The sequence below is a fragment of the Agelaius tricolor genome, unplaced genomic scaffold (assembly GCF_023055355.1).
Source record: "Agelaius tricolor isolate 1412-34295 unplaced genomic scaffold, bAgeTri1.0.p SCAF_16, whole genome shotgun sequence".
Lineage (NCBI taxonomy): Eukaryota > Metazoa > Chordata > Aves > Passeriformes > Icteridae > Agelaius > Agelaius tricolor.
The window spans coordinates 20651097-20795275 of record NW_027269276.1 but is presented as its reverse complement, the minus strand read 5'-3'; positions in this window follow the sequence as shown (position 1 = coordinate 20795275).

Sequence of the window (144179 nt, the reverse complement as noted above, 5' to 3'; positions counted from 1 at the left end):
CATCGTTCACAGTGTGAAATTTGCAAACTTGGCTGATTTTCTCCAAAAGTAAAGCTGCTGGCAACGAGCACACTGGAAGTCCTTACAGCCCCAAAGGCCACCTTTCATCGGATACCCAGACCCTGGGGAAAGGACTTCTTTTTCCCATGCATAATAACCTCTCTTTGCAGCCATTTGCCCTGGCCAACAGGGCAGTGCCCAGTGAGAAATTTGCAAACTTTGCTGGATTCCTCCACAACTAAAGCTACCAGCAACAAGGAGCTTGCAAGTCCTTAGAGCCCTAAAGTCCACCTTTCATCTGACACCCAGACCCTGGGGGCATGACTTCATTGTCCGGATGGAAAATCGGATCAGTATGAGGCCACTCGCCCTGGCCATCTGCATCGTTCCCGGTGGGAAATTTGCAGTCATGGCTGACTTTCTCCAAAACTAAAGCTGCTGGCAAGGAGGAACCTGCAACTCCTTAGGGCCCCAGATGCCACCTTTCATCTGACACCCAAACCCTGGGCCAATGACTTCATTTTCCCCATGGAAAATGGCCTCCATTTCTGGCCTCTCGCCCTGACAAATAGGGTGGTGCCCAGCAAGAAATTTGCAATCTTTGCTGGATCGCTCCAAATCTAAAGCTGCCAATAAGTAGTACCCTGCAAGTCCTTAGAGCCCCAAAGGCCACCTTTCATCTGACACCCAGACCCCGGGGAAAGGACTTCTTTTTCCCATGGGAAATGGCCTCCGTTTGCAGCCACTCACCCTGGCACAAAGAGGGGAGCCAAGCTGGAATTACCAACTCTTTGCTGGATTTTTCCAAAAGTAAAGCTGGCAGCGACTAGGATCCTGTAAGTACTTAGAGCCTCAAAGGCCACCTAGAACATAGCACTGAGACACTGAGGAAAGACATTTTTCCCACGGAAAAATCTGCATCGTTCCCGGTGTGAAATTTGCAAACGTGGCTGATTTTCTCCAAAAGTAAAGCTGCTGGCAAGGAGGACGCTGCAACTCCTTAGGGCCCCAGATGCCACCTTTCATCTGACACCCAGACCCTGGGCCAATGACTTCATTATCCCCATGGAAAATGGCCTCCATTTGCAGCCATTTGCCCTGGCCAACAGGGCTGTGCCCAGTGAGAAATTTGCAATCTTTGCTGGATTCCTCCACAACTAAAGCTGCCAGCAAGTAGGAGCTTGCAAGTCCTTAGAGCCCCAAAGGCCACCTCTCATCTGACACCCAGACCCTGGGGACATGACTTCATTTTCCCCATGGAAAATGGAGTCAGTTTGAGGCCACTAGCCCTGGCCATCTGCATCGTTCCCGGTGTGAAATTTTCAATCATGGCTGATTTTCTCAAAAACTAAAGCTGCTGGCAACGAGCACACTGGAAGTCCTTAGAGCCCCAAAGGCTACCTTTCATCTGATACGCAGCACCTGGGGAAAGGACTTCATTTTCCCATGGGAAATGGCCTCCGTTTGCAGCCACTCACCCTGGCAGAACGAGGACCCTGGAAGTCCTTAGAGCCCCAAAGGCTACCTTTCATCTGATACGCAGACCCTGGGGAAAGGACTTCTTTTTCCCATGCAAAATGGCCTCCATTTGCAGCCATTTGCCCTGGCCAACAGGGCTGTGCCCAGTGAGAAATTTTTACACTTTGCTGGATTCCTGCTGAACTAACGCTGTTGGCAACTAGGAGCTTGCAAGTCCATAGAGCCCCAGATGCCACCTTTCATCTGACACCCAGACGCTGGGGAAAGGACTTCATTTTCCCCATGGAAAATGGCCTCCATTTCTGGCCTCTCTCCCTGACCAAGAGGGTGGTGCCCAGCAAGAAATTTGCAATCTTTGCTGGATTGCTCCAAATCTAAAGCTGCCAATAAGTAGTACCCTGCAAGTCCTTAGAGCCCCAAAGGCCACCTTTCATCTGACACCCAGACCCTGGGGAAAGGACATCTTTTTCCCATGCAAAATGGCCTCCATTTGTAGCTATTTGCCCTGGCCAACAGGGCAGTGCCCAGTGAGAAATTTTTACACTTTGCTGGATTCCTCCACAACTAATGCTGCCGGCAACTAGGAGCTTGAAAGTCCTTAGTTCCCCAAAGGCCAGCTTTCATCTGACAACCAGACCCTGGGGACATGACTTCATTTTCCCCAGGGAAATTGGGGTCAGTTTGAGGCCACTCGCCCTGGCCATCTGCATCGTTCCCGGTGTGAAATTTGCAAACATGGCTGATTTTCTCCAAAAGTAAACCTGCTGGCAAGGAGGACGCTGCAACTCCTTAGGGCCCCAGATGCCACCTTTCATCTGACACCCAGACCCTGGGCCAATGACTTCATTATCCCCATGGAAAATGGCCTCCATTTGCAGCCATTTGCCCTGGCCAACAGGGCTGTGCCCAGTGAGAAATTTGCAAACTTTGCTGGATTCCTCCACAACTAAAGCTGCCAGCAAGTAGGAGCTTGCAAGTCCTTAGAGCCCCAAAGGCCACCTTTCATCTGACACCCAGACCCTGGGGACATGACTTCATTTTCCCCATGGAAAATGGAGTCAGTTTGAGGCAACTAGCCCTGGCCATCTGCATCGTTCCCGGTGTGAAATTTTCAATCATGGCTGATTTTCTCAAAAACTAAAGCTGCTGGCAACGAGCACACTGGAAGTCCTTAGAGCCCCAAAGGCTACCTTTCATCTGATACGCAGCACCTGGGGAAAGGACTTCATTTTCCCATGGGAAATGGCCTCCGTTTGCAGCCACTCACCCTGGCAGAACGAGGACCCTGGAAGTCCTTAGAGCCCCAAAGGCTACCTTTCATCTGATACGCAGACCCTGGGGAAAGGACTTCTTTTTCCCATGCAAAATGGCCTCCATTTGCAGCCATTTGCCCTGGCCAACAGGGCTGTGCCCAGTGAGAAATTTGCAATCTTTGCTGGATTCCTGCTGAACTAACGCTGTTGGCAACTAGGAGCTTGCAAGTCCATAGAGCCCCAAAGGCCACCTTTCATCTGACACCCAGACCCTGGGGACATGACTTCATTTTCCCCATGGAAAATGGAGTCAGTTTGAGGCCACTAGCCCTGGCCATCTGCATCGTTCCCGGTGTGAAATTTTCAATCATGGCTGATTTTCTCAAAAACTAAAGCTGCTGGCAACGAGCACACTGGAAGTCCTTAGAGCCCCAAAGGCTACCTTTCATCTGATACGCAGCACCTGGGGAAAGGACTTCATTTTCCCATGGGAAATGGCCTCCGTTTGCAGCCACTCACCCTGGCACAACGAGGACCCTGGAAGTCCTTAGAGCCCCAAAGGCTACCTTTCATCTGATACGCAGACCCTGGGGAAAGGACTTCTTTTTCCCATGCAAAATGGCCTCCATTTGCAGCCATTTGCCCTGGCCAACAGGGCTGGGCCCAGTGAGAAATTTGCAATCTTTGCTGGATTCCTGCTGAACTAACGCTGTTGGCAACTAGGAGCTTGCAAGTCCATAGAGCCCCAAAGGCCACCTTTCATCTGACACCCAGACCCTGGGGACATGACTTCATATTCCCCATGGAAAATGGCCTCCATTTCTGGCCTCTCGCCCTGACCAAGAGGGTGGGGCCCAGCAAGAAATTTGCAATCTTTGCTGGATTGCTCCAAATCTAAAGCTGCCAATAAGTAGTACCCTGCAAGTCCTTAGAGCCCCAAAGGCCACCTTTCATCTGACACCCAGACCCTGGGGAAAGGACATCTTTTTCCCATGCAAAATGGCCTCCATTTGCAGCCATTTGCCCTGGCCAACAGGGCAGTGCCCAGTGAGAAATTTTTACACTTTGCTGGATTCCTCCACAATTAATGCTGTCGGCAACTAGGAGCTTGAAAGTCCTTAGTTCCCCAAAGGCCAGCTTTCATCTGACAACCAGACCCTGGGGACATGACTTCATTTTCCCCAGGGAAATTGGGGTCAGTTTGAGGCCACTCGCCCTGGCCATCTGCATCGTTCCCGGTGTGAAATTTGCAAACGTGGCTGATTTTCTCCAAAAGTAAACCTGCTGGCAAGGAGGACGCTGCAACTCCTTAGGGCCCCAGATGCCACCTTTCATCTGACACCCAGACCCTGGGCCAATGACTTCATTATCCCCATGGAAAATGGCCTCCATTTGCAGCCATTTGCCCTGGCCAACAGGGCTGTGCCCAGTGAGAAATTTGCAAACTTTGCAGGATTCCTCCACAACTAAAGCTGCCAGCAAGTAGGAGCTTGCAAGTCCTTAGAGCCCCAAAGGCCACCTTTCATCTGACACCCAGACCCTGGGGACATGACTTCATTTTCCCCATGGAAAATGGAGTCAGTTTGAGGCCACTAGCCCTGGCCATCTGCATCGTTCCCGGTGTGAAATTTGCAATCTTGGCTGATTTTCTCCAAAACTAAAGCTGCTGGCAACGAGCACACTGGAAGTCCTTAGAGCCCCAAAGGCCACCTTTCATCTGACACCCAGACCCGGGGGAAAGGACTTCTTTTCCCATGGGAAATGGCCTCCGTTTGCAGCCACTCACCCTGGCAGAACGAGGACCCCGGAAGTCCTTAGAGCCCCAAAGTCCACCTTTCATTGATAGCCAGACCCTGGAGACATGACTTCATTTTCCCCATGGAAAATCGGATCAGTTTGAGGCCACTTGCATTGGATATCTGCATCATTCCCGGTGGGAAATTTGCTATCATGGCTGATTTTCTCCAAAAGTAAAGCTGCTGGGAACGAGGACCCTGGAAGTCCTTAGAGCCCCAAAGGCTACCTTTCATCTGATACGCAGACCCTGGGGAAAGGACTTCTTTTTCCCATGCAAAATGGCCTCCATTTGCAGCCATTTGCCCTGGCCAACAGGGCAGTGCCCAGTGAGAAATTTTTACACTTTGCTGGATTCCTGCTGAACTAACGCTGTTGGCAACTAGGAGCTTGCAAGTCCATAGAGCCCCAAAGGCCACCTTTCATCTGACACCCAGACGCTGGGGAAAGGACTTCATTTTCCCCATGGAAAATGGGGTCAGTTTGAGGCCACTCGCCCTGGCCATCTGCATCGTTCCCGGTGTGAAATTTGCAAATGTGGCTGATTTTCTCCAAAAGTAAAGCTGCTGGCAAGGAGGACCCTGCAACTCCTTAGGGCCCCAGATGCCACCTTTCATCTGATACGCAGACCCTGGGCCAATGACTTCATATTCCCCATGGAGAATGGCCTCCATTTCTGGCCTCTCGCCCTGACCAAGAGGGTGGTGCCCAGCAAGAAATTTGCAATCTTTGCTGGATTGCTCCAAATCTAAAGCTGCCAATAAGTAGTACCCTGCAAGTCCTTAGAGCCCCAAAGGCCACCTTTCATCTGACACCCAGACCCTGGGGAAAGGACATCTTTTTCCCATGCAAAATGGCCTCCATTTGTAGCTATTTGCCCTGGCCAACAGGGCTGTGCCCAGTGAGAAATTTTTACACTTTGCTGGATTCCTCCACAACTAATGCTGCCGGCAACTAGGAGCTTGAAAGTCCTTAGTTCCCCAAAGGCCAGCTTTCATCTGACAACCAGACCCTGGGGACATGACTTCATTTTCCCCAGGGAAATTGGGGTCAGTTTGAGGCCACTCGCCCTGGCCATCTGCATCGTTCCCGGTGTGAAATTTGCAAACGTGGCTGATTTTCTCCAAAAGTAAAGCTGCTGGCAAGGAGGAACCTGCAACTCCTTAGGGCCCCAGATGCCACCTTTCATCTGACACCCAGACCCTGGGCCAATGACTTCATTATCCCCATGGAAAATGGCCTCCATTTGCAGCCATTTGCCCTGGCCAACAGGGCTGTGCCCAGTGAGAAATTTGCAATCTTTGCTGGATTCCTCCACAACTAAAGCTGCCAGCAAGTAGGAGCTTGCAAGTCCTTAGAGCCCCAAAGGCCACCTTTCATCTGACACCCAGACTCTGGGGACATGACTTCATTTTCCCCATGGAAAATGGAGTCAGTTTGAGGCCACTAGCCCTGGCCATCTGCATCGTTCCCAGTGTGAAATTTGCAATCATGGCTGATTTTCTCAAAAACTAAAGCTGCTGGCAACGAGCACACTGGAAGTCCTTAGAGCCCCAAAGGCTACCTTTCATCTGATACGCAGCACCTGGGGAAAGGACTTCATTTTCCCATGGGAAATGGCCTCTGTTTGCAGCCACTCACCCTGGCACAACGAGGACCCTGGAAGTCCTTAGAGCCCCAAAGGCTACCTTTCATCTGATACGCAGACCCTGGGGAAAGGACTTCTTTTTCCCATGCAAAATGGCCTCCATTTGCAGCCATTTGCCCTGGCCAACAGGGCTGTGCCCAGTGAGAAATTTACAAACTTTGCTGGATTCCTCCACAACTAAAGCTGCCAGCAAGTAGGAGCTTGCAAGTCCTTAGAGCCCCAAAGTCCACCTTTCATTGATACCCAGACCCTGGAGACATGACTTCATTTTCCCCATGGAAAATTGGATCAGTTTGAGGCCACTTGCCCTGGATATCTGCATCGTTCCCGGTGGGAAATTTGCTATCATGGCTGATTTTCTCCAAAAGTAAAGCTGCTGGTAACGAGGACCCTGGAAGTCCTTAGAGCCCCAAAGGCTACCTTTCAGCTGATACGCAGACCCTGGGGAAAGGACTTCTTTTTCCCATGCAAAATGGCCTCCATTTGCAGCCATTTGCCCTGGCCAACAGGGCTGTGCCCAGTGAGAAATTTGCAATCTTTGCTGGATTCCTGCTGAACTAACGCTGTTGGCAACTAGGAGCTTTCAAGTCCATAGAGCCCCAAAGGCCACCTTTCATCTGACACCCAGACCCTGGGGAAAGGACATCTTTTTCCCATGCAAAATGGCCTCCATTTGTAGCTATTTGCCCTGGCCAACAGGGCTGTGCCCAGTGAGAAATTTTTAGACTTTGCTGGATTCCTCCACAACTAATGCTGCCGGCAACTAGGAGCTTGAAAGTCCTTAGTTCCCCAAAGGCCAGCTTTCATCTGACAACCAGACCCTGGGGACATGACTTCATTTTCCCCAGGGAAATTGGGGTCAGTTTGAGGCCACTCGCCCTGGCCATCTGCATCGTGCCCGGTGTGAAATTTGCAAACGTGGCTGATTTTCTCCAAAAGTAAAGCTGCTGGCAACAAGGACCCTGCAAGTCCTTAGAGCCCCAAAGGCCACCTTTCATCGGACACCCAGACCCGGGGGAAAGGACTTCTTTTTCCCATGCAAAATGGCCTCCATTTGCAGCCATTTGCCCTGGCCAACAGGGCAGTGCCCAGTGAGAAATTTGCAAACTTTGCTGGATTCCTCCAAAACTAAAGCTGCCAGCAACAAGGAGCTTGCAAGTCCTTAGAGCCCTAAAGTCCAACTTTCATCTGACACCCAGACCCTGGGGACATGACTTCATTTTCCCCATGGAAAATGGGGTCAGTTTGAGGCCAATCACCTAGGCCATCTGCATCGTTCCCGATGTGAAATTTGCAAACATGGCTGATTTTCTCCAAAAGTAATGCTGCTGGCAACGAGGACCCTGGAAGTCCTTGGAGCCCCAAAGGCCACATTTCATCTGACACCCAGACCCTGGGGAAAGGACTTCTTTTTCCCATGCAAAATGGCCTCCATTTGCAGCCATTTGCCCTGGCCAACAGGGCTGTGCCCAGTGAGAAATTTTTACACTTTGCTGGATTCCTCCACAACTAAAGCTGCCGGCAACTAGGAGCTTACAAGTCCTTAGAGCCCCAAAGGCCACCTTTTATCTCACACCCAGACCCTGGGGACATGACTTCATTTTCCCCATGGAAAATGGTCTCAGATTGAGGCCGCTCGCCCTGTCCATCTGCATCGTTCACAGTGTGAAATTTGCAAACTTGGCTGATTTTCTCCAAAAGTAAAGCTGCTGGCAACAAGGACCCTGGAAGTCCTTACAGCCCCAAAGGCCACCTTTCATCGGATACCCAGACCCTGGGGAAAGGACTTCTTTTTCCCATGCATAATAACCTCTCTTTGCAGCCATTTGCCCTGGCCAACAGGGCAGTGCCCAGTGAGAAATTTGCAAACTTTGCTGGATTCCTCCACAACTAAAGCTACCAGCAACAAGGAGCTTGCAAGTCCTTAGAGCCCTAAAGTCCACCTTTCATCTGACACCCAGACCCTGGGGGCATGACTTCATTGTCCGGATGGAAAATCGGATCAGTATGAGGCCACTCGCCCTGGCCATCTGCATCGTTCCCGGTGGGAAATTTGCAGTCATGGCTGACTTTCTCCAAAACTAAAGCTGCTGGCAAGGAGGAACCTGCAACTCCTTAGGGCCCCAGATGCCACCTTTCATCTGACACCCAAACCCTGGGCCAATGACTTCATTTTCCCCATGGAAAATGGCCTCCATTTCTGGCCTCTCGCCCTGACAAATAGGGTGGTGCCCAGCAAGAAATTTGCAATCTTTGCTGGATCGCTCCAAATCTAAAGCTGCCAATAAGTAGTACCCTGCAAGTCCTTAGAGCCCCAAAGGCCACCTTTCATCTGACACCCAGACCCCGGGGAAAGGACTTCTTTTTCCCATGGGAAATGGCCTCCGTTTGCAGCCACTCACCCTGGCACAAAGAGGGGAGCCAAGCTGGAATTACCAACTCTTTGCTGGATTTTTCCAAAAGTAAAGCTGGCAGCGACTAGGATCCTGTAAGTACTTAGAGCCTCAAAGGCCACCTAGAACATAGCACTGAGACACTGAGGAAAGACATTTTTCCCACGGAAAAATCTGCATCGTTCCCGGTGTGAAATTTGCAAACGTGGCTGATTTTCTCCAAAAGTAAACCTGCTGGCAAGGAGGACGCTGCAACTCCTTAGGGCCCCAGATGCCACCTTTCATCTGACACCCAGACCCTGGGCCAATGACTTCATTATCCCCATGGAAAATGGCCTCCATTTGCAGCCATTTGCCCTGGCCAACAGGGCTGTGCCCAGTGAGAAATTTGCAATCTTTGCTGGATTCCTCCACAACTAAAGCTGCCAGCAAGTAGGAGCTTGCAAGTCCTTAGAGCCCCAAAGGCCACCTCTCATCTGACACCCAGACCCTGGGGACATGACTTCATTTTCCCCATGGAAAATGGAGTCAGTTTGAGGCCACTAGCCCTGGTCATCTGCATCGTTCCCGGTGTGAAATTTTCAATCATGGCTGATTTTCTCAAAAACTAAAGCTGCTGGCAACGAGCACACTGGAAGTCCTTAGAGCCCCAAAGGCTACCTTTCATCTGATACGCAGCACCTGGGGAAAGGACTTCATTTTCCCATGGGAAATGGCCTCCGTTTGCAGCCACTCACCCTGGCAGAACGAGGACCCTGGAAGTCCTTAGAGCCCCAAAGGCTACCTTTCATCTGATACGCAGACCCTGGGGAAAGGACTTCTTTTTCCCATGCAAAATGGCCTCCATTTGCAGCCATTTGCCCTGGCCAACAGGGCTGTGCCCAGTGAGAAATTTTTACACTTTGCTGGATTCCTGCTGAACTAACGCTGTTGGCAACTAGGAGCTTGCAAGTCCATAGAGCCCCAGATGCCACCTTTCATCTGACACCCAGACGCTGGGGAAAGGACTTCATTTTCCCCATGGAAAATGGCCTCCATTTCTGGCCTCTCGCCCTGACCAAGAGGGTGGGGCCCAGCAAGAAATTTGCAATCTTTGCTGGATTGCTCCAAATCTAAAGCTGCCAATAAGTAGTACCCTGCAAGTCCTTAGAGCCCCAAAGGCCACCTTTCATCTGACACCCAGACCCTGGGGAAAGGACATCTTTTTCCCATGCAAAATGGCCTCCATTTGTAGCTATTTGCCCTGGCCAACAGGGCAGTGCCCAGTGAGAAATTTTTACACTTTGCTGGATTCCTCCACAACTAATGCTGCCGGCAACTAGGAGCTTGAAAGTCCTTAGTTCCCCAAAGGCCAGCTTTCATCTGACAACCAGACCCTGGGGACATGACTTCATTTTCCCCAGGGAAATTGGGGTCAGTTTGAGGCCACTCGCCCTGGCCATCTGCATCGTTCCCGGTGTGAAATTTGCAAACATGGCTGATTTTCTCCAAAAGTAAACCTGCTGGCAAGGAGGACGCTGCAACTCCTTAGGGCCCCAGATGCCACCTTTCATCTGACACCCAGACCCTGGGCCAATGACTTCATTATCCCCATGGAAAATGGCCTCCATTTGCAGCCATTTGCCCTGGCCAACAGGGCTGTGCCCAGTGAGAAATTTGCAAACTTTGCTGGATTCCTCCACAACTAAAGCTGCCAGCAAGTAGGAGCTTGCAAGTCCTTAGAGCCCCAAAGGCCACCTTTCATCTGACACCCAGACCCTGGGGACATGACTTCATTTTCCCCATGGAAAATGGAGTCAGTTTGAGGCAACTAGCCCTGGCCATCTGCATCGTTCCCGGTGTGAAATTTTCAATCATGGCTGATTTTCTCAAAAACTAAAGCTGCTGGCAACGAGCACACTGGAAGTCCTTAGAGCCCCAAAGGCTACCTTTCATCTGATACGCAGCACCTGGGGAAAGGACTTCATTTTCCCATGGGAAATGGCCTCCGTTTGCAGCCACTCACCCTGGCAGAACGAGGACCCTGGAAGTCCTTAGAGCCCCAAAGGCTACCTTTCATCTGATACGCAGACCCTGGGGAAAGGACTTCTTTTTCCCATGCAAAATGGCCTCCATTTGCAGCCATTTGCCCTGGCCAACAGGGCTGTGCCCAGTGAGAAATTTGCAATCTTTGCTGGATTCCTGCTGAACTAACGCTGTTGGCAACTAGGAGCTTGCAAGTCCATAGAGCCCCAAAGGCCACCTTTCATCTGACACCCAGACCCTGGGGACATGACTTCATTTTCCCCATGGAAAATGGAGTCAGTTTGAGGCCACTAGCCCTGGCCATCTGCATCGTTCCCGGTGTGAAATTTTCAATCATGGCTGATTTTCTCAAAAACTAAAGCTGCTGGCAACGAGCACACTGGAAGTCCTTAGAGCCCCAAAGGCTACCTTTCATCTGATACGCAGCACCTGGGGAAAGGACTTCATTTTCCCATGGGAAATGGCCTCCGTTTGCAGCCACTCACCCTGGCACAACGAGGACCCTGGAAGTCCTTAGAGCCCCAAAGGCTACCTTTCATCTGATACGCAGACCCTGGGGAAAGGACTTCTTTTTCCCATGCAAAATGGCCTCCATTTGCAGCCATTTGCCCTGGCCAACAGGGCTGGGCCCAGTGAGAAATTTGCAATCTTTGCTGGATTCCTGCTGAACTAACGCTGTTGGCAACTAGGAGCTTGCAAGTCCATAGAGCCCCAAAGGCCACCTTTCATCTGACACCCAGACCCTGGGGACATGACTTCATATTCCCCATGGAAAATGGCCTCCATTTCTGGCCTCTCGCCCTGACCAAGAGGGTGGGGCCCAGCAAGAAATTTGCAATCTTTGCTGGATTGCTCCAAATCTAAAGCTGCCAATAAGTAGTACCCTGCAAGTCCTTAGAGCCCCAAAGGCCACCTTTCATCTGACACCCAGACCCTGGGGAAAGGACATCTTTTTCCCATGCAAAATGGCCTCCATTTGTAGCTATTTGCCCTGGCCAACAGGGCAGTGCCCAGTGAGAAATTTTTACACTTTGCTGGATTCCTCCACAATTAATGCTGTCGGCAACTAGGAGCTTGAAAGTCCTTAGTTCCCCAAAGGCCAGCTTTCATCTGACAACCAGACCCTGGGGACATGACTTCATTTTCCCCAGGGAAATTGGGGTCAGTTTGAGGCCACTCGCCCTGGCCATCTGCATCGTTCCCGGTGTGAAATTTGCAAACGTGGCTGATTTTCTCCAAAAGTAAACCTGCTGGCAAGGAGGACGCTGCAACTCCTTAGGGCCCCAGATGCCACCTTTCATCTGACACCCAGACCCTGGGCCAATGACTTCATTATCCCCATGGAAAATGGCCTCCATTTGCAGCCATTTGCCCTGGCCAACAGGGCTGTGCCCAGTGAGAAATTTGCAAACTTTGCAGGATTCCTCCACAACTAACGCTGCCAGCAAGTAGGAGCTTGCAAGTCCTTAGAGCCCCAAAGGCCACCTTTCATCTGACACCCAGACCCTGGGGACATGACTTCATTTTCCCCATGGAAAATGGAGTCAGTTTGAGGCCACTAGCCCTGGCCATCTGCATCGTTCCCGGTGTGAAATTTGCAATCTTGGCTGATTTTCTCCAAAACTAAAGCTGCTGGCAACGAGCACACTGGATGTCCTTAGAGCCCCAAAGGCCACCTTTCATCTGACACCCAGACCCGGGGGAAAGGACTTCTTTTCCCATGGGAAATGGCCTCCGTTTGCAGCCACTCACCCTGGCAGAACGAGGACCCCGGAAGTCCTTAGAGCCCCAAAGTCCACCTTTCATTGATAGCCAGACCCTGGAGACATGACTTCATTTTCCCCATGGAAAATCGGATCAGTTTGAGGCCACTTGCCCTGGATATCTGCATCATTCCCGGTGGGAAATTTGCTATCATGGCTGATTTTCTCCAAAAGTAAAGCTGCTGGGAACGAGGACCCTGGAAGTCCTTAGAGCCCCAAAGGCTACCTTTCATCTGATACGCAGACCCTGGGGAAAGGACTTCTTTTTCCCATGCAAAATGGCCTCCATTTGCAGCCATTTGCCCTGGCCAACAGGGCAGTGCCCAGTGAGAAATTTTTACACTTTGCTGGATTCCTGCTGAACTAACGCTGTTGGCAACTAGGAGCTTGCAAGTCCATAGAGCCCCAAAGGCCACCTTTCATCTGACACCCAGACCCTGGGGAAAGGACTTCATTTTCCCCATGGAAAATGGGGTCAGTTTGAGGCCACTCGCCCTGGCCATCTGCATCGTTCCCGGTGTGAAATTTGCAAATGTGGCTGATTTTCTCCAAAAGTAAAGCTGCTGGCAAGGAGGACCCTGCAACTCCTTAGGGCCCCAGATGCCACCTTTCATCTGATACGCAGACCCTGGGCCAATGACTTCATATTCCCCATGGAGAATGGCCTCCATTTCTGGCCTCTCGCCCTGACCAAGAGGGTGGTGCCCAGCAAGAAATTTGCAATCTTTGCTGGATTGCTCCAAATCTAAAGCTGCCAATAAGTAGTACCCTGCAAGTCCTTAGAGCCCCAAAGGCCACCTTTCATCTGACACCCAGACCCTGGGGAAAGGACATCTTTTTCCCATGCAAAATGGCCTCCATTTGTAGCTATTTGCCCTGGCCAACAGGGCTGTGCCCAGTGAGAAATTTTTACACTTTGCTGGATTCCTCCAAAACTAATGCTGCCGGCAACTAGGAGCTTGAAAGTCCTTAGTTCCCCAAAGGCCAGCTTTCATCTGACAACCAGACCCTGGGGACATGACTTCATTTTCCCCAGGGAAATTGGGGTCAGTTTGAGGCCACTCGCCCTGGCCATCTGCATCGTTCCCGGTGTGAAATTTGCAAACGTGGCTGATTTTCTCCAAAAGTAAAGCTGCTGGCAAGGAGGAACCTGCAACTCCTTAGGGCCCCAGATGCCACCTTTCATCTGACACCCAGACCCTGGGCCAATGACTTCATTATCCCCATGGAAAATGGCCTCCATTTGCAGCCATTTGCCCTGGCCAACAGGGCTGTGCCCAGTGAGAAATTTGCAATCTTTGCTGGATTCCTCCACAACTAAAGCTGCCAGCAAGTAGGAGCTTGCAAGTCCTTAGAGCCCCAAAGGCCACCTTTCATCTGACACCCAGACCCTGGGGACATGACTTCATTTTCCCCATGGAAAATGGAGTCAGTTTGAGGCCACTAGCCCTGGCCATCTGCATCGTTCCCAGTGTGAAATTTGCAATCATGGCTGATTTTCTCAAAAACTAAAGCTGCTGGCAACGAGCACACTGGAAGTCCTTAGAGCCCCAAAGGCTACCTTTCATCTGATACGCAGCACCTGGGGAAAGGACTTCATTTTCCCATGGGAAATGGCCTCTGTTTGCAGCCACTCACCCTGGCACAACGAGGACCCTGGAAGTCCTTAGAGCCCCAAAGGCTACCTTTCATCTGATACGCAGACCCTGGGGAAAGGACTTCTTTTTCCCATGCAAAATGGCCTCCATTTGCAGCCATTTGCCCTGGCCAACAGGGCTGTGCCCAGTGAGAAATTTACAAACTTTGCTGGATTCCTCCACAACTAAAGCTGCCAGCAAGTAGGAGCTTGCAAGTCCTTAGAGCCCCAAAGTCCACCTTTCATTGATACCCAGACCCTGGAGACATGACTTCATTTTCCCCATGGAAAATTGGATCAGTTTGAGGCCACTTGCCCTGGATATCTGCATCGTTCCCGGTGGGAAATTTGCTATCATGGCTGATTTTCTCCAAAAGTAAAGCTGCTGGTAACGAGGACCCTGGAAGTCCTTAGAGCCCCAAAGGCTACCTTTCAGCTGATACGCAGACCCTGGGGAAAGGACTTCTTTTTCCCATGCAAAATGGCCTCCATTTGCAGCCATTTGCCCTGGCCAACAGGGCAGTGCCCAGTGAGAAATTTTTACACTTTGCTGGATTCCTGCTGAACTAACGCTGTTGGCAACTAGGAGCTTTCAAGTCCATAGAGCCCCAAAGGCCACCTTTCATCTGACACCCAGACCCTGGGGAAAGGACATCTTTTTCCCATGCAAAATGGCCTCCATTTGTAGCTATTTGCCCTGGCCAACAGGGCTGTGCCCAGTGAGAAATTTTTACACTTTGCTGGATTCCTCCACAACTAATGCTGCCGGCAACTAGGAGCTTGAAAGTCCTTAGTTCCCCAAAGGCCAGCTTTCATCTGACAACCAGACCCTGGGGACATGACTTCATTTTCCCCAGGGAAATTGGGGTCAGTTTGAGGCCACTCGCCCTGGCCATCTGCATCGTGCCCGGTGTGAAATTTGCAAACTTGGCTGATTTTCTCCAAAAGTAAAGCTGCTGGCAACAAGGACCCTGCAAGTCCTTAGAGCCCCAAAGGCCACCTTTCATCGGACACCCAGACCCGGGGGAAAGGACTTCTTTTTCCCATGCAAAATGGCCTCCATTTGCAGCCATTTGCCCTGGCCAGCAGGGCAGTGCCCAGTGAGAAATTTGCAAACTTTGCTGGATTCCTCCAAAACTAAAGCTGCCAGCAACAAGGAGCTTGCAAGTCCTTAGAGCCCTAAAGTCCAACTTTCATCTGACACCCAGACCCTGGGGACATGACTTCATTTTCCCCATGGAAAATGGGGTCAGTTTGAGGCCAATCACCTAGGCCATCTGCATCGTTCCCGATGTGAAATTTGCAAACATGGCTGATTTTCTCCAAAAGTAATGCTGCTGGCAACGAGGACCCTGGAAGTCCTTGGAGCCCCAAAGGCCACATTTCATCTGACACCCAGACCCTGGGGAAAGGACTTCTTTTTCCCATGCAAAATGGCCTCCATTTGCAGCCATTTGCCCTGGCCAACAGGGCTGTGCCCAGTGAGAAATTTTTACACTTTGCTGGATTCCTCCACAACTAAAGCTGCCGGCAACTAGGAGCTTACAAGTCCTTAGAGCCCCAAAGGCCACCTTTTATCTCACACCCAGACCCTGGGGACATGACTTCATTTTCCCCATGGAAAATGGTCTCAGATTGAGGCCGCTCGCCCTGTCCATCTGCATCGTTCACAGTGTGAAATTTGCAAACTTGGCTGATTTTCTCCAAAAGTAAAGCTGCTGGCAACAAGGACCCTGGAAGTCCTTACAGCCCCAAAGGCCACCTTTCATCGGATACCCAGACCCTGGGGAAAGGACTTCTTTTTCCCATGCATAATAACCTCTCTTTGCAGCCATTTGCCCTGGCCAACAGGGCAGTGCCCAGTGAGAAATTTGCAAACTTTGCTGGATTCCTCCACAACTAAAGCTACCAGCAACAAGGAGCTTGCAAGTCCTTAGAGCCCTAAAGTCCACCTTTCATCTGACACCCAGACCCTGGGGGCATGACTTCATTGTCCGGATGGAAAATCGGATCAGTATGAGGCCACTCGCCCTGGCCATCTGCATCGTTCCCGGTGGGAAATTTGCAGTCATGGCTGACTTTCTCCAAAACTAAAGCTGCTGGCAAGGAGGAACCTGCAACTCCTTAGGGCCCCAGATGCCACCTTTCATCTGACACCCAAACCCTGGGCCAATGACTTCATTTTCCCCATGGAAAATGGCCTCCATTTCTGGCCTCTCGCCCTGACAAATAGGGTGGTGCCCAGCAAGAAATTTGCAATCTTTGCTGGATCGCTCCAAATCTAAAGCTGCCAATAAGTAGTACCCTGCAAGTCCTTAGAGCCCCAAAGGCCACCTTTCATCTGACACCCAGACCCCGGGGAAAGGACTTCTTTTTCCCATGGGAAATGGCCTCCGTTTGCAGCCACTCACCCTGGCACAAAGAGGGGAGCCAAGCTGGAATTACCAACTCTTTGCTGGATTTTTCCAAAAGTAAAGCTGGCAGCGACTAGGATCCTGTAAGTACTTAGAGCCTCAAAGGCCACCTAGAACATAGCACTGAGACACTGAGGAAAGACATTTTTCCCACGGAAAAATCTGCATCGTTCCCGGTGTGAAATTTGCAAACGTGGCTGATTTTCTCCAAAAGTAAACCTGCTGGCAAGGAGGACGCTGCAACTCCTTAGGGCCCCAGATGCCACCTTTCATCTGACACCCAGACCCTGGGCCAATGACTTCATTATCCCCATGGAAAATGGCCTCCATTTGCAGCCATTTGCCCTGGCCAACAGGGCTGTGCCCAGTGAGAAATTTGCAATCTTTGCTGGATTCCTCCACAACTAAAGCTGCCAGCAAGTAGGAGCTTGCAAGTCCTTAGAGCCCCAAAGGCCACCTTTCATCTGACACCCAGACCCTGGGGACATGACTTCATTTTCCCCATGGAAAATCGAGTCAGTTTGAGGCCACTAGCCCTGGCCATCTGCATCGTTCCCAGTGTGAAATTTGCAATCATGGCTGATTTTCTCAAAAACTAAAGCTGCTGGCAACGAGCACACTGGAAGTCCTTAGAGCCCCAAAGGCTACCTTTCATCTGATACGCAGCACCTGGGGAAAGGACTTCATTTTCCCATGGGAAATGGCCTCCGTTTGCAGCCACTCACCCTGGCAGAACGAGGACCCTGGAAGTCCTTAGAGCCCCAAAGGCTACCTTTCATCTGATACGCAGACCCTGGGGAAAGGACTTCTTTTTCCCATGCAAAATGGCCTCCATTTGCAGCCATTTGCCCTGGCCAACAGGGCTGTGCCCAGTGAGAAATTTTTACACTTTGCTGGATTCCTCCACAACTAAAGCTGCCGGCAACTAGGAGCTTGCAAGTCCATAGAGCCCCAGATGCCACCTTTCATCTGACACCCAGACGCTGGGGAAAGGACTTCATTTTCCCCATGGAAAATGGCCTCCATTTCTGGCCTCTCTCCCTGACCAAGAGGGTGGTGCCCAGCAAGAAATTTGCAATCTTTGCTGGATTGCTCCAAATCTAAAGCTGCCAATAAGTAGTACCCTGCAAGTCCTTAGAGCCCCAAAGGCCACCTTTCATCTGACACCCAGACCCTGGGGAAAGGACATCTTTTTCCCATGCAAAATGGCCTCCATTTGTAGCTATTTGCCCTGGCCAACAGGGCTGTGCCCAGTGAGAAATTTTTACACTTTGCTGGATTCCTCCACAACTAATGCTGCCGGCAACTAGGAGCTTGAAAGTCCTTAGTTTTCCAAAGGCCAGCTTTCATCTGACAACCAGACCCTGGGGACATGACTTCATTTTCCCCAGGGAAATTGGGGTCAGTTTGAGGCCACTCGCCCTGGCCATCTGCATCGTTCCCGGTGTGAAATTTGCAAATGTGGCTGATTTTCTCCAAAAGTAAAGCTGCTGGCAAGGAGGACGCTGCAACTCCTTAGGGCCCCAGATGCCACCTTTCATCTGACACCCAGACCCTGGGCCAATGACTTCATTATCCCCATGGAAAATGGCCTCCATTTGCAGCCATTTGCCCTGGCCAACAGGGCTGTGCCCAGTGAGAAATTTGCAAACTTTGCTGGATTCCTCCACAACTAAAGCTGCCAGCAAGTAGGAGCTTGCAAGTCCTTAGAGCCCCAAAGGCCACCTTTCATCTGACACCCAGACCCTGGGGACATGACTTCATTTTCCCCATGGAAAATGGAGTCAGTTTGAGGCAACTAGCCCTGGCCATCTGCATCGTTCCCGGTGTGAAATTTTCAATCATGGCTGATTTTCTCCAAAAGTAAAGCTGCTGGCAACGAGCACACTGGAAGTCCTTAGAGCCCCAAAGGCTACCTTTCATCTGATACGCAGCACCTGGGGAAAGGACTTCATTTTCCCATGGGAAATGGCCTCCGTTTGCAGCCACTCACCCTGGCAGAACGAGGACCCTGGAAGTCCTTAGAGCCCCAAAGGCTACCTTTCATCTGATACGCAGACCCTGGGGAAAGGACTTCTTTTTCCCATGCAAAATGGCCTCCATTTGCAGCCATTTGCCCTGGCCAACAGGGCTGTGCCCAGTGAGAAATTTGCAATCTTTGCTGGATTCCTGCTGAACTAACGCTGTTGGCAACTAGGAGCTTGCAAGTCCATAGAGCCCCAAAGGCCACCTTTCATCTGACACCCAGACCCTGGGGACATGACTTCATTTTCCCCATGGAAAATGGAGTCAGTTTGAGGCCACTAGCCCTGGCCATCTGCATCGTTCCCGGTGTGAAATTTGCAATCTTGGCTGATTTTCTCCAAAACTAAAGCTGCTGGCAACGAGCACACTGGAAGTCCTTAGAGCCCCAAAGGCTACCTTTCATCTGATACGCAGCACCTGGGGAAAGGACTTCTTTTTCCCATGCAAAATGGCCTCCATTTGCAGCCATTTGCCCTGGCCAACAGGGCTGGGCCCAGTGAGAAATTTGCAATCTTTGCTGGATTCCTGCTGAACTAACGCTGTTGGCAACTAGGAGCTTGCAAGTCCATAGAGCCCCAAAGGCCACCTTTCATCTGACACCCAGACCCTGGGGACATGACTTCATATTCCCCATGGAAAATGGCCTCCATTTCTGGCCTCTCGCCCTGACCAAGAGGGTGGGGCCCAGCAAGAAATTTGCAATCTTTGCTGGATTGCTCCAAATCTAAAGCTGCCAATAAGTAGTACCCTGCAAGTCCTTAGAGCCCCAAAGGCCACCTTTCATCTGACACCCAGACCCTGGGGAAAGGACATCTTTTTCCCATGCAAAATGGCCTCCATTTGTAGCTATTTGCCCTGGCCAACAGGGCAGTGCCCAGTGAGAAATTTTTACACTTTGCTGGATTCCTCCACAATTAATGCTGTCGGCAACTAGGAGCTTGAAAGTCCTTAGTTCCCCAAAGGCCAGCTTTCATCTGACAACCAGACCCTGGGGACATGACTTCATTTTCCCCAGGGAAATTGGGGTCAGTTTGAGGCCACTCGCCCTGGCCATCTGCATCGTTCCCGGTGTGAAATTTGCAAACGTGGCTGATTTTCTCCAAAAGTAAACCTGCTGGCAAGGAGGACGCTGCAACTCCTTAGGGCCCCAGATGCCACCTTTCATCTGACACCCAGACCCTGGGCCAATGACTTCATTATCCCCATGGAAAATGGCCTCCATTTGCAGCCATTTGCCCTGGCCAACAGGGCTGTGCCCAGTGAGAAATTTGCAAACTTTGCAGGATTCCTCCACAACTAAAGCTGCCAGCAAGTAGGAGCTTGCAAGTCCTTAGAGCCCCAAAGGCCACCTCTCATCTGACACCCAGACCCTGGGGACATGACTTCATTTTCCCCATGGAAAATGGAGTCAGTTTGAGGCCACTAGCCCTGGCCATCTGCATCGTTCCCGGTGTGAAATTTGCAATCTTGGCTGATTTTCTCCAAAACTAAAGCTGCTGGCAACGAGCACACTGGATGTCCTTAGAGCCCCAAAGGCCACCTTTCATCTGATACGCAGAACCTGGGGAAAGGACTTCATTTTCCCATGGGAAATGTCCTCCGTTTGCAGCCATTAAACCCTGGCAGAACGAGGACCCCGGAAGTCCTTAGAGCCCCAAAGTCCACCTTTCATTGATACCCAGACCCTGGAGACATGACTTCATTTTCCCCATGGAAAATCGGATCAGTTTGAGGCCACTTGCCATGGATATCTGCATCGTTCCCGGTGGGAAATTTGCTATCATGGCTGATTTTCTCCAAAAGTAAAGCTGCTGGTAACAAGGACCCTGGAAGTCCTTAGAGCCCCAAAGGCTACCTTTCATCTGATACGCAGACCCTGGGGAAAGGACTTCTTTTTCCCATGCAAAATGGCCTCCATTTGCAGCCATTTGCCCTGGCCAACAGGGCAGTGCCCAGTGAGAAATTTTTACACTTTGCTGGATTCCTGCTGAACTAACGCTGTTGGCAACTAGGAGCTTGCAAGTCCATAGAGCCCCAAAGGCCACCTTTCATCTGACACCCAGACGCTGGGGAAAGGACTTCATTTTCCCCATGGAAAATCGAGTCAGTTTGAGGCCACTAGCCCTGGCCATCTGCATCGTTCCTGGTGAGAAATTTGCAAATGTGGCTGATTTTCTCCAAAAGTAAAGCTGCTGGCAAGGAGGACCCTGCAACTCCTTAGGGCCCCAGATGCCCCCTTTCATCTGATACGCAGACCCTGGGCCAATGACTTCATTTTCCCCATGGAAAATGGCCTCCATTTCTGGCCTCTCACCCTGACCAAGAGGGTGGTGCCCAGCAAGAAATTTGCAATCTTTGCTGGATTGCTCGAAATCTAAAGCTGCCAATCAGTAGTACCCTGCAAGTCCTTAGAGCCCCAAAGGCCACCTTTCATCTGACACCCAGACCCTGGGCCAATGACTTCATTTTCCCTATGGAAAATGGGGTCAGTTTGAGGCCACTCGCCCTGGCCATCTGCATCGTTCCCGGTGTTAAATTTGCAAACTTGGCTGATTTTCTCCAAAAGTAAAGCTGCTGGCAAGGAGGACCCTGCAACTCCTTAGGGCCCCAGATGCCACCTTTCATCTGACACCCAAACCCTGGGCCAATGACTTCATTTTCCCCATGGAAAATGGCCTCCATTTCTGGCCTCTCGCCCTGACAAATAGGGTGGTGCCCAGCAAGAAATTTGCAATCTTTGCTGGATCGCTCCAAATCTAAAGCTGCCAATAAGTAGTACCCTGCAAGTCCTTAGAGCCCCAAAGGCCACCTTTCATCTGACACCCAGACCCCGGGGAAAGGACTTCTTTTTCCCATGGGAAATGGCCTCCGTTTGCAGCCACTCACCCTGGCAGAAAGAGGGGAGCCAAGCTGGAATTACCAGCTCTTTGCTGGATTTTTCCAAAAGTAAAGCTGGCAGCGACTAGGATCCTGTAAGTACTTAGAGCCTCAAAGGCCACCTAGAACATAGCACTGAGACACTGAGGAAAGACATTTTTCCCATGGAAAAATCTGCATCGTTCCCAGTGTGAAATTTGCAAACGTGGCTGATTTTCTCCAAAAGTAAAGCTGCTGGCAAGGAGGACGCTGCAACTCCTTAGGGCCCCAGATGCCACCTTTCATCTGACACCCAGACCCTGGGCCAATGACTTCATTATCCTCATGGAAAATGGCCTCCATTTGCAGCCATTTGCCCTGGCCAACAGGGCTGTGCCCAGTGAGAAATTTGCAATCTTTGCTGGATTCCTCCACAACTAAAGCTGCCAGCAAGTAGGAGCTTGCAAGTCCTTAGAGCCCCAAAGGCCACCTCTCATCTGACACCCAGACCCTGGGGACATGACTTCATTTTCCCCATGGAAAATCGAGTCAGTTTGAGGCCACTAGCCCTGGCCATCTGCATCGTTCCCAGTGTGAAATTTGAAAATGTGGCTGATTTTCTCCAAAAGTAAAGCTGCTGGGAACGAGGACCCTGGAAGTCCTTAGAGCCCCAAAGGCTACCTTTCATCTGATACGCAGCACCTGGGGAAAGGACTTCATTTTCCCATGGGAAATGGCCTCCGTATGCAGCCACTCACCCTGGCACAACGAGGACCCTGGAAGTCCTTAGAGCCCCAAAGGCTACCTTTCATCTGATACGCAGACCCTGGGGAAAGGACTTCTTTTTCCCATGCAAAATGGCCTCCATTTGCAGCCATTTGCCCTGGCCAACAGGGCAGTGCCCAGTGAGAAATTTTTACACTTTGCTGGATTCCTGCTGAACTAACGCTGTTGGCAACTAGGAGCTTGCAAGTCCATAGAGCCCCAAAGGCCACCTTTCATCTGACACCCAGACGCTGGGGAAAGGACTTCATTTTCCCCATGGAAAATGGGGTCAGTTTGAGGCCACTCGCCCTGGCCATCTGCATCGTTCCCGGTGTGAAATTTTCAATCATGGCTGATTTTCTCCAAAAGTAAAGCTGCTGGCAACGAGCACACTGGAAGTCCTTAGAGCCCCAAAGGCTACCTTTCATCTGATACGCAGCACCTGGGGAAAGGACTTCATTTTCCCATGGGAAATGGCCTCCGTTTGCAGCCACTCACCCTGGCAGAACGAGGACCCTGGAAGTCCTTAGAGCCCCAAAGGCTACCTTTCATCTGATACGCAGACCCTGGGGAAAGGACTTCTTTTTCCCATGCAAAATGGCCTCCATTTGCAGCCATTTGCCCTGGCCAACAGGGCTGTGCCCAGTGAGAAATTTGCAATCTTTGCTGGATTCCTGCTGAACTAACGCTGTTGGCAACTAGGAGCTTGCAAGTCCATAGAGCCCCAAAGGCCACCTTTCATCTGACACCCAGACCCTGGGGACATGACTTCATTTTCCCCATGGAAAATGGAGTCAGTTTGAGGCCACTAGCCCTGGCCATCTGCATCGTTCCCGGTGTGAAATTTGCAATCTTGGCTGATTTTCTCCAAAACTAAAGCTGCTGGCAACGAGCACACTGGAAGTCCTTAGAGCCCCAAAGGCTACCTTTCATCTGATACGCAGCACCTGGGGAAAGGACTTCTTTTTCCCATGCAAAATGGCCTCCATTTGCAGCCATTTGCCCTGGCCAACAGGGCTGGGCCCAGTGAGAAATTTGCAATCTTTGCTGGATTCCTGCTGAACTAACGCTGTTGGCAACTAGGAGCTTGCAAGTCCATAGAGCCCCAAAGGCCACCTTTCATCTGACACCCAGACCCTGGGGACATGACTTCATATTCCCCATGGAAAATGGCCTCCATTTCTGGCCTCTCGCCCTGACCAAGAGGGTGGGGCCCAGCAAGAAATTTGCAATCTTTGCTGGATTGCTCCAAATCTAAAGCTGCCAATAAGTAGTACCCTGCAAGTCCTTAGAGCCCCAAAGGCCACCTTTCATCTGACACCCAGACCCTGGGGAAAGGACATCTTTTTCCCATGCAAAATGGCCTCCATTTGTAGCTATTTGCCCTGGCCAACAGGGCAGTGCCCAGTGAGAAATTTTTACACTTTGCTGGATTCCTCCACAATTAATGCTGTCGGCAACTAGGAGCTTGAAAGTCCTTAGTTCCCCAAAGGCCAGCTTTCATCTGACAACCAGACCCTGGGGACATGACTTCATTTTCCCCAGGGAAATTGGGGTCAGTTTGAGGCCACTCGCCCTGGCCATCTGCATCGTTCCCGGTGTGAAATTTGCAAACGTGGCTGATTTTCTCCAAAAGTAAACCTGCTGGCAAGGAGGACGCTGCAACTCCTTAGTTCCCCAGATGCCACCTTTCATCTGACACCCAGACCCTGGGCCAATGACTTCATTATCCCCATGGAAAATGGCCTCCATTTGCAGCCATTTGCCCTGGCCAACAGGGCTGTGCCCAGTGAGAAATTTGCAAACTTTGCAGGATTCCTCCACAACTAAAGCTGCCAGCAAGTAGGAGCTTGCAAGTCCTTAGAGCCCCAAAGGCCACCTCTCATCTGACACCCAGACCCTGGGGACATGACTTCATTTTCCCCATGGAAAATGGAGTCAGTTTGAGGCCACTAGCCCTGGCCATCTGCATCGTTCCCGGTGTGAAATTTGCAATCTTGGCTGATTTTCTCCAAAACTAAAGCTGCTGGCAACGAGCACACTGGATGTCCTTAGAGCCCCAAAGGCCACCTTTCATCTGATACGCAGAACCTGGGGAAAGGACTTCATTTTCCCATGGGAAATGTCCTCCGTTTGCAGCCATTAAACCCTGGCAGAACGAGGACCCCGGAAGTCCTTAGAGCCCCAAAGTCCACCTTTCATTGATACCCAGACCCTGGAGACATGACTTCATTTTCCCCATGGAAAATCGGATCAGTTTGAGGCCACTTGCCATGGATATCTGCATCGTTCCCGGTGGGAAATTTGCTATCATGGCTGATTTTCTCCAAAAGTAAAGCTGCTGGTAACAAGGACCCTGGAAGTCCTTAGAGCCCCAAAGGCTACCTTTCATCTGATACGCAGACCCTGGGGAAAGGACTTCTTTTTCCCATGCAAAATGGCCTCCATTTGCAGCCATTTGCCCTGGCCAACAGGGCAGTGCCCAGTGAGAAATTTTTACACTTTGCTGGATTCCTGCTGAACTAACGCTGTTGGCAACTAGGAGCTTGCAAGTCCATAGAGCCCCAAAGGCCACCTTTCATCTGACACCCAGACGCTGGGGAAAGGACTTCATTTTCCCCATGGAAAATCGAGTCAGTTTGAGGCCACTAGCCCTGGCCATCTGCATCGTTCCTGGTGAGAAATTTGCAAATGTGGCTGATTTTCTCCAAAAGTAAAGCTGCTGGCAAGGAGGACCCTGCAACTCCTTAGGGCCCCAGATGCCCCCTTTCATCTGATACGCAGACCCTGGGCCAATGACTTCATTTTCCCCATGGAAAATGGCCTCCATTTCTGGCCTCTCACCCTGACCAAGAGGGTGGTGCCCAGCAAGAAATTTGCAATCTTTGCTGGATTGCTCGAAATCTAAAGCTGCCAATCAGTAGTACCCTGCAAGTCCTTAGAGCCCCAAAGGCCACCTTTCATCTGACACCCAGACCCTGGGCCAATGACTTCATTTTCCCTATGGAAAATGGGGTCAGTTTGAGGCCACTCGCCCTGGCCATCTGCATCGTTCCCGGTGTTAAATTTGCAAACTTGGCTGATTTTCTCCAAAAGTAAAGCTGCTGGCAAGGAGGACCCTGCAACTCCTTAGGGCCCCAGATGCCACCTTTCATCTGACACCCAAACCCTGGGCCAATGACTTCATTTTCCCCATGGAAAATGGCCTCCATTTCTGGCCTCTCGCCCTGACAAATAGGGTGGTGCCCAGCAAGAAATTTGCAATCTTTGCTGGATCGCTCCAAATCTAAAGCTGCCAATAAGTAGTACCCTGCAAGTCCTTAGAGCCCCAAAGGCCACCTTTCATCTGACACCCAGACCCCGGGGAAAGGACTTCTTTTTCCCATGGGAAATGGCCTCCGTTTGCAGCCACTCACCCTGGCAGAAAGAGGGGAGCCAAGCTGGAATTACCAGCTCTTTGCTGGATTTTTCCAAAAGTAAAGCTGGCAGCGACTAGGATCCTGTAAGTACTTAGAGCCTCAAAGGCCACCTAGAACATAGCACTGAGACACTGAGGAAAGACATTTTTCCCATGGAAAAATCTGCATCGTTCCCAGTGTGAAATTTGCAAACGTGGCTGATTTTCTCCAAAAGTAAAGCTGCTGGCAAGGAGGACGCTGCAACTCCTTAGGGCCCCAGATGCCACCTTTCATCTGACACCCAGACCCTGGGCCAATGACTTCATTATCCTCATGGAAAATGGCCTCCATTTGCAGCCATTTGCCCTGGCCAACAGGGCTGTGCCCAGTGAGAAATTTGCAATCTTTGCTGGATTCCTCCACAACTAAAGCTGCCAGCAAGTAGGAGCTTGCAAGTCCTTAGAGCCCCAAAGGCCACCTCTCATCTGACACCCAGACCCTGGGGACATGACTTCATTTTCCCCATGGAAAATCGAGTCAGTTTGAGGCCACTAGCCCTGGCCATCTGCATCGTTCCCAGTGTGAAATTTGAAAATGTGGCTGATTTTCTCCAAAAGTAAAGCTGCTGGGAACGAGGACCCTGGAAGTCCTTAGAGCCCCAAAGGCTACCTTTCATCTGATACGCAGCACCTGGGGAAAGGACTTCATTTTCCCATGGGAAATGGCCTCCGTATGCAGCCACTCACCCTGGCACAACGAGGACCCTGGAAGTCCTTAGAGCCCCAAAGGCTACCTTTCATCTGATACGCAGACCCTGGGGAAAGGACTTCTTTTTCCCATGCAAAATGGCCTCCATTTGCAGCCATTTGCCCTGGCCAACAGGGCAGTGCCCAGTGAGAAATTTTTACACTTTGCTGGATTCCTGCTGAACTAACGCTGTTGGCAACTAGGAGCTTGCAAGTCCATAGAGCCCCAAAGGCCACCTTTCATCTGACACCCAGACGCTGGGGAAAGGACTTCATTTTCCCCATGGAAAATGGGGTCAGTTTGAGGCCACTCGCCCTGGCCATCTGCATCGTTCCCGGTGTTAAATTTGCAAATGTGGCTGATTTTCTCCAAAAGTAAACCTGCTGGCAAGGAGGACGCTGCAACTCCTTAGGGCCCCAGATGCCACCTTTCATCTGACACCCAGACCCTGGGCCAATGACTTCATTATCCCCATGGAAAATGGCCTCCATTTGCAGCCATTTGCCCTGGCCAACAGGGCTGTGCCCAGTGAGACATTTGCAATCTTTGCTGGATTCCTCCACAACTAAAGCTGCCAGCAAGTAGGAGCTTGCAAGTCCTTAGAGCCCCAAAGGCCACCTTTCATCTGACACCCAGACCCTGGGGACATGACTTCATTTTCCCCATGGAAAATGGAGTCAGTTTGAGGCCACTAGCCCTGGCCATCTGCATCGTTCCCAGTGTGAAATTTGCAATCATGGCTGATTTTCTCAAAAACTAAAGCTGCTGGCAACGAGCACACTGGAAGTCCTTAGAGCCCCAAAGGCTACCTTTCATCTGATACGCAGACCCTGGGGAAAGGACTTCTTTTTCCCATGCAAAATGGCCTCCATTTGCAGCCATTTGCCCTGGCCAACAGGGCTGTGCCCAGTGAGAAATTTACAAACTTTGCTGGATTCCTCCACAACTAAAGCTGCCAGCAAGTAGGAGCTTGCAAGTCCTTAGAGCCCCAAAGTCCACCTTTCATTGATACCCAGACCCTGGAGACATGACTTCATTTTCCCCATGGAAAATTGGATCAGTTTGAGGCCACTTGCCCTGGATATGTGCATCGTTCCCGGTGGGAAATTTGCTATCATGGCTGATTTTCTCCAAAAGTAAAGCTGCTGGTAACGAGGACCCTGGAAGTCCTTAGAGCCCCAAAGGCTACCTTTCAGCTGATACGCAGACCCTGGGGAAAGGACTTCTTTTTCCCATGCAAAATGGCCTCCATTTGCAGCCATTTGCCCTGGCCAACAGGGCAGTGCCCAGTGAGAAATTTTTACACTTTGCTGGATTCCTGCTGAACTAACGCTGTTGGCAACTAGGAGCTTTCAAGTCCATAGAGCCCCAAAGGCCACCTTTCATCTGACACCCAGACCCTGGGGACATGACTTCATATTCCCCATGGAAAATGGCCTCCATTTCTGGCCTCTCGCCCTGACCAAGAGGGTGGGGCCCAGCAAGAAATTTGCAATCTTTGCTGGATTGCTCCAAATCTAAAGCTGCCAATAAGTAGTACCCTGCAAGTCCTTAGAGCCCCAAAGGCCACCTTTCATCTGACACCCAGACCCTGGGGAAAGGACATCTTTTTCCCATGCAAAATGGCCTCCATTTGTAGCTATTTGCCCTGGCCAACAGGGCAGTGCCCAGTGAGAAATTTTTACACTTTGCTGGATTCCTCCACAACTAATGCTGCCGGCAACTAGGAGCTTGAAAGTCCTTAGTTCCCCAAAGGCCAGCTTTCATCTGACAACCAGACCCTGGGGACATGACTTCATTTTCCCCAGGGAAATTGGGGTCAGTTTGAGGCCACTCGCCCTGGCCATCTGCATCGTTCCCGGTGTGAAATTTGCAAACGTGGCTGATTTTCTCCAAAAGTAAACCTGCTGGCAAGGAGGACGCTGCAACTCCTTAGGGCCCCAGATGCCACCTTTCATCTGACACCCAGACCCTGGGCCAATGACTTCATTATCCCCATGGAAAATGGCCTCCATTTGCAGCCATTTGCCCTGGCCAACAGGGCTGTGCCCAGTGAGAAATTTGCAAACTTTGCTGGATTCCTCCACAACTAAAGCTGCCAGCAAGTAGGAGCTTGCAAGTCCTTAGAGCCCCAAAGGCCACCTTTCATCTGACACCCAGACCCTGGGGACATGACTTCATTTTCCCCATGGAAAATGGAGTCAGTTTGAGGCCACTAGCCCTGGCCATCTGCATCGTTCCCGGTGTGAAATTTTCAATCATGGCTGATTTTCTCAAAAACTAAAGCTGCTGGCAACGAGCACACTGGAAGTCCTTAGAGCCCCAAAGGCTACCTTTCATCTGATACGCAGACCCTGGGGAAAGGACTTCTTTTTCCCATGCAAAATGGCCTCCATTTGCAGCCATTTGCCCTGGCCAACAGGGCTGTGCCCAGTGAGAAATTTGCAATCTTTGCTGGATTCCTGCTGAACTAACGCTGTTGGCAACTAGGAGCTTGCAAGTCCATAGATCCCCAAAGGCCACCTTTCATCTGACACCCAGACCCTGGGGACATGACTTCATTTTCCCCATGGAAAATGGAGTCAGTTTGAGGCCACTAGCCCTGCCGATCTGCATCGTTCCCGGTGTGAAATTTGCAATCTTGGCTGATTTTCTCAAAAACTAAAGCTGCTGGCAACGAGCACACTGGAAGTCCTTAGAGCCCCAAAGGCTACCTTTCATCTGATACGCAGAACCTGGGGAAAGGACTTCATTTTCCCATGGGAAATGTCCTCCGTTTGCAGCCATTAAACCCTGGCAGAACGAGGACCCCGGAAGTCCTTAGAGCCCCAAAGTCCACCTTTCATTGATACCCAGACCCTGGAGACATGACTTCATTTTCCCCATGGAAAATCGGATCAGTTTGAGGCCACTTGCCATGGATATCTGCATCGTTCCCGGTGGGAAATTTGCTATCATGGCTGATTTTCTCCAAAAGTAAAGCTGCTGGTAACAAGGACCCTGGAAGTACTTAGAGCCCCAAAGGCTACCTTTCATCTGATACGCAGACCCTGGGGAAAGGACTTCTTTTTCCCATGCAAAATGGCCTCCATTTGCAGCCATTTGCCCTGGCCAACAGGGCAGTGCCCAGTGAGAAATTTTTACACTTTGCTGGATTCCTGCTGAACTAACGCTGTTGGCAACTAGGAGCTTGCAAGTCCATAGAGCCCCAAAGGCCACCTTTCATCTGACACCCAGACGCTGGGGAAAGGACTTCATTTTCCCCATGGAAAATCGAGTCAGTTTGAGGCCACTAGCCCTGGCCATCTGCATCGTTCCTGGTGAGAAATTTGCAAATGTGGCTGATTTTCTCCAAAAGTAAAGCTGCTGGCAAGGAGGACCCTGCAACTCCTTAGGGCCCCAGATGCCCCCTTTCATCTGATACGCAGACCCTGGGCCAATGACTTCATTTTCCCCATGGAAAATGGCCTCCATTTCTGGCCTCTCACCCTGACCAAGAGGGTGGTGCCCAGTGAGAAATTTGCAATCTTTGCTGGATTGCTCGAAATCTAAAGCTGCCAATCAGTAGTACCCTGCAAGTCCTTAGAGCCCCAAAGGCCACCTTTCATCTGACACCCAGACCCTGGGCCAATGACTTCATTTTCCCTATGGAAAATGGGGTCAGTTTGAGGCCACTCGCCCTGGCCATCTGCATCGTTCCCGGTGTTAAATTTGCAAACTTGGCTGATTTTCTCCAAAAGTAAAGCTGCTGGCAAGGAGGACCCTGCAACTCCTTAGGGCCCCAGATGCCACCTTTCATCTGACACCCAAACCCTGGGCCAATGACTTCATTTTCCCCATGGAAAATGGCCTCCATTTCTGGCCTCTCGCCCTGACAAATAGGGTGGTGCCCAGCAAGAAATTTGCAATCTTTGCTGGATCGCTCCAAATCTAAAGCTGCCAATAAGTAGTACCCTGCAAGTCCTTAGAGCCCCAAAGGCCACCTTTCATCTGACACCCAGACCCCGGGGAAAGGACTTCTTTTTCCCATGGGAAATGGCCTCCGTTTGCAGCCACTCACCCTGGCAGAAAGAGGGGAGCCAAGCTGGAATTACCAGCTCTTTGCTGGATTTTTCCAAAAGTAAAGCTGGCAGCGACTAGGATCCTGTAAGTACTTAGAGCCTCAAAGGCCACCTAGAACATAGCACTGAGACACTGAGGAAAGACATTTTTCCCATGGAAAAATCTGCATCGTTCCCGGTGTGAAATTTGCAAACGTGGCTGATTTTCTCCAAAAGTAAACCTGCTGGCAAGGAGGACGCTGCAACTCCTTAGGGCCCCAGATGCCACCTTTCATCTGACACCCAGACCCTGGGCCAATGACTTCATTATCCCCATGGAAAATGGCCTCCATTTGCAGCCATTTGCCCTGGCCAACAGGGCTGTGCCCAGTGAGAAATTTGCAATCTTTGCTGGATTCCTCCACAACTAAAGCTGCCAGCAAGTAGGAGCTTGCAAGTCCTTAGAGCCCCAAAGGCCACCTTTCATCTGACACCCAGACCCTGGGGACATGACTTCATTTTCCCCATGGAAAATCGAGTCAGTTTGAGGCCACTAGCCCTGGCCATCTGCATCGTTCCCAGTGTGAAATTTGAAAATGTGGCTGATTTTCTCCAAAAGTAAAGCTGCTGGGAACGAGGACCCTGGAAGTCCTTAGAGCCCCAAAGGCTACCTTTCATCTGATACGCAGCACCTGGGGAAAGGACTTCATTTTCCCATGGGAAATGGCCTCCGTATGCAGCCACTCACCCTGGCACAACGAGGACCCTGGAAGTCCTTAGAGCCCCAAAGGCTACCTTTCATCTGATACGCAGACCCTGGGGAAAGGACTTCTTTTTCCCATGCAAAATGGCCTCCATTTGCAGCCATTTGCCCTGGCCAACAGGGCAGTGCCCAGTGAGAAATTTTTACACTTTGCTGGATTCCTGCTGAACTAACGCTGTTGGCAACTAGGAGCTTGCAAGTCCATAGAGCCCCAAAGGCCACCTTTCATCTGACACCCAGACGCTGGGGAAAGGACTTCATTTTCCCCATGGAAAATGGGGTCAGTTTGAGGCCACTCGCCCTGGCCATCTGCATCGTTCCCGGTGTTAAATTTGCAAATGTGGCTGATTTTCTCCAAAAGTAAACCTGCTGGCAAGGAGGACGCTGCAACTCCTTAGGGCCCCAGATGCCACCTTTCATCTGACACCCAGACCCTGGGCCAATGACTTCATTATCCCCATGGAAAATGGCCTCCATTTGCAGCCATTTGCCCTGGCCAACAGGGCTGTGCCCAGTGAGACATTTGCAAACTTTGCTGGATTCCTCCACAACTAAAGCTGCCAGCAAGTAGGAGCTTGCAAGTCCTTAGAGCCCCAAAGGCCACCTTTCATCTGACACCCAGACCCTGGGGACATGACTTCATTTTCCCCATGGAAAATGGAGTCAGTTTGAGGCCACTAGCCCTGGCCATCTGCATCGTTCCCAGTGTGAAATTTGCAATCATGGCTGATTTTCTCAAAAACTAAAGCTGCTGGCAACGAGCACACTGGAAGTCCTTAGAGCCCCAAAGGCTACCTTTCATCTGATACGCAGACCCTGGGGAAAGGACTTCTTTTTCCCATGCAAAATGGCCTCCATTTGCAGCCATTTGCCCTGGCCAACAGGGCTGTGCCCAGTGAGAAATTTACAAACTTTGCTGGATTCCTCCACAACTAAAGCTGCCAGCAAGTAGGAGCTTGCAAGTCCTTAGAGCCCCAAAGTCCACCTTTCATTGATACCCAGACCCTGGAGACATGACTTCATTTTCCCCATGGAAAATTGGATCAGTTTGAGGCCACTTGCCCTGGATATGTGCATCGTTCCCGGTGGGAAATTTGCTATCATGGCTGATTTTCTCCAAAAGTAAAGCTGCTGGTAACGAGGACCCTGGAAGTCCTTAGAGCCCCAAAGGCTACCTTTCAGCTGATACGCAGACCCTGGGGAAAGGACTTCTTTTTCCCATGCAAAATGGCCTCCATTTGCAGCCATTTGCCCTGGCCAACAGGGCAGTGCCCAGTGAGAAATTTTTACACTTTGCTGGATTCCTGCTGAACTAACGCTGTTGGCAACTAGGAGCTTTCAAGTCCATAGAGCCCCAAAGGCCACCTTTCATCTGACACCCAGACCCTGGGGACATGACTTCATATTCCCCATGGAAAATGGCCTCCATTTCTGGCCTCTCGCCCTGACCAAGAGGGTGGGGCCCAGCAAGAAATTTGCAATCTTTGCTGGATTGCTCCAAATCTAAAGCTGCCAATAAGTAGTACCCTGCAAGTCCTTAGAGCCCCAAAGGCCACCTTTCATCTGACACCCAGACCCTGGGGAAAGGACATCTTTTTCCCATGCAAAATGGCCTCCATTTGTAGCTATTTGCCCTGGCCAACAGGGCAGTGCCCAGTGAGAAATTTTTACACTTTGCTGGATTCCTCCACAACTAATGCTGCCGGCAACTAGGAGCTTGAAAGTCCTTAGTTCCCCAAAGGCCAGCTTTCATCTGACAACCAGACCCTGGGGACATGACTTCATTTTCCCCAGGGAAATTGGGGTCAGTTTGAGGCCACTCGCCCTGGCCATCTGCATCGTTCCCGGTGTGAAATTTGCAAACGTGGCTGATTTTCTCCAAAAGTAAACCTGCTGGCAAGGAGGACGCTGCAACTCCTTAGGGCCCCAGATGCCACCTTTCATCTGACACCCAGACCCTGGGCCAATGACTTCATTATCCCCATGGAAAATGGCCTCCATTTGCAGCCATTTGCCCTGGCCAACAGGGCTGTGCCCAGTGAGAAATTTGCAAACTTTGCTGGATTCCTCCACAACTAAAGCTGCCAGCAAGTAGGAGCTTGCAAGTCCTTAGAGCCCCAAAGGCCACCTTTCATCTGACACCCAGACCCTGGGGACATGACTTCATTTTCCCCATGGAAAATGGAGTCAGTTTGAGGCCACTAGCCCTGGCCATCTGCATCGTTCCCGGTGTGAAATTTTCAATCATGGCTGATTTTCTCAAAAACTAAAGCTGCTGGCAACGAGCACACTGGAAGTCCTTAGAGCCCCAAAGGCTACCTTTCATCTGATACGCAGACCCTGGGGAAAGGACTTCTTTTTCCCATGCAAAATGGCCTCCATTTGCAGCCATTTGCCCTGGCCAACAGGGCTGTGCCCAGTGAGAAATTTACAAACTTTGCTGGATTCCTCCACAATTAAAGCTGCCAGCAAGTAGGAGCTTGCAAGTCCTTAGAGCCCCAAAGTCCACCTTTCATTGATACCCAGACCCTGGAGACATGACTTCATTTTCCCCATGGAAAATTGGATCAGTTTGAGGCCACTTGCCCTGGATATCTGCATCGTTCCCGGTGGGAAATTTGCTATCATGGCTGATTTTCTCCAAAAGTAAAGCTGCTGGTAACGAGGACCCTGGAAGTCCTTAGAGCCCCAAAGGCTACCTTTCAGCTGATACGCAGACCCTGGGGAAAGGACTTCTTTTTCCCATGCAAAATGGCCTCCATTTGCAGCCATTTGCCCTGGCCAACAGGGCAGTGCCCAGTGAGAAATTTACAAACTTTGCTGGATTCCTCCACAACTAAAGCTGCCAGCAAGTAGGAGCTTGCAAGTCCTTAGAGCCCCAAAGTCCACCTTTCATTGATACCCAGACCCTGGAGACATGACTTCATTTTCCCCATGGAAAATTGGATCAGTTTGAGGCCACTTGCCCTGGATATGTGCATCGTTCCCGGTGGGAAATTTGCTATCATGGCTGATTTTCTCCAAAAGTAAAGCTGCTGGTAACGAGGACCCTGGAAGTCCTTAGAGCCCCAAAGGCTACCTTTCAGCTGATACGCAGACCCTGGGGAAAGGACTTCTTTTTCCCATGCAAAATGGCCTCCATTTGCAGCCATTTGCCCTGGCCAACAGGGCAGTGCCCAGTGAGAAATTTTTACACTTTGCTGGATTCCTGCTGAACTAACGCTGTTGGCAACTAGGAGCTTTCAAGTCCATAGAGCCCCAAAGGCCACCTTTCATCTGACACCCAGACCCTGGGGACATGACTTCATATTCCCCATGGAAAATGGCCTCCATTTCTGGCCTCTCGCCCTGACCAAGAGGGTGGGGCCCAGCAAGAAATTTGCAATCTTTGCTGGATTGCTCCAAATCTAAAGCTGCCAATAAGTAGTACCCTGCAAGTCCTTAGAGCCCCAAAGGCCACCTTTCATCTGACACCCAGACCCTGGGGAAAGGACATCTTTTTCCCATGCAAAATGGCCTCCATTTGTAGCTATTTGCCCTGGCCAACAGGGCAGTGCCCAGTGAGAAATTTTTACACTTTGCTGGATTCCTCCACAACTAATGCTGCCGGCAACTAGGAGCTTGAAAGTCCTTAGTTCCCCAAAGGCCAGCTTTCATCTGACAACCAGACCCTGGGGACATGACTTCATTTTCCCCAGGGAAATTGGGGTCAGTTTGAGGCCACTCGCCCTGGCCATCTGCATCGTTCCCGGTGTGAAATTTGCAAACGTGGCTGATTTTCTCCAAAAGTAAACCTGCTGGCAAGGAGGACGCTGCAACTCCTTAGGGCCCCAGATGCCACCTTTCATCTGACACCCAGACCCTGGGCCAATGACTTCATTATCCCCATGGAAAATGGCCTCCATTTGCAGCCATTTGCCCTGGCCAACAGGGCTGTGCCCAGTGAGAAATTTGCAAACTTTGCTGGATTCCTCCACAACTAAAGCTGCCAGCAAGTAGGAGCTTGCAAGTCCTTAGAGCCCCAAAGGCCACCTTTCATCTGACACCCAGACCCTGGGGACATGACTTCATTTTCCCCATGGAAAATGGAGTCAGTTTGAGGCCACTAGCCCTGGCCATCTGCATCGTTCCCGGTGTGAAATTTTCAATCATGGCTGATTTTCTCAAAAACTAAAGCTGCTGGCAACGAGCACACTGGAAGTCCTTAGAGCCCCAAAGGCTACCTTTCATCTGATACGCAGACCCTGGGGAAAGGACTTCTTTTTCCCATGCAAAATGGCCTCCATTTGCAGCCATTTGCCCTGGCCAACAGGGCTGTGCCCAGTGAGAAATTTACAAACTTTGCTGGATTCCTCCACAATTAAAGCTGCCAGCAAGTAGGAGCTTGCAAGTCCTTAGAGCCCCAAAGTCCACCTTTCATTGATACCCAGACCCTGGAGACATGACTTCATTTTCCCCATGGAAAATTGGATCAGTTTGAGGCCACTTGCCCTGGATATCTGCATCGTTCCCGGTGGGAAATTTGCTATCATGGCTGATTTTCTCCAAAAGTAAAGCTGCTGGTAACGAGGACCCTGGAAGTCCTTAGAGCCCCAAAGGCTACCTTTCAGCTGATACGCAGACCCTGGGGAAAGGACTTCTTTTTCCCATGCAAAATGGCCTCCATTTGCAGCCATTTGCCCTGGCCAACAGGGCAGTGCCCAGTGAGAAATTTTTACACTTTGCTGGATTCCTGCTGAACTAACGCTGTTGGCAACTAGGAGCTTTCAAGTCCATAGAGCCCCAAAGGCCACCTTTCATCTGACACCCAGACCCTGGGGACATGACTTCATATTCCCCATGGAAAATGGCCTCCATTTCTGGCCTCTCGCCCTGACCAAGAGGGTGGGGCCCAGCAAGAAATTTGCAATCTTTGCTGGATTGCTCCAAATCTAAAGCTGCCAATAAGTAGTACCCTGCAAGTCCTTAGAGCCCCAAAGGCCACCTTTCATCTGACACCCAGACCCTGGGGAAAGGACATCTTTTTCCCATGCAAAATGGCCTCCATTTGTAGCTATTTGCCCTGGCCAACAGGGCAGTGCCCAGTGAGAAATTTTTACACTTTGCTGGATTCCTCCACAACTAATGCTGCCGGCAACTAGGAGCTTGAAAGTCCTTAGTTCCCCAAAGGCCAGCTTTCATCTGACAACCAGACCCTGGGGACATGACTTCATTTTCCCCAGGGAAATTGGGGTCAGTTTGAGGCCACTCGCCCTGGCCATCTGCATCGTTCCCGGTGTGAAATTTGCAAACGTGGCTGATTTTCTCCAAAAGTAAACCTGCTGGCAAGGAGGACGCTGCAACTCCTTAGGGCCCCAGATGCCACCTTTCATCTGACACCCAGACCCTGGGCCAATGACTTCATTATCCCCATGGAAAATGGCCTCCATTTGCAGCCATTTGCCCTGGCCAACAGGGCTGTGCCCAGTGAGAAATTTGCAAACTTTGCTGGATTCCTCCACAACTAAAGCTGCCAGCAAGTAGGAGCTTGCAAGTCCTTAGAGCCCCAAAGGCCACCTTTCATCTGACACCCAGACCCTGGGGACATGACTTCATTTTCCCCATGGAAAATGGAGTCAGTTTGAGGCCACTAGCCCTGGCCATCTGCATCGTTCCCGGTGTGAAATTTTCAATCATGGCTGATTTTCTCAAAAACTAAAGCTGCTGGCAACGAGCACACTGGAAGTCCTTAGAGCCCCAAAGGCTACCTTTCATCTGATACGCAGACCCTGGGGAAAGGACTTCTTTTTCCCATGCAAAATGGCCTCCATTTGCAGCCATTTGCCCTGGCCAACAGGGCTGTGCCCAGTGAGAAATTTGCAATCTTTGCTGGATTCCTGCTGAACTAACGCTGTTGGCAACTAGGAGCTTGCAAGTCCTTAGAGCCCCAAAGGCCACCTTTCATCTGACACCCAGACCCTGGGGACATGACTTCATTTTCCCCATGGAAAATGGAGTCAGTTTGAGGCCACTAGCCCTGGCCATCTGCATCGTTCCCAGTGTGAAATTTTCAATCATGGCTGATTTTCTCAAAAACTAAAGCTGCTGGCAACGAGCACACTGGAAGTCCTTAGAGCCCCAAAGGCTACCTTTCATCTGATACGCAGCACCTGGGGAAAGGACTTCATTTTCCCATGGGAAATGGCCTCCGTTTGCAGCCACTCACCCTGGCAGAACGAGGACCCTGGAAATCCTTAGAGCCCCAAAGGCTGCCTTTCATCTGATACGCAGACCCTGGGGAAAGGACTTCTTTTTCCCATGCAAAATGGCCTCCATTTGCAGCCATTTGCCCTGGCCAACAGGGCAGTGCCCAGTGAGAAATTTTTACACTTTGCTGGATTCCTGCTGAACTAACGCTGTTGGCAACTAGGAGCTTGCAAGTCCATAGAGCCCCAAAGGCCACCTTTCATCTGACACCCAGACCCTGGGCCAATGACTTCATTTTCCCTATGGAAAATGGGGTCAGTTTGAGGCCACTCGCCCTGGCCATCTGCATCGTTCCCGGTGTGAAATTTGCAAACTTGGCTGATTTTCTCCAAAAGTAAAGCTGCTGGCAAGGAGGACGCTGCAACTCCTTAGGGCCCCAGATGCCACCTTTCATCTGACACCCAAACCCTGGGCCAATGACTTCATTTTCCCCATGGAAAATGGCCTCCATTTCTGGCCTCTCGCCCTGACAAATAGGGTGGTGCCCAGCAAGAAATTTGCAATCTTTGCTGGATCGCTCCAAATCTAAAGCTGCCAATAAGTAGTACCCTGCAAGTCCTTAGAGCCCCAAAGGCCACCTTTCATCTGACACCCAGACCCCGGGGAAAGGACTTCTTTTTCCCATGGGAAATGGCCTCCGTTTGCAGCCACTCACCCTGGCACAAAGAGGGGAGCCAAGCTGGAATTACCAACTCTTTGCTGGATTTTTCCAAAAGTAAAGCTGGCAGCGACTAGGATCCTGTAAGGACTTAGAGCCTCAAAGGCCACCTAGAACATAGTACTGAGACACTGAGGAAAGACATTTTTCCCATGGAAAAATCGGCATCGTTCCCGGTGTGAAATTTGCAAACGTGGCTGATTTTCTCCAAAAGTAAACCTGCTGGCAAGGAGGACGCTGCAACTCCTTAGGGCCCCAGATGCCACCTTTCATCTGACACCCAGACCCTGGGCCAATGACTTCATTATCCCCATGCAAAATGGCCTCCATTTGCAGCCATTTGCCCTGGCCAACAGGGCAGTGCCCAGTGAGAAATTTGCAATCTTTGCTGGATTCCTCCACAACTAAAGCTGCCAGCAAGTAGGAGCTTGCAAGTCCTTAGAGCCCCAAAGGCCACCTTTCATCTGACACCCAGACCCTGGGGACATGACTTCATTTTCCCCATGGAAAATGGAGTCAGTTTGAGGCCACTAGCCCTGGCCATCTGCATCGTTCCCAGTGTGAAATTTGCAATCATGGCTGATTTTCTCAAAAACTAAAGCTGCTGGCAACGAGGACCCTGGAAGTCCTTAGAGCCCCAAAGGCTACCTTTCATCTGATACGCAGACCCTGGGGAAAGGACTTCTTTTTCCCATGCAAAATGGCCTCCATTTGCAGCCATTTGCCCTGGCCAACAGGGCTGTGCCCAGTGATAAATTTGCAATCTTTGCTGGATTCCTGCTGAACTAACGCTATTGGCAACTAGGAGCTTGCAAGTCCATAGAGCCCCAAAGGCCACCTTTCATCTGACACCCAGACCCTGGGCCAATGACTTCATTTTCCCTATGGAAAATGGGGTCAGTTTGAGGCCACTCGCCCTGGCCATCTGCATCGTTCCTGGTGTGAAATTTGCAAACTTGGCTGATTTTCTCCAAAAGTAAAGCTGCTGGCAAGGAGGACCCTGCAACTCCTTAGGGCCCCAGATGCCACCTTTCATCTGACACCCAAACCCTGGGCCAATGACTTCATTTTCCCCATGGAAAATGGCCTCCATTTCTGGCCTCTCGCCCTGACAAATAGGGTGGTGCCCAGCAAGAAATTTGCAATCTTTGCTGGATCGCTCCAAATCTAAAGCTGCCAATAAGTAGTACCCTGCAAGTCCTTAGAGCCCCAAAGGCCACCTTTCATCTGACACCCAGACCCCGGGGAAAGGACTTCTTTTTCCCATGGGAAATGGCCTCCGTTTGCAGCCACTCACCCTGGCACAAAGAGGGGAGCCAAGCTGGAATTACCAACTCTTTGCTGGATTTTTCCAAAAGTAAAGCTGGCAGCGACTAGGATCCTGTAAGGACTTAGAGCCTCAAAGGCCACCTAGAACATAGTACTGAGACACTGAGGAAAGACATTTTTCCCATGGAAAAATCTGCATCGTTCCCGGTGTGAAATTTGCAAACGTGGCTGATTTTCTCCAAAAGTAAACCTGCTGGCAAGGAGGACGCTGCAACTCCTTAGGGCCCCAGATGCCACCTTTCATCTGACACCCAGACCCTGGGCCAATGACTTCATTATCCCCATGGAAAATGGCCTCCATTTGCAGCCATTTGCCCTGGCCAACAGGGCTGTGCCCAGTGAGAAATTTGCAAACTTTGCTGGATTCCTCCACAACTAAAGCTGCCAGCAAGTAGGAGCTTGCAAGTCCTTAGAGCCCCAAAGGCCACCTTTCATCTGACACCCAGACCCTGGGGACATGACTTCATTTTCCCCATGGAAAATGGAGTCAGTTTGAGGCCACTAGCCCTGGCCATCTGCATCGTTCCCGGTGTGAAATTTTCAATCATGGCTGATTTTCTCAAAAACTAAAGCTGCTGGCAACGAGCACACTGGAAGTCCTTAGAGCCCCAAAGGCTACCTTTCATCTGATACGCAGACCCTGGGGAAAGGACTTCTTTTTCCCATGCAAAATGGCCTCCATTTGCAGCCATTTGCCCTGGCCAACAGGGCTGTGCCCAGTGAGAAATTTGCAATCTTTGCTGGATTCCTGCTGAACTAACGCTGTTGGCAACTAGGAGCTTGCAAGTCCTTAGAGCCCCAAAGGCCACCTTTCATCTGACACCCAGACCCTGGGGACATGACTTCATTTTCCCCATGGAAAATGGAGTCAGTTTGAGGCCACTAGCCCTGGCCATCTGCATCGTTCCCAGTGTGAAATTTTCAATCATGGCTGATTTTCTCAAAAACTAAAGCTGCTGGCAACGAGCACACTGGAAGTCCTTAGAGCCCCAAAGGCTACCTTTCATCTGATACGCAGCACCTGGGGAAAGGACTTCATTTTCCCATGGGAAATGGCCTCCGTTTGCAGCCACTCACCCTGGCAGAACGAGGACCCTGGAAATCCTTAGAGCCCCAAAGGCTGCCTTTCATCTGATACGCAGACCCTGGGGAAAGGACTTCTTTTTCCCATGCAAAATGGCCTCCATTTGCAGCCATTTGCCCTGGCCAACAGGGCAGTGCCCAGTGAGAAATTTTTACACTTTGCTGGATTCCTGCTGAACTAACGCTGTTGGCAACTAGGAGCTTGCAAGTCCATAGAGCCCCAAAGGCCACCTTTCATCTGACACCCAGACCCTGGGCCAATGACTTCATTTTCCCTATGGAAAATGGGGTCAGTTTGAGGCCACTCGCCCTGGCCATCTGCATCGTTCCCGGTGTGAAATTTGCAAACTTGGCTGATTTTCTCCAAAAGTAAAGCTGCTGGCAAGGAGGACGCTGCAACTCCTTAGGGCCCCAGATGCCACCTTTCATCTGACACCCAAACCCTGGGCCAATGACTTCATTTTCCCCATGGAAAATGGCCTCCATTTCTGGCCTCTCGCCCTGACAAATAGGGTGGTGCCCAGCAAGAAATTTGCAATCTTTGCTGGATCGCTCCAAATCTAAAGCTGCCAATAAGTAGTACCCTGCAAGTCCTTAGAGCCCCAAAGGCCACCTTTCATCTGACACCCAGACCCCGGGGAAAGGACTTCTTTTTCCCATGGGAAATGGCCTCCGTTTGCAGCCACTCACCCTGGCACAAAGAGGGGAGCCAAGCTGGAATTACCAACTCTTTGCTGGATTTTTCCAAAAGTAAAGCTGGCAGCGACTAGGATCCTGTAAGGACTTAGAGCCTCAAAGGCCACCTAGAACATAGTACTGAGACACTGAGGAAAGACATTTTTCCCATGGAAAAATCTGCATCGTTCCCGGTGTGAAATTTGCAAACGTGGCTGATTTTCTCCAAAAGTAAACCTGCTGGCAAGGAGGACGCTGCAACTCCTTAGGGCCCCAGATGCCACCTTTCATCTGACACCCAGACCCTGGGCCAATGACTTCATTATCCCCATGGAAAATGGCCTCCATTTGCAGCCATTTGCCCTGGCCAACAGGGCAGTGCCCAGTGAGAAATTTGCAATCTTTGCTGGATTCCTCCACAACTAAAGCTGCCAGCAAGTAGGAGCTTGCAAGTCCTTAGAGCCCCAAAGGCCACCTTTCATCTGACACCCAGACCCTGGGGACATGACTTCATTTTCCCCATGGAAAATGGAGTCAGTTTGAGGCCACTAGCCCTGGCCATCTGCATCGTTCCCAGTGTGAAATTTGCAATCATGGCTGATTTTCTCAAAAACTAAAGCTGCTGGCAACGAGGACCCTGGAAGTCCTTAGAGCCCCAAAGGCTACCTTTCATCTGATACGCAGACCCTGGGGAAAGGACTTCTTTTTCCCATGCAAAATGGCCTCCATTTGCAGCCATTTGCCCTGGCCAACAGGGCTGTGCCCAGTGATAAATTTGCAATCTTTGCTGGATTCCTGCTGAACTAACGCTATTGGCAACTAGGAGCTTGCAAGTCCATAGAGCCCCAAAGGCCACCTTTCATCTGACACCCAGACCCTGGGCCAATGACTTCATTTTCCCTATGGAAAATGGGGTCAGTTTGAGGCCACTCGCCCTGGCCATCTGCATCGTTCCTGGTGTGAAATTTGCAAACTTGGCTGATTTTCTCCAAAAGTAAAGCTGCTGGCAAGGAGGACCCTGCAACTCCTTAGGGCCCCAGATGCCACCTTTCATCTGACACCCAAACCCTGGGCCAATGACTTCATTTTCCCCATGGAAAATGGCCTCCATTTCTGGCCTCTCGCCCTGACAAATAGGGTGGTGCCCAGCAAGAAATTTGCAATCTTTGCTGGATCGCTCCAAATCTAAAGCTGCCAATAAGTAGTACCCTGCAAGTCCTTAGAGCCCCAAAGGCCACCTTTCATCTGACACCCAGACCCCGGGGAAAGGACTTCTTTTTCCCATGGGAAATGGCCTCCGTTTGCAGCCACTCACCCTGGCACAAAGAGGGGAGCCAAGCTGGAATTACCAACTCTTTGCTGGATTTTTCCAAAAGTAAAGCTGGCAGCGACTAGGATCCTGTAAGGACTTAGAGCCTCAAAGGCCACCTAGAACATAGTACTGAGACACTGAGGAAAGACATTTTTCCCATGGAAAAATCTGCATCGTTCCCGGTGTGAAATTTGCAAACGTGGCTGATTTTCTCCAAAAGTAAAGCTGCTGGCAAGGAGGACGCTGCAACTCCTTAGGGCCCCAGATGCCACCTTTCATCTGACACCCAGACCCTGGGCCAATGATTTCATTATCCCCATGGAAAATGGCCTCCATTTGCAGCCATTTGCCCTGGCCAACAGGGCTGTGCCCAGTGAGAAATTTGCAAACTTTGCTGGATTCCTCCACAACTAAAGCTGCCAGCAAGTAGGAGCTTGCAAGTCCTTAGAGCCCCAAAGGCCACCTTTCATCTGACACCCAGACCCTGGGGACATGACTTCATTTTCCCCATGGAAAATGGAGTCAGTTTGAGGCCACTAGCCCTGGCCATCTGCATCGTTCCCAGTGTGAAATTTGCAATCATGGCTGATTTTCTCAAAAACTAAAGCTGCTGGCAACGAGCACACTGGAAGTCCTTAGAGCCCCAAAGGCCACCTTTCATCTGACTCCCAGACCCGGGGGAAAGGACTTCTTTTCCCATGGGAAATGGCCTCCGTTTGCAGCCACTCACCCTGGCAGAACGAGGACCCCGGAAGTCCTTAGAGCCCCAAAGTCCACCTTTCATTGATACCCAGACCCTGGAGACATGACTTCATTTTCCCCATGGAAAATCGGATCAGTTTGAGGCCACTTGCCCTGGATATCTGCATCATTCCCGGTGGGAAATTTGCTATCATGGCTGATTTTCTCAAAAACTAAAGCTGCTGGCAACGAGCACACTGGAAGTCCTTAGAGCTCCAAAGGCTACCTTTCATCTGATACGCAGCACCTGGGGAAAGGACTTCATTTTCCCATGGGAAATGGCCTCCGTTTGCAGCCACTCACCCTGGCAGAACGAGGACCCTGGAAGTCCTTAGAGCCCCAAAGGCTACCTTTCATCTGATACGCAGACCCTGGGGAAAGGACTTCTTTTTCCCATGCAAAATGGCCTCCATTTGCAGCCATTTGCCCTGGCCAACAGGGCTGGGCCCAGTGAGAAATTTACAAACTTTGCTGGATTCCTCCACAACTAAAGCTGCCAGCAAGTAGGAGCTTGCAAGTCCTTAGAGCCCCAAAGTCCACCTTTCATTGATACCCAGACCGTGGAGACATGACTTCATTTTCCCCATGGAAAATTGGATCAGTTTGAGGCCACTTGCCCGGGATATCTGCATCGTTCCCGGTGGGAAATTTGCTATCATGGCTGATTTTCTCCAAAAGTAAAGCTGCTGGTAACGAGGACCCTGGAAGTCCTTAGAGCCCCAAAGGCTACCTTTCAGCTGATACGCAGACCCTGGGGAAAGGACTTCTTTTTCCCATGCAAAATGGCCTCCATTTGCAGCCATTTGCCCTGGCCAACAGGGCAGTGCCCAGTGAGAAATTTTTACACTTTGCTGGATTCCTGCTGAACTAACGCTGTTGGCAACTAGGAGCTTTCAAGTCCATAGAGCCCCAAAGGCCACCTTTCATCTGACACCCAGACCCTGGGGACATGACTTCATATTCCCCATGGAAAATGGCCTCCATTTCTGGCCTCTCGCCCTGACCAAGAGGGTGGTGCCCAGCAAGAAATTTGCAATCTTTGCTGGATTGCTCCAAATCTAAAGCTGCCAATAAGTAGTACCCTGCAAGTCCTTAGAGCCCCAAAGGCCACCTTTCATCTGACACCCAGACCCTGGGGAAAGGACATCTTTTTCCCATGCAAAATGGCCTCCATTTGTAGCTATTTGCCCTGGCCAACAGGGCAGTGCCCAGTGAGAAATTTTTACACTTTGCTGGATTCCTCCACAACTAATGCTGCCGGCAACTAGGAGCTTGAAAGTCCTTAGAGCCCCAAAGGCCACCTTTCATCTGACACCCAGACCCTGGGGACATGACTTCATTTTCCCCATGGAAAATGGAGTCAGTTTGAGGCAACTAGCCCTGGCCATCTGCATCGTTCCCGGTGTGAAATTTGCAAACGTGGCTGATTTTCTCCAAAAGTAAACCTGCTGGCAAGGAGGACGCTGCAACTCCTTAGGGCCCCAGATGCCACCTTTCATCTGACACCCAGACCCTGGGCCAATGACTTCATTATCCCCATGGAAAATGGCCTCCATTTGCAGCCATTTGCCCTGGCCAACAGGGCTGTGCCCAGTGAGAAATTTGCAAACTTTGCTGGATTCCTCCACAACTAAAGCTGCCAGCAAGTAGGAGCTTGCAAGTCCTTAGAGCCCCAAAGGCCACCTTTCATCTGACACCCAGACCCTGGGGACATGACTTCATTTTCCCCATGGAAAATGGAGTCAGTTTGAGGCCACTAGCCCTGGCCATCTGCATCGTTCCCGGTGTGAAATTTTCAATCATGGCTGATTTTCTCAAAAACTAAAGCTGCTGGCAACGAGCACACTGGAAGTCCTTAGAGCCCCAAAGGCTACCTTTCATCTGATACGCAGACCCTGGGGAAAGGACTTCTTTTTCCCATGCAAAATGGCCTCCATTTGCAGCCATTTGCCCTGGCCAACAGGGCTGTGCCCAGTTAGAAATTTGCAATCTTTGCTGGATTCCTGCTGAACTAACGCTGTTGGTAACTAGGAGCTTGCAAGTCCATAGATCCCCAAAGGCCACCTTTCATCTGACACCCAGACCCTGGGGACATGACTTCATTTTCCCCATGGAAAATGGAGTCAGTTTGAGGCCACTAGCCCTGGCCATCTGCATCGTTCCCAGTGTGAAATTTTCAATCATGGCTGATTTTCTCAAAAACTAAAGCTGCTGGCAACGAGCACACTGGAAGTCCTTAGAGCCCCAAAGGCTACCTTTCATCTGATACGCAGACCCTGGGGAAAGGACTTCTTTTTCCCATGCAAAATGGCCTCCATTTGCAGCCATTTGCCCTGGCCAACAGGGCAGTGCCCAGTGAGAAATTTTTACACTTTGCTGGATTCCTGCTGAACTAACGCTGTTGGCAACTAGGAGCTTGCAAGTCCATAGAGCCCCAAAGGCCACCTTTCATCTGACACCCAGACCCTGGGCCAATGACTTCATTTTCCCTATGGAAAATGGGGTCAGTTTGAGGCCACTCGCCCTGGCCATCTGCATCGTTCCTGGTGTGAAATTTGCAAACTTGGCTGATTTTCTCCAAAAGTAAAGCTGCTGGCAAGGAGGACGCTGCAACTCCTTAGGGCCCCAGATGCCACCTTTCATCTGACACCCAAACCCTGGGCCAATGACTTCATTTTCCCCATGGAAAATGGCCTCCATTTCTGGCCTCTCGCCCTGACAAATAGGGTGTTGCCCAGCAAGAAATTTGCAATCTTTGCTGGATCGCTCCAAATCTAAAGCTGCCAATAAGTAGTACCCTGCAAGTCCTTAGAGCCCCAAAGGCCACCTTTCATCTGACACCCAGACCCCGGGGAAAGGACTTCTTTTTCCCATGGGAAATGGCCTCCGTTTGCAGCCACTCACCCTGGCACAAAGAGGGGAGCCAAGCTGGAATTACCAACTCTTTGCTGGATTTTTCCAAAAGTAAAGCTGGCAGCGACTAGGATCCTGTAAGTACTTAGAGCCTCAAAGGCCACCTAGAACATAGTACTGAGACACTGAGGAAAGACATTTTTCCCATGGAAAAATCGGCATCGTTCCCGGTGTGAAATTTGCAAACGTGGCTGATTTTCTCCAAAAGTAAAGCTGCTGGCAAGGAGGACGCTGCAACTCCTTAGGGCCCCAGATGCCACCTTTCATCTGACACCCAGACCCTGGGCCAATGATTTCATTATCCCCATGGAAAATGGCCTCCATTTGCAGCCATTTGCCCTGGCCAACAGGGCTGTGCCCAGTGAGAAATTTGCAAACTTTGCTGGATTCCTCCACAACTAAAGCTGCCAGCAAGTAGGAGCTTGCAAGTCCTTAGAGCCCCAAAGGCCACCTTTCATCTGACACCCAGACCCTGGGGACATGACTTCATTTTCCCCATGGAAAATGGAGTCAGTTTGAGGCCACTAGCCCTGGCCATCTGCATCGTTCCCAGTGTGAAATTTGCAATCATGGCTGATTTTCTCAAAAACTAAAGCTGCTGGCAACGAGCACACTGGAAGTCCTTAGAGCCCCAAAGGCCACCTTTCATCTGACTCCCAGACCCGGGGGAAAGGACTTCTTTTCCCATGGGAAATGGCCTCCGTTTGCAGCCACTCACCCTGGCAGAACGAGGACCCCGGAAGTCCTTAGAGCCCCAAAGTCCACCTTTCATTGATACCCAGACCGTGGAGACATGACTTCATTTTCCCCATGGAAAATTGGATCAGTTTGAGGCCACTTGCCCTGGATATCTGCATCGTTCCCGGTGGGAAATTTGCTATCATGGCTGATTTTCTCCAAAAGTAAAGCTGCTGGTAACGAGGACCCTGGAAGTCCTTAGAGCCCCAAAGGCTACCTTTCAGCTGATACGCAGACCCTGGGGAAAGGACTTCTTTTTCCCATGCAAAATGGCCTCCATTTGCAGCCATTTGCCCTGGCCAACAGGGCAGTGCCCAGTGAGAAATTTTTACACTTTGCTGGATTCCTGCTGAACTAACGCTGTTGGCAACTAGGAGCTTTCAAGTCCATAGAGCCCCAAAGGCCACCTTTCATCTGACACCCAGACCCTGGGGACATGACTTCATATTCCCCATGGAAAATGGCCTCCATTTCTGGCCTCTCGCCCTGACCAAGAGGGTGGTGCCCAGCAAGAAATTTGCAATCTTTGCTGGATTGCTCCAAATCTAAAGCTGCCAATAAGTAGTACCCTGCAAGTCCTTAGAGCCCCAAAGGCCACCTTTCATCTGACACCCAGACCCTGGGGAAAGGACATCTTTTTCCCATGCAAAATGGCCTCCATTTGTAGCTATTTGCCCTGGCCAACAGGGCAGTGCCCAGTGAGAAATTTTTACACTTTGCTGGATTCCTCCACAACTAATGCTGCCGGCAACTAGGAGCTTGAAAGTCCTTAGTTCCCCAAAGGCCAGCTTTCATCTGACAACCAGACCCTGGGGACATGACTTCATTTTCCCCAGGGAAATTGGGGTCAGTTTGAGGCCACTCGCCCTGGCCATCTGCATCGTTCCCGGTGTGAAATTTGCAAACGTGGCTGATTTTCTCCAAAAGTAAAGCTGCTGGCAAGGAGGACGCTGCAACTCCTTAGGGCCCCAGATGCCACCTTTCATCTGACACCCAGACCCTGGGCCAATGACTTCATTATCCCCATGCAAAATGGCCTCCATTTGCAGCCATTTGCCCTGGCCAACAGGGCTGTGCCCAGTGAGAAATTTGCAATCTTTGCTGGATTCCTGCTGAACTAACGCTGTTGGCAACTAGGAGCTTGCAAGTCCTTAGAGCCCCAAAGGCCACCTTTCATCTGACACCCAGACCCTGGGGACATGACTTCATTTTCCCCATGGAAAATGGAGTCAGTTTGAGGCCACTAGCCCTGGCCATCTGCATCGTTCCCAGTGTGAAATTTGCAATCATGGCTGATTTTCTCAAAAACTAAAGCTGCTGGCAACGAGCACACTGGAAGTCCTTAGAGCCCCAAAGGCTACCTTTCATCTGATACGCAGCACCTGGGGAAAGGACTTCATTTTCCCATGGGAAATGGCCTCCGTTTGCAGCCACTCACCCTGGCAGAACGAGGACCCTGGAAGTCCTTAGAGCCCCAAAGGCTACCTTTCAGCTGATACGCAGACCCTGGGGAAAGGACTTCTTTTTCCCATGCAAAATGGCCTCCATTTGCAGCCATTTGCCCTGGCCAACAGGGCAGTGCCCAGTGAGAAATTTTTACACTTTGCTGGATTCCTGCTGAACTAACGCTGTTGGCAACTAGGAGCTTGCAAGTCCATAGAGCCCCAAAGGCCACCTTTCATCTGACACCCAGACCCTGGGCCAATGACTTCATTTTCCCTATGGAAAATGGGGTCAGTTTGAGGCCACTCGCCCTGGCCATCTGCATCGTTCCTGGTGTGAAATTTGCAAACTTGGCTGATTTTCTCCAAAAGTAAAGCTGCTGGCAAGGAGGACGCTGCAACTCCTTAGGGCCCCAGATGCCACCTTTCATCTGACACCCAAACCCTGGGCCAATGACTTCATTTTCCCCATGGAAAATGGCCTCCATTTCTGGCCTCTCGCCCTGACAAATAGGGTGGTGCCCAGCAAGAAATTTGCAATCTTTGCTGGATCGCTCCAAATCTAAAGCTGCCAATAAGTAGTACCCTGCAAGTCCTTAGAGCCCCAAAGGCCACCTTTCATCTGACACCCAGACCCCGGGGAAAGGACTTCTTTTTCCCATGGGAAATGGCCTCCGTTTGCAGCCACTCACCCTGGCACAAAGAGGGGAGCCAAGCTGGAATTACCAACTCTTTGCTGGATTTTTCCAAAAGTAAAGCTGGCAGCGACTAGGATCCTGTAAGTACTTAGAGCCTCAAAGGCCACCTAGAACATAGTACTGAGACACTGAGGAAAGACATTTTTCCCATGGAAAAATCTGCATCGTTCCCGGTGTGAAATTTGCAAACGTGGCTGATTTTCTCCAAAAGTAAAGCTGCTGGCAAGGAGGACGCTGCAACTCCTTAGGGCCCCAGATGCCACCTTTCATCTGACACCCAGACCCTGGGCCAATGATTTCATTATCCCCATGGAAAATGGCCTCCATTTGCAGCCATTTGCCCTGGCCAACAGGGCTGTGCCCAGTGAGAAATTTGCAAACTTTGCTGGATTCCTCCACAACTAAAGCTGCCAGCAAGTAGGAGCTTGCAAGTCCTTAGAGCCCCAAAGGCCACCTTTCATCTGACACCCAGACCCTGGGGACATGACTTCATTTTCCCCATGGAAAATGGAGTCAGTTTGAGGCCACTAGCCCTGGCCATCTGCATCGTTCCCAGTGTGAAATTTGCAATCATGGCTGATTTTCTCAAAAACTAAAGCTGCTGGCAACGAGGACCCTGGAAGTCCTTAGAGCCCCAAAGGCTACCTTTCATCTGATACGCAGACCCTGGGGAAAGGACTTCTTTTTCCCATGCAAAATGGCCTCCATTTGCAGCCATTTGCCCTGGCCCACAGGGCTGTGCCCAGTGATAAATTTGCAATCTTTGCTGGATTCCTGCTGAACTAACGCTATTGGCAACTAGGAGCTTGCAAGTCCATAGAGCCCCAAAGGCCACCTTTCATCTGACACCCAGACCCTGGGCCAATGACTTCATTTTCCCTATGGAAAATGGGGTCAGTTTGAGGCCACTCGCCCTGGCCATCTGCATCGTTCCTGGTGTGAAATTTGCAAACTTGGCTGATTTTCTCCAAAAGTAAAGCTGCTGGCAAGGAGGACCCTGCAACTCCTTAGGGCCCCAGATGCCACCTTTCATCTGACACCCAAACCCTGGGCCAATGACTTCATTTTCCCCATGGAAAATGGCCTCCATTTCTGGCCTCTCGCCCTGACAAATAGGGTGGTGCCCAGCAAGAAATTTGCAATCTTTGCTGGATCGCTCCAAATCTAAAGCTGCCAATAAGTAGTACCCTGCAAGTCCTTAGAGCCCCAAAGGCCACCTTTCATCTGACACCCAGACCCCGGGGAAAGGACTTCTTTTTCCCATGGGAAATGGCCTCCGTTTGCAGCCACTCACCCTGGCACAAAGAGGGGAGCCAAGCTGGAATTACCAACTCTTTGCTGGATTTTTCCAAAAGTAAAGCTGGCAGCGACTAGGATCCTGTAAGTACTTAGAGCCTCAAAGGCCACCTAGAACATAGTACTGAGACACTGAGGAAAGACATTTTTCCCATGGAAAAATCTGCATCGTTCCCGGTGTGAAATTTGCAAACGTGGCTGATTTTCTCCAAAAGTAAAGCTGCTGGCAAGGAGGACGCTGCAACTCCTTAGGGCCCCAGATGCCACCTTTCATCTGACACCCAGACCCTGGGCCAATGATTTCATTATCCCCATGGAAAATGGCCTCCATTTGCAGCCATTTGCCCTGGCCAACAGGGCTGTGCCCAGTGAGAAATTTGCAAACTTTGCTGGATTCCTCCACAACTAAAGCTGCCAGCAAGTAGGAGCTTGCAAGTCCTTAGAGCCCCAAAGGCCACCTTTCATCTGACACCCAGACCCTGGGGACATGACTTCATTTTCCCCATGGAAAATGGAGTCAGTTTGAGGCCACTAGCCCTGGCCATCTGCATCGTTCCCAGTGTGAAATTTGCAATCATGGCTGATTTTCTCAAAAACTAAAGCTGCTGGCAACGAGGACCCTGGAAGTCCTTAGAGCCCCAAAGGCTACCTTTCATCTGATACGCAGACCCTGGGGAAAGGACTTCTTTTTCCCATGCAAAATGGCCTCCATTTGCAGCCATTTGCCCTGGCCCACAGGGCTGTGCCCAGTGATAAATTTGCAATCTTTGCTGGATTCCTGCTGAACTAACGCTATTGGCAACTAGGAGCTTGCAAGTCCATAGAGCCCCAAAGGCCACCTTTCATCTGACACCCAGACCCTGGGCCAATGACTTCATTTTCCCTATGGAAAATGGGGTCAGTTTGAGGCCACTCGCCCTGGCCATCTGCATCGTTCCTGGTGTGAAATTTGCAAACTTGGCTGATTTTCTCCAAAAGTAAAGCTGCTGGCAAGGAGGACCCTGCAACTCCTTAGGGCCCCAGATGCCACCTTTCATCTGACACCCAAACCCTGGGCCAATGACTTCATTTTCCCCATGGAAAATGGCCTCCATTTCTGGCCTCTCGCCCTGACAAATAGGGTGGTGCCCAGCAAGAAATTTGCAATCTTTGCTGGATCGCTCCAAATCTAAAGCTGCCAATAAGTAGTACCCTGCAAGTCCTTAGAGCCCCAAAGGCCACCTTTCATCTGACACCCAGACCCCGGGGAAAGGACTTCTTTTTCCCATGGGAAATGGCCTCCGTTTGCAGCCACTCACCCTGGCACAAAGAGGGGAGCCAAGCTGGAATTACCAACTCTTTGCTGGATTTTTCCAAAAGTAAAGCTGGCAGCGACTAGGATCCTGTAAGGACTTAGAGCCTCAAAGGCCACCTAGAACATAGTACTGAGACACTGAGGAAAGACATTTTTCCCATGGAAAAATCTGCATCGTTCCCGGTGTGAAATTTGCAAACGTGGCTGATTTTCTCCAAAAGTAAACCTGCTGGCAAGGAGGACGCTGCAACTCCTTAGGGCCCCAGATGCCACCTTTCATCTGACACCCAGACCCTGGGCCAATGACTTCATTATCCCCATGGAAAATGGCCTCCATTTGCAGCCATTTGCCCTGGCCAACAGGGCTGTGCCCAGTGAGAAATTTGCAAACTTTGCTGGATTCCTCCACAACTAAAGCTGCCAGCAAGTAGGAGCTTGCAAGTCCTTAGAGCCCCAAAGGCCACCTTTCATCTGACACCCAGACCCTGGGGACATGACTTCATTTTCCCCATGGAAAATGGAGTCAGTTTGAGGCCACTAGCCCTGGCCATCTGCATCGTTCCCGGTGTGAAATTTTCAATCATGGCTGATTTTCTCAAAAACTAAAGCTGCTGGCAACGAGCACACTGGAAGTCCTTAGAGCCCCAAAGGCTACCTTTCATCTGATACGCAGACCCTGGGGAAAGGACTTCTTTTTCCCATGCAAAATGGCCTCCATTTGCAGCCATTTGCCCTGGCCAACAGGGCTGTGCCCAGTGAGAAATTTGCAATCTTTGCTGGATTCCTGCTGAACTAACGCTGTTGGCAACTAGGAGCTTGCAAGTCCATAGATCCCCAAAGGCCACCTTTCATCTGACACCCAGACCCTGGGGACATGACTTCATTTTCCCCATGGAAAATGGAGTCAGTTTGAGGCCACTAGCCCTGGCCATCTGCATCGTTCCCAGTGTGAAATTTTCAATCATGGCTGATTTTCTCAAAAACTAAAGCTGCTGGCAACGAGCACACTGGAAGTCCTTAGAGCCCCAAAGGCTACCTTTCATCTGATACGCAGACCCTGGGGAAAGGACTTCTTTTTCCCATGCAAAATGGCCTCCATTTGCAGCCATTTGCCCTGGCCAACAGGGCAGTGCCCAGTGAGAAATTTTTACACTTTGCTGGATTCCTGCTGAACTAACGCTGTTGGCAACTAGGAGCTTGCAAGTCCATAGAGCCCCAAAGGCCACCTTTCATCTGACACCCAGACCCTGGGCCAATGACTTCATTTTCCCTATGGAAAATGGGGTCAGTTTGAGGCCACTCGCCCTGGCCATCTGCATCGTTCCTGGTGTGAAATTTGCAAACTTGGCTGATTTTCTCCAAAAGTAAAGCTGCTGGCAAGGAGGACGCTGCAACTCCTTAGGGCCCCAGATGCCACCTTTCATCTGACACCCAAACCCTGGGCCAATGACTTCATTTTCCCCATGGAAAATGGCCTCCATTTCTGGCCTCTCGCCCTGACAAATAGGGTGGTGCCCAGCAAGAAATTTGCAATCTTTGCTGGATCGCTCCAAATCTAAAGCTGCCAATAAGTAGTACCCTGCAAGTCCTTAGAGCCCCAAAGGCCACCTTTCATCTGACACCCAGACCCCGGGGAAAGGACTTCTTTTTCCCATGGGAAATGGCCTCCGTTTGCAGCCACTCACCCTGGCACAAAGAGGGGAGCCAAGCTGGAATTACCAACTCTTTGCTGGATTTTTCCAAAAGTAAAGCTGGCAGCGACTAGGATCCTGTAAGTACTTAGAGCCTCAAAGGCCACCTAGAACATAGTACTGAGACACTGAGGAAAGACATTTTTCCCATGGAAAAATCTGCATCGTTCCCGGTGTGAAATTTGCAAACGTGGCTGATTTTCTCCAAAAGTAAAGCTGCTGGCAAGGAGGACGCTGCAACTCCTTAGGGCCCCAGATGCCACCTTTCATCTGACACCCAGACCCTGGGCCAATGATTTCATTATCCCCATGGAAAATGGCCTCCATTTGCAGCCATTTGCCCTGGCCAACAGGGCTGTGCCCAGTGAGAAATTTGCAATCTTTGCTGGATTCCTCCACAACTAAAGCTGCCAGCAAGTAGGAGCTTGCAAGTCCTTAGAGCCCCAAAGGCCACCTTTCATCTGACACCCAGACCCTGGGGACATGACTTCATTTTCCCCATGGAAAATGGAGTCAGTTTGAGGCCACTAGCCCTGGCCATCTGCATCGTTCCCAGTGTGAAATTTGCAATCATGGCTGATTTTCTCAAAAACTAAAGCTGCTGGCAACGAGCACACTGGAAGTCCTTAGAGCCCCAAAGGCCACCTTTCATCTGACTCCCAGACCCGGGGGAAAGGACTTCTTTTCCCATGGGAAATGGCCTCCGTTTGCAGCCACTCACCCTGGCAGAACGAGGACCCCGGAAGTCCTTAGAGCCCCAAAGTCCACCTTTCATTGATACCCAGACCGTGGAGACATGACTTCATTTTCCCCATGGAAAATTGGATCAGTTTGAGGCCACTTGCCCTGGATATCTGCATCGTTCCCGGTGGGAAATTTGCTATCATGGCTGATTTTCTCCAAAAGTAAAGCTGCTGGTAACGAGGACCCTGGAAGTCCTTAGAGCCCCAAAGGCTACCTTTCAGCTGATACGCAGACCCTGGGGAAAGGACTTCTTTTTCCCATGCAAAATGGCCTCCATTTGCAGCCATTTGCCCTGGCCAACAGGGCAGTGCCCAGTGAGAAATTTTTACACTTTGCTGGATTCCTGCTGAACTAACGCTGTTGGCAACTAGGAGCTTTCAAGTCCATAGAGCCCCAAAGGCCACCTTTCATCTGACACCCAGACCCTGGGGACATGACTTCATATTCCCCATGGAAAATGGCCTCCATTTCTGGCCTCTCGCCCTGACCAAGAGGGTGGTGCCCAGCAAGAAATTTGCAATCTTTGCTGGATTGCTCCAAATCTAAAGCTGCCAATAAGTAGTACCCTGCAAGTCCTTAGAGCCCCAAAGGCCACCTTTCATCTGACACCCAGACCCTGGGGAAAGGACATCTTTTTCCCATGCAAAATGGCCTCCATTTGTAGCTATTTGCCCTGGCCAACAGGGCAGTGCCCAGTGAGAAATTTTTACACTTTGCTGGATTCCTCCACAACTAATGCTGCCGGCAACTAGGAGCTTGAAAGTCCTTAGTTCCCCAAAGGCCAGCTTTCATCTGACAACCAGACCCTGGGGACATGACTTCATTTTCCCCAGGGAAATTGGGGTCAGTTTGAGGCCACTCGCCCTGGCCATCTGCATCGTTCCCGGTGTGAAATTTGCAAACGTGGCTGATTTTCTCCAAAAGTAAAGCTGCTGGCAAGGAGGACGCTGCAACTCCTTAGGGCCCCAGATGCCACCTTTCATCTGACACCCAGACCCTGGGCCAATGACTTCATTATCCCCATGCAAAATGGCCTCCATTTGCAGCCATTTGCCCTGGCCAACAGGGCTGTGCCCAGTGAGAAATTTGCAATCTTTGCTGGATTCCTGCTGAACTAACGCTGTTGGCAACTAGGAGCTTGCAAGTCCTTAGAGCCCCAAAGGCCACCTTTCATCTGACACCCAGACCCTGGGGACATGACTTCATTTTCCCCATGGAAAATGGAGTCAGTTTGAGGCCACTAGCCCTGGCCATCTGCATCGTTCCCAGTGTGAAATTTTCAATCATGGCTGATTTTCTCAAAAACTAAAGCTGCTGGCAACGAGCACACTGGAAGTCCTTAGAGCCCCAAAGGCTACCTTTCATCTGATACGCAGCACCTGGGGAAAGGACTTCATTTTCCCATGGGAAATGGCCTCCGTTTGCAGCCACTCACCCTGGCAGAACGAGGACCCTGGAAGTCCTTAGAGCCCCAAAGGCTACCTTTCATCTGATACGCAGACCCTGGGGAAAGGACTTCTTTTTCCCATGCAAAATGGCCTCCATTTGCAGCCATTTGCCCTGGCCAACAGGGCAGTGCCCAGTGAGAAATTTTTACACTTTGCTGGATTCCTGCTGAACTAACGCTGTTGGCAACTAGGAGCTTGCAAGTCCATAGAGCCCCAAAGGCCACCTTTCATCTGACACCCAGACCCTGGGCCAATGACTTCATTTTCCCTATGGAAAATGGGGTCAGTTTGAGGCCACTCGCCCTGGCCATCTGCATCGTTCCTGGTGTGAAATTTGCAAACTTGGCTGATTTTCTCCAAAAGTAAAGCTGCTGGCAAGGAGGACGCTGCAACTCCTTAGGGCCCCAGATGCCACCTTTCATCTGACACCCAAACCCTGGGCCAATGACTTCATTTTCCCCATGGAAAATGGCCTCCATTTCTGGCCTCTCGCCCTGACAAATAGGGTGGTGCCCAGCAAGAAATTTGCAATCTTTGCTGGATCGCTCCAAATCTAAAGCTGCCAATAAGTAGTACCCTGCAAGTCCTTAGAGCCCCAAAGGCCACCTTTCATCTGACACCCAGACCCCGGGGAAAGGACTTCTTTTTCCCATGGGAAATGGCCTCCGTTTGCAGCCACTCACCCTGGCACAAAGAGGGGAGCCAAGCTGGAATTACCAACTCTTTGCTGGATTTTTCCAAAAGTAAAGCTGGCAGCGACTAGGATCCTGTAAGTACTTAGAGCCTCAAAGGCCACCTAGAACATAGTACTGAGACACTGAGGAAAGACATTTTTCCCATGGAAAAATCTGCATCGTTCCCGGTGTGAAATTTGCAAACGTGGCTGATTTTCTCCAAAAGTAAAGCTGCTGGCAAGGAGGACGCTGCAACTCCTTAGGGCCCCAGATGCCACCTTTCATCTGACACCCAGACCCTGGGCCAATGATTTCATTATCCCCATGGAAAATGGCCTCCATTTGCAGCCATTTGCCCTGGCCAACAGGGCTGTGCCCAGTGAGAAATTTGCAATCTTTGCTGGATTCCTCCACAACTAAAGCTGCCAGCAAGTAGGAGCTTGCAAGTCCTTAGAGCCCCAAAGGCCACCTTTCATCTGACACCCAGACCCTGGGGACATGACTTCATTTTCCCCATGGAAAATGGAGTCAGTTTGAGGCCACTAGCCCTGGCCATCTGCATCGTTCCCAGTGTGAAATTTGCAATCATGGCTGATTTTCTCAAAAACTAAAGCTGCTGGCAACGAGCACACTGGAAGTCCTTAGAGCCCCAAAGGCCACCTTTCATCTGACTCCCAGACCCGGGGGAAAGGACTTCTTTTCCCATGGGAAATGGCCTCCGTTTGCAGCCACTCACCCTGGCAGAACGAGGACCCCGGAAGTCCTTAGAGCCCCAAAGTCCACCTTTCATTGATACCCAGACCGTGGAGACATGACTTCATTTTCCCCATGGAAAATTGGATCAGTTTGAGGCCACTTGCCCTGGATATCTGCATCGTTCCCGGTGGGAAATTTGCTATCATGGCTGATTTTCTCCAAAAGTAAAGCTGCTGGTAACGAGGACCCTGGAAGTCCTTAGAGCCCCAAAGGCTACCTTTCAGCTGATACGCAGACCCTGGGGAAAGGACTTCTTTTTCCCATGCAAAATGGCCTCCATTTGCAGCCATTTGCCCTGGCCAACAGGGCAGTGCCCAGTGAGAAATTTTTACACTTTGCTGGATTCCTGCTGAACTAACGCTGTTGGCAACTAGGAGCTTTCAAGTCCATAGAGCCCCAAAGGCCACCTTTCATCTGACACCCAGACCCTGGGGACATGACTTCATATTCCCCATGGAAAATGGCCTCCATTTCTGGCCTCTCGCCCTGACCAAGAGGGTGGTGCCCAGCAAGAAATTTGCAATCTTTGCTGGATTGCTCCAAATCTAAAGCTGCCAATAAGTAGTACCCTGCAAGTCCTTAGAGCCCCAAAGGCCACCTTTCATCTGACACCCAGACCCTGGGGAAAGGACATCTTTTTCCCATGCAAAATGGCCTCCATTTGTAGCTATTTGCCCTGGCCAACAGGGCAGTGCCCAGTGAGAAATTTTTACACTTTGCTGGATTCCTCCACAACTAATGCTGCCGGCAACTAGGAGCTTGAAAGTCCTTAGTTCCCCAAAGGCCAGCTTTCATCTGACAACCAGACCCTGGGGACATGACTTCATTTTCCCCAGGGAAATTGGGGTCAGTTTGAGGCCACTCGCCCTGGCCATCTGCATCGTTCCCGGTGTGAAATTTGCAAACGTGGCTGATTTTCTCCAAAAGTAAAGCTGCTGGCAAGGAGGACGCTGCAACTCCTTAGGGCCCCAGATGCCACCTTTCATCTGACACCCAGACCCTGGGCCAATGACTTCATTATCCCCATGCAAAATGGCCTCCATTTGCAGCCATTTGCCCTGGCCAACAGGGCTGTGCCCAGTGAGAAATTTGCAATCTTTGCTGGATTCCTGCTGAACTAACGCTGTTGGCAACTAGGAGCTTGCAAGTCCTTAGAGCCCCAAAGGCCACCTTTCATCTGACACCCAGACCCTGGGGACATGACTTCATTTTCCCCATGGAAAATGGAGTCAGTTTGAGGCCACTAGCCCTGGCCATCTGCATCGTTCCCAGTGTGAAATTTTCAATCATGGCTGATTTTCTCAAAAACTAAAGCTGCTGGCAACGAGCACACTGGAAGTCCTTAGAGCCCCAAAGGCTACCTTTCATCTGATACGCAGCACCTGGGGAAAGGACTTCATTTTCCCATGGGAAATGGCCTCCGTTTGCAGCCACTCACCCTGGCAGAACGAGGACCCTGGAAGTCCTTAGAGCCCCAAAGGCTACCTTTCAGCTGATACGCAGACCCTGGGGAAAGGACTTCTTTTTCCCATGCAAAATGGCCTCCATTTGCAGCCATTTGCCCTGGCCAACAGGGCAGTGCCCAGTGAGAAATTTTTACACTTTGCTGGATTCCTGCTGAACTAACGCTGTTGGCAACTAGGAGCTTGCAAGTCCATAGAGCCCCAAAGGCCACCTTTCATCTGACACCCAGACCCTGGGCCAATGACTTCATTTTCCCTATGGAAAATGGGGTCAGTTTGAGGCCACTCGCCCTGGCCATCTGCATCGTTCCTGGTGTGAAATTTGCAAACTTGGCTGATTTTCTCCAAAAGTAAAGCTGCTGGCAAGGAGGACGCTGCAACTCCTTAGGGCCCCAGATGCCACCTTTCATCTGACACCCAAACCCTGGGCCAATGACTTCATTTTCCCCATGGAAAATGGCCTCCATTTCTGGCCTCTCGCCCTGACAAATAGGGTGGTGCCCAGCAAGAAATTTGCAATCTTTGCTGGATCGCTCCAAATCTAAAGCTGCCAATAAGTAGTACCCTGCAAGTCCTTAGAGCCCCAAAGGCCACCTTTCATCTGACACCCAGACCCCGGGGAAAGGACTTCTTTTTCCCATGGGAAATGGCCTCCGTTTGCAGCCACTCACCCTGGCACAAAGAGGGGAGCCAAGCTGGAATTACCAACTCTTTGCTGGATTTTTCCAAAAGTAAAGCTGGCAGCGACTAGGATCCTGTAAGTACTTAGAGCCTCAAAGGCCACCTAGAACATAGTACTGAGACACTGAGGAAAGACATTTTTCCCATGGAAAAATCTGCATCGTTCCCGGTGTGAAATTTGCAAACGTGGCTGATTTTCTCCAAAAGTAAAGCTGCTGGCAAGGAGGACGCTGCAACTCCTTAGGGCCCCAGATGCCACCTTTCATCTGACACCCAGACCCTGGGCCAATGATTTCATTATCCCCATGGAAAATGGCCTCCATTTGCAGCCATTTGCCCTGGCCAACAGGGCTGTGCCCAGTGAGAAATTTGCAAACTTTGCTGGATTCCTCCACAACTAAAGCTGCCAGCAAGTAGGAGCTTGCAAGTCCTTAGAGCCCCAAAGGCCACCTTTCATCTGACACCCAGACCCTGGGGACATGACTTCATTTTCCCCATGGAAAATGGAGTCAGTTTGAGGCCACTAGCCCTGGCCATCTGCATCGTTCCCAGTGTGAAATTTGCAATCATGGCTGATTTTCTCAAAAACTAAAGCTGCTGGCAACGAGCACACTGGAAGTCCTTAGAGCCCCAAAGGCCACCTTTCATCTGACTCCCAGACCCGGGGGAAAGGACTTCTTTTCCCATGGGAAATGGCCTCCGTTTGCAGCCACTCACCCTGGCAGAACGAGGACCCCGGAAGTCCTTAGAGCCCCAAAGTCCACCTTTCATTGAAACCCAGACCGTGGAGACATGACTTCATTTTCCCCATGGAAAATTGGATCAGTTTGAGGCCACTTGCCCTGGATATCTGCATCGTTCCCGGTGGGAAATTTGCTATCATGGCTGATTTTCTCCAAAAGTAAAGCTGCTGGTAACGAGGACCCTGGAAGTCCTTAGAGCCCCAAAGGCTACCTTTCAGCTGATACGCAGACCCTGGGAAAGGACTTCTTTTTCCCATGCAAAATGGCCTCCATTTGCAGCCATTTGCCCTGGCCAACAGGGCAGTGCCCAGTGAGAAATTTTTACACTTTGCTGGATTCCTGCTGAACTAACGCTGTTGGCAACTAGGAGCTTGCAAGTCCATAGAGCCCCAAAGGCCACCTTTCATCTGACACCCAGACCCTGGGGACATGACTTCATATTCCCCATGGAAAATGGCCTCCATTTCTGGCCTCTCGCCCTGACCAAGAGGGTGGTGCCCAGCAAGAAATTTGCAATCTTTGCTGGATTGCTCCAAATCTAAAGCTGCCAATAAGTAGTACCCTGCAAGTCCTTAGAGCCCCAAAGGCCACCTTTCATCTGACACCCAGACCCTGGGGAAAGGACATCTTTTTCCCATGCAAAATGGCCTCCATTTGTAGCTATTTGCCCTGGCCAACAGGGCAGTGCCCAGTGAGAAATTTTTACACTTTGCTGGATTCCTCCACAACTAATGCTGCCGGCAACTAGGAGCTTGAAAGTCCTTAGTTCCCCAAAGGCCAGCTTTCATCTGACAACCAGACCCTGGGGACATGACTTCATTTTCCCCATGGAAAATGGAGTCAGTTTGAGGCCACTAGCCCTGGCCATCTGCATCGTTCCCGGTGTGAAATTTTCAATCATGGCTGATTTTCTCAAAAACTAAAGCTGCTGGCAACGAGCACACTGGAAGTCCTTAGAGCCCCAAAGGCTACCTTTCATCTGATACGCAGCACCTGGGGAAAGGACTTCATTTTCCCATGGGAAATGGCCTCCGTTTGCAGCCACTCACCCTGGCAGAACGAGGACCCTGGAAGTCCTTAGAGCCCCAAAGGCTACCTTTCATCTGATATGCAGACCCTGGGGAAAGGACTTCTTTTTCCCATGCAAAATGGCCTCCATTTGCAGCCATTTGCCCTGGCCAACAGGGCAGTGCCCAGTGAGAAATTTTTACACTTTGCTGGATTCCTGCTGAACTAACGCTGTTGGCAACTAGGAGCTTGCAAGTCCATAGAGCCCCAAAGGCCACCTTTCATCTGACACCCAGACCCTGGGCCAATGACTTCATTTTCCCTATGGAAAATGGGGTCAGTTTGAGGCCACTCGCCCTGGCCATCTGCATCGTTCCTGGTGTGAAATTTGCAAACTTGGCTGATTTTCTCCAAAAGTAAAGCTGCTGGCAAGGAGGATGCTGCAACTCCTTAGGGCCCCAGATGCCACCTTTCATCTGACACCCAAACCCTGGGCCAATGACTTCATTTTCCCCATGGAAAATGGCCTCCATTTCTGGCCTCTCGCCCTGACAAATAGGGTGGTGCCCAGCAAGAAATTTGCAATCTTTGCTGGATCGCTCCAAATCTAAAGCTGCCAATAAGTAGTACCCTGCAAGTCCTTAGAGCCCCAAAGGCCACCTTTCATCTGACACCCAGACCCCGGGGAAAGGACTTCTTTTTCCCATGGGAAATGGCCTCCGTTTGCAGCCACTCACCCTGGCACAAAGAGGGGAGCCAAGCTGGAATTACCAACTCTTTGCTGGATTTTTCCAAAAGTAAAGCTGGCAGCGACTAGGATCCTGTAAGTACTTAGAGCCTCAAAGGCCACCTAGAACATAGTACTGAGACACTGAGGAAAGACATTTTTCCCATGGAAAAATCTGCATCGTTCCCGGTGTGAAATTTGCAAACGTGGCTGATTTTCTCCAAAAGTAAAGCTGCTGGCAAGGAGGACGCTGCAACTCCTTAGGGCCCCAGATGCCACGTTTCATCTGACACCCAGACCCTGGGCCAATGATTTCATTATCCCCATGGAAAATGGCCTCCATTTGCAGCCATTTGCCCTGGCCAACAGGGCTGTGCCCAGTGAGAAATTTGCAAACTTTGCTGGATTCCTCCACAACTAAAGCTGCCAGCAAGTAGGAGCTTGCAAGTCCTTAGAGCCCCAAAGGCCACCTTTCATCTGACACCCAGACCCTGGGGACATGACTTCATTTTCCCCATGGAAAATGGAGTCAGTTTGAGGCCACTAGCCCTGGCCATCTGCATCGTTCCCAGTGTGAAATTTGCAATCATGGCTGATTTTCTCAAAAACTAAAGCTGCTGGCAACGAGCACACTGGAAGTCCTTAGAGCCCCAAAGGCCACCTTTCATCTGACTCCCAGACCCGGGGGAAAGGACTTCTTTTCCCATGGGAAATGGCCTCCGTTTGCAGCCACTCACCCTGGCAGAACGAGGACCCCGGAAGTCCTTAGAGCCCCAAAGTCCACCTTTCATTGATACCCAGACCCTGGAGACATGACTTCATTTTCCCCATGGAAAATCGGATCAGTTTGAGGCCACTTGCCCTGGATATCTGCATCATTCCCGGTGGGAAATTTGCTATCATGGCTGATTTTCTCCAAAAGTAAAGCTGCTGGGAACGAGGACCCTGGAAGTCCTTAGAGCCCCAAAGGCTACCTTTCATCTGATACGCAGACCCTGGGGAAAGGACTTCTTTTTCCCATGCAAAATGGCCTCCATTTGCAGCCATTTGCCCTGGCCAACAGGGCAGTGCCCAGTGAGAAATTTGCAATCTTTGCTGGATTCCTGCTGAACTAACGCTGTTGGCAACTAGGAGCTTGCAAGTCCATAGAGCCCCAAAGGCCACCTTTCATCTGACACCCAGACGCTGGGGAAAGGACTTCATTTTCCCCATGGAAAATGGGGTCAGTTTGAGGCCACTCGCCCTGGCCATCTGCATCGTTCCCGGTGTGAAATTTGCAAATGTGGCTGATTTTCTCTAAAAGTAAAGCTGCTGGCAAGGAGGACCCTGCAACTCCTTAGGGCCCCAGATGCCCCCTTTCATCTGATACGCAGACCCTGGGCCAATGACTTCATATTCCCCATGGAGAATGGCCTCCATTTCTGGCCTCTCGCCCTGACCAAGAGGGTGGTGCCCAGCAAGAAATTTGCAATCTTTGCTGGATTGCTCCAAATCTAAAGCTGCCAATAAGTAGTACCCTGCAAGTCCTTAGAGCCCCAAAGGCCACCTTTCATCTGACACCCAGACCCTGGGGAAAGGACTTCTTTTTCCCATGCAAAATGGCCTCCATTTGTAGCTATTTGCCCTGGCCAACAGGGCTGTGCCCAGTGAGAAATTTTTACACTTTGCTGGATTCCTCCACAATTAATGCTGTCGGCAACTAGGAGCTTGAAAGTCCTTAGTTCCCCAAAGGCCAGCTTTCATCTGACAACCAGACCCTGGGGACATGACTTCATTTTCCCCAGGGAAATTGGGGTCAGTTTGAGGCCACTCGCCCTGGCCATCTGCATCGTTCCCGGTGTGAAATTTGCAAACGTGGCTGATTTTCTCCAAAAGTAAACCTGCTGGCAAGGAGGACGCTGCAACTCCTTAGGGCCCCAGATGCCACCTTTCATCTGACACCCAGACCCTGGGCCAATGACTTCATTATCCCCATGGAAAATGGCCTCCATTTGCAGCCATTTGCCCTGGCCAACAGGGCTGTGCCCAGTGAGAAATTTGCAATCTTTGCTGGATTCCTCCACAACTAAAGCTGCCAGCAAGTAGGAGCTTGCAAGTCCTTAGAGCCCCAAAGGCCACCTTTCATCTGACACCCAGACCCTGGGGACATGACTTCATTTTCCCCATGGAAAATCGAGTCAGTTTGAGGCCACTAGCCCTGGCCATCTGCATCGTTCCCAGTGTGAAATTTGCAATCATGGCTGATTTTCTCAAAAACTAAAGCTGCTGGCAACGAGCACACTGGAAGTCCTTAGAGCCCCAAAGGCTACCTTTCATCTGATACGCAGCACCTGGGGAAAGGACTTCATTTTCCCATGGGAAATGGCCTCCGTTTGCAGCCACTCACCCTGGCAGAACGAGGACCCTGGAAGTCCTTAGAGCCCCAAAGGCTACCTTTCATCTGATACGCAGACCCTGGGGAAAGGACTTCTTTTTCCCATGCAAAATGGCCTCCATTTGCAGCCATTTGCCCTGGCCAACAGGGCAGTGCCCAGTGAGAAATTTTTACACTTTGCTGGATTCCTGCTGAACTAACGCTGTTGGCAACTAGGAGCTTGCAAGTCCATAGAGCCCCAGATGCCACCTTTCATCTGACACCCAGACGCTGGGGAAAGGACTTCATTTTCCCCATGGAAAATGGGGTCAGTTTGAGGCCACTCGCCCTGGCCATCTGCATCGTTCCCGGTGGGAAATTTGCAAATGTGGCTGATTTTCTCCAAAAGTAAAGCTGCTGGCAAGGAGGACCCTGCAACTCCTTAGGGCCCCAGATGCCACCTTTCATCTGATACGCAGACCCTGGGCCAATGACTTCATATTCCCCATGGAGAATGGCCTCCATTTCTGGCCTCTCGCCCTGACCAAGAGGGTGGTGCCCAGCAAGAAATTTGCAATCTTTGCTGGATTGCTCCAAATCTAAAGCTGCCAATAAGTAGTACCCTGCAAGTCCTTAGAGCCCCAAAGGCCACCTTTCATCTGACACCCAGACCCTGGGGAAAGGACATCTTTTTCCCATGCAAAATGGCCTCCATTTGTAGCTATTTGCCCTGGCCAACAGGGCTGTGCCCAGTGAGAAATTTTTAGACTTTGCTGGATTCCTCCACAACTAATGCTGCCGGCAACTAGGAGCTTGAAAGTCCTTAGTTCCCCAAAGGCCAGCTTTCATCTGACAACCAGACCCTGGGGACATGACTTCATTTTCCCCAGGGAAATTGGGGTCAGTTTGAGGCCACTCGCCCTGGCCATCTGCATCGTTCCCGGTGGGAAATTTGCAAACGTGGCTGATTTTCTCCAAAAGTAAACCTGCTGGCAAGGAGGACGCTGCAACTCCTTAGGGCCCCAGATGCCACCTTTCATCTGACACCCAGACCCTGGGCCAATGACTTCATTATCCCCATGGAAAATGGCCTCCATTTGCAGCCATTTGCCCTGGCCAACAGGGCTGTGCCCAGTGAGAAATTTGCAATCTTTGCTGGATTCCTCCACAACTAAAGCTGCCAGCAAGTAGGAGCTTGCAAGTCCTTAGAGCCCCAAAGGCCACCTTTCATCTGACACCCAGACCCTGGGGACATGACTTCATTTTCCCCATGGAAAATGGAGTCAGTTTGAGGCCACTAGCCCTGGCCATCTGCATCGTTCCCAGTGTGAAATTTGCAATCATGGCTGATTTTCTCAAAAACTAAAGCTGCTGGCAACGAGCACACTGGAAGTCCTTAGAGCCCCAAAGGCTACCTTTCATCTGATACGCAGCACCTGGGGAAAGGACTTCATTTTCCCATGGGAAATGGCCTCCGTTTGCAGCCACTCACCCTGGCAGAACGAGGACCCTGGAAGTCCTTAGAGCCCCAAAGGCTACCTTTCATCTGATACGCAGACCCTGGGGAAAGGACTTCTTTTTCCCATGCAAAATGGCCTCCATTTGCAGCCATTTGCCCTGGCCAACAGGGCTGTGCCCAGTGAGAAATTTACAAACTTTGCTGGATTCCTGCTGAACTAAAGCTGCCAGCAAGTAGGAGCTTGCAAGTCCTTAGAGCCCCAAAGTCCACCTTTCATTGATACCCAGACCCTGGAGACATGACTTCATTTTCCCCATGGAAAATTGGATCAGTTTGAGGCCACTTGCCCTGGATATCTGCATCGTTCCCGGTGGGAAATTTGCTATCATGGCTGATTTTCTCCAAAAGTAAAGCTGCTGGTAACGAGGACCCTGGAAGTCCTTAGAGCCCCAAAGGCTACCTTTCAGCTGATACGCAGACCCTGGGGAAAGGACTTCTTTTTCCCATGCAAAATGGCCTCCATTTGCAGCCATTTGCCCTGGCCAACAGGGCAGTGCCCAGTGAGAAATTTTTACACTTTGCTGGATTCCTGCTGAACTAACGCTGTTGGCAACTAGGAGCTTGCAAGTCCATAGAGCCCCAAAGGCCACCTTTCATCTGACACCCAGACCCTGGGGACATGACTTCATATTCCCCATGGAAAATGGCCTCCATTTCTGGCCTCTCGCCCTGACCAAGAGGGTGGGGCCCAGCAAGAAATTTGCAATCTTTGCTGGATTGCTCCAAATCTAAAGCTGCCAATAAGTAGTACCCTGCAAGTCCTTAGAGCCCCAAAGGCCACCTTTCATCTGACACCCAGACCCTGGGGAAAGGACATCTTTTTCCCATGCAAAATGGCCTCCATTTGTAGCTATTTGCCCTGGCCAACAGGGCAGTGCCCAGTGAGAAATTTTTACACTTTGCTGGATTCCTCCACAATTAATGCTGTCGGCAACTAGGAGCTTGAAAGTCCTTAGTTCCCCAAAGGCCAGCTTTCATCTGACAACCAGACCCTGGGGACATGACTTCATTTTCCCCAGGGAAATTGGGGTCAGTTTGAGGCCACTCGCCCTGGCCATCTGCATCGTTCCCGGTGTGAAATTTGCAAACGTGGCTGATTTTCTCCAAAAGTAAAGCTGCTGGCAAGGAGGACGCTGCAACTCCTTAGGGCCCCAGATGCCACCTTTCATCTGACACCCAGACCCTGGGCCAATGACTTCATTATCCCCATGGAAAATGGCCTCCATTTGCAGCCATTTGCCCTGGCCAACAGGGCTGTGCCCAGTGAGAAATTTGCAATCTTTGCTGGATTCCTCCACAACTAAAGCTGCCAGCAAGTAGGAGCTTGCAAGTCCTTAGAGCCCCAAAGGCCACCTTTCATCTGACACCCAGACCCTGGGGACATGACTTCATTTTCCCCATGGAAAATGGAGTCAGTTTGAGGCCACTAGCCCTGGCCATCTGCATCGTTCCCAGTGTGAAATTTGCAATCATGGCTGATTTTCTCAAAAACTAAAGCTGCTGGCAACGAGCACACTGGAAGTCCTTAGAGCCCCAAAGGCTACCTTTCATCTGATACGCAGCACCTGGGGAAAGGACTTCATTTTCCCATGGGAAATGGCCTCCGTTTGCAGCCACTCACCCTGGCAGAACGAGGACCCTGGAAGTCCTTAGAGCCCCAAAGGCTACCTTTCATCTGATACGCAGACCCTGGGGAAAGGACTTCTTTTTCCCATGCAAAATGGCCTCCATTTGCAGCCATTTGCCCTGGCCAACAGGGCAGTGCCCAGTGAGAAATTTTTACACTTTGCTGGATTCCTGCTGAACTAACGCTGTTGGCAACTAGGAGCTTGCAAGTCCATAGAGCCCCAAAGGCCACCTTTCATCTGACACCCAGACCCTGGGGAAAGGACTTCATTTTCCCCATGGAAAATGGGGTCAGTTTGAGGCCACTCGCCCTGGCCATCTGCATCGTTCCCGGTGTGAAATTTGCAAATGTGGCTGATTTTCTCCAAAAGTAAAGCTGCTGGCAAGGAGGACCCTGCAACTCCTTAGGGCCCCAGATGCCACCTTTCATCTGATACGCAGACCCTGGGCCAATGACTTCATATTCCCCATGGAGAATGGCCTCCATTTCTGGCCTCTCACCCTGACCAAGAGGGTGGTGCCCAGCAAGAAATTTGCAATCTTTGCTGGATTGCTCCAAATCTAAAGCTGCCAATAAGTAGTACCCTGCAAGTCCTTAGAGCCCCAAAGGCCACCTTTCATCTGACACCCAGACCCTGGGCCAATGACTTCATTTTCCCTATGGAAAATGGGGTCAGTTTGAGGCCACTCGCCCTGGCCATCTGCATCGTTCCCGGTGAGAAATTTGCAAATGTGGCTGATTTTCTCCAAAAGTAAAGCTGCTGGCAAGGAGGACCCTGCAACTCCTTAGTTCCCCAGATGCCACCTTTCATCTGACACCCAAACCCTGGGCCAATGACTTCATTTTCCCCATGGAAAATGGCCTCCATTTCTGGCCTCTCGCCCTGACAAATAGGGTGGTGCCCAGCAAGAAATTTGCAATCTTTGCTGGATCGCTCCAAATCTAAAGCTGCCAATAAGTAGTACCCTGCAAGTCCTTAGAGCCCCAAAGGCCACCTTTTATCTGACACCCAGACCCTGGGGAAAGGACATCTTTTTCCCATGCAAAATGGCCTCCATTTGTAGCTATTTGCCCTGGCCAACAGGGCTGTGCCCAGTGAGAAATTTTTAGACTTTGCTGGATTCCTCCACAACTAATGCTGCCGGCAACTAGGAGCTTGAAAGTCCTTAGTTCCCCAAAGGCCAGCTTTCATCTGACAACCAGACCCTGGGGACATGACTTCATTTTCCCCAGGGAAATTGGGGTCAGTTTGAGGCCACTCGCCCTGGCCATCTGCATCGTTCCCGGTGGGAAATTTGCAAACGTGGCTGATTTTCTCCAAAAGTAAACCTGCTGGCAAGGAGGACGCTGCAACTCCTTAGGGCCCCAGATGCCACCTTTCATCTGACACCCAGACCCTGGGCCAATGACTTCATTATCCCCATGGAAAATGGCCTCCATTTGCAGCCATTTGCCCTGGCCAACAGGGCTGTGCCCAGTGAGAAATTTGCAATCTTTGCTGGATTCCTCCACAACTAAAGCTGCCAGCAAGTAGGAGCTTGCAAGTCCTTAGAGCCCCAAAGGCCACCTTTCATCTGACACCCAGACCCTGGGGACATGACTTCATTTTCCCCATGGAAAATCGAGTCAGTTTGAGGCCACTAGCCCTGGCCATCTGCATCGTTCCCAGTGTGAAATTTGCAATCATGGCTGATTTTCTCAAAAACTAAAGCTGCTGGCAACGAGCACACTGGAAGTCCTTAGAGCCCCAAAGGCTACCTTTCATCTGATACGCAGCACCTGGGGAAAGGACTTCATTTTCCCATGGGAAATGGCCTCCGTTTGCAGCCACTCACCCTGGCAGAACGAGGACCCTGGAAGTCCTTAGAGCCCCAAAGGCTACCTTTCATCTGATACGCAGACCCTGGGGAAAGGACTTCTTTTTCCCATGCAAAATGGCCTCCATTTGCAGCCATTTGCCCTGGCCAACAGGGCTGTGCCCAGTGAGAAATTTACAAACTTTGCTGGATTCCTGCTGAACTAAAGCTGCCAGCAAGTAGGAGCTTGCAAGTCCTTAGAGCCCCAAAGTCCACCTTTCATTGATACCCAGACCCTGGGGACATGACTTCATTTTCCCCATGGAAAATTGGATCAGTTTGAGGCCACTTGCCCTGGATATCTGCATCGTTCCCGGTGGGAAATTTGCTATCATGGCTGATTTTCTCCAAAAGTAAAGCTGCTGGTAACGAGGACCCTGGAAGTCCTTAGAGCCCCAAAGGCTACCTTTCAGCTGATACGCAGACCCTGGGGAAAGGACTTCTTTTTCCCATGCAAAATGGCCTCCATTTGCAGCCATTTGCCCTGGCCAACAGGGCAGTGCCCAGTGAGAAATTTTTACACTTTGCTGGATTCCTGCTGAACTAACGCTGTTGGCAACTAGGAGCTTGCAAGTCCATAGAGCCCCAAAGGCCACCTTTCATCTGACACCCAGACCCTGGGGACATGACTTCATATTCCCCATGGAAAATGGCCTCCATTTCTGGCCTCTCGCCCTGACCAAGAGGGTGGGGCCCAGCAAGAAATTTGCAATCTTTGCTGGATTGCTCCAAATCTAAAGCTGCCAATAAGTAGTACCCTGCAAGTCCTTAGAGCCCCAAAGGCCACCTTTCATCTGACACCCAGACCCTGGGGAAAGGACATCTTTTTCCCATGCAAAATGGCCTCCATTTGTAGCTATTTGCCCTGGCCAACAGGGCAGTGCCCAGTGAGAAATTTTTACACTTTGCTGGATTCCTCCACAATTAATGCTGTCGGCAACTAGGAGCTTGAAAGTCCTTAGTTCCCCAAAGGCCAGCTTTCATCTGACAACCAGACCCTGGGGACATGACTTCATTTTCCCCAGGGAAATTGGGGTCAGTTTGAGGCCACTCGCCCTGGCCATCTGCATCGTTCCCGGTGTGAAATTTGCAAACGTGGCTGATTTTCTCCAAAAGTAAACCTGCTGGCAAGGAGGACGCTGCAACTCCTTAGGGCCCCAGATGCCACCTTTCATCTGACACCCAGACCCTGGGCCAATGACTTCATTATCCCCATGGAAAATGGCCTCCATTTGCAGCCATTTGCCCTGGCCAACAGGGCTGTGCCCAATGAGAAATTTGCAATCTTTGCTGGATTCCTCCACAACTAAAGCTGCCAGCAAGTAGGAGCTTGCAAGTCCTTAGAGCCCCAAAGGCCACCTTTCATCTGACACCCAGACCCTGGGGACATGACTTCATTTTCCCATGCAAAATGGCCTCCATTTGCAGCCATTTGCCCTGGCCAACAGGGCTGTGCCCAGTGAGAAATTTACAAACTTTGCTGGATTCCTCCACAACTAAAGCTGCCAGCAAGTAGGAGCTTGCAAGTCCTTAGAGCCCCAAAGTCCACCTTTCATTGATACCCAGACCCTGGAGACATGACTTCATTTTCCCCATGGAAAATTGGATCAGTTTGAGGCCACTTGCCCTGGATATCTGCATCGTTCCCGGTGGGAAATTTGCTATCATGGCTGATTTTCTCCAAAAGTAAAGCTGCTGGTAACGAGGACCCTGGAAGTCCTTAGAGCCCCAAAGGCTACCTTTCAGCTGATACGCAGACCCTGGGGAAAGGACTTCTTTTTCCCATGCAAAATGGCCTCCATTTGCAGCCATTTGCCCTGGCCAACAGGGCAGTGCCCAGTGAGAAATTTTTACACTTTGCTGGATTCCTGCTGAACTAACGCTGTTGGCAACTAGGAGCTTGCAAGTCCATAGAGCCCCAAAGGCCACCTTTCATCTGACACCCAGACCCTGGGGACATGACTTCATATTCCCCATGGAAAATGGCCTCCATTTCTGGCCTCTCGCCCTGACCAAGAGGGTGGGGCCCAGCAAGAAATTTGCAATCTTTGCTGGATTGCTCCAAATCTAAAGCTGCCAATAAGTAGTACCCTGCAAGTCCTTAGAGCCCCAAAGGCCACCTTTCATCTGACACCCAGACCCTGGGGAAAGGACATCTTTTTCCCATGCAAAATGGCCTCCATTTGTAGCTATTTGCCCTGGCCAACAGGGCTGTGCCCAGTGAGAAATTTTTACACTTTGCTGGATTCCTCCACAATTAATGCTGTCGGCAACTAGGAGCTTGAAAGTCCTTAGTTCCCCAAAGGCCAGCTTTCATCTGACAACCAGACCCTGGGGACATGACTTCATTTTCCCCAGGGAAATTGGGGTCAGTTTGAGGCCACTCGCCCTGGCCATCTGCATCGTTCCCGGTGTGAAATTTGCAAACGTGGCTGATTTTCTCCAAAAGTAAACCTGCTGGCAAGGAGGACGCTGCAACTCCTTAGGGCCCCAGATGCCACCTTTCATCTGACACCCAGACCCTGGGCCAATGACTTCATTATCCCCATGGAAAATGGCCTCCATTTGCAGCCATTTGCCCTGGCCAACAGGGCTGTGCCCAGTGAGAAATTTGCAATCTTTGCTGGATTCCTCCACAACTAAAGCTGCCAGCAAGTAGGAGCTTGCAAGTCCTTAGAGCCCCAAAGGCCACCTTTCATCTGACACCCAGACCCTGGGGACATGACTTCATTTTCCCCATGGAAAATGGAGTCAGTTTGAGGCCACTAGCCCTGGCCATCTGCATCGTTCCCGGTGTGAAATTTGCAATCATGGCTGATTTTCTCAAAAACTAAAGCTGCTGGCAACGAGCACACTGGAAGTCCTTAGAGCCCCAAAGGCTACCTTTCATCTGATACGCAGCACCTGGGGAAAGGACTTCATTTTCCCATGGGAAATGGCCTCCGTTTGCAGCCACTCACCCTGGCAGAACGAGGACCCTGGAAGTCCTTAGAGCCCCAAAGGCTACCTTTCATCTGATACGCAGACCCTGGGGAAAGGACTTCTTTTTCCCATGCAAAATGGCCTCCATTTGCAGCCATTTGCCCTGGCCAACAGGGCAGTGCCCAGTGAGAAATTTTTACACTTTGCTGGATTCCTGCTGAACTAACGCTGTTGGCAACTAGGAGCTTGCAAGTCCATAGAGCCCCAAAGGCCACCTTTCATCTGACACCCAGACGCTGGGGAAAGGACTTCATTTTCCCCATGGAAAATGGGGTCAGTTTGAGGCCACTCGCCCTGGCCATCTGCATCGTTCCCGGTGTGAAATTTGCAAATGTGGCTGATTTTCTCCAAAAGTAAAGCTGCTGGCAAGGAGGACCCTGCAACTCCTTAGGGCCCCAGATGCCACCTTTCATCTGATACGCAGACCCTGGGCCAATGACTTCATATTCCCCATGGAGAATGGCCTCCATTTCTGGCCTCTCGCCCTGACCAAGAGGGTGGTGCCCAGCAAGAAATTTGCAATCTTTGCTGGATTGCTCCAAATCTAAAGCTGCCAATAAGTAGTACCCTGCAAGTCCTTAGAGCCCCAAAGGCCACCTTTCATCTGACACCCAGACCCTGGGGAAAGGACATCTTTTTCCCATGCAAAATGGCCTCCATTTGTAGCTATTTGCCCTGGCCAACAGGGCTGTGCCCAGTGAGAAATTTTTAGACTTTGCTGGATTCCTCCACAACTAATGCTGCCGGCAACTAGGAGCTTGAAAGTCCTTAGTTCCCCAAAGGCCAGCTTTCATCTGACAACCAGACCCTGGGGACATGACTTCATTTTCCCCAGGGAAATTGGGGTCAGTTTGAGGCCACTCGCCCTGGCCATCTGCATCGTTCCCGGTGTGAAATTTGCAAACGTGGCTGATTTTCTCCAAAAGTAAAGCTGCTGGCAAGGAGGACGCTGCAACTCCTTAGGGCCCCAGATGCCACCTTTCATCTGACACCCAGACCCTGGGCCAATGACTTCATTATCCCCATGGAAAATGGCCTCCATTTGCAGCCATTTGCCCTGGCCAACAGGGCTGTGCCCAGTGAGAAATTTGCAATCTTTGCTGGATTCCTCCACAACTAAAGCTGCCAGCAAGTAGGAGCTTGCAAGTCCTTAGAGCCCCAAAGGCCACCTCTCATCTGACACCCAGACCCTGGGGACATGACTTCATTTTCCCCATGGAAAATGGAGTCAGTTTGAGGCCACTAGCCCTGGCCATCTGCATCGTTCCCAGTGTGAAATTTGCAATCATGGCTGATTTTCTCAAAAACTAAAGCTGCTGGCAACGAGCACACTGGAAGTCCTTAGAGCCCCAAAGGCTACCTTTCATCTGATACGCAGCACCTGGGGAAAGGACTTCATTTTCCCATGAGAAATGGCCTCCGTTTGCAGCCACTCACCCTGGCAGAACGAGGACCCTGGAAGTCCTTAGAGCCCCAAAGGCTACCTTTCATCTGATACGCAGACCCTGGGGAAAGGACTTCTTTTTCCCATGCAAAATGGCCTCCATTTGCAGCCATTTGCCCTGGCCAACAGGGCAGTGCCCAGTGAGAAATTTTTACACTTTGCTGGATTCCTGCTGAACTAACGCTGTTGGCAACTAGGAGCTTGCAAGTCCATAGAGCCCCAAAGGCCACCTTTCATCTGACACCCAGACGCTGGGGAAAGGACTTCATTTTCCCCATGGAAAATGGGGTCAGTTTGAGGCCACTCGCCCTGGCCATCTGCATCGTTCCCGGTGTGAAATTTGCAAATGTGGCTGATTTTCTCCAAAAGTAAAGCTGCTGGCAAGGAGGACCCTGCAACTCCTTAGGGCCCCAGATGCCACCTTTCATCTGATACGCAGACCCTGGGCCAATGACTTCATATTCCCCATGGAGAATGGCCTCCATTTCTGGCCTCTCGCCCTGACCAAGAGGGTGGTGCCCAGCAAGAAATTTGCAATCTTTGCTGGATTGCTCCAAATCTAAAGCTGCCAATAAGTAGTACCCTGCAAGTCCTTAGAGCCCCAAAGGCCACCTTTCATCTGACACCCAGACCCTGGGGAAAGGACATCTTTTTCCCATGCAAAATGGCCTCCATTTGTAGCTATTTGCCCTGGCCAACAGGGCTGTGCCCAGTGAGAAATTTTTAGACTTTGCTGGATTCCTCCACAACTAATGCTGCCGGCAACTAGGAGCTTGAAAGTCCTTAGTTCCCCAAAGGCCAGCTTTCATCTGACAACCAGACCCTGGGGACATGACTTCATTTTCCCCAGGGAAATTGGGGTCAGTTTGAGGCCACTCGCCCTGGCCATCTGCATCGTTCCCGGTGTGAAATTTGCAAACGTGGCTGATTTTCTCCAAAAGTAAACCTGCTGGCAAGGAGGACGCTGCAACTCCTTAGGGCCCCAGATGCCACCTTTCATCTGACACCCAGACCCTGGGCCAATGACTTCATTATCCCCATGGAAAATGGCCTCCATTTGCAGCCATTTGCCCTGGCCAACAGGGCTGTGCCCAGTGAGAAATTTGCAATCTTTGCTGGATTCCTCCACAACTAAAGCTGCCAGCAAGTAGGAGCTTGCAAGTCCATAGAGCCCCAAAGGCCACCTTTCATCTGACACCCAGACCCTGGGGACATGACTTCATTTTCCCCATGGAAAATGGAGTCAGTTTGAGGCCACTAGCCCTGGCCATCTGCATCGTTCCCAGTGTGAAATTTGCAATCATGGCTGATTTTCTCAAAAACTAAAGCTGCTGGCAACGAGCACACTGGAAGTCCTTAGAGCCCCAAAGGCTACCTTTCATCTGATACGCAGCACCTGGGGAAAGGACTTCATTTTCCCATGGGAAATGGCCTCCGTTTGCAGCCACTCACCCTGGCAGAACGAGGACCCTGGAAGTCCTTAGAGCCCCAAAGGCTACCTTTCATCTGATACGCAGACCCTGGGGAAAGGACTTCTTTTTCCCATGCAAAATGGCCTCCATTTGCAGCCATTTGCCCTGGCCAACAGGGCTGTGCCCAGTGAGAAATTTACAAACTTTGCTGGATTCCTGCTGAACTAAAGCTGCCAGCAAGTAGGAGCTTGCAAGTCCTTAGAGCCCCAAAGTCCACCTTTCATTGATACCCAGACCCTGGAGACATGACTTCATTTTCCCCATGGAAAATTGGATCAGTTTGAGGCCACTTGCCCTGGATATCTGCATCGTTCCCGGTGGGAAATTTGCTATCATGGCTGATTTTCTCCAAAAGTAAAGCTGCTGGTAACGAGGACCCTGGAAGTCCTTAGAGCCCCAAAGGCTACCTTTCAGCTGATACGCAGACCCTGGGGAAAGGACTTCTTTTTCCCATGCAAAATGGCCTCCATTTGCAGCCATTTGCCCTGGCCAACAGGGCAGTGCCCAGTGAGAAATTTTTACACTTTGCTGGATTCCTGCTGAACTAACGCTGTTGGCAACTAGGAGCTTGCAAGTCCATAGAGCCCCAAAGGCCACCTTTCATCTGACACCCAGACCCTGGGAACATGACTTCATATTCCCCATGGAAAATGGCCTCCATTTCTGGCCTCTCGCCCTGACCAAGAGGGTGGGGCCCAGCAAGAAATTTGCAATCTTTGCTGGATTGCTCCAAATCTAAAGCTGCCAATAAGTAGTACCCTGCAAGTCCTTAGAGCCCCAAAGGCCACCTTTCATCTGACACCCAGACCCTGGGGAAAGGACATCTTTTTCCCATGCAAAATGGCCTCCATTTGTAGCTATTTGCCCTGGCCAACAGGGCAGTGCCCAGTGAGAAATTTTTACACTTTGCTGGATTCCTCCACAATTAATGCTGTCGGCAACTAGGAGCTTGAAAGTCCTTAGTTCCCCAAAGGCCAGCTTTCATCTGACAACCAGACCCTGGGGACATGACTTCATTTTCCCCAGGGAAATTGGGGTCAGTTTGAGGCCACTCGCCCTGGCCATCTGCATCGTTCCCGGTGTGAAATTTGCAAACGTGGCTGATTTTCTCCAAAAGTAAACCTGCTGGCAAGGAGGACGCTGCAACTCCTTAGGGCCCCAGATGCCACCTTTCATCTGACACCCAGACCCTGGGCCAATGACTTCATTATCCCCATGGAAAATGGCCTCCATTTGCAGCCATTTGCCCTGGCCAACAGGGCTGTGCCCAGTGAGAAATTTGCAATCTTTGCTGGATTCCTCCACAACTAAAGCTGCCAGCAAGTAGGAGCTTGCAAGTCCTTAGAGCCCCAAAGGCCACCTTTCATCTGACACCCAGACCCTGGGGACATGACTTCATTTTCCCCATGGAAAATGGAGTCAGTTTGAGGCCACTAGCCCTGGCCATCTGCATCGTTCCCAGTGTGAAATTTGCAATCATGGCTGATTTTCTCAAAAACTAAAGCTGCTGGCAACGAGCACACTGGAAGTCCTTAGAGCCCCAAAGGCTACCTTTCATCTGATACGCAGCACCTGGGGAAAGGACTTCATTTTCCCATGGGAAATGGCCTCCGTTTGCAGCCACTCACCCTGGCAGAACGAGGACCCTGGAAGTCCTTAGAGCCCCAAAGGCTACCTTTCATCTGATACGCAGACCCTGGGGAAAGGACTTCTTTTTCCCATGCAAAATGGCCTCCATTTGCAGCCATTTGCCCTGGCCAACAGGGCAGTGCCCAGTGAGAAATTTTTACACTTTGCTGGATTCCTGCTGAACTAACGCTGTTGGCAACTAGGAGCTTGCAAGTCCATAGAGCCCCAAAGGCCACCTTTCATCTGACACCCAGACGCTGGGGAAAGGACTTCATTTTCCCCATGGAAAATGGGGTCAGTTTGAGGCCACTCGCCCTGGCCATCTGCATCGTTCCCGGTGTGAAATTTGCAAATGTGGCTGATTTTCTCCAAAAGTAAAGCTGCTGGCAAGGAGGACCCTGCAACTCCTTAGGGCCCCAGATGCCACCTTTCATCTGATACGCAGACCCTGGGCCAATGACTTCATATTCCCCATGGAGAATGGCCTCCATTTCTGGCCTCTCGCCCTGACCAAGAGGGTGGTGCCCAGCAAGAAATTTGCAATCTTTGCTGGATTGCTCCAAATCTAAAGCTGCCAATAAGTAGTACCCTGCAAGTCCTTAGAGCCCCAAAGGCCACCTTTCATCTGACACCCAGACCCTGGGGAAAGGACATCTTTTTCCCATGCAAAATGGCCTCCATTTGTAGCTATTTGCCCTGGCCAACAGGGCTGTGCCCAGTGAGAAATTTTTAGACTTTGCTGGATTCCTCCACAACTAATGCTGCCGGCAACTAGGAGCTTGAAAGTCCTTAGTTCCCCAAAGGCCAGCTTTCATCTGACAACCAGACCCTGGGGACATGACTTCATTTTCCCCAGGGAAATTGGGGTCAGTTTGAGGCCACTCGCCCTGGCCATCTGCATCGTTCCCGGTGTGAAATTTGCAAACGTGGCTGATTTTCTCCAAAAGTAAACCTGCTGGCAAGGAGGACGCTGCAACTCCTTAGGGCCCCAGATGCCACCTTTCATCTGACACCCAGACCCTGGGCCAATGACTTCATTATCCCCATGGAAAATGGCCTCCATTTGCAGCCATTTGCCCTGGCCAACAGGGCTGTGCCCAGTGAGAAATTTGCAATCTTTGCTGGATTCCTCCACAACTAAAGCTGCCAGCAAGTAGGAGCTTGCAAGTCCTTAGAGCCCCAAAGGCCACCTTTCATCTGACACCCAGACCCTGGGGACATGACTTCATTTTCCCCATGGAAAATGGAGTCAGTTTGAGGCCACTAGCCCTGGCCATCTGCATCGTTCCCAGTGTGAAATTTGCAATCATGGCTGATTTTCTCAAAAACTAAAGCTGCTGGCAACGAGCACACTGGAAGTCCTTAGAGCCCCAAAGGCTACCTTTCATCTGATACGCAGCACCTGGGGAAAGGACTTCATTTTCCCATGGGAAATGGCCTCCGTTTGCAGCCACTCACCCTGGCAGAACGAGGACCCTGGAAGTCCTTAGAGCCCCAAAGGCTACCTTTCATCTGATACGCAGACCCTGGGGAAAGGACTTCTTTTTCCCATGCAAAATGGCCTCCATTTGCAGCCATTTGCCCTGGCCAACAGGGCTGTGCCCAGTGAGAAATTTACAAACTTTGCTGGATTCCTCCACAACTAAAGCTGCCAGCAAGTAGGAGCTTGCAAGTCCTTAGAGCCCCAAAGTCCACCTTTCATTGATACCCAGACCCTGGAGACATGACTTCATTTTCCCCATGGAAAATTGGATCAGTTTGAGGCCACTTGCCCTGGATATCTGCATCGTTCCCGGTGGGAAATTTGCTATCATGGCTGATTTTCTCCAAAAGTAAAGCTGCTGGTAACGAGGACCCTGGAAGTCCTTAGAGCCCCAAAGGCTACCTTTCAGCTGATACGCAGACCCTGGGGAAAGGACTTCTTTTTCCCATGCAAAATGGCCTCCATTTGCAGCCATTTGCCCTGGCCAACAGGGCAGTGCCCAGTGAGAAATTTTTACACTTTGCTGGATTCCTGCTGAACTAACGCTGTTGGCAACCAGGAGCTTGCAAGTCCATAGAGCCCCAAAGGCCACCTTTCATCTGACACCCAGACCCTGGGGACATGACTTCATATTCCCCATGGAAAATGGCCTCCATTTCTGGCCTCTCGCCCTGACCAAGAGGGTGGTGCCCAGCAAGAAATTTGCAATCTTTGCTGGATTGCTCCAAATCTAAAGCTGCCAATAAGTAGTACCCTGCAAGTCCTTAGAGCCCCAAAGGCCACCTTTCATCTGACACCCAGACCCTGGGGAAAGGACATCTTTTTCCCATGCAAAATGGCCTCCATTTGTAGCTATTTGCCCTGGCCAACAGGGCAGTGCCCAGTGAGAAATTTTTACACTTTGCTGGATTCCTCCACAACTAATGCTGCCGGCAACTAGGAGCTTGAAAGTCCTTAGTTCCCCAAAGGCCAGCTTTCATCTGACAACCAGACCCTGGGGACATGACTTCATTTTCCCCAGGGAAATTGGGGTCAGTTTGAGGCCACTCGCCCTGGCCATCTGCATCGTTCCCGGTGTGAAATTTGCAAACGTGGCTGATTTTCTCCAAAAGTAAAGCTGCTGGCAAGGAGGACGCTGCAACTCCTTAGGGCCCCAGATGCCACCTTTCATCTGACACCCAGACCCTGGGCCAATGACTTCATTATCCCCATGCAAAATGGCCTCCATTTGCAGCCATTTGCCCTGGCCAACAGGGCTGTGCCCAGTGAGAAATTTGCAATCTTTGCTGGATTCCTGCTGAACTAACGCTGTTGGCAACTAGGAGCTTGCAAGTCCTTAGAGCCCCAAAGGCCACCTTTCATCTGACACCCAGACCCTGGGGACATGACTTCATTTTCCCCATGGAAAATGGAGTCAGTTTGAGGCCACTAGCCCTGGCCATCTGCATCGTTCCCAGTGTGAAATTTTCAATCATGGCTGATTTTCTCAAAAACTAAAGCTGCTGGCAACGAGCACACTGGAAGTCCTTAGAGCCCCAAAGGCTACCTTTCATCTGATACGCAGCACCTGGGGAAAGGACTTCATTTTCCCATGGGAAATGGCCTCCGTTTGCAGCCACTCACCCTGGCAGAACGAGGACCCTGGAAGTCCTTAGAGCCCCAAAGGCTACCTTTCAGCTGATACGCAGACCCTGGGGAAAGGACTTCTTTTTCCCATGCAAAATGGCCTCCATTTGCAGCCATTTGCCCTGGCCAACAGGGCAGTGCCCAGTGAGAAATTTTTACACTTTGCTGGATTCCTGCTGAACTAACGCTGTTGGCAACTAGGAGCTTGCAAGTCCATAGAGCCCCAAAGGCCACCTTTCATCTGACACCCAGACCCTGGGCCAATGACTTCATTTTCCCTATGGAAAATGGGGTCAGTTTGAGGCCACTCGCCCTGGCCATCTGCATCGTTCCTGGTGTGAAATTTGCAAACTTGGCTGATTTTCTCCAAAAGTAAAGCTGCTGGCAAGGAGGACGCTGCAACTCCTTAGGGCCCCAGATGCCACCTTTCATCTGACACCCAAACCCTGGGCCAATGACTTCATTTTCCCCATGGAAAATGGCCTCCATTTCTGGCCTCTCGCCCTGACAAATAGGGTGGTGCCCAGCAAGAAATTTGCAATCTTTGCTGGATCGCTCCAAATCTAAAGCTGCCAATAAGTAGTACCCTGCAAGTCCTTAGAGCCCCAAAGGCCACCTTTCATCTGACACCCAGACCCCGGGGAAAGGACTTCTTTTTCCCATGGGAAATGGCCTCCGTTTGCAGCCACTCACCCTGGCACAAAGAGGGGAGCCAAGCTGGAATTACCAACTCTTTGCTGGATTTTTCCAAAAGTAAAGCTGGCAGCGACTAGGATCCTGTAAGTACTTAGAGCCTCAAAGGCCACCTAGAACATAGTACTGAGACACTGAGGAAAGACATTTTTCCCATGGAAAAATCTGCATCGTTCCCGGTGTGAAATTTGCAAACGTGGCTGATTTTCTCCAAAAGTAAAGCTGCTGGCAAGGAGGACGCTGCAACTCCTTAGGGCCCCAGATGCCACCTTTCATCTGACACCCAGACCCTGGGCCAATGATTTCATTATCCCCATGGAAAATGGCCTCCATTTGCAGCCATTTGCCCTGGCCAACAGGGCTGTGCCCAGTGAGAAATTTGCAATCTTTGCTGGATTCCTCCACAACTAAAGCTGCCAGCAAGTAGGAGCTTGCAAGTCCTTAGAGCCCCAAAGGCCACCTTTCATCTGACACCCAGACCCTGGGGACATGACTTCATTTTCCCCATGGAAAATGGAGTCAGTTTGAGGCCACTAGCCCTGGCCATCTGCATCGTTCCCAGTGTGAAATTTGCAATCATGGCTGATTTTCTCAAAAACTAAAGCTGCTGGCAACGAGCACACTGGAAGTCCTTAGAGCCCCAAAGGCCACCTTTCATCTGACTCCCAGACCCGGGGGAAAGGACTTCTTTTCCCATGGGAAATGGCCTCCGTTTGCAGCCACTCACCCTGGCAGAACGAGGACCCCGGAAGTCCTTAGAGCCCCAAAGTCCACCTTTCATTGATACCCAGACCGTGGAGACATGACTTCATTTTCCCCATGGAAAATTGGATCAGTTTGAGGCCACTTGCCCTGGATATCTGCATCGTTCCCGGTGGGAAATTTGCTATCATGGCTGATTTTCTCCAAAAGTAAAGCTGCTGGGAACGAGGACCCTGGAAGTCCTTAGAGCCCCAAAGGCTACCTTTCAGCTGATACGCAGACCCTGGGGAAAGGACTTCTTTTTCCCATGCAAAATGGCCTCCATTTGCAGCCATTTGCCCTGGCCAACAGGGCAGTGCCCAGTGAGAAATTTTTACACTTTGCTGGATTCCTGCTGAACTAACGCTGTTGGCAACTAGGAGCTTTCAAGTCCATAGAGCCCCAAAGGCCACCTTTCATCTGACACCCAGACCCTGGGGACATGACTTCATATTCCCCATGGAAAATGGCCTCCATTTCTGGCCTCTCGCCCTGACCAAGAGGGTGGTGCCCAGCAAGAAATTTGCAATCTTTGCTGGATTGCTCCAAATCTAAAGCTGCCAATAAGTAGTACCCTGCAAGTCCTTAGAGCCCCAAAGGCCACCTTTCATCTGACACCCAGACCCTGGGGAAAGGACATCTTTTTCCCATGCAAAATGGCCTCCATTTGTAGCTATTTGCCCTGGCCAACAGGGCAGTGCCCAGTGAGAAATTTTTACACTTTGCTGGATTCCTCCACAACTAATGCTGCCGGCAACTAGGAGCTTGAAAGTCCTTAGTTCCCCAAAGGCCAGCTTTCATCTGACAACCAGACCCTGGGGACATGACTTCATTTTCCCCAGGGAAATTGGGGTCAGTTTGAGGCCACTCGCCCTGGCCATCTGCATCGTTCCCGGTGTGAAATTTGCAAACGTGGCTGATTTTCTCCAAAAGTAAAGCTGCTGGCAAGGAGGACGCTGCAACTCCTTAGGGCCCCAGATGCCACCTTTCATCTGACACCCAGACCCTGGGCCAATGACTTCATTATCCCCATGCAAAATGGCCTCCATTTGCAGCCATTTGCCCTGGCCAACAGGGCTGTGCCCAGTGAGAAATTTGCAATCTTTGCTGGATTCCTGCTGAACTAACGCTGTTGGCAACTAGGAGCTTGCAAGTCCTTAGAGCCCCAAAGGCCACCTTTCATCTGACACCCAGACCCTGGGGACATGACTTCATTTTCCCCATGGAAAATGGAGTCAGTTTGAGGCCACTAGCCCTGGCCATCTGCATCGTTCCCAGTGTGAAATTTTCAATCATGGCTGATTTTCTCAAAAACTAAAGCTGCTGGCAACGAGCACACTGGAAGTCCTTAGAGCCCCAAAGGCTACCTTTCATCTGATACGCAGCACCTGGGGAAAGGACTTCATTTTCCCATGGGAAATGGCCTCCGTTTGCAGCCACTCACCCTGGCAGAACGAGGACCCTGGAAGTCCTTAGAGCCCCAAAGGCTACCTTTCAGCTGATACGCAGACCCTGGGGAAAGGACTTCTTTTTCCCATGCAAAATGGCCTCCATTTGCAGCCATTTGCCCTGGCCAACAGGGCAGTGCCCAGTGAGAAATTTTTACACTTTGCTGGATTCCTGCTGAACTAACGCTGTTGGCAACTAGGAGCTTGCAAGTCCATAGAGCCCCAAAGGCCACCTTTCATCTGACACCCAGACCCTGGGCCAATGACTTCATTTTCCCTATGGAAAATGGGGTCAGTTTGAGGCCACTCGCCCTGGCCATCTGCATCGTTCCTGGTGTGAAATTTGCAAACTTGGCTGATTTTCTCCAAAAGTAAAGCTGCTGGCAAGGAGGACGCTGCAACTCCTTAGGGCCCCAGATGCCACCTTTCATCTGACACCCAAACCCTGGGCCAATGACTTCATTTTCCCCATGGAAAATGGCCTCCATTTCTGGCCTCTCGCCCTGACAAATAGGGTGGTGCCCAGCAAGAAATTTGCAATCTTTGCTGGATCGCTCCAAATCTAAAGCTGCCAATAAGTAGTACCCTGCAAGTCCTTAGAGCCCCAAAGGCCACCTTTCATCTGACACCCAGACCCCGGGGAAAGGACTTCTTTTTCCCATGGGAAATGGCCTCCGTTTGCAGCCACTCACCCTGGCACAAAGAGGGGAGCCAAGCTGGAATTACCAACTCTTTGCTGGATTTTTCCAAAAGTAAAGCTGGCAGCGACTAGGATCCTGTAAGTACTTAGAGCCTCAAAGGCCACCTAGAACATAGTACTGAGACACTGAGGAAAGACATTTTTCCCATGGAAAAATCTGCATCGTTCCCGGTGTGAAATTTGCAAACGTGGCTGATTTTCTCCAAAAGTAAAGCTGCTGGCAAGGAGGACGCTGCAACTCCTTAGGGCCCCAGATGCCACGTTTCATCTGACACCCAGACCCTGGGCCAATGATTTCATTATCCCCATGGAAAATGGCCTCCATTTGCAGCCATTTGCCCTGGCCAACAGGGCTGTGCCCAGTGAGAAATTTGCAAACTTTGCTGGATTCCTCCACAACTAAAGCTGCCAGCAAGTAGGAGCTTGCAAGTCCTTAGAGCCCCAAAGGCCACCTTTCATCTGACACCCAGACCCTGGGGACATGACTTCATTTTCCCCATGGAAAATGGAGTCAGTTTGAGGCCACTAGCCCTGGCCATCTGCATCGTTCCCAGTGTGAAATTTGCAATCATGGCTGATTTTCTCAAAAACTAAAGCTGCTGGCAACGAGCACACTGGAAGTCCTTAGAGCCCCAAAGGCCACCTTTCATCTGACTCCCAGACCCGGGGGAAAGGACTTCTTTTCCCATGGGAAATGGCCTCCGTTTGCAGCCACTCACCCTGGCAGAACGAGGACCCCGGAAGTCCTTAGAGCCCCAAAGTCCACCTTTCATTGATACCCAGACCCTGGAGACATGACTTCATTTTCCCCATGGAAAATCGGATCAGTTTGAGGCCACTTGCCCTGGATATCTGCATCATTCCCGGTGGGAAATTTGCTATCATGGCTGATTTTCTCCAAAAGTAAAGCTGCTGGGAACGAGGACCCTGGAAGTCCTTACAGCCCCAAAGGCCACCTTTCATCGGACACCCAGACCCTGGGGAAAGGACTTCTTTTTCCCATGCAAAATGGCCTCCATTTGCAGCCATTTGCCCTGGCCAACAGGGCAGTGCCCAGTGAGAAATTTTTACACTTTGCTGGATTCCTGCTGAACTAACGCTGTTGGCAACTAGGAGCTTGCAAGTCCATAGAGCCCCAAAGGCCACCTTTCATCTGACACCCAGACCCTGGGCCAATGACTTCATTTTCCCTATGGAAAATGGGGTCAGTTTGAGGCCACTCGCCCTGGCCATCTGCATCGTTCCTGGTGTGAAATTTGCAAACTTGGCTGATTTTCTCCAAAAGTAAAGCTGCTGGCAAGGAGGACGCTGCAACTCCTTAGGGCCCCAGATGCCACCTTTCATCTGACACCCAAACCCTGGGCCAATGACTTCATTTTCCCCATGGAAAATGGCCTCCATTTCTGGCCTCTCGCCCTGACAAATAGGGTGGTGCCCAGCAAGAAATTTGCAATCTTTGCTGGATCGCTCCAAATCTAAAGCTGCCAATAAGTAGTACCCTGCAAGTCCTTAGAGCCCCAAAGGCCACCTTTCATCTGACACCCAGACCCCGGGGAAAGGACTTCTTTTTCCCATGGGAAATGGCCTCCGTTTGCAGCCACTCACCCTGGCACAAAGAGGGGAGCCAAGCTGGAATTACCAACTCTTTGCTGGATTTTTCCAAAAGTAAAGCTGGCAGCGACTAGGATCCTGTAAGTACTTAGAGCCTCAAAGGCCACCTAGAACATAGTACTGAGACACTGAGGAAAGACATTTTTCCCATGGAAAAATCTGCATCGTTCCCGGTGTGAAATTTGCAAACGTGGCTGATTTTCTCCAAAAGTAAAGCTGCTGGCAAGGAGGACGCTGCAACTCCTTAGGGCCCCAGATGCCACCTTTCATCTGACACCCAGACCCTGGGCCAATGATTTCATTATCCCCATGGAAAATGGCCTCCATTTGCAGCCATTTGCCCTGGCCAACAGGGCTGTGCCCAGTGAGAAATTTGCAATCTTTGCTGGATTCCTCCACAACTAAAGCTGCCAGCAAGTAGGAGCTTGCAAGTCCTTAGAGCCCCAAAGGCCACCTTTCATCTGACACCCAGACCCTGGGGACATGACTTCATTTTCCCCATGGAAAATGGAGTCAGTTTGAGGCCACTAGCCCTGGCCATCTGCATCGTTCCCAGTGTGAAATTTGCAATCATGGCTGATTTTCTCAAAAACTAAAGCTGCTGGCAACGAGCACACTGGAAGTCCTTAGAGCCCCAAAGGCCACCTTTCATCTGACTCCCAGACCCGGGGGAAAGGACTTCTTTTCCCATGGGAAATGGCCTCCGTTTGCAGCCACTCACCCTGGCAGAACGAGGACCCCGGAAGTCCTTAGAGCCCCAAAGTCCACCTTTCATTGATACCCAGACCGTGGAGACATGACTTCATTTTCCCCATGGAAAATTGGATCAGTTTGAGGCCACTTGCCCTGGATATCTGCATCGTTCCCGGTGGGAAATTTGCTATCATGGCTGATTTTCTCCAAAAGTAAAGCTGCTGGTAACGAGGACCCTGGAAGTCCTTAGAGCCCCAAAGGCTACCTTTCAGCTGATACGCAGACCCTGGGGAAAGGACTTCTTTTTCCCATGCAAAATGGCCTCCATTTGCAGCCATTTGCCCTGGCCAACAGGGCAGTGCCCAGTGAGAAATTTTTACACTTTGCTGGATTCCTGCTGAACTAACGCTGTTGGCAACTAGGAGCTTTCAAGTCCATAGAGCCCCAAAGGCCACCTTTCATCTGACACCCAGACCCTGGGGACATGACTTCATATTCCCCATGGAAAATGGCCTCCATTTCTGGCCTCTCGCCCTGACCAAGAGGGTGGTGCCCAGCAAGAAATTTGCAATCTTTGCTGGATTGCTCCAAATCTAAAGCTGCCAATAAGTAGTACCCTGCAAGTCCTTAGAGCCCCAAAGGCCACCTTTCATCTGACACCCAGACCCTGGGGAAAGGACATCTTTTTCCCATGCAAAATGGCCTCCATTTGTAGCTATTTGCCCTGGCCAACAGGGCAGTGCCCAGTGAGAAATTTTTACACTTTGCTGGATTCCTCCACAACTAATGCTGCCGGCAACTAGGAGCTTGAAAGTCCTTAGTTCCCCAAAGGCCAGCTTTCATCTGACAACCAGACCCTGGGGACATGACTTCATTTTCCCCAGGGAAATTGGGGTCAGTTTGAGGCCACTCGCCCTGGCCATCTGCATCGTTCCCGGTGTGAAATTTGCAAACGTGGCTGATTTTCTCCAAAAGTAAAGCTGCTGGCAAGGAGGACGCTGCAACTCCTTAGGGCCCCAGATGCCACCTTTCATCTGACACCCAGACCCTGGGCCAATGACTTCATTATCCCCATGCAAAATGGCCTCCATTTGCAGCCATTTGCCCTGGCCAACAGGGCTGTGCCCAGTGAGAAATTTGCAATCTTTGCTGGATTCCTGCTGAACTAACGCTGTTGGCAACTAGGAGCTTGCAAGTCCTTAGAGCCCCAAAGGCCACCTTTCATCTGACACCCAGACCCTGGGGACATGACTTCATTTTCCCCATGGAAAATGGAGTCAGTTTGAGGCCACTAGCCCTGGCCATCTGCATCGTTCCCAGTGTGAAATTTTCAATCATGGCTGATTTTCTCAAAAACTAAAGCTGCTGGCAACGAGCACACTGGAAGTCCTTAGAGCCCCAAAGGCTACCTTTCATCTGATACGCAGCACCTGGGGAAAGGACTTCATTTTCCCATGGGAAATGGCCTCCGTTTGCAGCCACTCACCCTGGCAGAACGAGGACCCTGGAAGTCCTTAGAGCCCCAAAGGCTACCTTTCAGCTGATACGCAGACCCTGGGGAAAGGACTTCTTTTTCCCATGCAAAATGGCCTCCATTTGCAGCCATTTGCCCTGGCCAACAGGGCAGTGCCCAGTGAGAAATTTTTACACTTTGCTGGATTCCTGCTGAACTAACGCTGTTGGCAACTAGGAGCTTGCAAGTCCATAGAGCCCCAAAGGCCACCTTTCATCTGACACCCAGACCCTGGGCCAATGACTTCATTTTCCCTATGGAAAATGGGGTCAGTTTGAGGCCACTCGCCCTGGCCATCTGCATCGTTCCTGGTGTGAAATTTGCAAACTTGGCTGATTTTCTCCAAAAGTAAAGCTGCTGGCAAGGAGGACGCTGCAACTCCTTAGGGCCCCAGATGCCACCTTTCATCTGACACCCAAACCCTGGGCCAATGACTTCATTTTCCCCATGGAAAATGGCCTCCATTTCTGGCCTCTCGCCCTGACAAATAGGGTGGTGCCCAGCAAGAAATTTGCAATCTTTGCTGGATCGCTCCAAATCTAAAGCTGCCAATAAGTAGTACCCTGCAAGTCCTTAGAGCCCCAAAGGCCACCTTTCATCTGACACCCAGACCCCGGGGAAAGGACTTCTTTTTCCCATGGGAAATGGCCTCCGTTTGCAGCCACTCACCCTGGCACAAAGAGGGGAGCCAAGCTGGAATTACCAACTCTTTGCTGGATTTTTCCAAAAGTAAAGCTGGCAGCGACTAGGATCCTGTAAGTACTTAGAGCCTCAAAGGCCACCTAGAACATAGTACTGAGACACTGAGGAAAGACATTTTTCCCATGGAAAAATCTGCATCGTTCCCGGTGTGAAATTTGCAAACGTGGCTGATTTTCTCCAAAAGTAAAGCTGCTGGCAAGGAGGACGCTGCAACTCCTTAGGGCCCCAGATGCCACCTTTCATCTGACACCCAGACCCTGGGCCAATGATTTCATTATCCCCATGGAAAATGGCCTCCATTTGCAGCCATTTGCCCTGGCCAACAGGGCTGTGCCCAGTGAGAAATTTGCAAACTTTGCTGGATTCCTCCACAACTAAAGCTGCCAGCAAGTAGGAGCTTGCAAGTCCTTAGAGCCCCAAAGGCCACCTTTCATCTGACACCCAGACCCTGGGGACATGACTTCATTTTCCCCATGGAAAATGGAGTCAGTTTGAGGCCACTAGCCCTGGCCATCTGCATCGTTCCCAGTGTGAAATTTGCAATCATGGCTGATTTTCTCAAAAACTAAAGCTGCTGGCAACGAGCACACTGGAAGTCCTTAGAGCCCCAAAGGCCACCTTTCATCTGACTCCCAGACCCGGGGGAAAGGACTTCTTTTCCCATGGGAAATGGCCTCCGTTTGCAGCCACTCACCCTGGCAGAACGAGGACCCCGGAAGTCCTTAGAGCCCCAAAGTCCACCTTTCATTGAAACCCAGACCGTGGAGACATGACTTCATTTTCCCCATGGAAAATTGGATCAGTTTGAGGCCACTTGCCCTGGATATCTGCATCGTTCCCGGTGGGAAATTTGCTATCATGGCTGATTTTCTCCAAAAGTAAAGCTGCTGGTAACGAGGAGCCTGGAAGTCCTTAGAGCCCCAAAGGCTACCTTTCAGCTGATACGCAGACCCTGGGAAAGGACTTCTTTTTCCCATGCAAAATGGCCTCCATTTGCAGCCATTTGCCCTGGCCAACAGGGCAGTGCCCAGTGAGAAATTTTTACACTTTGCTGGATTCCTGCTGAACTAACGCTGTTGGCAACTAGGAGCTTGCAAGTCCATAGAGCCCCAAAGGCCACCTTTCATCTGACACCCAGACCCTGGGGACATGACTTCATATTCCCCATGGAAAATGGCCTCCATTTCTGGCCTCTCGCCCTGACCAAGAGGGTGGTGCCCAGCAAGAAATTTGCAATCTTTGCTGGATTGCTCCAAATCTAAAGCTGCCAATAAGTAGTACCCTGCAAGTCCTTAGAGCCCCAAAGGCCACCTTTCATCTGACACCCAGACCCTGGGGAAAGGACATCTTTTTCCCATGCAAAATGGCCTCCATTTGTAGCTATTTGCCCTGGCCAACAGGGCAGTGCCCAGTGAGAAATTTTTACACTTTGCTGGATTCCTCCACAACTAATGCTGCCGGCAACTAGGAGCTTGAAAGTCCTTAGTTCCCCAAAGGCCAGCTTTCATCTGACAACCAGACCCTGGGGACATGACTTCATTTTCCCCAGGGAAATTGGGGTCAGTTTGAGGCCACTCGCCCTGGCCATCTGCATCGTTCCCGGTGTGAAATTTGCAAACGTGGCTGATTTTCTCCAAAAGTAAACCTGCTGGCAAGGAGGACGCTGCAACTCCTTAGGGCCCCAGATGCCACCTTTCATCTGACACCCAGACCCTGGGCCAATGACTTCATTATCCCCATGCAAAATGGCCTCCATTTGCAGCCATTTGCCCTGGCCAACAGGGCTGTGCCCAGTGAGAAATTTGCAATCTTTGCTGGATTCCTGCTGAACTAACGCTGTTGGCAACTAGGAGCTTGCAAGTCCATAGAGCCCCAAAGGCCACCTTTCATCTGACACCCAGACCCTGGGGACATGACTTCATTTTCCCCATGGAAAATGGAGTCAGTTTGAGGCCACTAGCCCTGGCCATCTGCATCGTTCCCGGTGTGAAATTTTCAATCATGGCTGATTTTCTCAAAAACTAAAGCTGCTGGCAACGAGCACACTGGAAGTCCTTAGAGCCCCAAAGGCTACCTTTCATCTGATACGCAGCACCTGGGGAAAGGACTTCATTTTCCCATGGGAAATGGCCTCCGTTTGCAGCCACTCACCCTGGCAGAACGAGGACCCTGGAAGTCCTTAGAGCCCCAAAGGCTACCTTTCATCTGATATGCAGACCCTGGGGAAAGGACTTCTTTTTCCCATGCAAAATGGCCTCCATTTGCAGCCATTTGCCCTGGCCAACAGGGCAGTGCCCAGTGAGAAATTTTTACACTTTGCTGGATTCCTGCTGAACTAACGCTGTTGGCAACTAGGAGCTTGCAAGTCCATAGAGCCCCAAAGGCCACCTTTCATCTGACACCCAGACCCTGGGCCAATGACTTCATTTTCCCTATGGAAAATGGGGTCAGTTTGAGGCCACTCGCCCTGGCCATCTGCATCGTTCCTGGTGTGAAATTTGCAAACTTGGCTGATTTTCTCCAAAAGTAAAGCTGCTGGCAAGGAGGACGCTGCAACTCCTTAGGGCCCCAGATGCCACCTTTCATCTGACACCCAAACCCTGGGCCAATGACTTCATTTTCCCCATGGAAAATGGCCTCCATTTCTGGCCTCTCGCCCTGACAAATAGGGTGGTGCCCAGCAAGAAATTTGCAATCTTTGCTGGATCGCTCCAAATCTAAAGCTGCCAATAAGTAGTACCCTGCAAGTCCTTAGAGCCCCAAAGGCCACCTTTCATCTGACACCCAGACCCCGGGGAAAGGACTTCTTTTTCCCATGGGAAATGGCCTCCGTTTGCAGCCACTCACCCTGGCACAAAGAGGGGAGCCAAGCTGGAATTACCAACTCTTTGCTGGATTTTTCCAAAAGTAAAGCTGGCAGCGACTAGGATCCTGTAAGTACTTAGAGCCTCAAAGGCCACCTAGAACATAGTACTGAGACACTGAGGAAAGACATTTTTCCCATGGAAAAATCTGCATCGTTCCCGGTGTGAAATTTGCAAACGTGGCTGATTTTCTCCAAAAGTAAAGCTGCTGGCAAGGAGGACGCTGCAACTCCTTAGGGCCCCAGATGCCACGTTTCATCTGACACCCAGACCCTGGGCCAATGATTTCATTATCCCCATGGAAAATGGCCTCCATTTGCAGCCATTTGCCCTGGCCAACAGGGCTGTGCCCAGTGAGAAATTTGCAAACTTTGCTGGATTCCTCCACAACTAAAGCTGCCAGCAAGTAGGAGCTTGCAAGTCCTTAGAGCCCCAAAGGCCACCTTTCATCTAACACCCAGACCCTGGGGACATGACTTCATTTTCCCCATGGAAAATGGAGTCAGTTTGAGGCCACTAGCCCTGGCCATCTGCATCGTTCCCAGTGTGAAATTTGCAATCATGGCTGATTTTCTCAAAAACTAAAGCTGCTGGCAACGAGCACACTGGAAGTCCTTAGAGCCCCAAAGGCCACCTTTCATCTGACTCCCAGACCCGGGGGAAAGGACTTCTTTTCCCATGGGAAATGGCCTCCGTTTGCAGCCACTCACCCTGGCAGAACGAGGACCCCGGAAGTCCTTAGAGCCCCAAAGTCCACCTTTCATTGATACCCAGACCCTGGAGACATGACTTCATTTTCCCCATGGAAAATCGGATCAGTTTGAGGCCACTTGCCCTGGATATCTGCATCATTCCCGGTGGGAAATTTGCTATCATGGCTGATTTTCTCCAAAAGTAAAGCTGCTGGGAACGAGGACCCTGGAAGTCCTTAGAGCCCCAAAGGCTACCTTTCATCTGATACGCAGACCCTGGGGAAAGGACTTCTTTTTCCCATGCAAAATGGCCTCCATTTGCAGCCATTTGCCCTGGCCAACAGGGCAGTGCCCAGTGAGAAATTTGCAATCTTTGCTGGATTCCTGCTGAACTAACGCTGTTGGCAACTAGGAGCTTGCAAGTCCATAGAGCCCCAAAGGCCACCTTTCATCTGACACCCAGACGCTGGGGAAAGGACTTCATTTTCCCCATGGAAAATGGGGTCAGTTTGAGGCCACTCGCCCTGGCCATCTGCATCGTTCCCGGTGTGAAATTTGCAAATGTGGCTGATTTTCTCCAAAAGTAAAGCTGCTGGCAAGGAGGACCCTGCAACTCCTTAGTTCCCCAGATGCCACCTTTCATCTGACACCCAAACCCTGGGCCAATGACTTCATTTTCCCCATGGAAAATGGCCTCCATTTCTGGCCTCTCGCCCTGACCAAGAGGGTGGTGCCCAGCAAGAAATTTGCAATCTTTGCTGGATTGCTCCAAATCTAAAGCTGCCAATAAGTAGTACCCTGCAAGTCCTTAGAGCCCCAAAGGCCACCTTTCATCTGACACCCAGACCCTGGGGAAAGGACTTCTTTTTCCCATGCAAAATGGCCTCCATTTGTAGCTATTTGCCCTGGCCAACAGGGCTGTGCCCAGTGAGAAATTTTTACACTTTGCTGGATTCCTCCACAATTAATGCTGTCGGCAACTAGGAGCTTGAAAGTCCTTAGTTCCCCAAAGGCCAGCTTTCATCTGACAACCAGACCCTGGGGACATGACTTCATTTTCCCCAGGGAAATTGGGGTCAGTTTGAGGCCACTCGCCCTGGCCATCTGCATCGTTCCCGGTGTGAAATTTGCAAACGTGGCTGATTTTCTCCAAAAGTAAACCTGCTGGCAAGGAGGACGCTGCAACTCCTTAGGGCCCCAGATGCCACCTTTCATCTGACACCCAGACCCTGGGCCAATGACTTCATTATCCCCATGGAAAATGGCCTCCATTTGCAGCCATTTGCCCTGGCCAACAGGGCTGTGCCCAGTGAGAAATTTGCAATCTTTGCTGGATTCCTCCACAACTAAAGCTGCCAGCAAGTAGGAGCTTGCAAGTCCTTAGAGCCCCAAAGGCCACCTTTCATCTGACACCCAGACCCTGGGGACATGACTTCATTTTCCCCATGGAAAATGGAGTCAGTTTGAGGCCACTAGCCCTGGCCATCTGCATCGTTCCCAGTGTGAAATTTGCAATCATGGCTGATTTTCTCAAAAACTAAAGCTGCTGGCAACGAGCACACTGGAAGTCCTTAGAGCCCCAAAGGCTACCTTTCATCTGATACGCAGCACCTGGGGAAAGGACTTCATTTTCCCATGGGAAATGGCCTCCGTTTGCAGCCACTCACCCTGGCAGAACGAGGACCCTGGAAGTCCTTAGAGCCCCAAAGGCTACCTTTCATCTGATACGCAGACCCTGGGGAAAGGACTTCTTTTTCCCATGCAAAATGGCCTCCATTTGCAGCCATTTGCCCTGGCCAACAGGGCAGTGCCCAGTGAGAAATTTTTACACTTTGCTGGATTCCTGCTGAACTAACGCTGTTGGCAACTAGGAGCTTGCAAGTCCATAGAGCCCCAAAGGCCACCTTTCATCTGACACCCAGACGCTGGGGAAAGGACTTCATTTTCCCCATGGAAAATGGGGTCAGTTTGAGGCCACTCGCCCTGGCCATCTGCATCGTTCCCGGTGTGAAATTTGCAAATGTGGCTGATTTTCTCCAAAAGTAAAGCTGCTGGCAAGGAGGACCCTGCAAATCCTTAGGGCCCCAGATGCCACCTTTCATCTGATACGCAGACCCTGGGCCAATGACTTCATATTCCCCATGGAGAATGGCCTCCATTTCTGGCCTCTCGCCCTGACCAAGAGGGTGGTGCCCAGCAAGAAATTTGCAATCTTTGCTGGATTGCTCCAAATCTAAAGCTGCCAATAAGTAATACCCTGCAAGTCCTTAGAGCCCCAAAGGCCACCTTTCATCTGACACCCAGACCCTGGGGAAAGGACATCTTTTTCCCATGCAAAATGGCCTCCATTTGTAGCTATTTGCCCTGGCCAACAGGGCTGTGCCCAGTGAGAAATTTTTACACTTTGCTGGATTCCTCCACAACTAATGCTGCCGGCAACTAGGAGCTTGAAAGTCCTTAGTTCCCCAAAGGCCAGCTTTCATCTGACAACCAGACCCTGGGGACATGACTTCATTTTCCCCAGGGAAATTGGGGTCAGTTTGAGGCCACTCGCCCTGGCCATCTGCATCGTTCCCGGTGTGAAATTTGCAAACGTGGCTGATTTTCTCCAAAAGTAAACCTGCTGGCAAGGAGGACGCTGCAACTCCTTAGGGCCCCAGATGCCACCTTTCATCTGACACCCAGACCCTGGGCCAATGACTTCATTATCCCCATGGAAAATGGCCTCCATTTGCAGCCATTTGCCCTGGCCAACAGGGCTGTGCCCAGTGAGAAATTTGCAATCTTTGCTGGATTCCTCCACAAGTAAAGCTGCCAGCAAGTAGGAGCTTGCAAGTCCTTAGAGCCCCAAAGGCCACCTTTCATCTGACACCCAGACCCTGGGGACATGACTTCATTTTCCCCATGGAAAATCGAGTCAGTTTGAGGCCACTAGCCCTGGCCATCTGCATCGTTCCCAGTGTGAAATTTGCAATCATGGCTGATTTTCTCAAAAACTAAAGCTGCTGGCAACGAGCACACTGGAAGTCCTTAGAGCCCCAAAGGCTACCTTTCATCTGATACGCAGCACCTGGGGAAAGGACTTCATTTTCCCATGGGAAATGGCCTCCGTTTGCAGCCACTCACCCTGGCAGAACGAGGACCCTGGAAGTCCTTAGAGCCCCAAAGGCTACCTTTCATCTGATACGCAGACCCTGGGGAAAGGACTTCTTTTTCCCATGCAAAATGGCCTCCATTTGCAGCCATTTGCCCTGGCCAACAGGGCAGTGCCCAGTGAGAAATTTTTACACTTTGCTGGATTCCTGCTGAACTAACGCTGTTGGCAACTAGGAGCTTGCAAGTCCATAGAGCCCCAGATGCCACCTTTCATCTGACACCCAGACGCTGGGGAAAGGACTTCATTTTCCCCATGGAAAATGGGGTCAGTTTGAGGCCACTCGCCCTGGCCATCTGCATCGTTCCCGGTGGGAAATTTGCAAATGTGGCTGATTTTCTCCAAAAGTAAAGCTGCTGGCAAGGAGGACCCTGCAACTCCTTAGGGCCCCAGATGCCACCTTTCATCTGATACGCAGACCCTGGGCCAATGACTTCATATTCCCCATGGAGAATGGCCTCCATTTCTGGCCTCTCGCCCTGACCAAGAGGGTGGTGCCCAGCAAGAAATTTGCAATCTTTGCTGGATTGCTCCAAATCTAAAGCTGCCAATAAGTAGTACCCTGCAAGTCCTTAGAGCCCCAAAGGCCACCTTTCATCTGACACCCAGACCCTGGGGAAAGGACATCTTTTTCCCATGCAAAATGGCCTCCATTTGTAGCTATTTGCCCTGGCCAACAGGGCTGTGCCCAGTGAGAAATTTTTAGACTTTGCTGGATTCCTCCACAACTAATGCTGCCGGCAACTAGGAGCTTGAAAGTCCTTAGTTCCCCAAAGGCCAGCTTTCATCTGACAACCAGACCCTGGGGACATGACTTCATTTTCCCCAGGGAAATTGGGGTCAGTTTGAGGCCACTCGCCCTGGCCATCTGCATCGTTCCCGGTGGGAAATTTGCAAACGTGGCTGATTTTCTCCAAAAGTAAACCTGCTGGCAAGGAGGACGCTGCAACTCCTTAGGGCCCCAGATGCCACCTTTCATCTGACACCCAGACCCTGGGCCAATGACTTCATTATCCCCATGGAAAATGGCCTCCATTTGCAGCCATTTGCCCTGGCCAACAGGGCTGTGCCCAGTGAGAAATTTGCAATCTTTGCTGGATTCCTCCACAACTAAAGCTGCCAGCAAGTAGGAGCTTGCAAGTCCTTAGAGCCCCAAAGGCCACCTTTCATCTGACACCCAGACCCTGGGGACATGACTTCATTTTCCCCATGGAAAATCGAGTCAGTTTGAGGCCACTAGCCCTGGCCATCTGCATCGTTCCCAGTGTGAAATTTGCAATCATGGCTGATTTTCTCAAAAACTAAAGCTGCTGGCAACGAGCACACTGGAAGTCCTTAGAGCCCCAAAGGCTACCTTTCATCTGATACGCAGCACCTGGGGAAAGGACTTCATTTTCCCATGGGAAATGGCCTCCGTTTGCAGCCACTCACCCTGGCAGAACGAGGACCCTGGAAGTCCTTAGAGCCCCAAAGGCTACCTTTCATCTGATACGCAGACCCTGGGGAAAGGACTTCTTTTTCCCATGCAAAATGGCCTCCATTTGCAGCCATTTGCCCTGGCCAACAGGGCTGTGCCCAGTGAGAAATTTACAAACTTTGCTGGATTCCTCCACAACTAAAGCTGCCAGCAAGTAGGAGCTTGCAAGTCCTTAGAGCCCCAAAGTCCACCTTTCATTGATACCCAGACCCTGGAGACATGACTTCATTTTCCCCATGGAAAATTGGATCAGTTTGAGGCCACTTGCCCTGGATATCTGCATCGTTCCCGGTGGGAAATTTGCTATCATGGCTGATTTTCTCCAAAAGTAAAGCTGCTGGTAACGAGGACCCTGGAAGTCCTTAGAGCCCCAAAGGCTACCTTTCAGCTGATACGCAGACCCTGGGGAAAGGACTTCTTTTTCCCATGCAAAATGGCCTCCATTTGCAGCCATTTGCCCTGGCCAACAGGGCAGTGCCCAGTGAGAAATTTTTACACTTTGCTGGATTCCTGCTGAACTAACGCTGTTGGCAACTAGGAGCTTGCAAGTCCATAGAGCCCCAAAGGCCACCTTTCATCTGACACCCAGACCCTGGGGACATGACTTCATATTCCCCATGGAAAATGGCCTCCATTTCTGGCCTCTCGCCCTGACCAAGAGGGTGGGGCCCAGCAAGAAATTTGCAATCTTTGCTGGATTGCTCCAAATCTAAAGCTGCCAATAAGTAGTACCCTGCAAGTCCTTAGAGCCCCAAAGGCCACCTTTCATCTGACACCCAGACCCTGGGGAAAGGACATCTTTTTCCCATGCAAAATGGCCTCCATTTGTAGCTATTTGCCCTGGCCAACAGGGCAGTGCCCAGTGAGAAATTTTTACACTTTGCTGGATTCCTCCACAACTAATGCTGTCGGCAACTAGGAGCTTGAAAGTCCTTAGTTCCCCAAAGGCCAGCTTTCATCTGACAACCAGACCCTGGGGACATGACTTCATTTTCCCCAGGGAAATTGGGGTCAGTTTGAGGCCACTCGCCCTGGCCATCTGCATCGTTCCCGGTGTGAAATTTGCAAACGTGGCTGATTTTCTCCAAAAGTAAAGCTGCTGGCAAGGAGGACGCTGCAACTCCTTAGGGCCCCAGATGCCACCTTTCATCTGACACCCAGACCCTGGGCCAATGACTTCATTATCCCCATGGAAAATGGCCTCCATTTGCAGCCATTTGCCCTGGCCAACAGGGCTGTGCCCAGTGAGAAATTTGCAATCTTTGCTGGATTCCTCCACAACTAAAGCTGCCAGCAAGTAGGAGCTTGCAAGTCCTTAGAGCCCCAAAGGCCACCTTTCATCTGACACCCAGACCCTGGGGACATGACTTCATTTTCCCCATGGAAAATGGAGTCAGTTTGAGGCCACTAGCCCTGGCCATCTGCATCGTTCCCAGTGTGAAATTTGCAATCATGGCTGATTTTCTCAAAAACTAAAGCTGCTGGCAACGAGCACACTGGAAGTCCTTAGAGCCCCAAAGGCTACCTTTCATCTGATACGCAGCACCTGGGGAAAGGACTTCATTTTCCCATGGGAAATGGCCTCCGTTTGCAGCCACTCACCCTGGCAGAACGAGGACCCTGGAAGTCCTTAGAGCCCCAAAGGCTACCTTTCATCTGATACGCAGACCCTGGGGAAAGGACTTCTTTTTCCCATGCAAAATGGCCTCCATTTGCAGCCATTTGCCCTGGCCAACAGGGCAGTGCCCAGTGAGAAATTTTTACACTTTGCTGGATTCCTGCTGAACTAACGCTGTTGGCAACTAGGAGCTTGCAAGTCCATAGAGCCCCAAAGGCCACCTTTCATCTGACACCCAGACCCTGGGGAAAGGACTTCATTTTCCCCATGGAAAATGGGGTCAGTTTGAGGCCACTCGCCCTGGCCATCTGCATCGTTCCCGGTGTGAAATTTGCAAATGTGGCTGATTTTCTCCAAAAGTAAAGCTGCCAATAAGTAGTACCCTGCAACTCCTTAGGGCCCCAGATGCCACCTTTCATCTGATACGCAGACCCTGGGCCAATGACTTCATATTCCCCATGGAGAATGGCCTCCATTTCTGGCCTCTCACCCTGACCAAGAGGGTGGTGCCCAGCAAGAAATTTGCAATCTTTGCTGGATTGCTCCAAATCTAAAGCTGCCAATAAGTAGTACCCTGCAAGTCCTTAGAGCCCCAAAGGCCACCTTTCATCTGACACCCAGACCCTGGGCCAATGACTTCATTTTCCCTATGGAAAATGGGGTCAGTTTGAGGCCACTCGCCCTGGCCATCTGCATCGTTCCCGGTGAGAAATTTGCAAATGTGGCTGATTTTCTCCAAAAGTAAAGCTGCTGGCAAGGAGGACCCTGCAACTCCTTAGTTCCCCAGATGCCACCTTTCATCTGACACCCAAACCCTGGGCCAATGACTTCATTTTCCCCATGGAAAATGGCCTCCATTTCTGGCCTCTCGCCCTGACAAATAGGGTGGTGCCCAGCAAGAAATTTGCAATCTTTGCTGGATCGCTCCAAATCTAAAGCTGCCAATAAGTAGTACCCTGCAAGTCCTTAGAGCCCCAAAGGCCACCTTTCATCTGACACCCAGACCCTGGGGAAAGGACATCTTTTTCCCATGCAAAATGGCCTCCATTTGTAGCTATTTGCCCTGGCCAACAGGGCTGTGCCCAGTGAGAAATTTTTAGACTTTGCTGGATTCCTCCACAACTAATGCTGCCGGCAACTAGGAGCTTGAAAGTCCTTAGTTCCCCAAAGGCCAGCTTTCATCTGACAACCAGACCCTGGGGACATGACTTCATTTTCCCCAGGGAAATTGGGGTCAGTTTGAGGCCACTCGCCCTGGCCATCTGCATCGTTCCCGGTGGGAAATTTGCAAACGTGGCTGATTTTCTCCAAAAGTAAACCTGCTGGCAAGGAGGACGCTGCAACTCCTTAGGGCCCCAGATGCCACCTTTCATCTGACACCCAGACCCTGGGCCAATGACTTCATTATCCCCATGGAAAATGGCCTCCATTTGCAGCCATTTGCCCTGGCCAACAGGGCTGTGCCCAGTGAGAAATTTGCAATCTTTGCTGGATTCCTCCACAACTAAAGCTGCCAGCAAGTAGGAGCTTGCAAGTCCTTAGAGCCCCAAAGGCCACCTTTCATCTGACACCCAGACCCTGGGGACATGACTTCATTTTCCCCATGGAAAATCGAGTCAGTTTGAGGCCACTAGCCCTGGCCATCTGCATCGTTCCCAGTGTGAAATTTGCAATCATGGCTGATTTTCTCAAAAACTAAAGCTGCTGGCAACGAGCACACTGGAAGTCCTTAGAGCCCCAAAGGCTACCTTTCATCTGATACGCAGCACCTGGGGAAAGGACTTCATTTTCCCATGGGAAATGGCCTCCGTTTGCAGCCACTCACCCTGGCAGAACGAGGACCCTGGAAGTCCTTAGAGCCCCAAAGGCTACCTTTCATCTGATACGCAGACCCTGGGGAAAGGACTTCTTTTTCCCATGCAAAATGGCCTCCATTTGCAGCCATTTGCCCTGGCCAACAGGGCTGTGCCCAGTGAGAAATTTACAAACTTTGCTGGATTCCTGCTGAACTAAAGCTGCCAGCAAGTAGGAGCTTGCAAGTCCTTAGAGCCCCAAAGTCCACCTTTCATTGATACCCAGACCCTGGAGACATGACTTCATTTTCCCCATGGAAAATTGGATCAGTTTGAGGCCACTTGCCCTGGATATCTGCATCGTTCCCGGTGGGAAATTTGCTATCATGGCTGATTTTCTCCAAAAGTAAAGCTGCTGGTAACGAGGACCCTGGAAGTCCTTAGAGCCCCAAAGGCTACCTTTCAGCTGATACGCAGACCCTGGGGAAAGGACTTCTTTTTCCCATGCAAAATGGCCTCCATTTGCAGCCATTTGCCCTGGCCAACAGGGCAGTGCCCAGTGAGAAATTTTTACACTTTGCTGGATTCCTGCTGAACTAACGCTGTTGGCAACTAGGAGCTTGCAAGTCCATAGAGCCCCAAAGGCCACCTTTCATCTGACACCCAGACCCTGGGGACATGACTTCATATTCCCCATGGAAAATGGCCTCCATTTCTGGCCTCTCGCCCTGACCAAGAGGGTGGGGCCCAGCAAGAAATTTGCAATCTTTGCTGGATTGCTCCAAATCTAAAGCTGCCAATAAGTAGTACCCTGCAAGTCCTTAGAGCCCCAAAGGCCACCTTTCATCTGACACCCAGACCCTGGGGAAAGGACATCTTTTTCCCATGCAAAATGGCCTCCATTTGTAGCTATTTGCCCTGGCCAACAGGGCAGTGCCCAGTGAGAAATTTTTACACTTTGCTGGATTCCTCCACAATTAATGCTGTCGGCAACTAGGAGCTTGAAAGTCCTTAGTTCCCCAAAGGCCAGCTTTCATCTGACAACCAGACCCTGGGGACATGACTTCATTTTCCCCAGGGAAATTGGGGTCAGTTTGAGGCCACTCGCCCTGGCCATCTGCATCGTTCCCGGTGTGAAATTTGCAAACGTGGCTGATTTTCTCCAAAAGTAAACCTGCTGGCAAGGAGGACGCTGCAACTCCTTAGGGCCCCAGATGCCACCTTTCATCTGACACCCAGACCCTGGGCCAATGACTTCATTATCCCCATGGAAAATGGCCTCCATTTGCAGCCATTTGCCCTGGCCAACAGGGCTGTGCCCAATGAGAAATTTGCAATCTTTGCTGGATTCCTCCACAACTAAAGCTGCCAGCAAGTAGGAGCTTGCAAGTCCTTAGAGCCCCAAAGGCCACCTTTCATCTGACACCCAGACCCTGGGGACATGACTTCATTTTCCCATGCAAAATGGCCTCCATTTGCAGCCATTTGCCCTGGCCAACAGGGCTGTGCCCAGTGAGAAATTTACAAACTTTGCTGGATTCCTCCACAACTAAAGCTGCCAGCAAGTAGGAGCTTGCAAGTCCTTAGAGCCCCAAAGTCCACCTTTCATTGATACCCAGACCCTGGAGACATGACTTCATTTTCCCCATGGAAAATTGGATCAGTTTGAGGCCACTTGCCCTGGATATCTGCATCGTTCCCGGTGGGAAATTTGCTATCATGGCTGATTTTCTCCAAAAGTAAAGCTGCTGGTAACGAGGACCCTGGAAGTCCTTAGAGCCCCAAAGGCTACCTTTCAGCTGATACGCAGACCCTGGGGAAAGGACTTCTTTTTCCCATGCAAAATGGCCTCCATTTGCAGCCATTTGCCCTGGCCAACAGGGCAGTGCCCAGTGAGAAATTTTTACACTTTGCTGGATTCCTGCTGAACTAACGCTGTTGGCAACTAGGAGCTTGCAAGTCCATAGAGCCCCAAAGGCCACCTTTCATCTGACACCCAGACCCTGGGGACATGACTTCATATTCCCCATGGAAAATGGCCTCCATTTCTGGCCTCTCGCCCTGACCAAGAGGGTGGGGCCCAGCAAGAAATTTGCAATCTTTGCTGGATTGCTCCAAATCTAAAGCTGCCAATAAGTAGTACCCTGCAAGTCCTTAGAGCCCCAAAGGCCACCTTTCATCTGACACCCAGACCCTGGGGAAAGGACATCTTTTTCCCATGCAAAATGGCCTCCATTTGTAGCTATTTGCCCTGGCCAACAGGGCTGTGCCCAGTGAGAAATTTTTACACTTTGCTGGATTCCTCCACAATTAATGCTGTCGGCAACTAGGAGCTTGAAAGTCCTTAGTTCCCCAAAGGCCAGCTTTCATCTGACAACCAGACCCTGGGGACATGACTTCATTTTCCCCAGGGAAATTGGGGTCAGTTTGAGGCCACTCGCCCTGGCCATCTGCATCGTTCCCGGTGTGAAATTTGCAAACGTGGCTGATTTTCTCCAAAAGTAAACCTGCTGGCAAGGAGGACGCTGCAACTCCTTAGGGCCCCAGATGCCACCTTTCATCTGACACCCAGACCCTGGGCCAATGACTTCATTATCCCCATGGAAAATGGCCTCCATTTGCAGCCATTTGCCCTGGCCAACAGGGCTGTGCCCAGTGAGAAATTTGCAATCTTTGCTGGATTCCTCCACAACTAAAGCTGCCAGCAAGTAGGAGCTTGCAAGTCCTTAGAGCCCCAAAGGCCACCTTTCATCTGACACCCAGACCCTGGGGACATGACTTCATTTTCCCCATGGAAAATGGAGTCAGTTTGAGGCCACTAGCCCTGGCCATCTGCATCGTTCCCGGTGTGAAATTTGCAATCATGGCTGATTTTCTCAAAAACTAAAGCTGCTGGCAACGAGCACACTGGAAGTCCTTAGAGCCCCAAAGGCTACCTTTCATCTGATACGCAGCACCTGGGGAAAGGACTTCATTTTCCCATGGGAAATGGCCTCCGTTTGCAGCCACTCACCCTGGCAGAACGAGGACCCTGGAAGTCCTTAGAGCCCCAAAGGCTACCTTTCATCTGATACGCAGACCCTGGGGAAAGGACTTCTTTTTCCCATGCAAAATGGCCTCCATTTGCAGCCATTTGCCCTGGCCAACAGGGCAGTGCCCAGTGAGAAATTTTTACACTTTGCTGGATTCCTGCTGAACTAACGCTGTTGGCAACTAGGAGCTTGCAAGTCCATAGAGCCCCAAAGGCCACCTTTCATCTGACACCCAGACGCTGGGGAAAGGACTTCATTTTCCCCATGGAAAATGGGGTCAGTTTGAGGCCACTCGCCCTGGCCATCTGCATCGTTCCCGGTGTGAAATTTGCAAATGTGGCTGATTTTCTCCAAAAGTAAAGCTGCTGGCAAGGAGGACCCTGCAACTCCTTAGGGCCCCAGATGCCACCTTTCATCTGATACGCAGACCCTGGGCCAATGACTTCATATTCCCCATGGAGAATGGCCTCCATTTCTGGCCTCTCGCCCTGACCAAGAGGGTGGTGCCCAGCAAGAAATTTGCAATCTTTGCTGGATTGCTCCAAATCTAAAGCTGCCAATAAGTAGTACCCTGCAAGTCCTTAGAGCCCCAAAGGCCACCTTTCATCTGACACCCAGACCCTGGGGAAAGGACATCTTTTTCCCATGCAAAATGGCCTCCATTTGTAGCTATTTGCCCTGGCCAACAGGGCTGTGCCCAGTGAGAAATTTTTAGACTTTGCTGGATTCCTCCACAACTAATGCTGCCGGCAACTAGGAGCTTGAAAGTCCTTAGTTCCCCAAAGGCCAGCTTTCATCTGACAACCAGACCCTGGGGACATGACTTCATTTTCCCCAGGGAAATTGGGGTCAGTTTGAGGCCACTCGCCCTGGCCATCTGCATCGTTCCCGGTGTGAAATTTGCAAACGTGGCTGATTTTCTCCAAAAGTAAAGCTGCTGGCAAGGAGGACGCTGCAACTCCTTAGGGCCCCAGATGCCACCTTTCATCTGACACCCAGACCCTGGGCCAATGACTTCATTATCCCCATGGAAAATGGCCTCCATTTGCAGCCATTTGCCCTGGCCAACAGGGCTGTGCCCAGTGAGAAATTTGCAATCTTTGCTGGATTCCTCCACAACTAAAGCTGCCAGCAAGTAGGAGCTTGCAAGTCCTTAGAGCCCCAAAGGCCACCTCTCATCTGACACCCAGACCCTGGGGACATGACTTCATTTTCCCCATGGAAAATGGAGTCAGTTTGAGGCCACTAGCCCTGGCCATCTGCATCGTTCCCAGTGTGAAATTTGCAATCATGGCTGATTTTCTCAAAAACTAAAGCTGCTGGCAACGAGCACACTGGAAGTCCTTAGAGCCCCAAAGGCTACCTTTCATCTGATACGCAGCACCTGGGGAAAGGACTTCATTTTCCCATGAGAAATGGCCTCCGTTTGCAGCCACTCACCCTGGCAGAACGAGGACCCTGGAAGTCCTTAGAGCCCCAAAGGCTACCTTTCATCTGATACGCAGACCCTGGGGAAAGGACTTCTTTTTCCCATGCAAAATGGCCTCCATTTGCAGCCATTTGCCCTGGCCAACAGGGCAGTGCCCAGTGAGAAATTTTTACACTTTGCTGGATTCCTGCTGAACTAACGCTGTTGGCAACTAGGAGCTTGCAAGTCCATAGAGCCCCAAAGGCCACCTTTCATCTGACACCCAGACGCTGGGGAAAGGACTTCATTTTCCCCATGGAAAATGGGGTCAGTTTGAGGCCACTCGCCCTGGCCATCTGCATCGTTCCCGGTGTGAAATTTGCAAATGTGGCTGATTTTCTCCAAAAGTAAAGCTGCTGGCAAGGAGGACCCTGCAACTCCTTAGGGCCCCAGATGCCACCTTTCATCTGATACGCAGACCCTGGGCCAATGACTTCATATTCCCCATGGAGAATGGCCTCCATTTCTGGCCTCTCGCCCTGACCAAGAGGGTGGTGCCCAGCAAGAAATTTGCAATCTTTGCTGGATTGCTCCAAATCTAAAGCTGCCAATAAGTAGTACCCTGCAAGTCCTTAGAGCCCCAAAGGCCACCTTTCATCTGACACCCAGACCCTGGGGAAAGGACATCTTTTTCCCATGCAAAATGGCCTCCATTTGTAGCTATTTGCCCTGGCCAACAGGGCAGTGCCCAGTGAGAAATTTTTAGACTTTGCTGGATTCCTCCACAACTAATGCTGCCGGCAACTAGGAGCTTGAAAGTCCTTAGTTCCCCAAAGGCCAGCTTTCATCTGACAACCAGACCCTGGGGACATGACTTCATTTTCCCCAGGGAAATTGGGGTCAGTTTGAGGCCACTCGCCCTGGCCATCTGCATCGTTCCCGGTGTGAAATTTGCAAACGTGGCTGATTTTCTCCAAAAGTAAACCTGCTGGCAAGGAGGACGCTGCAACTCCTTAGGGCCCCAGATGCCACCTTTCATCTGACACCCAGACCCTGGGCCAATGACTTCATTATCCCCATGGAAAATGGCCTCCATTTGCAGCCATTTGCCCTGGCCAACAGGGCTGTGCCCAGTGAGAAATTTGCAATCTTTGCTGGATTCCTCCACAACTAAAGCTGCCAGCAAGTAGGAGCTTGCAAGTCCATAGAGCCCCAAAGGCCACCTTTCATCTGACACCCAGACCCTGGGGACATGACTTCATTTTCCCCATGGAAAATGGAGTCAGTTTGAGGCCACTAGCCCTGGCCATCTGCATCGTTCCCAGTGTGAAATTTGCAATCATGGCTGATTTTCTCAAAAACTAAAGCTGCTGGCAACGAGCACACTGGAAGTCCTTAGAGCCCCAAAGGCTACCTTTCATCTGATACGCAGCACCTGGGGAAAGGACTTCATTTTCCCATGGGAAATGGCCTCCGTTTGCAGCCACTCACCCTGGCAGAACGAGGACCCTGGAAGTCCTTAGAGCCCCAAAGGCTACCTTTCATCTGATACGCAGACCCTGGGGAAAGGACTTCTTTTTCCCATGCAAAATGGCCTCCATTTGCAGCCATTTGCCCTGGCCAACAGGGCAGTGCCCAGTGAGAAATTTTTACACTTTGCTGGATTCCTGCTGAACTAACGCTGTTGGCAACTAGGAGCTTGCAAGTCCATAGAGCCCCAAAGGCCACCTTTCATCTGACACCCAGACCCTGGGGAAAGGACTTCATTTTCCCCATGGAAAATGGGGTCAGTTTGAGGCCACTCGCCCTGGCCATCTGCATCGTTCCCGGTGTGAAATTTGCAAATGTGGCTGATTTTCTCCAAAAGTAAAGCTGCTGGCAAGGAGGACCCTGCAACTCCTTAGGGCCCCAGATGCCACCTTTCATCTGATACGCAGACCCTGGGCCAATGACTTCATATTCCCCATGGAGAATGGCCTCCATTTCTGGCCTCTCGCCCTGACCAAGAGGGTGGTGCCCAGCAAGAAATTTGCAATCTTTGCTGGATTGCTCCAAATCTAAAGCTGCCAATAAGTAGTACCCTGCAAGTCCTTAGAGCCCCAAAGGCCACCTTTCATCTGACACCCAGACCCTGGGGAAAGGACATCTTTTTCCCATGCAAAATGGCCTCCATTTGTAGCTATTTGCCCTGGCCAACAGGGCTGTGCCCAGTGAGAAATTTTTAGACTTTGCTGGATTCCTCCACAACTAATGCTGCCGGCAACTAGGAGCTTGAAAGTCCTTAGTTCCCCAAAGGCCAGCTTTCATCTGACAACCAGACCCTGGGGACATGACTTCATTTTCCCCAGGGAAATTGGGGTCAGTTTGAGGCCACTCGCCCTGGCCATCTGCATCGTTCCCGGTGTGAAATTTGCAAACGTGGCTGATTTTCTCCAAAAGTAAACCTGCTGGCAAGGAGGACGCTGCAACTCCTTAGGGCCCCAGATGCCACCTTTCATCTGACACCCAGACCCTGGGCCAATGACTTCATTATCCCCATGGAAAATGGCCTCCATTTGCAGCCATTTGCCCTGGCCAACAGGGCTGTGCCCAGTGAGAAATTTGCAATCTTTGATGGATTCCTCCACAACTAAAGCTGCCAGCAAGTAGGAGCTTGCAAGTCCATAGAGCCCCAAAGGCCACCTTTCATCTGACACCCAGACCCTGGGGACATGACTTCATTTTCCCCATGGAAAATGGAGTCAGTTTGAGGCCACTAGCCCTGGCCATCTGCATCGTTCCCAGTGTGAAATTTGCAATCATGGCTGATTTTCTCAAAAACTAAAGCTGCTGGCAACGAGCACACTGGAAGTCCTTAGAGCCCCAAAGGCTACCTTTCATCTGATACGCAGCACCTGGGGAAAGGACTTCATTTTCCCATGGGAAATGGCCTCCGTTTGCAGCCACTCACCCTGGCAGAACGAGGACCCTGGAAGTCCTTAGAGCCCCAAAGGCTACCTTTCATCTGATACGCAGACCCTGGGGAAAGGACTTCTTTTTCCCATGCAAAATGGCCTCCATTTGCAGCCATTTGCCCTGGCCAACAGGGCTGTGCCCAGTGAGAAATTTACAAACTTTGCTGGATTCCTGCTGAACTAAAGCTGCCAGCAAGTAGGAGCTTGCAAGTCCTTAGAGCCCCAAAGTCCACCTTTCATTGATACCCAGACCCTGGAGACATGACTTCATTTTCCCCATGGAAAATTGGATCAGTTTGAGGCCACTTGCCCTGGATATCTGCATCGTTCCCGGTGGGAAATTTGCTATCATGGCTGATTTTCTCCAAAAGTAAAGCTGCTGGTAACGAGGACCCTGGAAGTCCTTAGAGCCCCAAAGGCTACCTTTCAGCTGATACGCAGACCCTGGGGAAAGGACTTCTTTTTCCCATGCAAAATGGCCTCCATTTGCAGCCATTTGCCCTGGCCAACAGGGCAGTGCCCAGTGAGAAATTTTTACACTTTGCTGGATTCCTGCTGAACTAACGCTGTTGGCAACTAGGAGCTTGCAAGTCCATAGAGCCCCAAAGGCCACCTTTCATCTGACACCCAGACCCTGGGAACATGACTTCATATTCCCCATGGAAAATGGCCTCCATTTCTGGCCTCTCGCCCTGACCAAGAGGGTGGGGCCCAGCAAGAAATTTGCAATCTTTGCTGGATTGCTCCAAATCTAAAGCTGCCAATAAGTAGTACCCTGCAAGTCCTTAGAGCCCCAAAGGCCACCTTTCATCTGACACCCAGACCCTGGGGAAAGGACATCTTTTTCCCATGCAAAATGGCCTCCATTTGTAGCTATTTGCCCTGGCCAACAGGGCAGTGCCCAGTGAGAAATTTTTACACTTTGCTGGATTCCTCCACAATTAATGCTGTCGGCAACTAGGAGCTTGAAAGTCCTTAGTTCCCCAAAGGCCAGCTTTCATCTGACAACCAGACCCTGGGGACATGACTTCATTTTCCCCAGGGAAATTGGGGTCAGTTTGAGGCCACTCGCCCTGGCCATCTGCATCGTTCCCGGTGTGAAATTTGCAAACGTGGCTGATTTTCTCCAAAAGTAAACCTGCTGGCAAGGAGGACGCTGCAACTCCTTAGGGCCCCAGATGCCACCTTTCATCTGACACCCAGACCCTGGGCCAATGACTTCATTATCCCCATGGAAAATGGCCTCCATTTGCAGCCATTTGCCCTGGCCAACAGGGCTGTGCCCAGTGAGAAATTTGCAATCTTTGCTGGATTCCTCCACAACTAAAGCTGCCAGCAAGTAGGAGCTTGCAAGTCCTTAGAGCCCCAAAGGCCACCTTTCATCTGACACCCAGACCCTGGGGACATGACTTCATTTTCCCCATGGAAAATGGAGTCAGTTTGAGGCCACTAGCCCTGGCCATCTGCATCGTTCCCGGTGTGAAATTTGCAATCATGGCTGATTTTCTCAAAAACTAAAGCTGCTGGCAACGAGCACACTGGAAGTCCTTAGAGCCCCAAAGGCTACCTTTCATCTGATACGCAGCACCTGGGGAAAGGACTTCATTTTCCCATGGGAAATGGCCTCCGTTTGCAGCCACTCACCCTGGCAGAACGAGGACCCTGGAAGTCCTTAGAGCCCCAAAGGCTACCTTTCATCTGATACGCAGACCCTGGGGAAAGGACTTCTTTTTCCCATGCAAAATGGCCTCCATTTGCAGCCATTTGCCCTGGCCAACAGGGCAGTGCCCAGTGAGAAATTTTTACACTTTGCTGGATTCCTGCTGAACTAACGCTGTTGGCAACTAGGAGCTTGCAAGTCCATAGAGCCCCAAAGGCCACCTTTCATCTGACACCCAGACGCTGGGGAAAGGACTTCATTTTCCCCATGGAAAATGGGGTCAGTTTGAGGCCACTCGCCCTGGCCATCTGCATCGTTCCCGGTGTGAAATTTGCAAATGTGGCTGATTTTCTCCAAAAGTAAAGCTGCTGGCAAGGAGGACCCTGCAACTCCTTAGGGCCCCAGATGCCACCTTTCATCTGATACGCAGACCCTGGGCCAATGACTTCATATTCCCCATGGAGAATGGCCTCCATTTCTGGCCTCTCGCCCTGACCAAGAGGGTGGTGCCCAGCAAGAAATTTGCAATCTTTGCTGGATTGCTCCAAATCTAAAGCTGCCAATAAGTAGTACCCTGCAAGTCCTTAGAGCCCCAAAGGCCACCTTTCATCTGACACCCAGACCCTGGGGAAAGGACATCTTTTTCCCATGCAAAATGGCCTCCATTTGTAGCTATTTGCCCTGGCCAACAGGGCTGTGCCCAGTGAGAAATTTTTAGACTTTGCTGGATTCCTCCACAACTAATGCTGCCGGCAACTAGGAGCTTGAAAGTCCTTAGTTCCCCAAAGGCCAGCTTTCATCTGACAACCAGACCCTGGGGACATGACTTCATTTTCCCCAGGGAAATTGGGGTCAGTTTGAGGCCACTCGCCCTGGCCATCTGCATCGTTCCCGGTGTGAAATTTGCAAACGTGGCTGATTTTCTCCAAAAGTAAACCTGCTGGCAAGGAGGACGCTGCAACTCCTTAGGGCCCCAGATGCCACCTTTCATCTGACACCCAGACCCTGGGCCAATGACTTCATTATCCCCATGGAAAATGGCCTCCATTTGCAGCCATTTGCCCTGGCCAACAGGGCTGTGCCCAGTGAGAAATTTGCAATCTTTGCTGGATTCCTCCACAACTAAAGCTGCCAGCAAGTAGGAGCTTGCAAGTCCTTAGAGCCCCAAAGGCCACCTTTCATCTGACACCCAGACCCTGGGGACATGACTTCATTTTCCCCATGGAAAATGGAGTCAGTTTGAGGCCACTAGCCCTGGCCATCTGCATCGTTCCCAGTGTGAAATTTGCAATCATGGCTGATTTTCTCAAAAACTAAAGCTGCTGGCAACGAGCACACTGGAAGTCCTTAGAGCCCCAAAGGCTACCTTTCATCTGATACGCAGCACCTGGGGAAAGGACTTCATTTTCCCATGGGAAATGGCCTCCGTTTGCAGCCACTCACCCTGGCAGAACGAGGACCCTGGAAGTCCTTAGAGCCCCAAAGGCTACCTTTCATCTGATACGCAGACCCTGGGGAAAGGACTTCTTTTTCCCATGCAAAATGGCCTCCATTTGCAGCCATTTGCCCTGGCCAACAGGGCTGTGCCCAGTGAGAAATTTACAAACTTTGCTGGATTCCTCCACAACTAAAGCTGCCAGCAAGTAGGAGCTTGCAAGTCCTTAGAGCCCCAAAGTCCACCTTTCATTGATACCCAGACCCTGGAGACATGACTTCATTTTCCCCATGGAAAATTGGATCAGTTTGAGGCCACTTGCCCTGGATATCTGCATCGTTCCCGGTGGGAAATTTGCTATCATGGCTGATTTTCTCCAAAAGTAAAGCTGCTGGTAACGAGGACCCTGGAAGTCCTTAGAGCCCCAAAGGCTACCTTTCAGCTGATACGCAGACCCTGGGGAAAGGACTTCTTTTTCCCATGCAAAATGGCCTCCATTTGCAGCCATTTGCCCTGGCCAACAGGGCAGTGCCCAGTGAGAAATTTTTACACTTTGCTGGATTCCTGCTGAACTAACGCTGTTGGCAACCAGGAGCTTGCAAGTCCATAGAGCCCCAAAGGCCACCTTTCATCTGACACCCAGACCCTGGGGACATGACTTCATATTCCCCATGGAAAATGGCCTCCATTTCTGGCCTCTCGCCCTGACCAAGAGGGTGGTGCCCAGCAAGAAATTTGCAATCTTTGCTGGATTGCTCCAAATCTAAAGCTGCCAATAAGTAGTACCCTGCAAGTCCTTAGAGCCCCAAAGGCCACCTTTCATCTGACACCCAGACCCTGGGGAAAGGACATCTTTTTCCCATGCAAAATGGCCTCCATTTGTAGCTATTTGCCCTGGCCAACAGGGCAGTGCCCAGTGAGAAATTTTTACACTTTGCTGGATTCCTCCACAACTAATGCTGCCGGCAACTAGGAGCTTGAAAGTCCTTAGTTCCCCAAAGGCCAGCTTTCATCTGACAACCAGACCCTGGGGACATGACTTCATTTTCCCCAGGGAAATTGGGGTCAGTTTGAGGCCACTCGCCCTGGCCATCTGCATCGTTCCCGGTGTGAAATTTGCAAACGTGGCTGATTTTCTCCAAAAGTAAACCTGCTGGCAAGGAGGACGCTGCAACTCCTTAGGGCCCCAGATGCCACCTTTCATCTGACACCCAGACCCTGGGCCAATGACTTCATTATCCCCATGGAAAATGGCCTCCATTTGCAGCCATTTGCCCTGGCCAACAGGGCTGTGCCCAGTGAGAAATTTGCAAACTTTGCTGGATTCCTCCACAACTAAAGCTGCCAGCAAGTAGGAGCTTGCAAGTCCTTAGAGCCCCAAAGGCCACCTTTCATCTGACACCCAGACCCTGGGGACATGACTTCATTTTCCCCATGGAAAATGGAGTCAGTTTGAGGCCACTAGCCCTGGCCATCTGCATCGTTCCCGGTGTGAAATTTGCAATCTTGGCTGATTTTCTCCAAAACTAAAGCTGCTGGCAACGAGCACACTGGATGTCCTTAGAGCCCCAAAGGCCACCTTTCATCTGATACGCAGAACCTGGGGAAAGGACTTCATTTTCCCATGGGAAATGTCCTCCGTTTGCAGCCATTAAACCCTGGCAGAACGAGGACCCCAGAAGTCCTTAGAGCCCCAAAGTCCACGTTTCACTGATAGCCAGACCCTGGAGACATGACTTCATTTTCCCCATGGAAAATCGGATCAGTTTGAGGCCACTTGCCCTGGATATCTGCATCGTTCCCGGTGGGAAATTTGCTATCATGGCTGATTTTCTCCAAAAGTAAAGCTGCTGGTAACAAGGACCCTGGAAGTCCTTAGAGCCCCAAAGGCTACCTTTCAGCTGATACGCAGACCCTGGGGAAAGGACTTCTTTTTCCCATGCAAAATGGCCTCCATTTGCAGCCATTTGCCCTGGCCAACAGGGCAGTGCCCAGTGAGAAATTTTTACACTTTGCTGGATTCCTGCTGAACTAACGCTGTTGGCAACTAGGAGCTTGCAAGTCCATAGAGCCCCAAAGGCCACCTTTCATCTGACACCCAGACCCAGGGGACATGACTTCATATTCCCCATGGAAAATGGCCTCCATTTCTGGCCTCTCGCCCTGACCAAGAGGGTGGGGCCCAGCAAGAAATTTGCAATCTTTGCTGGATTGCTCCAAATCTAAAGCTGCCAATAAGTAGTACCCTGCAAGTCCTTAGAGCCCCAAAGGCCACCTTTCATCTGACACCCAGACCCTGGGGAAAGGACATCTTTTTCCCATGCAAAATGGCCTCCATTTGTAGCTATTTGCCCTGGCCAACAGGGCAGTGCCCAGTGAGAAATTTTTACACTTTGCTGGATTCCTCCACAACTAATGCTGCCGGCAACTAGGAGCTTGAAAGTCCTTAGTTCCCCAAAGGCCAGCTTTCATCTGACAACCAGACCCTGGGGACATGACTTCATTTTCCCCAGGGAAATTGGGGTCAGTTTGAGGCCACTCGCCCTGGCCATCTGCATCGTTCCCGGTGTGAAATTTGCAAACGTGGCTGATTTTCTCCAAAAGTAAACCTGCTGGCAAGGAGGACGCTGCAACTCCTTAGGGCCCCAGATGCCACCTTTCATCTGACACCCAGACCCTGGGCCAATGACTTCATTATCCCCATGGAAAATGGCCTCCATTTGCAGCCATTTGCCCTGGCCAACAGGGCTGTGCCCAGTGAGAAATTTGCAAACTTTGCTGGATTCCTCCACAACTAAAGCTGCCAGCAAGTAGGAGCTTGCAAGTCCTTAGAGCCCCAAAGGCCACCTTTCATCTGACACCCAGACCCTGGGGACATGACTTCATTTTCCCCATGGAAAATGGAGTCAGTTTGAGGCAACTAGCCCTGGCCATCTGCATCGTTCCCGGTGTGAAATTTGCAATCTTGGCTGATTTTCTCCAAAACTAAAGCTGCTGGCAACGAGCACACTGGATGTCCTTAGAGCCCCAAAGGCCACCTTTCATCTGATACGCAGAACCTGGGGAAAGGACTTCATTTTCCCATGGGAAATGTCCTCCGTTTGCAGCCATTAAACCCTGGCAGAACGAGGACCCCGGAAGTCCTTAGAGCCCCAAAGTCCACCTTTCACTGATAGCCAGACCCTGGAGACATGACTTCATTTTCCCCATGGAAAATCGGATCAGTTTGAGGCCACTTGCCCTGGATATCTGCATCGTTCCCGGTGGGAAATTTGCTATCATGGCTGATTTTCTCCAAAAGTAAAGCTGCTGGTAACAAGGACCCTGGAAGTCCTTAGAGCCCCAAAGGCTACCTTTCAGCTGATACGCAGACCCTGGGGAAAGGACTTCTTTTTCCCATGCAAAATGGCCTCCATTTGCAGCCATTTGCCCTGGCCAACAGGGCAGTGCCCAGTGAGAAATTTGCAATCTTTGCTGGATTCCTGCTGAACTAACGCTGTTGGCAACTAGGAGCTTGCAAGTCCATAGAGCCCCAAAGGCCACCTTTCATCTGACACCCAGACCCAGGGGACATGACTTCATATTCCCCATGGAAAATGGCCTCCATTTCTGGCCTCTCGCCCTGACCAAGAGGGTGGTGCCCAGCAAGAAATTTGCAATCTTTGCTGGATTGCTCCAAATCTAAAGCTGCCAATAAGTAGTACCCTGCAAGTCCTTAGAGCCCCAAAGGCCACCTTTCATCTGACACCCAGACCCTGGGGAAAGGACATCTTTTTCCCATGCAAAATGGCCTCCATTTGTAGCTATTTGCCCTGGCCAACAGGGCAGTGCCCAGTGAGAAATTTTTACACTTTGCTGGATTCCTCCACAACTAATGCTGCCGGCAACTAGGAGCTTGAAAGTCCTTAGTTCCCCAAAGGCCAGCTTTCATCTGACAACCAGACCCTGGGGACATGACTTCATTTTCCCCAGGGAAATTGGGGTCAGTTTGAGGCCACTCGCCCTGGCCATCTGCATCGTTCCCGGTGTGAAATTTGCAAACGTGGCTGATTTTCTCCAAAAGTAAACCTGCTGGCAAGGAGGACGCTGCAACTCCTTAGGGCCCCAGATGCCACCTTTCATCTGACACCCAGACCCTGGGCCAATGACTTCATTATCCCCATGGAAAATGGCCTCCATTTGCAGCCATTTGCCCTGGCCAACAGGGCTGTGCCCAGTGAGAAATTTGCAAACGTTGCTGGATTCCTCCACAACTAAAGCTGCCAGCAAGTAGGAGCTTGCAAGTCCTTAGAGCCCCAAAGGCCACCTTTCATCTGACACCCAGACCCTGGGGACATGACTTCATTTTCCCCATGGAAAATGGAGTCAGTTTGAGGCCACTAGCCCTGGCCATCTGCATCGTTCCCGGTGTGAAATTTGCAATCATGGCTGATTTTCTCCAAAAGTAAAGCTGCTGGTAACAAGGACCCTGGAAGTCCTTAGAGCTCCAAAGGCTACCTTTCAGCTGATACGCAGACCCTGGGGAAAGGACTTCTTTTTCCCATGCAAAATGGCCTCCATTTGCAGCCATTTGCCCTGGCCAACAGGGCAGTGCCCAGTGAGAAATTTTTACACTTTGCTGGATTCCTGCTGAACTAACGCTGTTGACAACTAGGAGCTTGCAAGTCCATAGAGCCCCAAAGGCCACCTTTCATCTGACACCCAGACCCTGGGCCAATGACTTCATTTTCCCTATGGAAAATGGGGTCAGTTTGAGGCCACTCGCCCTGGCCATCTGCATCGTTCCCGGTGTGAAATTTGCAAACTTGGCTGATTTTCTCCAAAAGTAAAGCTGCTGGCAAGGAGGACCCTGCAACTCCTTAGGGCCCCAGATGCCACCTTTCATCTGACACCCAAACCCTGGGCCAATGACTTCATTTTCCCCATGGAAAATGGCCTCCATTTCTGGCCTCTCGCCCTGACAAATAGGGTGGTGCCCAGCAAGAAATTTGCAATCTTTGCTGGATCGCTCCAAATCTAAAGCTGCCAATAAGTAGTACCCTGCAAGTCCTTAGAGCCCCAAAGGCCACCTTTCATCTGACACCCAGACCCCGGGGAAAGGACTTCTTTTTCCCATGGGAAATGGCCTCCGTTTGCAGCCACTCACCCTGGCACAAAGAGGGGAGCCAAGCTGGAATTACCAACTCTTTGCTGGATTTTTCCAAAAGTAAAGCTGGCAGCGACTAGGATCCTGTAAGTACTTAGAGCCTCAAAGGCCACCTAGAACATAGCACTGAGACACTGAGGAAAGACATTTTTCCCATGGAAAAATCTGCATCGTTCCCGGTGTGAAATTTGCAAACGTGGCTGATTTTCTCCAAAAGTAAACCTGCTGGCAAGGAGGACGCTGCAACTCCTTAGGGCCCCAGATGCCACCTTTCATCTGACACCCAGACCCTGGGCCAATGACTTCATTATCCCCATGGAAAATGGCCTCCATTTGCAGCCATTTGCCCTGGCCAACAGGGCTGTGCCCAGTGAGAAATTTGCAATCTTTGCTGGATTCCTCCACAACTAAAGCTGCCAGCAAGTAGGAGCTTGCAAGTCCTTAGAGCCCCAAAGGCCACCTCTCATCTGACACCCAGACCCTGGGGACATGACTTCATTTTCCCCATGGAAAATGGAGTCAGTTTGAGGCCACTAGCCCTGGCCATCTGCATCGTTCCCGGTGTGAAATTTGCAATCATGGCTGATTTTCTCAAAAACTAAAGCTGCTGGCAACGAGCACACTGGAAGTCCTTAGAGCCCCAAAGGCTACCTTTCATCTGATACGCAGCACCTGGGGAAAGGACTTCATTTTCCCATGGGAAATGGCCTCCGTTTGCAGCCACTCACCCTGGCAGAACGAGGACCCTGGAAGTCCTTAGAGCCCCAAAGGCTACCTTTCATCTGATATGCAGACCCTGGGGAAAGGACTTCTTTTTCCCATGCAAAATGGCCTCCATTTGCAGCCATTTGCCCTGGCCAACAGGGCAGTGCCCAGTGAGAAATTTGCAATCTTTGCTGGATTCCTGCTGAACTAACGCTGTTGGCAACTAGGAGCTTGCAAGTCCATAGAGCCCCAAAGGCCACCTTTCATCTGACACCCAGACGCTGGGGAAAGGACTTCATTTTCCCCATGGAAAATGGCCTCCATTTCTGGCCTCTCGCCCTGACCAAGAGGGTGGTGCCCAGCAAGAAATTTGCAATCTTTGCTGGATTGCTCCAAATCTAAAGCTGCCAATAAGTAGTACCCTGCAAGTCCTTAGAGCCCCAAAGGCCACCTTTCATCTGACACCCAGACCCTGGGGAAAGGACATCTTTTTCCCATGCAAAATGGCCTCCATTTGTAGCTATTTGCCCTGGCCAACAGGGCAGTGCCCAGTGAGAAATTTTTACACTTTGCTGGATTCCTCCACAACTAATGCTGCCGGCAACTAGGAGCTTGAAAGTCCTTAGTTCCCCAAAGGCCAGCTTTCATCTGACAACCAGACCCTGGGGACATGACTTCATTTTCCCCAGGGAAATTGGGGTCAGTTTGAGGCCACTCGCCCTGGCCATCTGCATCGTTCCCGGTGTGAAATTTGCAAACGTGGCTGATTTTCTCCAAAAGTAAAGCTGCTGGCAAGGAGGACGCTGCAACTCCTTAGGGCCCCAGATGCCACCTTTCATCTGACACCCAGACCCTGGGCCAATGACTTCATTATCCCCATGGAAAATGGCCTCCATTTGCAGCCATTTGCCCTGGCCAACAGGGCTGTGCCCAGTGAGACATTTGCAAACTTTGCTGGATTCCTCCACAACTAAAGCTGCCAGCAAGTAGGAGCTTGCAAGTCCTTAGAGCCCCAAAGGCCACCTTTCATCTGACACCCAGACCCTGGGGACATGACTTCATTTTCCCCATGGAAAATGGAGTCAGTTTGAGGCCACTAGCCCTGGCCATCTGCATCGTTCCCGGTGTGAAATTTGCAATCATGGCTGATTTTCTCAAAAACTAAAGCTGCTGGCAACGAGCACACTGGATGTCCTTAGAGCCCCAAAGGCCACCTTTCGTCTGATACGCAGAACCTGGGGAAAGGACTTCATTTTCCCATGGGAAATGGCCTCCGTTTGCAGCCACTCACCCTGGCAGAACGAGGACCCCGGAAGTCCTTAGAGCCCCAAAGGCCACCTTTCATCTGACACCCAGACCCTGGGGACATGACTTCATTTTCCCCATGGAAAATCGGATCAGTTTGAGGCCACTTGCCCTGGATATCTGCATCGTTCCCGGTGGGAAATTTGCTATCATGGCTGATTTTCTCCAAAAGTAAAGCTGCTGGTAACAAGGACCCTGGAAGTCCTTAGAGCTCCAAAGGCTACCTTTCAGCTGATATGCAGACCCTGGGGAAAGGACTTCTTTTTCCCATGCAAAATGGCCTCCATTTGCAGCCATTTGCCCTGGCCAACAGGGCAGTGCCCAGTGAGAAATTTTTACACTTTGCTGGATTCCTGCTGAACTAACGCTGTTGGCAACTAGGAGCTTGCAAGTCCATAGAGCCCCAAAGGCCACCTTTCATCTGACACCCAGACGCTGGGGAAAGGACTTCATTTTCCCCATGGAAAATCGAGTCAGTTTGAGGCCACTAGCCCTGGGCATCTGCATCGTTCCCGGTGAGAAATTTGCAAATGTGGCTGATTTTCTCCAAAAGTAAAGCTGCTGGCAAGGAGGACCCTGCAACTCCTTAGGGCCCCAGATGCCCCCTTTCATCTGACACCCAGACCCTGGTCCAATGACTTCATTTTCCCCATGGAAAATGGCCTCCATTTCTGGCCTCTCACCCTGACCAAGAGGGTGGTGCCCAGCAAGAAATTTGCAATCTTTGCTGGATTGCTCCAAATCTAAAGCTGCCAATAAGTAGTACCCTGCAAGTCCTTAGAGCCCCAAAGGCCACCTTTCATCTGACACCCAGACCCTGGGCCAATGACTTCATTTTCCCTATGGAAAATGGGGTCAGTTTGAGGCCACTCGCCCTGGCCATCTGCATCGTTCCCGGTGAGAAATTTGCAAATGTGGCTGATTTTCTCCAAAAGTAAAGCTGCTGGCAAGGAGGACCCTGCAACTCCTTAGTTCCCCAGATGCCACCTTTCATCTGACACCCAAACCCTGGGCCAATGACTTCATTTTCCCCATGGAAAATGGCCTCCATTTCTGGCCTCTCGCCCTGACAAATAGGGTGGTGCCCAGCAAGAAATTTGCAATCTTTGCTGGATCGCTCCAAATCTAAAGCTGCCAATAAGTAGTACCCTGCAAGTCCTTAGAGCCCCAAAGGCCACCTTTCATCTGACACCCAGACCCCGGGGAAAGGACTTCTTTTTCCCATGGGAAATGGCCTCCGTTTGCAGCCACTCACCCTGGCACAAAGAGGGGAGCCAAGCTGGAATTACCAACTCTTTGCTGGATTTTTCCAAAAGTAAAGCTGGCAGCGACTAGGATCCTGTAAGGACTTAGAGCCTCAAAGGCCACCTAGAACATAGTACTGAGACACTGAGGAAAGACATTTTTCCCATGGAAAAATCGGCATCGTTCCCGGTGTGAAATTTGCAAACGTGGCTGATTTTCTCCAAAAGTAAAGCTGCTGGCAAGGAGGACGCTGCCACTCCTTAGGGCCCCAGATGCCACCTTTCATCTGACACCCAGACCCTGGGCCAATGACTTCATTATCCCCATGGAAAATGGCCTCCATTTGCAGCCATTTGCCCTGGCCAACAGGGCAGTGCCCAGTGAGAAATTTGCAATCTTTGCTGGATTCCTCCACAACTAAAGCTGCCAGCAAGTAGGAGCTTGCAAGTCCTTAGAGCCCCAAAGGCCACCTTTCATCTGACACCCAGACCATGGGGACATGACTTCATTTTCCCCATGGAAAATGGAGTCAGTTTGAGGCCACTAGCCCTGGCCATCTGCATCGTTCCCAGTGTGAAATTTGCAATCATGGCTGATTTTCTCAAAAACTAAAGCTGCTGGCAACGAGGACCCTGGAAGTCCTTAGAGCCCCAAAGGCTACCTTTCATCTGATACGCAGACCCTGGGGAAAGGACTTCTTTTTCCCATGCAAAATGGCCTCCATTTGCAGCCATTTTCCCTGGCCAACAGGGCTGTGCCCAGTGAGAAATTTGCAATATTTGCTGGATTCCTGCTGAACTAACGCTATTGGCAACTAGGAGCTTGCAAGTCCATAGAGCCCCAAAGGCCACCTTTCATCTGACACCCAGACCCTGGGCCAATGACTTCATTTTCCCTATGGAAAATGGGGTCAGTTTGAGGCCACTCGCCCTGGCCATCTGCATCGTTCCTGGTGTGAAATTTGCAAACTTGGCTGATTTTCTCCAAAAGTAAAGCTGCTGGCAAGGAGGACCCTGCAACTCCTTAGGGCCCCAGATGCCACCTTTCATCTGACACCCAAACCCTGGGCCAATGACTTCATTTTCCCCATGGAAAATGGCCTCCATTTCTGGCCTCTCGCCCTGACAAATAGGGTGGTGCCCAGCAAGAAATTTGCAATCTTTGCTGGATCGCTCCAAATCTAAAGCTGCCAATAAGTAGTACCCTGCAAGTCCTTAGAGCCCCAAAGGCCACCTTTCATCTGACACCCAGACCCCGGGGAAAGGACTTCTTTTTCCCATGGGAAATGGCCTCCGTTTGCAGCCACTCACCCTGGCAGAAAGAGGGGAGCCAAGCTGGAATTAGCAACTCTTTGCTGGATTTTTCCAAAAGTAAAGCTGGCAGCGACTAGGATCCTGTAAGTACTTAGAGCCTCAAAGGCCACCTAGAACATAGCACTGAGACACTGAGGAAAGACATTTTTCCCATGGAAAAATCTGCATCGTTCCCGGTGTGAAATTTGCAAACGTGGCTGATTTTCTCCAAAAGTAAAGCTGCTGGCAAGGAGGACGCTGCAACTCCTTAGGGCCCCAGATGCCACCTTTCATCTGACACCCAGACCCTGGGCCAATGACTTCATTATCCCCATGGAAAATGGCCTCCATTTGCAGCCATTTGCCCTGGCCAACAGGGCTGTGCCCAGTGAGAAATTTGCAATCTTTGCTGGATTCCTCCACAACTAAAGCTGCCAGCAAGTAGGAGCTTGCAAGTCCTTAGAGCCCCAAAGGCCACCTTTCATCTGACACCCAGACCCTGGGGACATGACTTCATTTTCCCCATGGAAAATCGGATCAGTTTGAGGCCACTTGCCCTGGATATCTGCATCGTTCCCGGTGTGAAATTTGCTATCATGGCTGATTTTCTCCAAAAGTAAAGCTGCTGGTAACAAGGACCCTGGAAGTCCTTAGAGCCCCAAAGGCTACCTTTCATCTGATACGCAGCACCTGGGGAAAGGACTTCATTTTCCCATGGGAAATGGCCTCCGTTTGCAGCCACTCACCCTGGCAGAACGAGGACCCTGGAAGTCCTTAGAGCCCCAAAGGCTACCTTTCATCTGATACGCAGACCCTGGGGAAAGGACTTCTTTTTCCCATGCAAAATGGCCTCCATTTGCAGCCATTTGCCCTGGCCAACAGGGCAGTGCCCAGTGAGAAATTTTTACACTTTGCTGGATTCCTGCTGAACTAACGCTGTTGGCAACTAGGAGCTTGCAAGTCCATAGAGCCCCAAAGGCCACCTTTCATCTGACACCCAGACCCTGGGGACATGACTTCATATTCCCCATGGAAAATGGCCTCCATTTCTGGCCTCTCGCCCTGACCAAGAGGGTGGTGCCCAGCAAGAAATTTGCAATCTTTGCTGGATTGCTCCAAATCTAAAGTTGCCAATAAGTAGTACCCTGCAAGTCCTTAGTTCCCCAAAGGCCAGCTTTCATCTGACAACCAGACCCTGGGGACATGACTTCATTTTCCCCAGGGAAATTGGGGTCAGTTTGAGGCCACTCGCCCTGGCCATCTGCATCGTTCCCGGTGTGAAATTTGCAAACGTGGCTGATTTTCTCCAAAAGTAAACCTGCTGGCAAGGAGGACGCTGCAACTCCTTAGGGCCCCAGATGCCACCTTTCATCTGACACCCAGACCCTGGGCCAATGACTTCATTATCCCCATGGAAAATGGCCTCCATTTGCAGCCATTTGCCCTGGCCAACAGGGCTGTGCCCAGTGAGACATTTGCAAACTTTGCTGGATTCCTCCACAACTAAAGCTCCCAGCAAGTAGGAGCTTGCAAGTCCTTAGAGCCCCAAAGGCCACCTTTCATCTGACACCCAGACCCTGGGGACATGACTTCATTTTCCCCATGGAAAATGGAGTCAGTTTGAGGCCACTAGCCCTGGCCATCTGCATCGTTCCCGGTGTGAAATTTGCAATCATGGCTGATTTTCTCAAAAACTAAAGCTGCTGGTAACAAGGACCCTGGAAGTCCTTAGAGCTCCAAAGGCTACCTTTCAGCTGATACGCAGACCCTGGGGAAAGGACTTCTTTTTCCCATGCAAAATGGCCTCCATTTGCAGCCATTTGCCCTGGCCAACAGGGCAGTGCCCAGTGAGAAATTTTTACACTTTGCTGGATTCCTGCTGAACTAACGCTGTTGGCAACTAGGAGCTTGCAAGTCCATAGAGCCCCAAAGGCCACCTTTCATCTGACACCCAGATGCTGGGGAAACGACTTCATTTTCCCCATGGAAAATCGAGTCAGTTTGAGGCCACTAGCCCTGGCCATCTGCATCGTTCCTGGTGAGAAATTTGCAAATGTGGCTGATTTTCTCCAAAAGTAAAGCTGCTGGCAAGGAGGACCCTGCAACTCCTTAGGGCCCCCGATGCCCCCTTTCATCTGATACGCAGACCCTGGGCCAATGACTTCATTATCCCCATGGAAAATGGCCTCCATTTCTGGCCTCTCGCCCTGACAAATAGGGTGGTGCCCAGCAAGAAATTTGCAATCTTTGCTGGATTGCTCCAAATCTAAAGCTGCCAATCAGTAGAACCCTGCAAGTCCTTAGAGCCCCAAAGGCCACCTTTCATCTGACACCCAGACCCTGGGCCAATGACTTCATTTTCCCTATTGAAAATGGGGTCAGTTTGAGGCCACTCGCCCTGGCCATCTGCATCGTTCCCGGTGTGAAATTTGCAAACTTGGCTGATTTTCTCCAAAAGTAAAGCTGCTGGCAAGGAGGACCCTGCAACTCCTTAGGGCCCCAGATGCCACCTTTCATCTGACACCCAAACCCTGGGCCAATGACTTCATTTTCCCCATGGAAAATGGCCTCCATTTCTGGCCTCTCGCCCTGACAAATAGGGTGGTGCCCAGCAAGAAATTTGCAATCTTTGCTGGATCGCTCCAAATCTAAAGCTGCCAATAAGTAGTACCCTGCAAGTCCTTAGAGCCCCAAAGGCCACCTTTCATCTGACACCCAGACCCCGGGGAAAGGACTTCTTTTTCCCATGGGAAATGGCCTCCGTTTGCAGCCACTCACCCTGGCAGAAAGAGGGGAGCCAAGCTGGAATTACCAACTCTTTGCTGGATTTTTCCAAAAGTAAAGCTGGCAGCGACTAGGATCCTGTAAGTACTTAGAGCCTCAAAGGCCACCTAGAACATAGCACTGAGACACTGAGGAAAGACATTTTTCCCATGGAAAAATCTGCATCGTTCCCGGTGTGAAATTTGCAAACGTGGCTGATTTTCTCCAAAAGTAAAGCTGCTGGCAAGGAGGACGCTGCAACTCCTTAGGGCCCCAGATGCCACCTTTCATCTGACACCCAGACCCTGGGCCAATGACTTCATTATCCCCATGGAAAATGGCCTCCATTTGCAGCCATTTGCCCTGGCCAACAGGGCTGTGCCCAGTGAGAAATTTGCAAACTTTGCTGGATTCCTCCACAACTAAAGCTGCCAGCAAGTAGGAGCTTGCAAGTCCTTAGAGCCCCAAAGGCCACCTTTCATCTGACACCCAGACCCTGGGGACATGACTTCATTTTCCCCATGGAAAATGGAGTCAGTTTGAGGCCACTAGCCCTGGCCATCTGCATCGTTCCCGGTGTGAAATTTGCAATCATGGCTGATTTTCTCAAAAACTAAAGCTGCTGGCAACGAGCACACTGGAAGTCCTTAGAGCCCCAAAGGCTACCTTTCATCTGATACGCAGCACCTGGGGAAAGGACTTCATTTTCCCATGGGAAATGGCCTCCGTTTGCAGCCACTCACCCTGGCAGAACGAGGACCCTGGAAGTCCTTAGAGCCCCAAAGGCTACCTTTCATCTGATACGCAGACCCTGGGGAAAGGACTTCTTTTTCCCATGCAAAATGGCCTCCATTTGCAGCCATTTGCCCTGGCCAACAGGGCTGTGCCCAGTGAGAAATTTGCAATCTTTGCTGGATTCCTGCTGAACTAACGCTGTTGGCAACTAGGAGCTTGCAAGTCCATAGAGCCCCAAAGGCCACCTTTCATCTGACACCCAGACGCTGGGGAAAGGACTTCATTTTCCCCATGGAAAATGGCCTCCATTTCTGGCCTCTCGCCCTGACCAAGAGGGTGGTGCCCAGCAAGAAATTTGCAATCTTTGCTGGATTGCTCCAAATCTAAAGCTGCCAATAAGTAGTACCCTGCAAGTCCTTAGAGCCCCAAAGGCCACCTTTCATCTGACACCCAGACCCTGGGGAAAGGACATCTTTTTCCCATGCAAAATGGCCTCCATTTGTAGCTATTTGCCCTGGCCAACAGGGCAGTGCCCAGTGAGAAATTTTTACACTTTGCTGGATTCCTCCACAACTAATGCTGCCGGCAACTAGGAGCTTGAAAGTCCTTAGTTCCCCAAAGGCCAGCTTTCATCTGACAACCAGACCCTGGGGACATGACTTCATTTTCCCCAGGGAAATTGGGGTCAGTTTGAGGCCACTCGCCCTGGCCATCTGCATCGTTCCCGGTGTGAAATTTGCAAACGTGGCTGATTTTCTCCAAAAGTAAAGCTGCTGGCAAGGAGGACGCTGCAACTCCTTAGGGCCCCAGATGCCACCTTTCATCTGACACCCAGACCCTGGGCCAATGACTTCATTATCCCCATGGAAAATGGCCTCCATTTGCAGCCATTTGCCCTGGCCAACAGGGCTGTGCCCAGTGAGACATTTGCAAACTTTGCTGGATTCCTCCACAACTAAAGCTGCCAGCAAGTAGGAGCTTGCAAGTCCTTAGAGCCCCAAAGGCCACCTTTCATCTGACACCCAGACCCTGGGGACATGACTTCATTTTCCCCATGGAAAATGGAGTCAGTTTGAGGCCACTAGCCCTGGCCATCTGCATCGTTCCCGGTGTGAAATTTGCAATCATGGCTGATTTTCTCAAAAACTAAAGCTGCTGGCAACGAGCACACTGGATGTCCTTAGAGCCCCAAAGGCCACCTTTCGTCTGATACGCAGAACCTGGGGAAAGGACTTCATTTTCCCATGGGAAATGGCCTCCGTTTGCAGCCACTCACCCTGGCAGAACGAGGACCCCGGAAGTCCTTAGAGCCCCAAAGGCCACCTTTCATCTGACACCCAGACCCTGGGGACATGACTTCATTTTCCCCATGGAAAATCGGATCAGTTTGAGGCCACTTGCCCTGGATATCTGCATCGTTCCCGGTGGGAAATTTGCTATCATGGCTGATTTTCTCCAAAAGTAAAGCTGCTGGTAACAAGGACCCTGGAAGTCCTTAGAGCTCATAAGGCTACCTTTCATCTGATACGCAGACCCTGGGGAAAGGACTTCTTTTTCCCATGCAAAATGGCCTCCATTTGCAGCCATTTGCCCTGGCCAACAGGGCAGTGCCCAGTGAGAAATTTTTACACTTTGCTGGATTCCTGCTGAACTAACGCTGTTGGCAACTAGGAGCTTGCAAGTCCATAGAGCCCCAAAGGCCACCTTTCATCTGACACCCAGACGCTGGGGAAAGGACTTCATTTTCCCCATGGAAAATCGAGTCAGTTTGAGGCCACTAGCCCTGGGCATCTGCATCGTTCCCGGTGAGAAATTTGCAAATGTGGCTGATTTTCTCCAAAAGTAAAGCTGCTGGCAAGGAGGACCCTGCAACTCCTTAGGGCCCCAGATGCCCCCTTTCATCTGACACCCAGACCCTGGGCCAATGACTTCATTTTCCCCATGGAAAATGGCCTCCATTTCTGGCCTCTCACCCTGACCAAGAGGGTGGTGCCCAGCAAGAAATTTGCAATCTTTGCTGGATTGCTCCAAATCTAAAGCTGCCAATAAGTAGTACCCTGCAAGTCCTTAGAGCCCCAAAGGCCACCTTTCATCTGACACCCAGACCCTGGGCCAATGACTTCATTTTCCCTATGGAAAATGGGGTCAGTTTGAGGCCACTCGCCCTGGCCATCTGCATCGTTCCCGGTGAGAAATTTGCAAATGTGGCTGATTTTCTCCAAAAGTAAAGCTGCTGGCAAGGAGGACCCTGCAACTCCTTAGTTCCCCAGATGCCACCTTTCATCTGACACCCAAACCCTGGGCCAATGACTTCATTTTCCCCATGGAAAATGGCCTCCATTTCTGGCCTCTCGCCCTGACAAATAGGGTGGTGCCCAGTGAGAAATTTGCAATCTTTGCTGGATCGCTCCAAATCTAAAGCTGCCAATAAGTAGTACCCTGCAAGTCCTTAGAGCCCCAAAGGCCACCTTTCATCTGACACCCAGACCCCGGGGAAAGGACTTCTTTTTCCCATGGGAAATGGCCTCCGTTTGCAGCCACTCACCCTGGCACAAAGAGGGGAGCCAAGCTGGAATTACCAACTCTTTGCTGGATTTTTCCAAAAGTAAAGCTGGCAGCGACTAGGATCCTGTAAGTACTTAGAGCCTCAAAGGCCACCTAGAACATAGTACTGAGACACTGAGGAAAGACATTTTTCCCATGGAAAAATCGGCATCGTTCCCGGTGTGAAATTTGCAAACGTGGCTGATTTTCTCCAAAAGTAAAGCTGCTGGCAAGGAGGACGCTGCCACTCCTTAGGGCCCCAGATGCCACCTTTCATCTGACACCCAGACCCTGGGCCAATGACTTCATTATCCCCATGGAAAATGGCCTCCATTTGCAGCCATTTGCCCTGGCCAACAGGGCAGTGCCCAGTGAGAAATTTGCAATCTTTGCTGGATTCCTCCACAACTAAAGCTGCCAGCAAGTAGGAGCTTGCAAGTCCTTAGAGCCCCAAAGGCCACCTTTCATCTGACACCCAGACCCTGGGGACATGACTTCATTTTCCCCATGGAAAATGGAGTCAGTTTGAGGCCACTAGCCCTGGCCATCTGCATCGTTCCCAGTGTGAAATTTGCAATCATGGCTGATTTTCTCAAAAACTAAAGCTGCTGGCAACGAGGACCCTGGAAGTCCTTAGAGCCCCAAAGGCTACCTTTCATCTGATACGCAGACCCTGGGGAAAGGACTTCTTTTTCCCATGCAAAATGGCCTCCATTTGCAGCCATTTTCCCTGGCCAACAGGGCTGTGCCCAGTGAGAAATTTGCAATATTTGCTGGATTCCTGCTGAACTAACGCTATTGGCAACTAGGAGCTTGCAAGTCCATAGAGCCCCAAAGGCCACCTTTCATCTGACACCCAGACCCTGGGGACATGACTTCATTTTCCCTATGGAAAATGGGGTCAGTTTGAGGCCACTAGCCCTGGCCATCTGCATCGTTCCTGGTGTGAAATTTGCAAACTTGGCTGATTTTCTCCAAAAGTAAAGCTGCTGGCAAGGAGGACCCTGCAACTCCTTAGGGCCCCAGATGCCACCTTTCATCTGACACCCAAACCCTGGGCCAATGACTTCATTTTCCCCATGGAAAATGGCCTCCATTTCTGGCCTCTCGCCCTGACAAATAGGGTGGTGCCCAGCAAGAAATTTGCAATCTTTGCTGGATCGCTCCAAATCTAAAGCTGCCAATAAGTAGTACCCTGCAAGTCCTTAGAGCCCCAAAGGCCACCTTTCATCTGACACCCAGACCCCGGGGAAAGGACTTCTTTTTCCCATGGGAAATGGCCTCCGTTTGCAGCCACTCACCCTGGCACAAAGAGGGGAGCCAAGCTGGAATTACCAACTCTTTGCTGGATTTTTCCAAAAGTAAAGCTGGCAGCGACTAGGATCCTGTAAGTACTTAGAGCCTCAAAGGCCACCTAGAACATAGCACTGAGACACTGAGGAAAGACATTTTTCCCATGGAAAAATCTGCATCGTTCCCGGTGTGAAATTTGCAAACGTGGCTGATTTTCTCCAAAAGTAAAGCTGCTGGCAAGGAGGACGCTGCAACTCCTTAGGGCCCCAGATGCCACCTTTCATCTGACACCCAGACCCTGGGCCAATGACTTCATTATCCCCATGGAAAATGGCCTCCATTTGCAGCCATTTGCCCTGGCCAACAGGGCTGTGCCCAGTGAGAAATTTGCAATCTTTGCTGGATTCCTCCACAACTAAAGCTGCCAGCAAGTAGGAGCTTGCAAGTCCTTAGAGCCCCAAAGGCCACCTTTCATCTGACACCCAGACCCTGGGGACATGACTTCATTTTCCCCATGGAAAATGGAGTCAGTTTGAGGCCACTAGCCCTGGCCATCTGCATCGTTCCCGGTGTGAAATTTGCAATCATGGCTGATTTTCTCAAAAACTAAAGCTGCTGGCAACGAGCACACTGGATGTCCTTAGAGCCCCAAAGGCCACCTTTCGTCTGATACGCAGAACCTGGGGAAAGGACTTCATTTTCCCATGGGAAATGGCCTCCGTTTGCAGCCACTCACCCTGGCAGAACGAGGACCCCGGAAGTCCTTAGAGCCCCAAAGGCCACCTTTCATCTGACACCCAGACCCTGGGGACATGACTTCATTTTCCCCATGGAAAATCGGATCAGTTTGAGGCCACTTGCCCTGGATATCTGCATCGTTCCCGGTGGGAAATTTGCTATCATGGCTGATTTTCTCCAAAAGTAAAGCTGCTGGTAACAAGGACCCTGGAAGTCCTTAGAGCCCCAAAGGCTACCTTTCATCTGATACGCAGCACCTGGGGAAAGGACTTCATTTTCCCATGGGAAATGGCCTCCGTTTGCAGCCACTCACCCTGGCAGAACGAGGACCCTGGAAGTCCTTAGAGCCCCAAAGGCTACCTTTCATCTGATACGCAGACCCTGGGGAAAGGACTTCTTTTTCCCATGCAAAATGGCCTCCATTTGCAGCCATTTGCCCTGGCCAACAGGGCAGTGCCCAGTGAGAAATTTTTACACTTTGCTGGATTCCTGCTGAACTAACGCTGTTGGCAACTAGGAGCTTGCAAGTCCATAGAGCCCCAAAGGCCACCTTTCATCTGACACCCAGACCCTGGGGACATGACTTCATATTCCCCATGGAAAATGGCCTCCATTTCTGGCCTCTCGCCCTGACCAAGAGGGTGGTGCCCAGCAAGAAATTTGCAATCTTTGCTGGATTGCTCCAAATCTAAAGTTGCCAATAAGTAGTACCCTGCAAGTCCTTAGTTCCCCAAAGGCCAGCTTTCATCTGACAACCAGACCCTGGGGACATGACTTCATTTTCCCCAGGGAAATTGGGGTCAGTTTGAGGCCACTCGCCCTGGCCATCTGCATCGTTCCCGGTGTGAAATTTGCAAACGTGGCTGATTTTCTCCAAAAGTAAACCTGCTGGCAAGGAGGACGCTGCAACTCCTTAGGGCCCCAGATGCCACCTTTCATCTGACACCCAGACCCTGGGCCAATGACTTCATTATCCCCATGGAAAATGGCCTCCATTTGCAGCCATTTGCCCTGGCCAACAGGGCTGTGCCCAGTGAGACATTTGCAAACTTTGCTGGATTCCTCCACAACTAAAGCTGCCAGCAAGTAGGAGCTTGCAAGTCCTTAGAGCCCCAAAGGCCACCTTTCATCTGACACCCAGACCCTGGGGACATGACTTCATTTTCCCCATGGAAAATGGAGTCAGTTTGAGGCCACTAGCCCTGGCCATCTGCATCGTTCCCGGTGTGAAATTTGCAATCATGGCTGATTTTCTCAAAAACTAAAGCTGCTGGTAACAAGGACCCTGGAAGTCCTTAGAGCTCCAAAGGCTACCTTTCAGCTGATACGCAGACCCTGGGGAAAGGACTTCTTTTTCCCATGCAAAATGGCCTCCATTTGCAGCCATTTGCCCTGGCCAACAGGGCAGTGCCCAGTGAGAAATTTTTACACTTTGCTGGATTCCTGCTGAACTAACGCTGTTGGCAACTAGGAGCTTGCAAGTCCATAGAGCCCCAAAGGCCACCTTTCATCTGACACCCAGACGCTGGGGAAAGGACTTCATTTTCCCCATGGAAAATCGAGTCAGTTTGAGGCCACTAGCCCTGGGCATCTGCATCGTTCCCGGTGAGAAATTTGCAAATGTGGCTGATTTTCTCCAAAAGTAAAGCTGCTGGCAAGGAGGACCCTGCAACTCCTTAGGGCCCCAGATGCCCCCTTTCATCTGACACCCAGACCCTGGGCCAATGACTTCATTTTCCCCATGGAAAATGGCCTCCATTTCTGGCCTCTCACCCTGACCAAGAGGGTGGTGCCCAGCAAGAAATTTGCAATCTTTGCTGGATTGCTCCAAATCTAAAGCTGCCAATAAGTAGTACCCTGCAAGTCCTTAGAGCCCCAAAGGCCACCTTTCATCTGACACCCAGACCCTGGGCCAATGACTTCATTTTCCCTATGGAAAATGGGGTCAGTTTGAGGCCACTCGCCCTGGCCATCTGCATCGTTCCCGGTGAGAAATTTGCAAATGTGGCTGATTTTCTCCAAAAGTAAAGCTGCTGGCAAGGAGGACCCTGCAACTCCTTAGTTCCCCAGATGCCACCTTTCATCTGACACCCAAACCCTGGGCCAATGACTTCATTTTCCCCATGGAAAATGGCCTCCATTTCTGGCCTCTCGCCCTGACAAATAGGGTGGTGCCCAGCAAGAAATTTGCAATCTTTGCTGGATCGCTCCAAATCTAAAGCTGCCAATAAGTAGTACCCTGCAAGTCCTTAGAGCCCCAAAGGCCACCTTTCATCTGACACCCAGACCCCAGGGAAAGGACTTCTTTTTCCCATGGGAAATGGCCTCCGTTTGCAGCCACTCACCCTGGCACAAAGAGGGGAGCCAAGCTGGAATTACCAACTCTTTGCTGGATTTTTCCAAAAGTAAAGCTGGCAGCGACTAGGATCCTGTAAGTACTTAGAGCCTCAAAGGCCACCTAGAACATAGTACTGAGACACTGAGGAAAGACATTTTTCCCATGGAAAAATCGGCATCGTTCCCGGTGTGAAATTTGCAAACGTGGCTGATTTTCTCCAAAAGTAAAGCTGCTGGCAAGGAGGACGCTGCAACTCCTTAGGGCCCCAGATGCCACCTTTCATCTGACACCCAGACCCTGGGCCAATGACTTCATTATCCCCATGGAAAATGGCCTCCATTTGCAGCCATTTGCCCTGGCCAACAGGGCTGTGCCCAGTGAGAAATTTGCAAACGTTGCTGGATTCCTCCACAACTAAAGCTGCCAGCAAGTAGGAGCTTGCAAGTCCTTAGAGCCCCAAAGGCCACCTTTCATCTGACACCCAGACCCTGGGGACATGACTTCATTTTCCCCATGGAAAATGGAGTCAGTTTGAGGCCACTAGCCCTGGCCATCTGCATCGTTCCCAGTGTGAAATTTGCAATCATGGCTGATTTTCTCAAAAACTAAAGCTGCTGGCAACGAGCACACTGGAAGTCCTTAGAGCCCCAAAGGCTACCTTTCATCTGATACGCAGACCCTGGGGAAAGGACTTCTTTTTCCCATGCAAAATGGCCTCCATTTGCAGCCATTTGCCCTGGCCAACAGGGCAGTGCCCAGTGAGAAATTTTTACACTTTGCTGGATTCCTGCTGAACTAACGCTGTTGGCAACTAGGAGCTTGCAAGTCCATAGAGCCCCAAAGGCCACCTTTCATCTGACACCCAGACCCTGGGGACATGACTTCATATTCCCCATGGAAAATGGCCTCCATTTCTGGCCTCTCGCCCTGACCAAGAGGGTGGTGCCCAGCAAGAAATTTGCAATCTTTGCTGGATTGCTCCAAATCTAAAGTTGCCAATAAGTAGTACCCTGCAAGTCCTTAGTTCCCCAAAGGCCAGCTTTCATCTGACAACCAGACCCTGGGGACATGACTTCATTTTCCCCAGGGAAATTGGGGTCAGTTTGAGGCCACTCGCCCTGGCCATCTGCATCGTTCCCGGTGTGAAATTTGCAAACGTGGCTGATTTTCTCCAAAAGTAAACCTGCTGGCAAGGAGGACGCTGCAACTCCTTAGGGCCCCAGATGCCACCTTTCATCTGACACCCAGACCCTGGGCCAATGACTTCATTATCCCCATGGAAAATGGCCTCCATTTGCAGCCATTTGCCCTGGCCAACAGGGCTGTGCCCAGTGAGACATTTGCAAACTTTGCTGGATTCCTCCACAACTAAAGCTGCCAGCAAGTAGGAGCTTGCAAGTCCTTAGAGCCCCAAAGGCCACCTTTCATCTGACACCCAGACCCTGGGGACATGACTTCATTTTCCCCATGGAAAATGGAGTCAGTTTGAGGCCACTAGCCCTGGCCATCTGCATCGTTCCCGGTGTGAAATTTGCAATCATGGCTGATTTTCTCAAAAACTAAAGCTGCTGGTAACAAGGACCCTGGAAGTCCTTAGAGCTCCAAAGGCTACCTTTCAGCTGATACGCAGACCCTGGGGAAAGGACTTCTTTTTCCCATGCAAAATGGCCTCCATTTGCAGCCATTTGCCCTGGCCAACAGGGCAGTGCCCAGTGAGAAATTTTTACACTTTGCTGGATTCCTGCTGAACTAACGCTGTTGGCAACTAGGAGCTTGCAAGTCCATAGAGCCCCAAAGGCCACCTTTCATCTGACACCCAGACCCTGGGGACATGACTTCATTTTCCCCATGGAAAATGGAGTCAGTTTGAGGCCACTAGCCCTGGCCATCTGCATCGTTCCCGGTGTGAAATTTGCAATCATGGCTGATTTTCTCAAAAACTAAAGCTGCTGGTAACAAGGACCCTGGAAGTCCTTAGAGCTCCAAAGGCTACCTTTCAGCTGATACGCAGACCCTGGGGAAAGGACTTCTTTTTCCCATGCAAAATGGCCTCCATTTGCAGCCATTTGCCCTGGCCAACAGGGCAGTGCCCAGTGAGAAATTTTTACACTTTGCTGGATTCCTGCTGAACTAACGCTGTTGGCAACTAGGAGCTTGCAAGTCCATAGAGCCCCAAAGGCCACCTTTCATCTGACACCCAGACCCCGGGGAAAGGACTTCTTTTTCCCATGGGAAATGGCCTCCGTTTGCAGCCACTCACCCTGGCACAAAGAGGGGAGCCAAGCTGGAATTACCAACTCTTTGCTGGATTTTTCCAAAAGTAAAGCTGGCAGCGACTAGGATCCTGTAAGTACTTAGAGCCTCAAAGGCCACCTAGAACATAGCACTGAGACACTGAGGAAAGACATTTTTCCCATGGAAAAATCTGCATTGTTCCCGGTGTGAAATTTGCAAACGTGGCTGATTTTCTCCAAAAGTAAACCTGCTGGCAAGGAGGACGCTGCAACTCCTTAGGGCCCCAGATGCCACCTTTCATCTGACACCCAGACCCTGGGCCAATGACTTCATTATCCCCATGGAAAATGGCCTCCATTTGCAGCCATTTGCCCTGGCCAACAGGGCTGTGCCCAGTGAGAAATTTGCAATCTTTGCTGGATTCCTCCACAACTAAAGCTGCCAGCAAGTAGGAGCTTGCAAGTCCTTAGAGCCCCAAAGGCCACCTTTCATCTGACACCCAGACCCTGGGGACATGACTTCATTTTCCCCATGGAAAATGGAGTCAGTTTGAGGCCACTAGCCCTGGCCATCTGCATCGTTCCCGGTGTGAAATTTGCAATCATGGCTGATTTTCTCAAAAACTAAAGCTGCTGGCAACGAGCACACTGGATGTCCTTAGAGCCCCAAAGGCCACCTTTCGTCTGATACGCAGAACCTGGGGAAAGGACTTCATTTTCCCATGGGAAATGGCCTCCGTTTGCAGCCACTCACCCTGGCAGAACGAGGACCCCGGAAGTCCTTAGAGCCCCAAAGGCCACCTTTCATCTGACACCCAGACCCTGGGGACATGACTTCATTTTCCCCATGGAAAATCGGATCAGTTTGAGGCCACTTGCCCTGGATATCTGCATCGTTCCCGGTGGGAAATTTGCTATCATGGCTGATTTTCTCCAAAAGTAAAGCTGCTGGTAACAAGGACCCTGGAAGTCCTTAGAGCCCCAAAGGCCACCTTTCATCTGACACCCAGACCCTGGGGACATGACTTCATTTTCCCCATGGAAAATGGAGTCAGTTTGAGGCCACTAGCCCTGGCCATCTGCATCGTTCCCAGTGTGAAATTTGCAATCATGGCTGATTTTCTCAAAAACTAAAGCTGCTGGCAACGAGCACACTGGAAGTCCTTAGAGCCCCAAAGGCTACCTTTCATCTGATACGCAGACCCTGGGGAAAGGACTTCTTTTTCCCATGCAAAATGGCCTCCATTTGCAGCCATTTGCCCTGGCCAACAGGGCAGTGCCCAGTGAGAAATTTTTACACTTTGCTGGATTCCTGCTGAACTAACGCTGTTGGCAACTAGGAGCTTGCAAGTCCATAGAGCCCCAAAGGCCACCTTTCATCTGACACCCAGACCCTGGGGACATGACTTCATATTCCCCATGGAAAATGGCCTCCATTTCTGGCCTCTCGCCCTGACCAAGAGGGTGGTGCCCAGCAAGAAATTTGCAATCTTTGCTGGATTGCTCCAAATCTAAAGTTGCCAATAAGTAGTACCCTGCAAGTCCTTAGTTCCCCAAAGGCCAGCTTTCATCTGACAACCAGACCCTGGGGACATGACTTCATTTTCCCCAGGGAAATTGGGGTCAGTTTGAGGCCACTCGCCCTGGCCATCTGCATCGTTCCCGGTGTGAAATTTGCAAACGTGGCTGATTTTCTCCAAAAGTAAACCTGCTGGCAAGGAGGACGCTGCAACTCCTTAGGGCCCCAGATGCCACCTTTCATCTGACACCCAGACCCTGGGCCAATGACTTCATTATCCCCATGGAAAATGGCCTCCATTTGCAGCCATTTGCCCTGGCCAACAGGGCTGTGCCCAGTGAGACATTTGCAAACTTTGCTGGATTCCTCCACAACTAAAGCTGCCAGCAAGTAGGAGCTTGCAAGTCCTTAGAGCCCCAAAGGCCACCTTTCATCTGACACCCAGACCCTGGGGACATGACTTCATTTTCCCCATGGAAAATGGAGTCAGTTTGAGGCCACTAGCCCTGGCCATCTGCATCGTTCCCGGTGTGAAATTTGCAATCATGGCTGATTTTCTCAAAAACTAAAGCTGCTGGTAACAAGGACCCTGGAAGTCCTTAGAGCTCCAAAGGCTACCTTTCAGCTGATACGCAGACCCTGGGGAAAGGACTTCTTTTTCCCATGCAAAATGGCCTCCATTTGCAGCCATTTGCCCTGGCCAACAGGGCAGTGCCCAGTGAGAAATTTTTACACTTTGCTGGATTCCTGCTGAACTAACGCTGTTGGCAACTAGGAGCTTGCAAGTCCATAGAGCCCCAAAGGCCACCTTTCATCTGACACCCAGACCCTGGGGAAAGGACTTCATTTTCCCCATGGAAAATCGAGTCAGTTTGAGGCCACTAGCCCTGGCCATCTGCATCGTTCCTGGTGAGAAATTTGCAAATGTGGCTGATTTTCTCCAAAAGTAAAGCTGCTGGCAAGGAGGACCCTGCAACTCCTTAGGGCCCCCGATGCCCCCTTTCATCTGATACGCAGACCCTGGGCCAATGACTTCATTATCCCCATGGAAAATGGCCTCCATTTCTGGCCTCTCGCCCTGACAAATAGGGTGGTGCCCAGCAAGAAATTTGCAATCTTTGCTGGATTGCTCCAAATCTAAAGCTGCCAATCAGTAGAACCCTGCAAGTCCTTAGAGCCCCAAAGGCCACCTTTCATCTGACACCCAGACCCTGGGCCAATGACTTCATTTTCCCTATTGAAAATGGGGTCAGTTTGAGGCCACTCGCCCTGGCCATCTGCATCGTTCCCGGTGTGAAATTTGCAAACTTGGCTGATTTTCTCCAAAAGTAAAGCTGCTGGCAAGGAGGACCCTGCAACTCCTTAGGGCCCCAGATGCCACCTTTCATCTGACACCCAAACCCTGGGCCAATGACTTCATTTTCCCCATGGAAAATGGCCTCCATTTCTGGCCTCTCGCCCTGACAAATAGGGTGGTGCCCAGCAAGAAATTTGCAATCTTTGCTGGATCGCTCCAAATCTAAAGCTGCCAATAAGTAGTACCCTGCAAGTCCTTAGAGCCCCAAAGGCCACCTTTCATCTGACACCCAGACCCCGGGGAAAGGACTTCTTTTTCCCATGGGAAATGGCCTCCGTTTGCAGCCACTCACCCTGGCACAAAGAGGGGAGCCAAGCTGGAATTACCAACTCTTTGCTGGATTTTTCCAAAAGTAAAGCTGGCAGCGACTAGGATCCTGTAAGTACTTAGAGCCTCAAAGGCCACCTAGAACATAGCACTGAGACACTGAGGAAAGACATTTTTCCCATGGAAAAATCTGCATCGTTCCCGGTGTGAAATTTGCAAACGTGGCTGATTTTCTCCAAAAGTAAAGCTGCTGGCAAGGAGGACGCTGCAACTCCTTAGGGCCCCAGATGCCACCTTTCATCTGACACCCAGACCCTGGGCCAATGACTTCATTATCCCCATGGAAAATGGCCTCCATTTGCAGCCATTTGCCCTGGCCAACAGGGCTGTGCCCAGTGAGAAATTTGCAATCTTTGCTGGATTCCTCCACAACTAAAGCTGCCAGCAAGTAGGAGCTTGCAAGTCCTTAGAGCCCCAAAGGCCACCTTTCATCTGACACCCAGACCCTGGGGACATGACTTCATTTTCCCCATGGAAAATGGAGTCAGTTTGAGGCCACTAGCCCTGGCCATCTGCATCGTTCCCGGTGTGAAATTTGCAATCATGGCTGATTTTCTCAAAAACTAAAGCTGCTGGCAACGAGCACACTGGATGTCCTTAGAGCCCCAAAGGCCACCTTTCGTCTGATACGCAGAACCTGGGGAAAGGACTTCATTTTCCCATGGGAAATGGCCTCCGTTTGCAGCCACTCACCCTGGCAGAACGAGGACCCCGGAAGTCCTTAGAGCCCCAAAGGCCACCTTTCATCTGACACCCAGACCCTGGGGACATGACTTCATTTTCCCCATGGAAAATCGGATCAGTTTGAGGCCACTTGCCCTGGATATCTGCATCGTTCCCGGTGGGAAATTTGCTATCATGGCTGATTTTCTCCAAAAGTAAAGCTGCTGGTAACAAGGACCCTGGAAGTCCTTAGAGCCCCAAAGGCCACCTTTCATCTGACACCCAGACCCTGGGGACATGACTTCATTTTCCCCATGGAAAATGGAGTCAGTTTGAGGCCACTAGCCCTGGCCATCTGCATCGTTCCCAGTGTGAAATTTGCAATCATGGCTGATTTTCTCAAAAACTAAAGCTGCTGGCAACGAGCACACTGGAAGTCCTTAGAGCCCCAAAGGCTACCTTTCATCTGATACGCAGACCCTGGGGAAAGGACTTCTTTTTCCCATGCAAAATGGCCTCCATTTGCAGCCATTTGCCCTGGCCAACAGGGCAGTGCCCAGTGAGAAATTTTTACACTTTGCTGGATTCCTGCTGAACTAACGCTGTTGGCAACTAGGAGCTTGCAAGTCCATAGAGCCCCAAAGGCCACCTTTCATCTGACACCCAGACCCTGGGGACATGACTTCATATTCCCCATGGAAAATGGCCTCCATTTCTGGCCTCTCGCCCTGACCAAGAGGGTGGTGCCCAGCAAGAAATTTGCAATCTTTGCTGGATTGCTCCAAATCTAAAGTTGCCAATAAGTAGTACCCTGCAAGTCCTTAGTTCCCCAAAGGCCAGCTTTCATCTGACAACCAGACCCTGGGGACATGACTTCATTTTCCCCAGGGAAATTGGGGTCAGTTTGAGGCCACTCGCCCTGGCCATCTGCATCGTTCCCGGTGTGAAATTTGCAAACGTGGCTGATTTTCTCCAAAAGTAAACCTGCTGGCAAGGAGGACGCTGCAACTCCTTAGGGCCCCAGATGCCACCTTTCATCTGACACCCAGACCCTGGGCCAATGACTTCATTATCCCCATGGAAAATGGCCTCCATTTGCAGCCATTTGCCCTGGCCAACAGGGCTGTGCCCAGTGAGACATTTGCAAACTTTGCTGGATTCCTCCACAACTAAAGCTGCCAGCAAGTAGGAGCTTGCAAGTCCTTAGAGCCCCAAAGGCCACCTTTCATCTGACACCCAGACCCTGGGGACATGACTTCATTTTCCCCATGGAAAATGGAGTCAGTTTGAGGCCACTAGCCCTGGCCATCTGCATCGTTCCCGGTGTGAAATTTGCAATCATGGCTGATTTTCTCAAAAACTAAAGCTGCTGGTAACAAGGACCCTGGAAGTCCTTAGAGCTCCAAAGGCTACCTTTCAGCTGATACGCAGACCCTGGGGAAAGGACTTCTTTTTCCCATGCAAAATGGCCTCCATTTGCAGCCATTTGCCCTGGCCAACAGGGCAGTGCCCAGTGAGAAATTTTTACACTTTGCTGGATTCCTGCTGAACTAACGCTGTTGGCAACTAGGAGCTTGCAAGTCCATAGAGCCCCAAAGGCCACCTTTCATCTGACACCCAGACGCTGGGGAAAGGACTTCATTTTCCCCATGGAAAATCGAGTCAGTTTGAGGCCACTAGCCCTGGCCATCTGCATCGTTCCTGGTGAGAAATTTGCAAATGTGGCTGATTTTCTCCAAAAGTAAAGCTGCTGGCAAGGAGGACCCTGCAACTCCTTAGGGCCCCCGATGCCCCCTTTCATCTGATACGCAGACCCTGGGCCAATGACTTCATTATCCCCATGGAAAATGGCCTCCATTTCTGGCCTCTCGCCCTGACAAATAGGGTGGTGCCCAGCAAGAAATTTGCAATCTTTGCTGGATTGCTCCAAATCTAAAGCTGCCAATCAGTAGAACCCTGCAAGTCCTTAGAGCCCCAAAGGCCACCTTTCATCTGACACCCAGACCCTGGGCCAATGACTTCATTTTCCCTATTGAAAATGGGGTCAGTTTGAGGCCACTCGCCCTGGCCATCTGCATCGTTCCCGGTGTGAAATTTGCAAACTTGGCTGATTTTCTCCAAAAGTAAAGCTGCTGGCAAGGAGGACCCTGCAACTCCTTAGGGCCCCAGATGCCACCTTTCATCTGACACCCAAACCCTGGGCCAATGACTTCATTTTCCCCATGGAAAATGGCCTCCATTTCTGGCCTCTCGCCCTGACAAATAGGGTGGTGCCCAGCAAGAAATTTGCAATCTTTGCTGGATCGCTCCAAATCTAAAGCTGCCAATAAGTAGTACCCTGCAAGTCCTTAGAGCCCCAAAGGCCACCTTTCATCTGACACCCAGACCCCGGGGAAAGGACTTCTTTTTCCCATGGGAAATGGCCTCCGTTTGCAGCCACTCACCCTGGCACAAAGAGGGGAGCCAAGCTGGAATTACCAACTCTTTGCTGGATTTTTCCAAAAGTAAAGCTGGCAGCGACTAGGATCCTGTAAGTACTTAGAGCCTCAAAGGCCACCTAGAACATAGCACTGAGACACTGAGGAAAGACATTTTTCCCATGGAAAAATCTGCATCATTCCCGGTGTGAAATTTGCAAACGTGGCTGATTTTCTCCAAAAGTAAAGCTGCTGGCAAGGAGGACGCTGCAACTCCTTAGGGCCCCAGATGCCACCTTTCATCTGACACCCAGACCCTGGGCCAATGACTTCATTATCCCCATGGAAAATGGCCTCCATTTGCAGCCATTTGCCCTGGCCAACAGGGCTGTGCCCAGTGAGAAATTTGCAAACTTTGCTGGATTCCTCCACAACTAAAGCTGCCAGCAAGTAGGAGCTTGCAAGTCCTTAGAGCCCCAAAGGCCACCTTTCATCTGACACCCAGACCCTGGGGACATGACTTCATTTTCCCCATGGAAAATGGAGTCAGTTTGAGGCCACTAGCCCTGGCCATCTGCATCGTTCCCGGTGTGAAATTTGCAATCATGGCTGATTTTCTCAAAAACTAAAGCTGCTGGCAACGAGCACACTGGAAGTCCTTAGAGCCCCAAAGGCTACCTTTCATCTGATACGCAGCACCTGGGGAAAGGACTTCATTTTCCCATGGGAAATGGCCTCCGTTTGCAGCCACTCACCCTGGCAGAACGAGGACCCTGGAAGTCCTTAGAGCCCCAAAGGCTACCTTTCATCTGATACGCAGACCCTGGGGAAAGGACTTCTTTTTCCCATGCAAAATGGCCTCCATTTGCAGCCATTTGCCCTGGCCAACAGGGCAGTGCCCAGTGAGAAATTTGCAATCTTTGCTGGATTCCTGCTGAACTAACGCTGTTGGCAACTAGGAGCTTGCAAGTCCATAGAGCCCCAAAGGCCACCTTTCATCTGACACCCAGACCCTGGGGACATGACTTCATTTTCCCCATGGAAAATGGCCTCCATTTCTGGCCTCTCGCCCTGACCAAGAGGGTGGGGCCCAGCAAGAAATTTGCAATCTTTGCTGGATTGCTCCAAATCTAAAGTTGCCAATAAGTAGTACCCTGCAAGTCCTTAGTTCCCCAAAGGCCAGCTTTCATCTGACAACCAGACCCTGGGGACATGACTTCATTTTCCCCAGGGAAATTGGGGTCAGTTTGAGGCCACTCGCCCTGGCCATCTGCATCGTTCCCGGTGTGAAATTTGCAAACGTGGCTGATTTTCTCCAAAAGTAAACCTGCTGGCAAGGAGGACGCTGCAACTCCTTAGGGCCCCAGATGCCACCTTTCATCTGACACCCAGACCCTGGGCCAATGACTTCATTATCCCCATGGAAAATGGCCTCCATTTGCAGCCATTTGCCCTGGCCAACAGGGCTGTGCCCAGTGAGACATTTGCAAACTTTGCTGGATTCCTCCACAACTAAAGCTGCCAGCAAGTAGGAGCTTGCAAGTCCTTAGAGCCCCAAAGGCCACCTTTCATCTGACACCCAGACCCTGGGGACATGACTTCATTTTCCCCATGGAAAATGGAGTCAGTTTGAGGCCACTAGCCCTGGCCATCTGCATCGTTCCCGGTGTGAAATTTGCAATCATGGCTGATTTTCTCAAAAACTAAAGCTGCTGGTAACAAGGACCCTGGAAGTCCTTAGAGCTCCAAAGGCTACCTTTCAGCTGATACGCAGACCCTGGGGAAAGGACTTCTTTTTCCCATGCAAAATGGCCTCCATTTGCAGCCATTTGCCCTGGCCAACAGGGCAGTGCCCAGTGAGAAATTTTTACACTTTGCTGGATTCCTGCTGAACTAACGCTGTTGGCAACTAGGAGCTTGCAAGTCCATAGAGCCCCAAAGGCCACCTTTCATCTGACACCCAGACGCTGGGGAAAGGACTTCATTTTCCCCATGGAAAATCGAGTCAGTTTGAGGCCACTAGCCCTGGCCATCTGCATCGTTCCTGGTGAGAAATTTGCAAATGTGGCTGATTTTCTCCAAAAGTAAAGCTGCTGGCAAGGAGGACCCTGCAACTCCTTAGGGCCCCCGATGCCCCCTTTCATCTGATACGCAGACCCTGGGCCAATGACTTCATTATCCCCATGGAAAATGGCCTCCATTTCTGGCCTCTCGCCCTGACAAATAGGGTGGTGCCCAGCAAGAAATTTGCAATCTTTGCTGGATTGCTCCAAATCTAAAGCTGCCAATCAGTAGAACCCTGCAAGTCCTTAGAGCCCCAAAGGCCACCTTTCATCTGACACCCAGACCCTGGGCCAATGACTTCATTTTCCCTATTGAAAATGGGGTCAGTTTGAGGCCACTCGCCCTGGCCATCTGCATCGTTCCCGGTGTGAAATTTGCAAACTTGGCTGATTTTCTCCAAAAGTAAAGCTGCTGGCAAGGAGGACCCTGCAACTCCTTAGGGCCCCAGATGCCACCTTTCATCTGACACCCAAACCCTGGGCCAATGACTTCATTTTCCCCATGGAAAATGGCCTCCATTTCTGGCCTCTCGCCCTGACAAATAGGGTGGTGCCCAGCAAGAAATTTGCAATCTTTGCTGGATCGCTCCAAATCTAAAGCTGCCAATAAGTAGTACCCTGCAAGTCCTTAGAGCCCCAAAGGCCACCTTTCATCTGACACCCAGACCCCGGGGAAAGGACTTCTTTTTCCCATGGGAAATGGCCTCCGTTTGCAGCCACTCACCCTGGCACAAAGAGGGGAGCCAAGCTGGAATTACCAACTCTTTGCTGGATTTTTCCAAAAGTAAAGCTGGCAGCGACTAGGATCCTGTAAGTACTTAGAGCCTCAAAGGCCACCTAGAACATAGCACTGAGACACTGAGGAAAGACATTTTTCCCATGGAAAAATCTGCATCGTTCCCGGTGTGAAATTTGCAAACGTGGCTGATTTTCTCCAAAAGTAAAGCTGCTGGCAAGGAGGACGCTGCAACTCCTTAGGGCCCCAGATGCCACCTTTCATCTGACACCCAGACCCTGGGCCAATGACTTCATTATCCCCATGGAAAATGGCCTCCATTTGCAGCCATTTGCCCTGGCCAACAGGGCTGTGCCCAGTGAGAAATTTGCAATCTTTGCTGGATTCCTCCACAACTAAAGCTGCCAGCAAGTAGGAGCTTGCAAGTCCTTAGAGCCCCAAAGGCCACCTTTCATCTGACACCCAGACCCTGGGGACATGACTTCATTTTCCCCATGGAAAATGGAGTCAGTTTGAGGCCACTAGCCCTGGCCATCTGCATCGTTCCCGGTGTGAAATTTGCAATCATGGCTGATTTTCTCAAAAACTAAAGCTGCTGGCAACGAGCACACTGGATGTCCTTAGAGCCCCAAAGGCCACCTTTCGTCTGATACGCAGAACCTGGGGAAAGGACTTCATTTTCCCATGGGAAATGGCCTCCGTTTGCAGCCACTCACCCTGGCAGAACGAGGACCCCGGAAGTCCTTAGAGCCCCAAAGGCCACCTTTCATCTGACACCCAGACCCTGGGGACATGACTTCATTTTCCCCATGGAAAATCGGATCAGTTTGAGGCCACTTGCCCTGGATATCTGCATCGTTCCCGGTGGGAAATTTGCTATCATGGCTGATTTTCTCCAAAAGTAAAGCTGCTGGTAACAAGGACCCTGGAAGTCCTTAGAGCCCCAAAGGCCACCTTTCATCTGACACCCAGACCCTGGGGACATGACTTCATTTTCCCCATGGAAAATGGAGTCAGTTTGAGGCCACTAGCCCTGGCCATCTGCATCGTTCCCAGTGTGAAATTTGCAATCATGGCTGATTTTCTCAAAAACTAAAGCTGCTGGCAACGAGCACACTGGAAGTCCTTAGAGCCCCAAAGGCTACCTTTCATCTGATACGCAGACCCTGGGGAAAGGACTTCTTTTTCCCATGCAAAATGGCCTCCATTTGCAGCCATTTGCCCTGGCCAACAGGGCAGTGCCCAGTGAGAAATTTTTACACTTTGCTGGATTCCTGCTGAACTAACGCTGTTGGCAACTAGGAGCTTGCAAGTCCATAGAGCCCCAAAGGCCACCTTTCATCTGACACCCAGACCCTGGGGACATGACTTCATATTCCCCATGGAAAATGGCCTCCATTTCTGGCCTCTCGCCCTGACCAAGAGGGTGGTGCCCAGCAAGAAATTTGCAATCTTTGCTGGATTGCTCCAAATCTAAAGTTGCCAATAAGTAGTACCCTGCAAGTCCTTAGTTCCCCAAAGGCCAGCTTTCATCTGACAACCAGACCCTGGGGACATGACTTCATTTTCCCCAGGGAAATTGGGGTCAGTTTGAGGCCACTCGCCCTGGCCATCTGCATCGTTCCCGGTGTGAAATTTGCAAACGTGGCTGATTTTCTCCAAAAGTAAACCTGCTGGCAAGGAGGACGCTGCAACTCCTTAGGGCCCCAGATGCCACCTTTCATCTGACACCCAGACCCTGGGCCAATGACTTCATTATCCCCATGGAAAATGGCCTCCATTTGCAGCCATTTGCCCTGGCCAACAGGGCTGTGCCCAGTGAGACATTTGCAAACTTTGCTGGATTCCTCCACAACTAAAGCTGCCAGCAAGTAGGAGCTTGCAAGTCCTTAGAGCCCCAAAGGCCACCTTTCATCTGACACCCAGACCCTGGGGACATGACTTCATTTTCCCCAGGGAAATTGGGGTCAGTTTGAGGCCACTAGCCCTGGCCATCTGCATCGTTCCCGGTGTGAAATTTGCAATCATGGCTGATTTTCTCAAAAACTAAAGCTGCTGGTAACAAGGACCCTGGAAGTCCTTAGAGCTCCAAAGGCTACCTTTCAGCTGATACGCAGACCCTGGGGAAAGGACTTCTTTTTCCCATGCAAAATGGCCTCCATTTGCAGCCATTTGCCCTGGCCAACAGGGCAGTGCCCAGTGAGAAATTTTTACACTTTGCTGGATTCCTGCTGAACTAACGCTGTTGGCAACTAGGAGCTTGCAAGTCCATAGAGCCCCAAAGGCCACCTTTCATCTGACACCCAGACGCTGGGGAAAGGACTTCATTTTCCCCATGGAAAATCGAGTCAGTTTGAGGCCACTAGCCCTGGCCATCTGCATCGTTCCTGGTGAGAAATTTGCAAATGTGGCTGATTTTCTCCAAAAGTAAAGCTGCTGGCAAGGAGGACCCTGCAACTCCTTAGGGCCCCCGATGCCCCCTTTCATCTGATACGCAGACCCTGGGCCAATGACTTCATTATCCCCATGGAAAATGGCCTCCATTTCTGGCCTCTCGCCCTGACAAATAGGGTGGTGCCCAGCAAGAAATTTGCAATCTTTGCTGGATTGCTCCAAATCTAAAGCTGCCAATCAGTAGAACCCTGCAAGTCCTTAGAGCCCCAAAGGCCACCTTTCATCTGACACCCAGACCCTGGGCCAATGACTTCATTTTCCCTATTGAAAATGGGGTCAGTTTGAGGCCACTCGCCCTGGCCATCTGCATCGTTCCCGGTGTGAAATTTGCAAACTTGGCTGATTTTCTCCAAAAGTAAAGCTGCTGGCAAGGAGGACCCTGCAACTCCTTAGGGCCCCAGATGCCACCTTTCATCTGACACCCAAACCCTGGGCCAATGACTTCATTTTCCCCATGGAAAATGGCCTCCATTTCTGGCCTCTCGCCCTGACAAATAGGGTGGTGCCCAGCAAGAAATTTGCAATCTTTGCTGGATCGCTCCAAATCTAAAGCTGCCAATAAGTAGTACCCTGCAAGTCCTTAGAGCCCCAAAGGCCACCTTTCATCTGACACCCAGACCCCGGGGAAAGGACTTCTTTTTCCCATGGGAAATGGCCTCCGTTTGCAGCCACTCACCCTGGCACAAAGAGGGGAGCCAAGCTGGAATTACCAACTCTTTGCTGGATTTTTCCAAAAGTAAAGCTGGCAGCGACTAGGATCCTGTAAG